General features: G+C 40.8%; 2 protein-coding genes and 1 pseudogene across 4 annotated transcripts; 2 read left to right on the top strand and 1 right to left on the bottom strand.

Annotated features, from left to right (window-relative positions):
* The first annotated feature begins 1,116 nt into the window (after positions 1-1,116).
* Positions 1,117-1,906, top strand: LOC129011465 (large ribosomal subunit protein eL29-like; annotated as a pseudogene).
* A 6,178-nt stretch (positions 1,907-8,084) lies between these two features.
* On the top strand, positions 8,085-84,326 carry SMAD9 (SMAD family member 9). 3 transcript variants are annotated; one of them, XM_063650768.1, is made up of 7 exons: positions 8,085-8,238; positions 49,111-49,708; positions 56,069-56,326; positions 61,587-61,697; positions 63,214-63,435; positions 75,471-75,727; positions 80,000-80,367. In XM_063650768.1, the coding sequence occupies exons 2-7, from the start codon at positions 49,297-49,299 to the stop codon at positions 80,060-80,062; spliced, it is 1,323 nt and encodes a 440-aa protein (XP_063506838.1). In that variant the 5' UTR covers positions 8,085-8,238; positions 49,111-49,296; the 3' UTR covers positions 80,063-80,367. The 3 variants fall into 3 exon arrangements, with proteins under 3 accessions (XP_063506838.1, XP_054302414.1, XP_054302413.1); XM_054446438.2 differs by lacking the exon at positions 80,000-80,367 and adding an exon at positions 80,386-84,326 and having other exon boundaries at positions 8,097-8,238; XM_054446439.2 differs by lacking the exons at positions 61,587-61,697; positions 80,000-80,367 and adding an exon at positions 80,386-84,326.
* Positions 84,327-99,958: 15,632 nt separating this feature from the next.
* Positions 99,959-109,873, bottom strand: RFXAP (regulatory factor X associated protein). Its single transcript, XM_054446437.1, has 3 exons — positions 109,138-109,873; positions 103,545-103,652; positions 99,959-101,418 (listed from the first exon to the last, which is right to left on the bottom strand). The coding sequence occupies exons 1-3, from the start codon at positions 109,735-109,737 to the stop codon at positions 101,308-101,310; spliced, it is 819 nt and encodes a 272-aa protein (XP_054302412.1). The 5' UTR covers positions 109,738-109,873; the 3' UTR covers positions 99,959-101,307.
* Positions 109,874-121,896: the final 12,023 nt, after the last annotated feature.

Raw genomic sequence — 121,896 nt, 5'->3', positions numbered from 1 at the left:
AATTTATTAAAATCTTTGTGGGTTTCTTAAGGGCAGCAGAGGTATCAAGAACGAGAAGCAAATATGACATCAAAAACACAAGCAATAAAAGCAAAAATAGACAAATGGGACAACATCGAACTTAAAAAACGTCTGTGCATCAAAAGAAACATTCAACAGAATAAAAAATCAACCTACAGAACAGGAGAATATATTTGCAAATCACATATCTGATAAGGGTTCATCTTCAGATTACATAAGAAACTCCTACAACTGGACAGCAACAACAACCACAATTACAACCAGAATAAAACATTGGCAAAGGACTTGAACAGACATTTCTCTAAAGAAGGTATACAAATGCCAACAGGCATGCAAAAAGATGCCCAACAGCACTATTCATAAGAGAAATGCAAATCAAAGCCACAACGAGCCATCTCCTCGCACTCTGTAGGATGGTCACTATCAAAACAACACAAAATAACAAGAGTTGGCAAGGATGTAGAGAAATTGGAACCCTTGTGCACTGTTGGTGGGCGTGTAAAATGTGGCAGCCATTGGGACAACAATATGGCATTTTCTCAAAAAATTAAAAACAGAATTACTGTTTGCTCCAACAATCCACTTCTGGATATATATCCAAAGAATTCAAAGCAGAATCTCAAAGAGATACTTGCACACCCATGTTCATTTTTTCACAACAGCCACAAGGTAGAAGCAACCCAAATGTCCACTGATGAATGGATAAAGAAAATATGGTATATACATGCAATAACAGAATGTTATACAGCCTTAAAAAAATAAAGAAATCCTGTCACATGCTACAGCATGGATAAACCTCCAGGACATTATGCTAAGTGAAATAAGCCGGTCACAAAAGGACAAATACTGTACGACTCTACTCATATGAAGTATCCAAAGCAGTCAAAAATCACAGAGACAGAAAGTAGAAAGGTAGTTTCTAACTGGGGGAGAGGGCATTAGTGATTAACAGGCATTGAGTTTCAGTTTTGCAAGATAAAAAAGTTCTAGAGATCTGTTGCTGCAAGACAATAGTTAAGACTACTGAACTGTACATTTAAAAAAATTAAAGACATTAGCTTCAAGTTCCAGGAAGCCACGGCTTACGATGCAGACATGTCTAAGTCCAAGAACCACACCACACACAACCAGTCCCAAAAACGGCACAGAAATGGCATCAAGAAACTCTGATCACAAAAATACGAATCTCTCTCTTTTATTTTTTTGAGACGGAGGCTCACTCTGTTGCCCAGGCTGGAGTGCAGTGGCTTGATCTCACCTCACTGCAACCTCTGCCTCCCGGGTTCACGCCATTCTCCTGCCTCAGCCTCCCGAGTAGCTGGAACTACAGATGCCCGACACCATGCCCGGCTAATTTTTTGTATTTTTAGTGGAGACGGGGTTTCACCGTGTTAGCCAGGATGGTCTCGATCTCCTGACCTCATGATCCACCTGCCTCGGTCTCCCAAAGTGTTGGGATTACAGGCCTGAGCCACTGCGCCCAGCTGATACGAATCTCTTAAAGGGAGTGGGCCCCAAGTTCCTGAGGAACATGTGCTTTGCCAAGAAACACAACAAGAAGGGCCCAAAGAAGATGCAGGCCAACAGTGCCAAGGCCATGAGTGCACGTGCCAAGGCTATCGAGGCCCTCGTAAAGCCCAAGGAGGTTAAGCCCAAGATCCCAAAGGGAGTCAGCTGCAAGCTTGATCGACTTGCCTATATTGCCCTACCCCAAGCTTGGGAAGCATGCTCGTGCCCTCATTGCCCAGGGGCTCAGGCTGTGCCGGCCAAAGGCCAAGGCCAAGACCAAGGCCAAGAAATAAACCAAGACCCAGGCTGCAGCTGCAGCTCCAGTTCCAGCTCAGGCTCCCTAGGTGCCCAGCCGCCTACAAAGGCTTCAGAGTAGAGATCTTTGTCTTTGTCTGCCAACGTGAGGACAGAGGACTAGTGCGACCCCCCTGGGCTGCCATGTACATGGGGTTGGTGTTATCCTGTGCTATTTGTACAAATAAACCTGAGGCGGGAAAAAAAAATTAGACATTAAAAAAAGTCAGTCTCATCTAGTCCCTAAAACGGTTCCAAATAACATATTACTAAGCAAATTTTTAAATAAATGAATAAATCTGATTAACTCCAATAGTAACATGAATTTAACTGAAATAATAAACGTGTGTTTCAAAATTTTTTTAAAAAGAATGATAGTCAACAAAACACTGAATTAATGATTAAAAGGTCACCGGTGACCTCTAAGAATATTAGAACAGCACTGAAATCAAACAGTGGACAGCGGAAGACAAAAGCCAGATTTGATGAAATTAGGAACGGTGGGGTGGCAAGAAGAAGAAACAAATATCAGCCCTCCTTGTGAAGTCTGACAGTGGAAGAAAGGCCAAATATTGTGTCGGTTTGAGAAAGGGTTTGTTCTCTCCCAGGATGAAAAGCTTTAATTTCATTGATTTCATGACCTTAGTTATTGTTTCTCTCTCACAGAACAAAAAGAGAGATGCCGAATGGACTCAAGAGAAGTGAAACCCAGAGGCTGCAAATTGCTAGCCAAACTTGGTTCACAATAAAACCTAGGTGGGTTGCAAAATATTTTAAGTTGTGGCCGGGCACAGTGGCTCCTGCCTGTAATCCCAGCGTTTTGGGAGGCCAAGACGGGCGGATCACCTGGAGATAAGGAGTTCGAGACCAGCCTGATCAACACAGTGAAACCCCGTCTCCACTAAAAGTACAAAAATTAGCTGGGCATGGTGGCATGCACCTGTAGTCCCAGCTACTCGGGAGGCTGAGGCAGGAGAATCGCTTGGACCCACGAGGCGGAGGTTGCAGTGAATCTAGATCACACCACTGCACTCCAGCCTGGGCGACAGAAAAAAACCATTTTAAGTTGTAAGATTTTCCATAAAACTCTGGATGTCTGTTATTTCTTGAAAGGATCTTCTTCTCACACGGCCACAGCTGGCTGGAGCTGCATAGCAATTGCTCCCTTTAGAAAGGCAAAGCCACATCTGTCTTCTAATTACTTTCCAAATATTTTTCACCACATACTAAACATTTCATTCATTCGACCAATATTTATTGAGCACCTACTATGTGCCAGGCATTGTTCCAGGCTGTGGGGATACAAGTAGTGAGCAAGACCAGCCTTCTTACAGAGGAGCCAGTCAAAACAAACGTATACATAGTTTATATAATTTCATGTAGTGCTGCTGCTGTGAGGTGGAAAAAGGTAAATACATTTTAGGAACAATTGTGGGAAGAGGAGAGTGATTTTCTTTTATCTTTTTTCCCCAAAGCATAGTTTCCTGCTTCATAGTACTTATTTACCTATTTCTTCTAAAGGCAGCATTTCCTCCCATCTTCGATCCTTGATTCCTCCAGTTTTTTTTTTTTTTTTTTTTTTGCCAAAGTTTCTTGATTATCTCTTCAAAGTGTTCATAAATACATCTCCTCCTCACTTTTCTAGAATCCCACAGTCGCCCATCACCTCATGCCTAGAATGTTCCAATGGCTTCCTAATTCGTCTCCTTACCTCTTATCTCTACAAACTTTTCTCCCTCAGCCCCTTCCACCTTCTAGCCTGTGTAGATTATTCTTCCTGGGATGTCACTGAGCACGTTGCATCACTTTTCAACTCCACTTCAAGTTCCAGGACAACAATGAGGTGTAAATACCTGGGCGTTGGAGAAAGGCAGGCTGGAGGGGATAGTCTGTGTGTCCCTCAGGTTCCTTACCGTAAAATGCAGATGGTAATTCTCCCGTGAGAAGTCATGAGAGGGAAATGAGAGGAGGTGTGGGAAGCGCCAGTCCAGTTCCTGGTTGGAAGACTCTCACAATGGAGACAGCATCTGATCCTCACTGCTGAGTCAAGATGGTCCATCGTTCTCTTGTCTCAATCCTTTAGAATGTATTTGGTGATGAACTGCCGTGTTAACATTGTTTTTCTTATCTATCCAACTGGTTTGACAATTCTCTTAGGAAAACTGAGGCTTTTCTACTCAAAGCCTCAGGGAATTCTGCACATAGTAGGCATTCTGCCTTCATGATTGAACAAGTTGGACCTGCATCAGTGTCAGGCCAGGGTGGCAAGTGGGCTGAAGTGCAGCCTGCACTCTGCTGTGAGGCCGGCACCTGTAGGGCTGCACCCACTCAGGCAGGGTGGAGGCCCGGGAGGGTGCAGGACAGTAGGCGTTCATGCTCTCTTCTCAAGTTGGAACTAAAATTTTGACGCTGTGAAGACCTCCCTGACACCTCCCTGTGCCCACTCCCCTCCGGTGACGCCCAAAGTTGTGTGATAATCATTGGTAGATGTACCTCTCTCTTAGGCTGCCTTTACTAAGGGCCAGTGCTCTGTGTTCATATAGTTAATTCAGGTGCCTGGTACTTAGGAAAGCATTCAATAGTGATTACGGAATGAAAGATGACTTTCAAGGAAAGTCCGAATGGGAGACAGAAAAAGTGCAGCATCAGGACAGAGTTACAGATAAAATTTAGAAAGGAGACTTGAGGTGGGAGGAGCGTGGAGGCTATGATTCCTAGTTATTACTCTGAGTGGAACCATTATCATGCTAGCTCAAACTTAAGGTACAAGAGACGTACAAAGCAGAATCTTTGCATCCATGGATGACTACAGACTTTGTTACAATCTGTTATTTTTTTATTTTTTAATACTATTTTATGCATACTCACAGATGAAAAAATGGTTATACTATCATGTTTACATAGATACTAATATTGGAAACAGAATTAAGTAACTAATTACATTTAAATTTTATAAAGAACACACAAACATTAAAACACTGATTAGTTATAGAAAGCAGAGTTTGAGGAAAAACCATTAGCTATAATTTTTATTTTCATTAAAGAGCAGCACCCTCTGAGAAGAATCAAACCAATCAGTAATATTCATCTACATCATAAAATAACAAGTACAAAGGAAAGTTAGTGACTGTACTGATTTTATTGCTTTTACTAAGCCATTTTATGTTCCTCACACTCAATGAGAAGAAATAAAACATAATCTGAAGAAAAATATCTCATTATTATTCGCAGTAAAAAAATCTGCTTCATTCTGCAGGCCTGGGCAGATTGTACAATAGAGAGCACTTAATGGCGCAAGTGGATCAATATACCAGTTTGATTCTGATCCACGGAACAGAATCTCATCCATATTTGGTGGCTGGACTAACTCCATGGGAGCTGTGACAGACTGAACTATTTTTGTGGTATCCCCAGATCTCACTAAATAAGAAAAGACCCTACACCAGAAAATAGAACAATCAATCTGTCCATACATTTTATCTATATGCTCGCTCTTCAGTATAAGTTGGAAAAAGAGGGCCTTTCTTGAGCACATGGATAAAAGTATTATGGTCTAAAGATTGCTGGATCGATATTGTGTTGTTATAATAAACATAAGGTACACATTGAAACCACTGTCTGATCAAGAAACTTCCACATCTTGTCTCAATTCTTCAAATAATGGAGTAAGTTTCTTTTCTAGGCTGACAATTAGTTCTGTATTGGCATTGCTGCTGGCTATGAAACTCGCCACCAAAGGTAAATGATTTAATTGAATCGCCTGGTAGGTGTAACAGTAACAGATGACACTTTTATTTTTTGAAAGTCCAAGTTTGCTCCCGTGGTCTGTTGCAAGGGCAAAAGTAGATAAGAAACCAGGTCTCAAAGCATGCTCTGGAGCATTATCATTGGCCACTTTAATAACAGGTACTCCAACTCTGACACAATAGCATGGAGCCCTTCAACACTCGGTAACATTTGATACATGAATCGCTTTAGGTCATCTGCCGTGATGAACCCTCTTCTCTTGCAGGATCAATCTCCATGCCTGGGGTTTCTGGGCTGCCCGGTTCTCTCCACTGTCACTTCAGGAACAGCTTCAAAGACCACAATCTGGTTTTATGCTGGGTCTATGGCAAATGCAAAGAATTGGCTCTCTCTTGGGGTAAGGAAGCTGCCCTTCCTACCACTGTTGTATAGCCTGAGGGAGCTCATGTTAGGCCAAGACCTTATCATCTTTCAGAAAAAGAATTTCAGTTTTGCCGTGGTTTTGAGGTCCTGAACCAAAATTTCACTGGCGGTTCTACCAAATCACAACCTCTGACTGAATCTCTCCTTTCATATGATTCCCATAACAGAATGTTTTGGTGGAAGTTCTATTAAGCAGTAAAACCACAGCCAATCAAGAAATCACCGGGAAAGATAAAAGCAAAGTCTAGCTTTCCATTAACCAGGACAGTCAGCTTCTGTAAAATGGAGTGTCAACACTGCGCCTTCTGTCCTAGGCCAAGCATTTTCTCCTTCTTGGAACTCACCAGATCTTATTGTTCTTGAGTGTAATGGATTAACTTTCTATACTAGCCTTGAGGAATACATGATAGGAATTATATCAGTGACAGACTAATGTTTAGGCAGGAAAAAGTCATCATCGTGCAAAAATATCCTGGTATGTAAATGAGAACGTACAGAAAAGAGCAGACTAGACATACTCTAAATCAAAGGCCTGCCAAGAGTCAAGAGAATTCCGCGAACTGAGAAAGACTCCATGCCAGAAGCATGAGCCAGCGCTGCAGAGGTTATAATTTCTTTCTCTGCATCGTGTCCTCCGCATTATGCTCATATATGAGAAGGAAACTGAGATAGTGATTGGGCCATTTCTTTTCTTAATTTAATTTTTAAAAACTTGAGCCACAAGGTATCAATTCTGAGGACCTAATTAGTTTACTGGCAATAAAGTCCACATCCAGCCTAATCCTTAATATATAATCTGTAGCCCTTACCAGTCCCACTGTTTCCTGGTGTTTCTCACCCAGGACAATCTCAAACCCAACACGTAGCCGGGTGCAGAGCTATCTGGCCAGTGTAGAAGGAAGACTTTGAGGTTAAGGCATGGTATTGAAGGTTCTGCTGCAAATGTTGTTTTAAAAAAATCACCGTTCAACTACAACGGTATAATAATGTAAAAATAGCATCTTCCATGAAGAAAGTGCAGTGCTTTGAGAACTAGAAAAAGCAGTTAAATTTAAGGCCTTGCTTTACATTTCGGAGCCGCTATCGGGGCCTACTGGAGGTATGACTTTCCTGCACACAGGAGCAAGCTGAAAACTGCCCTGTGGCTTTATTCCACGTTCACCCCTGTAGCAAATGCCTTTTCTATGAGGAGCTACGGGCTGATGGGGAATCAGAGGTGGTTCTTCCTAAGTGGCATTTCTGAGTGGGTTCCAGGCGTCCACAGTGACCTTAAGAGGCAGGCTACCTGGGGGGCAGCCAGGCCTTGAGACGAGAAAGTTGTACAGTAACATTGCTGTGTGCCCGTAAGTTTGTATCTTTTATTAGATTAGATAATATATCTCACATGCTGGGTTGTTAAGCAAATAAATATGCGTAAGGAAATTACAATCCACATAATTACATGAGTCGTTTTAACCACCACTCACCCCCAGATTCTGCCTATGCCAATGCGGCCCAGTTGCTCTGTCACTGTCAATGGGGACAGGATCCCCTTACTCCGAAAAGCAAATCAGGAACAAACAGGGCAAGTGAGAGTCACTATCAGGGCCCAGAAACATGTGAGAAACAGCAGCTCAGAAGGGTCTCCAGACTGATGGGCGGGTGATCCTATATTCTTGTTGGGCTGACAACCCTTCTGGTTTCGGGCTCCAGGTGCTGGCAAGAAATTTCAGAGGTGGGGTGGCAGAGAGAGACGCGAGGCGACCCACGCAGGCAAAGGGCTCCCACCCCACCCCGGGGCCCCCCCAGCAGGCCGGGATCGCCGGCAGGGGCCGAGCCTGGGGTCGCGCAGGGGGACCGAGAAGGCAGCCCGGGGCTGGGGGTGGGGAAAAGGCGGGAACCGAGCTGCGGGCCGCTGCGAGGAGTACTACCCCGCCAACCCCGCGCCGCGAGTTTCCGCGCACGTGGCCGTGGGGCCGGTCTCGTTCCCGCCCCCCGCCGGGCCCGCGCAGCCCCCTCCTCTGCGGCTCCCGGAGCGGCCAGAGCGCGCGGCGGCGGGCGGGGGCGGGCCGCAAGCAGGGCTCCCTGGCCGCTTTCCAGGTCGGCGCACTAATACGGGCGATGAGGCTTCGCGGCTCCAGTCTGACTGACGCCGGCTGGGGCCGCCGCCGCCGCCGCCGCCGCCGCCACCGCTGCAGCCGCTGTCTCGGTCCCCGCCGCCGCCGCCGCCGGGCCCTGCAGGCGCTGGGCGCGCGCAGCCAGGCAGTGAGTGAGCGGTGCTCGGAGCGGGCGGCCGGGGGACCACCGCGGGGGCGGGGTGGGGGGCGCCGGACCTGGGTGGGGGAGGGATGAGTGGCACCGCGGGGACAGGTAAGACGTGCCCTCCCCGGCCGCGCGCTGCTTGTGTGCGTGCGTGTGAGCGCGTTGAGTGGAGGGCGAAGTTGTTCGTTCTCTGGGCAGCCTGGGAGGCTCCTCGGCGTGTGGCCTGGCTCTTGGCGTTCGCTGTCCCGGTGTTTCTTGGTGGAGCCTGTCTGGGGTGGGGTGGGCGCGGGGCCGGAAGGGACCGCTCTGGGGAGTTGGCCGCGGCGCCGCTCGCCTTGCTCTCGCTTGCATCCGCCCGCGCCGCGGGCCCCGGGACCTATCAGGGGATGTTCGTCCCGCGGCGGGGGCGGGGGCGGCGGTCGGGTCGGGGCTGGGGCCCGGGGCGTGGGCAGGGACCAGGATAGGCGCCTGAGGAGTCGCTTGCTGTAGCTGGAGAGCGGGGACAGCGGACAGAGGGGGCGGCGGGGGTCGTCATTGTGACTCTTTGGGGGCCACTTTTAAACTCGCCAGTGCCGAATTGGCCTCACTTGCCTTCTGTTTCGTAGGCTTTTTGCTTTGTTTACCTTTGAGGCATGCGAAGTGAGAAAAAAAAGTTAGGAATGTTGTTCAAGTGTCTCCGGGCTCGCGCTTGGACTGTGTCGGAGCCGGGGTGTTTGTCTTTTCCTTGGTCCGCCCCTCGGTGCCAGCTCTCCGCAGAGGGGAGGGGGCGAGGTGGGGAGCAGATACAGGAGACTGCCTGACGCCAGCTTTGTGATCGGAAGGAGGAGCGCTGGGAGAACATTTTTATGGATGGCTAATCGTTGACAAGTGTTCCCGTTACTATTCCTTCCTCCTTCTGCCGTTGACCGTGAACATTTGAAGTGATAATTTGGAAATACTACGTTGACTTATTTCTGGGCTGGAGTGGGTACTCCTGAGAACTAACCTACAAATGATACAAATTGAGTTTGGGGATAAAACTGTATGTAAATTCTTTATCCAGTAGTTTACAGTGAGAAACACACCCACAGGGCACTGTGGAGTGCTTTGGATGGATCCAGTTTACTAGTACCATTTCGGTGGCTTGCCAGATTTCTCGGGTGATCTTTTGGAAATGTAGGTTAGCAAGAAGCATGAAGGCTGACCGTTAAGTCGTGAGGCATTTAATAATGCTGCCTCTTAAGCAGTAACTGAGCGGAATGTTTGTGGCACTCGTCTGGGAAAGTGAAATGTGACTACTACAAGTATATCTCCTGCCTTAGCATTCCTCCAAGTGTGAGGGAATGCCTTTGGATGTTTACATTTTAAAAATAGTGATCTATATTTAAGAAGGCATTTAAAATAAAAGCCAAAGACATTCTCAACTCTAAATAGACAAAGATTCAATAAAAGAGTTTCCCTGTGCTTGTAGGAAAGCATCAGCACAATTTTAGACTCCTTTTAGGTTTGTGGTTATCCAAGAAGGAGGCTTCAGATAAGAAAAGGATGTGACGCTTTATAAATAAGGAGCATTTTAAATATAAGATGACAGCAATTTCAAGTACTGTATCCGAAAAACAACTTTTAGTGGTAATAGTCACCTTCACTGATGGCCAGACAGCTGTCTGCCAGACAGCCTTCGGCCTCTTAATGTATTCTGACACAACCAACTCCCATTTTTATGCTTGACTGGTTATCTTTGTCAGAGCTGTTTTATGCTTGAGCTCTGTGGTTTCAAACTATGCTTAAGAGAATGCCAACATACTCTTGATCTGAACATACTCATGTTTATTGTGCAGTGTTTACTAAAAATCAAAGACGTAAACAAATTTTGGGTTAAACCTCTACGTACTTTAGAATTGCCACATCGTTGTCATCAGTCTTTCAAAGTCAACATGAACTATTCGGCTTTTCTCCTTTAAAAATTTTTTTTTAACTTATATATTCCTAGTTAATGAGTAATCAGAAAATATTCACACATGTCAACTCTTGCATCTGTGATTGCCCAAGACATGGATGAGAAAGAAGAGTTTTGTTTTGTTTTTTAAATGAAACATTACTAAAGATATCCATAAGTAATAAACAACTGGTACACTATTTATCTTTACTAATCATGTGGTCAGTTGGAGGGAAAAAAGTCTGTCCAGAAATTGTTTCATAAAGTTGAAAATATTCAATGTCAGTATGAAAGTACTCAGTATGTTTTCCAAATAGTTTAATTCTGATTAATGAGAGTGCACTATGCATTGCCAAACTGGAGGGATGGTGTTTCGTAAGTGATCACTGTAGCATTAAGGTAACTAGTTTATATCTGACATTCCCTCTGTAATAAATAGGACAGCAGTTTCATCATGTGCTGCTTTAATATGTGGGAAATAATCCTTATCCACAGGATGTACTCTGATTTTAGGGAAGGTAAAGGTTATGACAAATATGTGGTTTTTCTGATTTGCCAGACATACTATGCTAAATTTTAAAGCTTTAACGAAGCTTAGGGCAGACTTTCTGTATATTGTTTTGGACACTTAGAGAGGAGTTAAAAAACGGGAAACTGTCCGGAATGAAACAGTAAATATAGCAGTACGTTGAAACCATGAATCTTCTCAAATAGTTGTAATTCTAGGCTGTTGGATTTATATTTCCTTGGTTACTGTTGCTAGTGAGTTGAAAAGTTATTCTAAAGCAAAAAAAAAAAAAAAATGCAAACAGTAAATGCATAAGTACTTATAATACTGTGAGCATTTTCACAATGTTTCATGTTATCCTGGTGAATGTCCGTGTCCTAAGTAAGGACATTAAAAAAATAAACAATTATCCCTTGGTAATAAACTAACCTTTTAAAATAAATATTCCTGTAAATTTTGTCTCTTAAGAAACTTGTGTCAACTAAAGTTGTTAGGATTTCAAGATATCTGTTAGCATTAGAAGTCATTATACCCATGAAAACTGGACGTTCTTCTTGCCTGGTGGTCTTCATCCTGACACTTCCTACCCCAAAACCATGAGGGACACCTCGGCCACACTTGCCTGACTTGTATTCTGCTCTCCTTTGGTGTCGGCCTCCTTTTGTGTTAGGCTGACCCAAGACCACTTCTCCAGGCTTATCTTCCCGGTCTTTCCCTATTTTATGCTGCAGTTAAAATAGCGAATGCTAGTTTCCACGCATACGCTGGCTTTCCTCTCCTGTGCACCTTTACCCCACGCTGAGGTCTTCCCAGCTTCCCCACCTCCCACAGGATCCTCAAATGTGACTTCTTCATCTTGTATGCCCTGTTCAGGCGCTGCCTTCACGGGACTTTCTGTGATGACCCTGGTCCCAGGTATGTCCTCCTTCCAGCTCCTATGGCTCTTCGCCTTTTCAACTCTTATCTGTTTTGTATTAAGTTACTCATAGACTAATTTATTTCTTCCCCTCAGACCATCCTTACAAGATCCAGGAAGGAAGGGACTGTTTCGTCTACCTTTTTTATTCTCTGAATGCTGACCACAGTGCCCTTTATAGTACTCTATCAATAAATAACAAATACATGACACATTTTTTCACTGAACCCATGGTCCCTCCTGAAATAAAATCTGTAAAAGCATTTCACCCATAGGATAAAGTCCATCTTTCAAGAAGCAGGTGTTGAATCTGAGCTGAGGACTAGTTAAGAGGCCTGAAATCCCCTCAGCCCAGTTGAGAGCCTCCTTCTGCTGAATATTGTGGCTGAGCATTACAGTCAGGAAAGCTTCTATGATACTCTTATTGCATTAGCAATTTTCCATATCAGATTCACTAAATACACAATGGAAGCCATTTAGTAGAAAAACAGATTTTAATGTGATATGGCTACCACAATGAAACACTAATGTGATTCCACAGAAAATTGCTAACACGATATGCTGATTCCTCCCCCCACCATAGCCCCATAAAAATTGATACTGTTTTTAGTGTATGTGTTTCAAACTATGCTCACAAAAGAAAAGCAGACTGCTACTGAGATGAGCTGCTGCTTTGTTCACGTCGGATGTATAAAGGGTCTTGTTATCAGCCTTATCAGAGGCTGAATCTCCCTTCTGTGCCTTGGTCATTCTATTATTGAACAGTACTAACTCTCATTTTAAAATATATTATGTTCTGTGTAATGATCCAGTATTAAAGTTAATATGATGTGAAAAAATAGAATTTGCTTATAAATGTCATGCCTGTATAATATATTCAATTGTACTGTTTTAATTGGGAAGCTCTACTCAGCTCAAAACGCATTTTTCAAGAATCAAAACGACTCCCAATATAAAATTTAAATTCAGAATTTAAAATAAAAGGCATAAATATTAAGATGGATTGTATATGTGTGTGCACAAGGTTGTAACACTTTAGAAGTCATAAGCACTGAAGAGATTATGGTTCTTCCCCCTCATTCCCAGCCCACATTTAATTCAAAGAAAAAAGTTTAACCCAAAGAATAATTGTAAAGGAGACCTATGTAGTTCTGATTTTTTCCTATAATGACAATTTCCAATTCCTCTTTTTTAGATATGAAATATCAAAATCTTCTCTCTCTTTTTGTCTCATTCTTTAGTACTCTGATTAGCTGATTCACTGGCGGGGATTATTTTTATGTGAATTTCCCCTTGGGGAAATTTAATACTTAATACCTGATCACTTCCTTTTCTTTTTCATATTTAATTCTGAGGGACTATAAATAGAAAACATGTACTCCTCAGTCCCGAGGAGAGTTTGGTGCTGCAGTTGTGAAAAGCAATCTTCAGTTTACAAGCACTAGGAGTGCCAGGGATGCCCATTCATTCTAGGACTCCAGTTGCCAGTTTTCTATCACTGAACAAAGGAATCTGGATAGCATACATGTGGTCTTGGGGCCATTCAAATGTGTTGGTGACATTGGGGATTCTGAGTTGAGGATTCTGACGACTTAGAGTTTGCAAGTAGTAGAAGTGTGAACACTGTGAGGTAGCCACATCCTGAACTCACTGACCCCGGGAGCACATCCCTAGATAGACTGGGCCATTTGCCTTAAAATCACTGCTGTAATCTATGGAATATCTTCTTCCATACAGCCTGTTTTTTACTTTTCATCTGTTAAAAGTGCTTAGAAGCCTATCAAATACAGATTTACTTTGGTTACTGTGTATTTTGATTTGTTTTCACAAAACGCAATAATTGTGCAATGGTTAATGTCATTCTAAAGGATTTTGTCCTAAGTACTTGTGGGCTATGGAAAGCTTACAGCAGATTTGCAGGTCTTTTTTAAGAAGCATTTGATGGATGGTAGCTTTCAACTGAAGTGCCTGCCAGGAGTTGCTTTCTGAATTCTTGTATCTAAATTTAACTGACTTGGTAGTACCACGTTTCAGGAGTTAATGGTAACACAGAAAGGGATTCACAGATTCCATCAGTTTCCCACTTTGTGGCAGAATATTTGACATCTCTTATCAGTACACTTTATCATAAGTTCATGAATTCATCTTGCTCCTTTCTTTGCTGAGAATCACAATGAGAGAATTGGAGTTTGGCTGAGAGGACGAGTGAGGAAGGAAGAAGGAAGAGTAAGTCTTTTTTTTTTTTTTTTGAGATGGAGTCTCTCTCCGTCGCCCAGGCTGGAGTGCAGTGGCACCATCTCGGCTCACTGCAACCTCCACCTCCCGGGTTCACGCCATTCTTCCGCCTCAGCCTCCCAAGTAGCTGGGACTACAGGCACCTGCCACCATGCCTGGCTAATTTTTTGTATTTTTATTTTTATTTATTTATTTATTTTATTATTTTTATACTTTAAGTTTTAGGGTACATGTGCACAATGTGCAGGTTAGTTACATATGTATACATGTGCCATGCTGGTGTGCTGCACCCATTAACTTGTCATTTAGCATCAGGTATATCTCCTAAAGCTATCCCTCCCCCCTTCCCCCACCCCACAATAGTCCCCGGTGTGTGATGTTCCCCTTCCTGTGTCCATGTGTTCTCATTGTTCAATTCCCACCTGTGAGTGAGAATATGCGGTGTTTGGTTTTTTGTTCTTGTGATAGTTTACTGAGAATGATTAGTAGAGACAGGGTTTCACCATATTAGCCAGGATGGTCTCGATCTCTTGACCTTGTGATCCGCCGGCCTCGGCCTCCCAAAGTGCTGGGTTTACAGGCGTGATCCACTGCACCCGGCCCAAGAGTAAATCATTTTAGGGCTTGGGCAGTAGCACTGTTGAGAAGTTTGAGGCACATAAGTGTGGAAAGAGGGTGTTACAGAAAGCAGATTGGCAGATGCCAAAGGTAGACATCGCATATTTGAATTAGTGTTAGTAGTATGAAAGGCACCTGCATTGTGAGTTAAGAGGATCCTAGTGAGCTGGCCAGGAAGTACATCAGCACTCATGACATTGTTCTAGGGGAAGGTGAATTCCAGTTTCCAAATCACTACGCAGGATTGAACACAATTTGTTCATAGAGCAAGACCACCAGTGATTGATGATATGGGTCATTATTATTAATGACGTAAGTGATTATTAGAAGCCAAGAATGGTGGTAATGAATGTGGAAGTTGAAAAATGTGTTAAGCTAAAAAGATTTTAGGTCTCACGTGGTTTTCTTTCTCTTGTTTATGCATTTAGTTATTCTTTGCTTTTTAGTGAAAGTAGAATTTTATTTTTAGGAATAGGAGTTGAATAAAATATTTGTCAAAGACAAACATTTATGGACATAAATGCTTCCCTTTCAGCTTATTGACTATATGTTTACACAAAGCAGCCATTAGGTGTTGGCTGTGTTTGCAAATAATGACAAGTTGGTATTATTTCAAAGGAGTGGCAGTTTTACTTGCTTTCTGTTGTCGTTGCATCTAATTTTATTACAAGATATTCTAAATACACTTTATTTTTTTAAAGTTGTATTGATTATATCTTGGGGTTTTAAAGTGTTGCAATTTTGTGGGTGTAGCAATCACTTTAGAAGGTGAAACTTGTAAATTTATGGGACTTGTATAGGATATTCATTCAACCATTATTTACTCTGTGCCTATTGTGTCTACACTGCCTATGAGGCCCCAAAACAGGCCCTGGGGACTACACAACGAAATAAAGTGACAAAAATAAAATCCTAGTCTCCAGGATTTCATAGCATAGTTAGCGTGAAAGAGATCAAGAAAGCAAATATTAAAATATTTCTCCAATAGTAAGATGTCTTACCTCCCCAAACTGTAATCTATTTGGGTTTATTTCTCTATTCAGCTGGCCTTGTGAGTCAGCAGTTGCTGCATCAACAGATTCAACCAACCGCAAGTGAAAAAATTGCAGAAAAAATTAAAAATAACACAAATAAAAAATAAGATATAAAAACCATTTACAAAGCATTTACAGTATAGTAGATATTATAAGTAAGCTAAGATGATTTAAAGTATAAGGGAGGATGTGGTAGGTTATATACAAATATACCATTTTATACAAGGGACTTGAGCATCCTTGGATTTTGGTGTCTGTGGGGATTCTGGACTGAATCCCCCATAGATACCTGGGGATGACTGTATTTTTCCTGATTAGACTTCCGTATTTTCTGTGTGTGAATTTTTAGTTAGTCTTGTCAAGGATAATGAGAATGATCCCATTTGGGATTTGGGAGGTAAACTAGAAGGTAGAGGTAAAATAAAAGACATAAACAGGAAGAGATTCTTTCAGTAAGTCCTTGAGAGAACTTAGAGATGCTGAGAACATCCCTAGGCCATGGAATTTCACTACTTACTGAGTCTGTCAGGAGGAGGACCCAGCCTTTGTACAGTTTCCTCCTGTTTTTCCCTGCTACCCTTTACTGGTTCAAGGGTGAGTTTGCCTGGCTGGTCCTATAGGAAACCCCACCCAACCCTTTTAGCCAGCCAGGGGCCTCCAGACGACTTTGAGTACGCTCTTCTAGTAACTGTTGTAATAGTGCACCTATTACTTGCCTGATAATAATATGTTTAGATTGCTGTCTCAATAGTATTATAGAAGAAAGGGACCATGTCTTATCTTGAAATATTCAGCTGCTAGGGTAGTGTCCACTTCATTGTTGATACTTGAACCACTCCACCTTTCACTTCCCTAAATATGTTGGGTTTTCAACGACCCCACCTTTCTCTTCCCTAAATAGGTTGGTTTTTGTAGGGTAAGGTGGAAGGAAGGGCAAGGAATTTGGATTCAATCTGTAGGCAAAGGAGAACTATTCAATTTTAACCCGTAGTCAAGATAACTATTAAATGGTTTGAACAGAAGAATCACATAACCAAAGGGGTATTTGGAAGAGTGAAGGCAAATTCAAGTGGTGTGCATGCTTTTAAATGGCCACAACTCCTAGCTAAGCAGTTGACACACCATCTCCACTGCTCATGCTTCTCTTTAGCAAATAAAAATCTGAGCTTCCCCGACTGGGTGCGGTGGCTCACACCTGCAATCCCAGCACTTCGGGAGGCTGAGGCAGGTGGATAACCTGAGGTTGGGAGTTCAAGACCAGCCTGACCAACATGGAGAAACCCCATCTCTACTAAAAATACAAAATTAGCTGGGTGTGGTGGTGCATGCCTGTAATCCCAGCTACTGGGGTAGGCTGAGGCAGGAGAATCGCTTGAACCCAGGAGGCAGAGGTGGCAGTGACCTGAGATCGTGCCATTGTACTCCATCCTGGGAAACAAGAGCGAAACTCTGTCTCAAAAAATAAAAAATAAAAAAAAATTGAGCTTCCCCGAACAGCAGTTCATAACACGGCTTGTTTGTGATTCTTTATCAGTTTATGAACTGCACCCCCCGCAGGCAGCCTTTGGCCGGTTAACAGCCTTCCTTGAGACACACATCTATAAAATTTTAAAAATTGCCCACACATCATTAAAAATATATATATTAAAAAGATTATTTATAGCCATTTAATACTTTGCAAGTATTCAGACAGGTTATGCTCTATATAATATTACCTTAAGTAGATAGACTATGCATAGGAAGTAGGGAATGCATTACATAATTTTGTCTTTCAAAGAAATTTATTGTATCGCGTTAGTAAAGCAGTGGGCTTTAGGTTAGAATTACATGGCGCTTAATGATACAATAGTTGGCCAGGTGCAGTGGCTCATGCCTGTAATCCCAGCACTTTGGGAGACCAAGGGGGGAGATCGCTTGAGCCCAGGAGTTTGAGACCAGCCTGCACAACATGGTGAAAACCCTTCTATGAGAAAAATATTTAAAAAACTTAGCTGGTCTTGGTGGGGCGTGCCTGTAGTCCCAGATACTCAGGAGGCTGCAGGGGGAGGATCTATTGAGCCTGGCAGGTTGAGGCTGCGGTGAGCCGTGATCACACCACTGCACTCCATCTTGGGTGACAGAACAAGACCCTGTCTCAAAATAGTAATACTAATAATACGATAGTTAATGGTATTGATAAAACTGGATTCTACTTTCATTCATTCAACATTTATTGATGGCCTCCTGCATGCTAGGCAGGTTGTACAGACCACAATATGGCTTGGCTTGTGGCCTGATAGAAGGCTAGGCATCTCTGGAGAAAACACTTACCAAATCTGGGGACTCAAGTATGGTAAGTGCTGTTGTGAGTGACCAGCACATGTTAGGTGCTGTGGAAGCCCAGAGGAGCAGCAGAGAGCTGATCAGTGCTGTTGCCTGGGGGCCTCCAGGGAAGGTTTCCAGGAAGTTGGCTTACAGCTCTGTTTTGAAGAAGGAGCAGGAAAGATAGAGCTGCACAGGGGCCTTCTGGGCAGGGAGGGAAGGAGTGATGGGCAAAGGGAGTGAAAAGAGATGAGGCTGGGAATATAGTCTGGGGAGGCCAAATTGCGAACAGCCTTATTTGAAATTGATGTTACAGGCATCAACTCACAACCCCCACCTCATGATATTTACTGGGCTTTTAAGTGTAAAATGTATGGATACGGACTCAGAGTAGAAATTTGGGAGACTCACTCTTGGTGGTGTACATTCTGTGGGTTTGGACAAAAGTATCATGACATGTATCCACCATGGTAGTATCAGGCAGAGTCGTCTCATTGCCTTGCAAATTCTATGTGGTCTGTGTTTTCATCCCTCCCTCTTCTCATATTCACTATGGTTCCATCTCTACATTCGAACATAGTGTATTTGAGGATCCTGGAGTCAATGGTGGTTAAATTTTAGTTTAAAGAGGTTATTTTTAATTTTCATTTATTTATTTATTTATTTATTATTTTTTTTTGAGACATCGAGTCTCGCTCTGTCCCCCATGCCGGAGTGCAGTGGTGTGATCTCGTCTCACTACAAGCTCTGCCTCCCGGGTTCACGCCATTCTCCTGCCTCAGCCTCCCGAGTAGCTGGGACTAGAGGCGTCCACCACCACGCCTGGCTAATTTTTTGTATTTTTAGTAGAGACGGGATTTCACCATGTTAGCCAGGATGGTCTCGATCTCCTGACCTCGTGATCCACCCGCCTCAGCCTCCCAAAGTGCTGGGATTACAGGCGTGAGCCACTGCACCCAGCCCGTTGTTTTTAATTTTTGGGGCACCTTTTAACTCCCACAGTGAAGCCTACAGGAGGAATAAACAGAAGTATAACTCCATGTTGATAATATACAATAATATTATCTTAGTTTACAGTTTTCAAACTGCTTTCTCTCACATCCCCTCAGTACTTCTGCACAAAAGGTAGTGACTATTGTTTCCATTTTACAGAGGAGAAAACAGTATGGAAGTGACTAATTACTTGAAGATGACAGTGATGGTACTAGCACTCAGACTGGAGTCTTCTTCCTCCATTCTTGTGTTTTATTCATTATATCATGTTGCCTCTTGCTTCTGGAAGCATTAAATTGTGGGCCCTTCCAAACTTAAATAATAAAATAACACATTTGTGGGGTGGCATACAGTGTTTCCAAGAATATGCTGACTATATGTGTGTGTAAATTATATACAGTTTATTACATATGTATAAAGAATGTAGGTTGCAATACTAGAAACTTACACCATGATCTCTACAAGGTAGTGCTGGCCTTCTCTTGTATCACTGTTATGTTGGCTTACCATTGAAATGTTTAAATATGATCTTAATATTCAGACTGTTACATGGAAAAATATACAGCATTCTAAACCTACCTTAAGTGACCCAAACTATTGGGCATGACCTTTAGACTCCCGTCTTTGCTGCTTTAATGCCCATTCTACTTCCCTTTCACTACATAGCAAACAGGCAATGGAATAGTGGTTCTGTCTTCCAAAGAAGTGATAATGAGCAACAATAAAAACTGTATCTAGTCTCTTTAACTTAAAAAGTAATTCAAAATCTCCGTTGAAACTTTAAAAATGATATCCAATCAACAGTAACATTCTAGCCAAAAAATCAAACTGTACGAGTGGCCAAGAGAACTGTATCTCAGGGATGTAAGTGAATGTAGACCAAGGCTTCCCAAGTGGCTTATTAAGTATAAATTCCAGTGACATCTGCTTACCGTAGTACTTCATTGCCATGAGCACAAGGCTGCCTGGTAAAACAAGAGTCTTCATTTGGGCCACGTATATCCCTTGTAGTCATGGCCTTCGGTTTCATGTGAAATTCAGTATGAATATAAAAAATCAAGCTGTTATTAGAGAGTTTCTGATTTTACAGTGATATTGTATGTGTTCTTTCTCCTCCCACCATAATTAGTTGTTTAGTTGCTAATTTGTTTTTATTTTCACTTCTTTTTTTTCCTTTTGACTATTTTATCGGATGAGACTCAAGCGATTATTATGTCACTTTCTCTGGGCCACAGTATACCCAAATTCAGGAGTGATGATAATGTATTTTTAAAATGAACTTCAAATATTCTCATATTTAGTTGTGTATTGTAAGGTAAATTCACTTAACCCAATAATATTTTTATGTAGTAGATTCTATTCTGTTATATTCCTATTCCAGGAGGGATCATAAAGTCAGTTTTACGAAAGAATGAATTTCAACTTTTGTGGACTTTTCTTTTTTTTTGTATATTAGAACTTATTAATCTTAATTTGAACTTTTCAATTGATTTGAAGTCATGGAGACTCTGGGGTATTAGTAAAATTTAGCATGACAGAAATTTGTATTTCTGTCTTCTTTCAGAATGCCCACAGTTGTTGAATCTAGGAATGTGTGTTGTATTTAATTATATGTTTTGACTGAAGAAATTTTATAGTTTGCATTACAAGAATAACTTGTTCTGAGAAAATCAAGCTGAATAATACCGATTCATGGCATGTAACATTGCTGTTGGATGGTTGTGAAACAGAAAACAGATCTCATTAAAAAAGGTTTCTCTAGAGATTGTTCCATATTTTCTCCCCTTTTTACTGTAGAAGCAAATGTTATTTTAAAAACAGTACTTTCTTCTCCCCCTCAAAACCACCGCCGTCAGAGAAAATGGATATGTTTACATTAATTGGCACTAAGTAGAAGAAAGGATCTGAAAGGCAGGCAGCCTGCCAGGGATCTCACGGAACTGGCTGTCCTTCAGAGAGGGTGGGCTGCTGAAAGGAGATTAACCTATGTAACTGGGCCTGGGCGAATGTGAAGATTTCCCAGCATTTTACCTTTTCAGAGATTCTATTTTCTTCCAAGGCTTTCAGGTACCGATGGCACATTATTTTCTACCTGAAAATTAGAGTTTATTAAAATACCTCCAATGTGACAGAGAGAGAAACTCCATTTGTAAAATCCCTTGAAGGTAGTGATGAAGCAAATTACTATAACATTTGGATACGATTTTCCTTTATTGTGGTAAAATATAAATAGTAATGCAGTTTACCGTTTTAACATTTATTTATTTATTTTTAGAGTCAGGGTCTTGCCATCACCCAGGCTGGAGTGCAGTGGTGCAGTCATAGTTCATTGCATCCTCAGACTCCTGTGCTCAAGCCATCCTCTTGCCTCAGCCTCCTGAGTAGCTGGGATTACAGGTGGGTGCCACCCCTCCTGGCTAATCAAAAACAACAACAACAACTTTTGTAGAGATGGGATCTCGCTCTGTTGCCCAAGCTAGTCTTGTACTTCTGGCCTCAAGCAATCTTTCCACCTGGCCTCCCAAAGCCCTGGGATCACAGTCATGAACCACCGCACACGGCCTCATTTTCAACATTTTTAGGCATATAGTTCAGTGGCATTAAGCACATTCCTGTTTTATGTACAACTACCACCACTATCCATTGCCAGAACTTTTTCATCTTCCCGAACTGAAACTCTGTACCATTTAAACAATAGTCCCCATTTTCCCCTTCTCTTAGCCCCTGGTAACCTTCATTCTACTTTCTTCTCTATGAATTTCCCTATTCTAGATATTTCATATAAGTAAGTGGAATCATGCATTATTTGTCCTTCTGTGTCTGGCTTATTGCACTCAGCATAATCTTTCGAAGGTTCATCCACGTTGTAGCAAGTGTCAAAATTTCGTTCCTTTTTAATGGTTGTGTAATATTTTATTGGATATATATATAACAATTTGTTCATTTGTTGATGGATGTTGACGTTGTTTTCACTTTTTGGCTATCGTAAATAATGCAATGAACGTTAAGTACCTATTTTCTTGTTTTTGGTGTATAATTAGGAGTGCAGTTACTGGGTCACATGGTAATTCCACATTTACTTTTTTGAGGATCTCCCAAACTCTCTCCCACACCTGCTAAGCCATTTTACATTCTCATCAGCAATGTGCAAATTTTTGCACATTCTTGATTTTTCCATATTGTTGCTGACACTTGTTATTTTCTGTTTTGTTGACAAGAGCCATCCTAGTGGGTATGAAGTGGTACCTTGTGATTTTGGTTTGCACTCATTCCCCTAGTAACTAATGATGTCGAACCTCCTTTTATGTGCTTATTTGCCATTTGTATATCTTCCTCGGAGAAGTGTCTATTCTAGTGCTTTGCCCCTTTTGAATTGGGTGGGTGGTTTTTTGTTGTTGTTGAGTTTTAAGAGTTTTTAAATATATTCTGTTAACTTTTTCTTTTTTTGCCTCAATTTCCTGGTGATGAGATATATTCTGGATGTGTATCCCTTATCAGAAGTATGATTTGCATAGAATATGGTTTTTAGTGAGGTGTTTCTTGAGAAACTACATTTTTTTCCATTTATTTATGTAAGTGTCTTTTCACATCTAAGATAATTACTTATGTGGAATTCCATAACATATGGTCATGTAAATAAAAGGAATAAAACATTTTAAAAAATTTCTTGTTTCTAAAAACCCGCCAATTTTTGTTCACATTAATTTTAAATAAATCATGGTTAGAATAAAAGATACCTAGCCAGCATAAGAGATAATAGTCCAGTGTGTGATATAACATTCAATGACACAGCATTTATTCTTCAAATGAAATTTGAAGGGCCATTTGGCCTTTGTAGCTGTAGAAATTTGATCAGTGAAGAAAAATTAGCTGCCATTCCTTAGAGTCTTTGTTATTTTTCCCTTGGTGTTCTCCTTATTTAAAACTTTCGTTTGATTTAAGAGTTGTAAAGCATGTAGATTAGAAATAAGAATTTTTGTCCAGGTGCAGTGGCTCATACTTGTAATACTAGCACTTTGGGAGCCTGAAGCGGGAGGATTGCTTGAGACGTAGCAAGAAAATATAGCAAGACCCTATCTCTATTTTCAAAACAATAAACAAAACTTTTAAAAAATATAACAAAGGATATAAGATTTTTTTTTTTTTTTTTTTTTGAGACAGGGTCTTGCCCTTTTATCTAGGCTGGAGTGCAGTTGTACAATCTCGGCTCACAGTAGTCTCGAACTCCCCAGCCTCAAGTGATCCTCCCACCTCAGCCTTCCTAGTAGCTGAGACTATAGCCCTGCAGAGCCACACCTGGCTAATTTTTGTTTTTTTGTTTTTCGTTTTTGTTTTTGTAGAGATGGGGGTTTGGCCATGTTGCCCAGGCTGGTCTCAAACTCCTGGGCTCAAGCCATCCGCCCGCCTTGGCATCCCAAAGTGCTGGGATTACAGGTGTGAGCCACTGTGTCTGGCCGGAAATAATAATTTTTAAAACGGCTCCAGTTCTGCCTTTTCATATTAATATATTGATTAGTATTACTGAAAATCTGGCAGTAACTGTAACTAACAAAAGAAGATACTCAAAAGAAGTGTAAGACCTTTTGAACAGGATAAGAATGATTAAGATTTTCAGGAAGAGTGAATTACAACAGAGAAAGAATGGGAGTGGGGTAAAACAACCAAGTCGATTTCTAGTAATTAAAGTCTAGATGAGGGTTTCTCAACCTCGACTCTGTTGGCATTGGGAACCCGTTGGCATTGTAGGATGTTTAACAGTATCCCTGGCCTCTGCCCACTAGAGGCCAGTGGCACCTCCCTCCCCCAGTTACAACAACCAAAAATTTCTGCAGGCATTGCCAGATGTCCCGTGGGGGGCAAAATCATTTCCGTCTTCCCTCAGTGCTCAAGTGTGATAAGAACCTGAGCTGAGTTCTAATGGCAGAATGGTGATAAAAGGATGAAAACAAGTGAAATCTCAAGTAAAGGAAAAGAAGAAAATTATCAATAATTAATATGTATTAAGCATCTACTATATCCTAGGCACCACTGCATGCTATGGTCATTTAACATAAATAACAATAAGAATTTATTGAACACCTTTTTTATGGGAGAGATTGGAGCTACAGAAATGAGTAAAATACTTTCTGCCTTTAAAGGCTTTGTTGCTCAATAAAGAGACAAATGGACAATAAATTGTAGTTCCAAGTGAAAATAGAAATATGTACAAGATACTGACTGAGAAGATAATTTTATTTGGGGAAGTCACAGAGTCCTGGGGTGTCTGAGCTGTGGTTGAAGGATGAGTAGCAGTGTTGCCCCTTGGAGTGGGTTTTGCAGATGAGGTAATAAATTGCCTGAGGCAATGTATTTGCCCATGGCCTTTTAGTGGCTGAATTGAAGACCAAGCAGGTGGCAAAGCTCTCTCCAGACTGTCACTGCTGTCCAGGGAATAAAAGGCCCAGACCATAATTAAAGCTGGGATGATTGCATAGGGCAATTATACATTTTCCCTGAGGCCTGAGTAGAGCGATTCGCACCTGGCAAATCCCAGCACCATGCAATTTTAGTGACAGTTTATACACTTCACATATTGTTGTAAATCATTATCCAGGCAAGGAACATCAAGAGTCGCATATCTAACTCCCACCAGGTATCAGACTGCCTGCCGAGTTACATTGACGACACATTGTTGATTTTGAAAAAATCAAATAAGTAAGAGGTACACTTGCATCCTCTGCTTAACAATTTCTTTATTAACCAGCGGTAGGTGTGGTGTAATGGAACCTAGAAACAGATGGGACCATATGGCTTGATTTGTGGAGTGGCAATATATTGCTTAATCTCTTACATAGCAGTATTTGCTATGTAAGACAAATAGTTATTCAATGGCAGTTTACATAATATATATTAACAGTGGGGTGCTCTTTGGACTTCCATAATTATTTATATTTTAAATATTTTACATTGGAAAAGTAAATAGTGTGCATCAAAGAAAATTGCTAATGAGTTTCTTAAGCTGCATCACGTGTGCCCTGTAATTCTGCTTTTTCTTCACTGGCTTCTGTTCCATTAGCAACAGTAATGTTCAGACTTTGCTGATGTCGCTGCCCAGTTATTTAATTTGACTAAAAATGATGTGTGATAATTGTGTTTATTTAAGATTTTGTTCAGAATATTTTTAAAAAGGTCACTATGTTACTTTTGCATTATATATAGTATGATTGTAAAATTAACTTATCTAGAAGAATTACTTGTATACACTAAAAGTTTTGGAGACTTTTGGGATAAGATGCAAAAGCTATTTTTTCTCTCGGTTCAAAGAAAACAATTCATTGTTATTCATTCCATTTCATCTTACCTGATGTTTTGTTTTTGAAAGAAATTTTTAATGCGATAGTTACTGATTTTTAGTTTTGGTACATTTGAAATTCTAAAGACTGACTTGCACACAATAGCTGCTGCTGCTGTTTGCTCATTCTGCCATTGAAGCCTTGAAATGGCCCCTTGAGGCCGGGCATGATGGCTCACGACTGTAATCCCAGCACTTTGGGAGGCCGAGGCAGGTGGTTCATGAGGTCGGGAGTTCGAGACCAGCCTGACCAACGTGGTGAAACCCCGTCTCTACAAAAAACACAAAAATTAGCCTGGCGTGGTGGCGCGTGCCTGTAATCCCAGCTATGCAGGAGGCTGAGGCAGGAGAATGTCTTGAACCCGGGAGGAGGAGGTTGCAGTGAGCTACGATGGCGTCACTGCACTCCAGCCTGGGTGATAGAGCGAGACTCTGTCTCAGAAAAAAAAAAAAAAAGAAAAAGAAAAAGAAAGAGCCCCTCGGCACTAGAGCCCAAGGTCTAGGCCTCCCCTCCTCCCTGCCATGTAAACTCATCTTTGACAGAAATTACTCAGCCATGGTATTTTCTTCCACGCCTCTTATACTCCCATCCTCATGCTTATCTCAGCTGTGGATGACTTTATCTTTTCAGGAGCCCACTCATTCGTTTAGCAAACATCAAACACATAATATGTGTCAGGCTCTATTCTAGGTGGTAGGGTACAGTGGTGAACAAAATGGACAAACGTCCATATCCTAATTGAGGCTGTATTGTGCTAGGGAAAGAGACAATAAATAATTTTTAAAAAGTAAAATACAACACAACATTGAAAAAGAAGAACAGGGCTGGGTGCGGTGGCTCACGCCTGTAATCCCAACACTTTGGGAGGCCGAGACGAGCGGATCACGAGGTCAGGAGTTCGAGACCAGCCTGGCCAACATGGTGAAACCCAGTCTCTACTAAAAATACAAAAAAAAAAATTAAACGGGCGTGGTGGCGGGCACCTATAGTCCCAGCTACTTGGGAGGCTGAGGCAGGAGAATCGCTTGAACCCGCGAGGCGGAGGTTGCTGTGAGCTGAGATCGCACCACTGCACTCCAGCCTGGGTGACAGAGTAAGACTCTTATCTCAAAAAAAAAAGAGGAACAAAGTTGAAGGACTCGCATTTCCTAATTTTAAAACTTAACTACAAATATACAGTAATCAAAATAGTGTGGTATTGACTTAAGAATAGACATAGAGATCAATGGAATAGAATTGAAAGTCCAGAAATAAACCCAAACATCTGTGGCCAATTGATTTTTGACAAGGATTTCAAGACCATTCAATGGAAAACAGTCCAGTTCTTTATTCAGTGGAGAACAGTCTCTTCAACAAATGGTGCTGGGGCAACTACACAGCCACATGCAAAATAATAAAGTTAGATCCCTACCTCACACTAGATATAAAAGTTGACTGAAAATGATCAGTAACCTAAACATAAGAGCTAAAACCATAAACTTTTAGAAGGAAACAGTGGTAAATATTTATAACCTTGAATTTGGCAATAGATTCTTAGGATACCAAAAACATGAATAACGAAAGAAAAAGATTTCATCAAAATTAAAAACTTGCATGCATCAAATGACATAATGAAAATAAAAAGACAACATACAGAAAAGGAAAGAATATTTGCAAATCATGTATCTCAGGGTCTATATATCCACAATATGTAAGGAACTTTTAACAATGCAACAACAAAAATACACACAACCCAATTTTAAAGTGGGCAAAGGACTTGAATAGATATTTTTCCAAAGAAGACATACAAATGGACAGTAAATTTGCTCAATATCATGAGGCATTGGAGAAATGCAAATCAAAACCACAGTGGGCCGGGCACAGTGGCTCATGCCTGTAATCCCAGCACTTTGGGAGGCTGAGGCAGGGAGATCATTTGAGGCTAGGAGTTCAAGACCAGCCTGGCCAACATGGCAAAACCTCGTCTGTGCTAAAAATACAAAAATTAGCCAGGCATGGTGGCACGTGCTTGTAGTCTCAGCTACTCGGGAGGCTGAGGCAGGAGAATCGCTTGAACCCAGAAGGCGGAGGTTGCAGTGAGCTGAGATCGCACCATTGCACTCCAGCCTGGGTGACAGAGCAAGACTCTGTCTCAAAAAAAAAAAAAAAAAGGCCCAAAAAACAAAAAAGAAGCCAAACCCACAGTGATATATCACTACATATCTACTAAGATGCTATAATAAAAACAGAAACAGTGAAAAATAACAAGTGTCAGTGAGGATGTAGAGAAATTGGAATTTTCATACATTTCTGATGGGAATGTGAAATGGTTCAAATGATATGGAAAATAGTGTGGCAGTTTCTCAAAAAGTTAAACGTAAAATTACTATATGACCCAGCAATTCCACTCCTAGGTATATGCTCCAAAGAACTGAAAACAGCTACTCAAACAGATACTTTTACACAAATGTTTATAGCAGCACTATTCACAATAACCTGAAGGTGGAATATGGACTATATCTATCAATTGTTTATACACACACAGACAAACACACACATGTATGATTCATCACACATAGTTTATGGTTTCATTTATGTGAACAATTCAGAATAGGTAAATCTATAAAGACAGAATGCAGATTGGTGGTTGCCAGGGTCAATGGGGAGGGAAGAATAGGAAAAAATTGCTGAATGTGTATAGGGTTCTATTTTGGAGTGATCGAAATGCTTTGGAACTAGGTAAAGGTGATGGTTACATAACACTGTGAACATATTAAATGCCACTGAATTGTTCATTTTAAAATGGGTGATTTTATGTTACGTGCATTTCACTTTAATAATTTTTTTAAAAATAAGTAAAATAATTTACATTTATATGTGTGTGTGTGTGTGTGTGTGTATAGTCATAATGATAGTTTTAATGGTAAGTCCTTTCGGGAAAAATAAACCAGGAAAGGTTGATAGTAAGGTAGGGGTGGTGGGGGTTTGCAGTTTAAAATAAGATAGTCGGCTGGGCGGGTGGCTCACGCCTGTAATCCCAGCGCTTTGAGAGGCCGAGGCAGGTGGATCACGAGGTCAGGAGTTCGAGACCAGCCTGACCAACATGGTGAAACCCCATCTCTACTAAAAATACAAAAATTAGCTGGGCTTGGTGGCATGCGCCTGTAATCCCAGCTACTCAGGAGGCTGAGGCAGAATTGCTTGAACCTGGGAGGTGGAGGTTGCAGTGAGCCAAGATGACGTCACTGCACTCCAGCCCGGATGACAGAGTAAGACTGCGTCTCAAAAAATAAAAATAAAAATAAAATCAGATAGGGAAGGCTTCACTGAGATATTGGAGTAAAGTCCCAAAGCAGATGAGGGCAGCAGCCATTGTGTATACTAACACAAAGAACGTTGGAAAAACAGTAAGTGCTTTGAAATAGTTGCATACTTGGTATGTTTGAGGGAAAGTAAGGAGGCATTTGTGCCAGGAGTAGAGAGAGCAAGCGGGGGAGACTAGAAGGAAAAGAAGGCAGGAAGGTAATGGATTCGTGCTCAAGCAGGATCATTCTAATATGCCACCAGTACTGAGAAGTAGTGGTGTAGGACCTTGCAGGCCATTGTAAGGCTTCTGGCTTTTACTTAGAGTGAATCAAACCTTTGGAGAGACTGGAGCAGGGAAAGATTGTGACCCGACTTATGTTTCAATTGGGCCAACATGGCTGTTGTGTTATGAATAGAGGGACTAGTGTAAAGCAGGGAAACTATAGAAGGCTACTTTAATAATTCAATGAAACGTTCTGCTTCTACTTTTTACATACTACACAATCTCATCCAAACTAGTTTCCTTTTCCCCTCATATGCTGATAAATTTAGGATTCCATCCTTCAGTTCAGCCTCTCCTTTGAGCTCCAGACCCTGAACTGAATTCCATTTTGATACTGTGCTTCCCCCAACTCTCTATCCAGCTCACTACCTCAGACTCAGTAAATCCAAGATGGATGTCTTTGCGTCTGTGTTACCCCCAACTTCATTTAGTTCCTCCTGAATTTGTCATTTTCATGAATGGCATGCCCAGGTGCCCAAGAAATCTAGACTCTTCCTACTTTATTGATCCCTAGTCAATAGTCAAGATTTTGCAATATTCTACTTACTTTTTCATGTAAATTTTACAATCACCGTATCAACATATACAAAAAAGTACTGCTAAGGATTTGGTCAAAATGGCATGAAATCTGTAGATTGATTTGGGGAGAACTGAAATCCTAACATTATTGATTTTGCACATCCATAAACATGGTATACTTCTTTATTTAATTTCTTTCTGCAGTGTTTTGCAGCTGTCATTTTTGAGTTCTCCCTCCACCGCCCCACCTTTTTTTGGTTAAATTTATTTCTAAGTGTTTTATGGTTTTTGAGCTATTGTAAATGTTTTCACTTTTTAATTTTCCATTTGTTTGCTGCTGGTAAATAGGAATATAATTGTTTTTGTACATTTACCTTGTATCCTGCAATTGATAAATTCACTAATTAGTTTCAACAGTTTTTTCAGTTTTTTTTGGTAGATTTCTTTAGGATTTCCTTACTTTGTTCTTTCTGTTGCCTGTGAATAGAGAAAATTTTTCATTTCTAATCTTTATGCTTGTTTTTTGGTTTTCTTTGTTTGCTTTATTGCACTGGCTAGGACATCCATACAATCATGAATAGCAGTGGTGAGAGTAGATTTCTGTGCTTTGTTTCTAGTCTTAGGAGAAGTATTCAGTATTTCACCATTAATTATTATGTTAGCTATAGGTTATAGTTACCCTGTACACATTGTGGAAGTTTCCTTCTATTTCTAGTTTGGTGAGAATTAATAATTTTTTAAAACTCATGAATGGGTATTGCATAGTGTCAAATGTTTTTTTCTACATCTATTAAGATGATAGTATGGCATTTCTCCGTTATTTTGTTAGTATGGTGGAACATGCTAGTTTATTTTCAGATTTAATGCCAGTTTTGCATTTCTGTGATAAACTTCATTTGGTCAAAATGTGTTTGTTAGTCCTTTCTATACTGCTGGGTGTGATTTGCTAATATTTTGTTAAGGATATGTACATCTATTTTTCTGAATACTATTTGTGTTTTCTTTTTTCTTCTAATATCTTATAAGATTTTTGCATCAGGGTTATGCTAGCCTCATAAAATTATTTGGGAACTGTTTGCTCCTTTGTATTCTGAAGAGTAGGTGTATAATTTCTTCTTTAAATGTTTGATAGAGCTCTCCAGTGAAACCATATGGGCCTGGTGATTTTTCCTGGGAAAGTTTTAAATTGTGAATTCAATTTCTTTAATATATATAAAGCAGTTCAAATTTTCATCTTTCTTTGTAGACCAACTATGTTACCTACCCCTAATAGGGGTAACCCACACCCTTATTAAGACATAGGACATTTCAGCCGGGTGCAGTGGCTCATGCCTGTAATCCTAGCACTTTGGGACGCCAAGGCAGGCAGATCACGAGGTCAGGAGGTTGAGACCATCCTGGCTAACACGGTGAAACCCTGTCTCTACTAAAAATACAAAAAAAATTAGGCGGGCGTGGTGGCTGGCGCCTTGGTGGCGGGCGCCTGTAGTCCCAGTTACTTGGGAGGCTGAGGCAGGAGAATGGCGTGAACCCAGGAGGCGGAGCTTGCAGTGAGCCAAGATCGCACCACTGAACGCCAGCCTGGGCAACAAAGCGAGACTCTGTCTCAAAAAAAAAAAAAAAAAAAAAAAAAAAAAACACAGGACATTTCTGTTACCTTGGAATGTTTCCACTAATGAACTTTGGGTAAATAGCTCCTTGTAGGTCATGAACTGCATGAATTGAGCAATTATAACTGAAAATGCAAATGCATTATACCTTTTTTACCCAATCAAGTAAGAGTTTTCTTTCATTAGCAGTTTTCAAAAAAAAAAAAAAGGAATTTTTCTACATTTTGTTTTTATGAAAAGCAGGTTATCAAATTCTGCATTATTATTTTTTATTTAGGAAGATGTTAACTTTCTAATTTCCTCTGAAGATATCCCACATTTTGTCAGTTGATGCCAGTTTTCAAATAGACAGTCATGAATATATTGTAGATTTCATGTACTGTGGGAGACTCTCTTGTACAGCAGGTTGGGCTTAAGCAGAAAGGGCTTTGCCACAGTATGGAACACTATGAAGCAGTTACCAAGAATGAAGTAGATTTATGTCCTGCTAACAGAAAATATCCTCAAGCAAGTTGCAGAATGCTTGAATCTCTTTAAAAATTCAAACTAATGCTATATTTTTTGTAAGGACTTCAGTATGTAAAGATGTGCAGAGTAAAATACCTATGAATAAGTCCAAGCTAATTTTAGTAGTCACACCAAAGAGTGCATAAGGATTTGGGAACTGTGGTTGATGGTCAGATAAGATTTAACCTGATTATAGATGTTTGAATTTTCATAATAATAGCAGATTACTGTAGAACTTATGTAATTAGAACTGTGAAGGACTGTGGCAGATTTACTGACTAGAGGGAAAATGCCTCCAGATTTTGTTTTTGTTTTTGTTTTAGCAGTTACTTTGAAGCTGTTGAAAACCAGCTCATCAAATCTACAGAGTGTTCTAAATTTGGTTTTTTTTTTCAAATTATGGCATAAGAAAGTATTGCAAGTAAAGTTCAAATGCAACTTAGAATTCAAATAAAAGTGGGATATTACTCTTGCTACCTCAAAACTTTAAAAACATTAAGTACTTAATAACATGAAAATGCTTGGAGTATACCATTCACTGAAATAGGCAGAATATAAGATATATTTATAAATGAATTATTTAAAAATGTTTATTTAGAAAAAAGAAATACACAAAAATGTTAGTAGTGATTGGTTTCTCTGGGTGGATAAACAGTGGTTATTTGAGCCTTCTTTTTTAGGAACTTTTCCATATTTTTCTATTTTTTTGGCTTGTTTTTCATTCACACAAATTTCCGAGAAGGGAAGAGAAGAAAGAAAATCCTTAGCATTTGCAGGCATGCTACAGGGAGTTCTGGTGCTTTTTAACAGGAGAATGGTAGGATCAGATATGCATTTTAGAAGTCTGGCAATTTGTAGAAGAGATTTGGGTGGTCTGGAGGGAGATCAAGAAGATGGAGAAGAAGAGTTGTTTTTGAAGGATGTTTAGTAAATAAAAAATCGGCCGGGTCTGGTGTCTCACACCTGTAAGCCCAACACTTTGGGAGACTGAGGTGGGTGGATTGTTTGAGCCAAGGAGTTCGAAACCAGCCTAGGAAACAGAGAGAGACCTTGTCTCTACAATAAATCCAAAAATTAGCTGGGCATGATGGCGTGTGCCTATAGTCCTGGCTACTCGGGAGGCTGAGGTGGGAGGATTGCTTGAGCCCGGGAGGCAGAGGTTGCAGTGAGCCAAGATCGTGCCACTGCACTTCAGCCTGGGCAACAGAGTGAGTCTCAAATAAATAAATAAATAAATACTCAACAGGATTGGCAATAGGGTGGGTGGGAGTGGAATGAAAGAATAAGGGAGAGGTTAATTTTCTGCCTTTTACATTTGTCATTTTTAAAACTAAGTCTTTTCAAATCTATTTTGTAACTGCACATTACTTCTGATTTAGGTAACGTAAATAGGAAACTGCAGTTCTTCTCTTTCTGTGACAATAACAAGTCTCTGCTTAGGTGGAAATCACAATTTCAGGCTGACTTGGAAAATACTATTTATTTCAAATAGATTAATATCTGAATATAAAAACTATGATGCAAATCCTTCTAATGTCTTCAACCTGAGTAACTTCACTGGGTAACAGTCCCTAGGCCAACTTAAAAAAAAAGCACTGAATTTCCTATGCCTAGGATTCAAAACTTAATCTGTGTGCAGCCATTAGCAAAGCAATTTCTCTCCAAATATTGAAATTCACATTGAACACATCTTTCTCTGAAATTCTGCTTAATTTCTATTTAACAGTTACCCAAATCTATTTATTTTTTTTTTAATTACAAATAAATTTTATTATTATTTTGCCCTATGCAGACACTGACGTGGTACTTCCAAGCACAAGAAATATTTATTTTTTGCAGTTGTACATGAAAGATTTTATGCTTTCAAATCAAATTACTTAAATTCAAGACATGTCTTTTTAAAACAGTGGTTACTATATAACCTGAAAAATTAACAGTTACCCAAATCTAAAAGATCTTGTGATTATTGAACAGAATCAGGATTTATGCTATATCAGTGGTTCTCTACAGAGGGTTACAGGAGATATTTGACAATGTCTGGAGACATTTTTGGTTGTCATCACAATTTGATGGGAATGTGTGCTACTGGCATCTATAGGTAGAGGCCAAGGATGCTGCTAAACACCCTGTAACGCACAGGACAGCCCCTCCACACAAATCTAGCCTCAGATGTCAGTAGTTGAGAAACCTATGCTAGTTGAGGTTGAGAAACCTATGCTAGATCTTTAGATGGATACAGAGATGCAAGTGAGCTCATGTTTTAGTAAGAGACTAAGGGGTTTCCTCTTAGTCATGTCTAAGAGGATAGGTAATATCCACATCACAGGGTTGTTTACAGTTAAGGAAATCATTGGTACATATGGGTATAGAAATTTGGGACTCATTAGAAAAGGGGTGACCTGGGAACATTGAGGAAGATGCAGATTTGAGGATTTAGGGTTGATGGAGTGGTGGAAGAATCTAACTGGTTAATCTAACCTAAAGCTGACAGGTGCTGGCTGGAACTGACTGCAGGAGATTGAGGTGAGTGCTAAGTAAACAGGCAGTTTGGAGCCCCTCACTACCAGACAATTCAGGGAAAACTGATAGCCCTCCTTGCCATGGAAGTGAAGGAGAGCGTGACATAAGGGAATTTGTCATAAATCATGGCCAAGCAGTGTTCTTGGGGTGTGAGATGTTTCTACAAGGGCTGGTTCACTGCTGTCTTTTTCATGGCATCATTTGCATTTCTCAGTGAGATGTCACTTGGGTTCTAAAGGAACCACAGGCTCCAGGGGAGGTGGGGTTCTCCACTGGGACCTCAATCAGCATGATGCCACACAGGATAAGTGACATGTGATAAGTACAAAGCATCGGGCAGGGGATCAGGAGGACTACATGGAGGTGACTGGACCTAAAAAAGGGGAGAGAAAGAGGTCAGGAAGCAGAAAGACAGGAATGAAGATACGGAGCCAGGAAAAGAGTTTCTAGTCTATAACGAATAATTTCATTCTTGGGCTACTCACTAATTGTTCCATGTGTTACTTTTGTAACTTTATGAGTTGTTGTATTAGTCTGTTCTCACACTGCTGATAAAGACATACCAGAGACTGAGTAATTTATAAAGGAAAAGAGGCTTAATGGACTCGTAGTTCTGCATGGTTGAAGAGGCCTCACAATCATGGTGGAAGGCAAAATGCATGTCTTTCATGGCGGCAGACAAGGGAGAATGAGAGCCAAGCGAAAGAGGAAACCCCTTAGAAAGCCATCAGATCTCATGAGACTTATTCACTACCAAGAGAACAGTATGGGGGAAACTGCCCTCATGATTCAATTATCTCTCACCAGGTCCCTGGTATTTGATACATTCAAAAGAATATGTAGCACACTTACAAAAATTATGGAATATTATAATAATACAACATATAATATAATATGACAATATAACATACTAATGCCACACACATAATTCTCACAACATGTGGGAATTATGGGAGCTCCAATTCAAGATGAGATTTGGGTGGGGACGCAGCCAAACCATATCAAACCATAGTGGTTGCCCAATAAATACTGTTCTTAACCTTCTTATTCATTGTTCTAACGCTGTTCTATTTATGGATTAAGATTCTTATTTTTTCTTAATCTTTGAACTTTTGTTGAACTTACATCCGGTAAGAAATATTGTTAACAGCAGGGACCATGTTATATAAAATTGTCTAGGATTTTGTTTTAAATTAAAATATTTTATTTTGTAATATTTGATACATTCAAAAGAATATGTAGCACACTTACAAAAATTATGGAATATTATAATAATACAACATATAATGTAATATGACAGTATAACATACTAATGCCACATCTTCTTGTTGGGCTACTCCCCTGCCTTCTGCTCAGAAGCATTAATTTCTGAATTCTGTGTTTTTATTGTCTTGATTTTTAAAATGAAATTTAATCACATATGTATCTCTAGGATATTTAGTTTTTATTTCTTTTTAAACTTTCTAAGAATGATTTCATACTCTATGTCATCTTTTAGGTGCTGCTGTTTTTCACTAAATGTTATATTTCTAAGATTAATCTTTGGATGTCATTAATATGTTTTTATTACTATATGAAATTCAATTGTAAGATTATTTCATCATTTATTTATCCATCCTCTAGTCGATGGATATTTGGGTTATTTCCAGATTTTTGCTTTTTTGAATAATGCTGCTATGAATATTCTAGTATGTGCAATGGTTTCTATATATATGGGTATATATATATATATATATATGTATATATAACTCTCCCTTCACAGAATATGTACAATAGTTTCTTTAGGGAAGTGGCTTTCAATTTTTTTAAAAAAAACTATAATCCAATAGGACATATACACAAATACCTCTATTCATCTATCTCTTCAAAAACTTCAAAAAGTAGTATTTTTCCCTACTATCAACAATGACTGATGAAATCTAGTCCATTTTTTAAAATGCTGGTTGAGATCCAATGAATTGGTTTCATTAATCATTTCTACCTGATGTTTGGAAACTAGCCTAGGTTATATACTTTGTTGTGGAATTGCTATGTCTTATAATATACAAATTTCAACTTTACAAGATAATGGCAAATTATTTACAAAGTTCTTGAACTGACTATTTCTATAAATTCTTATTATTCACATTCTTATCAACACTTGCCAATCCAGACCAAATTTAAGTTTTCTACAAGAAGTCTATTAAGTTAGTAAATTATATGAAGGTATTTTAATGATTTTTACTTATGTTCTAATTTTATAACTAAACATTTCTGGCCCAAAAAAGTGCCAGTGTTTCTAGAAGACTGGAGAATGCTGAGTTGTCCTATATTCTGATTGAGATTTTGCATAGGAATGTCTTCACATTTTCTTTTCTTAAAAGTACTTCTTGCTTATTATTGTCTTTGCTTTGCTGCTCAAGGTTACAACTATTGATCTATCTCAGTTGTGGCTTCGTGCTGGATTATTTTAAAGTTAAGCATCACTGATAAGTTATCTACTTAGTAAAACTTAAACCTACTGAGAAAACAACTCCGTCGTTCCTGATGTAGTCCGACCCATTTCACTCTCAAAAGACTGGAATGTTTATGGACAGTTGGTGATGTCAACTTTAAAGGACAAATGATGGTTAAATTTATACAAGCAGATGGTTTAGTGGAAAATTTTGGTTGATTTTGTCAAAATGTGGTTTTTAATATCTGAAGTGACACAGGAAGAGCTTAGTGTAGTTAGTTTGTGGACTTTGCCATAATTTTTAAGGTTGAGAATGTCTTTCCTGATACTTTCTTTGCGCTTGCTAGGGTGGTGCTTTGATAGGCTGGTGTATCCTCTTTTGGCTTTTGCTGTGTTTCTTGACTCCTTAGCACATAAAAATCTACTTGTTCATCTACATTCAGTGACTAAATCGACATAGGAAGAATTTTTGCTCTGCACGATGACCAACTTCATTATTCATGGGATATGTATCCTCCATGACTTTGTAAGGTTCTTTCCTTACATCTCCCTGACCTGAGTGGCTCCAGTTTAAGTTTTCAAGTCAGTGGTACAATGAAGCCTAGTCACCCATTAATACCATTTTATGTATATTTCAACAGTACTACCATCGTCATTGACAAAAATATTTCAACGTGGTCTTGTACTCTGTCATTTTCTGTGTGTTTTTCTGGCTTGAGAAGGTACAGAGCTCATTACAATGGATGAGCTCACCCTTACTCCAGGACATATTCAGTTTTTGGTTTTGTTTTGTTTTTAATTTCTGAAATTCTTTCCCAACCTTAAGAATCTAAACTGGAAATCTAAAGAAGTGCTTGTTTGTGTGGTGGGACTGTAGCATTTAACAGATGCCAGATGGAAGGAGCAGATGAATGATAGTGCAGCAGGATTAGGGCCTAATTGTCGTCATTTCCTCAGTTACACCATAACTACATTTTCAGACTTCCACCTGGAGAAAAATATAGCAAGTTGGATTAGCTCGAGCTTATGCCCTAGGGTCCATCCAGCTCTGACCTAGGGAAGAGGGAGGCTGTCGTGTGGGTGCCAGTTACAGATTCTGGGGCTTACCAGGCCGGGTGTAATGAAGAAAATACATTACTACTGGCCTGGCCCAGAGTTTTAGACTCTCTACAATGAAATCACTCTGTTGCCACCTATGTTTAAATAAAAACAAAATAAAACAAAGCAACACATCTCCCCCCTCACCTAGTAAACCATTTAGTAAGGCCAGAAACAGCACCTCCCCAATCTTTTATTACATTTTTAAGACTCTGAATATTTGAAGCAGGCTAATGCCATCATGACTTAGAGTTTTTAGTTCTTAGGCAGTGGAGATTTTGAATCTGGGAAAGTATAGCTCATGCCGCAGCACCCAGTGCATGATAGAGTCTCAATAAATACTTATTGACTGAATCAAAGAATGAATGAAAGTGTTGAGAAGTATGTCAGGATGGCTTCCGCAAGGAGGTTTTAAAGGGCTTTTTAGAAATAATCTCTACTCCTAAGCACAAGGAAAGATAGTAACATGTTTTTAGTAGGACTAGGCAAAATGGCCATTCATTCTTCTTAGGATTTGTATTTCTCAGAGGACCAAAGCGAGAAGGAGGAAAAGCAAAAGGTCATTTGTTGGGTTTACCACCATGAACTACAGGCTGGAGTTGAAGTTAATACATTTTCTAGTAAGCCCCATAAAAGTGACTTGTGAGTTAGCATATGAGAGATTCTGAATGAAAAATAGGGAATGTTTTGAAGAACATGCTCTGTAGTCTGTGTGGTGTGTCTGTGATGCACTGTTCCTACTCTGCCACCAGCTCACATTCCTCCTGTTTTGGCTGAACTGCATTGATTTTGAGAGAGATGGGGGTCATGGGGGTGTGGAGAGGGGAGAGTGGGGGGTGAGAGAAAGGGAGAGAGGGTACGAGTGCATACATGTGTGGTTGGAGGGGAGCTCATTTCTCTGGTTCCCAAACAGGCATCAGAGTTTAAAAAGGGCATCCAAACTCTCCTGAGGTGACTTTACAACAATGAGAAGAAAGTTGAATGTGCCTAGTTACCTGCAAAACCAATTTTAAACACCTAAACAAAGAGAAATATTTCTTCCAAATTCAAGCTAAGCTGTTCCACCTGGGTATTGTCTGATATTTAGAAAAATACAATTTATCTGTTTTCTGAAGGACATGCTGGGAACATTGAAAAAAACTGGTTCATTGACTACATCAATAAAATATTACTTGCTGCATTGTTTACCAAAAAGCTGGAACAGTTGTATAATTCTTAAAGTTTTAAGGCTGCTTGGTGTTTTGATGGGCAAAGAATTATGAAATAAAGTGTTCTCAAAACTAATTTGATTTGTTTTACAGTTTGCTTAACAGTGATATTCCTCAGTGCCCTTCCAGAACATATAGATGAAAAGATAAGCACAATACATTTTAAAAGTTAGAGTTATATTTTGGAAGTAGAAATGTAAATGAGATCTCATAATTTTACTAAAGCGTATAGATTTTTTTCTGACCAAAAAATTAAATATGACTTTAGAAAACAAAAAAGAAAGAAAAAAAAATTAGATATGCCTTTCGAAGTAAAATTAGCAGTTACACAGCAAGAGCTTGGTATAAATGTTTATTGAATAAAAGGATATTTATTCCTGAAAAAGCTGTCTGTGAATCAGATTTTTGTAAATTGAATCATATTTTTACATGTATTATGACTTACTTCATAAGACAAATAATCTTTCTTAAGTTAATATTTTTGATAAACTTAGATTTTCATGGGTCAGAATTGCTGGAGTAAGGACACCTTTTGATGTTGCGTAAGATCTGGGGTATTCTTTTTGAGGTTGCCAAAGTATAAGAGGTTTGGTTCTTTTTAAAGGCAATCATTATTTACCAGATGATAAACAATTCAATAAAAATAGATTTCTGAGGATCTACATTTTGTAATTGATAAATCATTCATGCTAAAATAGTTGGCCTTGATTCTGTTCTCCCTGAGAATGTGGGATGTTTTATAAACACATTAAGAGTTACAAATAGGGTAGGACAGGAAAAAATTATTTCATTGTCAATAATGTAATGATATAATTTTGTGTATACATAAAATTTCAATCAAAGCACTCTAATAAAAATAAAAAAGCCTGTTAGAGGGAGATCTATATTAAAAATTGTCTTTAAGTAACATGGGCTGCTTTATTCTATGAGTTAAAGGCCCATTTTGCTTCTGTTTTCTAGTTTGTCTGCTGAGTTCTGGCGATTTAATTAGAGTTTTAGGACAAGTAGGAGCTCGTGATGAATGGATTGTCCCTGTTAGTAAGGAGGTCACTACCTGCTGTCTAACTGGAAAGTGCAAGACTTATCTTGAGCATGAAAGAAACATGGAGCCACATTTTAAAGTAAATAGCACACAACTTTCTGATGAATACAGGAAACCCAGTGTTCCTGTGGTCTTAACAACAGCTGGACCAGAATATGTGGGCACCCCAGAGACACTAATCATATTATACTGCTTCAAAGCATTTTGAGGAAGGGTGGGAAAAAATGAATCTTTGCTAATAAAATGTTTATTCAGGAATAAATTCAATTATGATTTTTCTTCTGAAGCAGAATCAGTGTTTGGAAAGACAGTGGGCAACCTATTTCCCACTTTTCTGCAGTCCTCTTCTCAATTTTCTATTGTGATTTTTCTGACTTGGGAGGCATTTTTCAGTTGATACAAAATGCAAACTGAAACGTCTTCCACCCTTCTTCTCCTCTGGCCACGTTCCCTTTCCAAAGGCAACAAATGTGGTCAGTTTCATGTGCGTCCTCTCTGGCACATGGAAGTGTTTTCCCTTCCTCTCTAAGCTATTATATTAAAAGGGTTCAAAGGACGATCAAGTTAATCACATCCTTTAGTAAAGCACACAAACAGTCTGTATTCCCATTTCAGAATGTCTCCCCACTTCCTCACTTCCAGGTGCCAAGTGTCACGCACATCACAAAACATATTTAGGAGTGTTGTTTTTTTCCCACTTGAGAGCAATGCCTACTTTCATCATAACGTGATCAGTGTATGATTTGGGAGCTGATTGCAGTGATATTTTTGCATCTGTTATGCATAAGTGCCCCAATACTTGCCTGGCTCTTCTGCCTCTTTATCCAGCTCTGGTCACCTTCTGTATCATAAAGGTGAAAAGAGCCCAGCAGTAAGCTATATTAGTCCATTCTTACACTGCTATAAAGAAACAGCCTGAGACTGGGTACTTTATAAACAAAAGAGGTTTAATTGACTTCCAGTTTCACATAGCTGGGGAGCCTCAGGAAATTTACAATCATCGCAGAAGGTGAAGGGGAAGCAAGGCACATGTTACATGGTGGCAGGAGGGAAAGAGAGAGAAGGAGGAAGCGTCAGACACTTGCCAAACAACCAGATCTCATGAGAACTCACTCATTATCACAAGAACAGCAAGAGGGGAATCTTCCCCCATGATCCAATCACCTCCCACCAGATCCCTCCCTCGACAAGTGGAGACTACAGTTAAAGATGAGATTTGGGTGGAGACACAGAGCCAAACCATGACCGTAACCAACTCTGGTTGCAGGCTGAACACCCAGAAACAGCAGTGCTCATTTATTCTGAGAGTGGAGCTCCTTTTTCTGAAACTCCTCAGAGTGGGACCCTTGCAGTAGCTTTGTTGTCATCCCTTCTGGCTGACGGGCCCCTGTTGGAGTTTGCCTTTTGTTTTCTATGCAGAACACACCTCTGCTTCCCCACACTGTGGCTACTTCCCACCTTTTCCTTGCTGCTCAAATCTTTCACCCCTCCTGCTGCCTGTCTCACTAACTTCTCTGCAACCTTTGAGTTTTCAGAGGGAACACCCTCATCATCCTGTGACCAGATAGGCAAACCTGCCTGTATCAGCTCCTGTTACTCCTCTTCCCTTCTATTGTCCCACTTCTATCTTTTGCCACATGCATCTCTCCTTTTTATGGATAATCAGTAAAATGAGTAAGATTCTCTCTAGAAGCCTCATCTTTAAACAAAACACACCACACTGACCTCACCTTCCTAGTAACTACCACCTCTGCCGGGTCTCTCAGCTCTCTCACCTGTCCTTCTACATTGTTTTCTACTTGCTCCCCCGTCTGATCTATTCTCCATATAAGCAGCTAGGACGATCACTTAAAAATGATCAAGTCGGCCAGGTGCAATGGCTCACACCTGTAATCCCAGCACTTTGGGAGGCCGAAGCGAGCGGACCACCTGAGGTCAGGAGTTCGAGACCAGCCTAGCTAACATGACAAAACCCCATCTCTACTAAAAATACAAAAATTATCTGGGTGTGGTGGTGTACACCTGTAATCCTAGCTACTCAGGACACTGAGGCAGGATCATCACTTGAACCCAGGAAGGGGAGGTTGCAGTGAGCCGAGATCGCACCACTGCACTTCAGCCTGGGAGACAGAGGAAGACTCCATTTCAAAAAAGAAAAAAAAAGAAAAAAAGATCAAGTCAGATCATTTAACTTCTTTGCTTTTCAAACCCATTCAAACTGGACATGGTGGCTCATGCCTATAATCCCAGCCCTTCGAGAGGCTGAGGCAGGAGGATCACTTGAGTCCAGGAGTTCAAGACCAGCCTGGACCTCGTCTCTACAAAAAAAAAAAAAAAGCCATTCAAAGGCTCCCCTTTCCACTTTAGATAAAACCCATTTTCCATATGCTGCTTTCCAGCTCCAGCAGGACACTTGTGTCTTCTCTTGCCACACTTCCAGCCACTCACACCCTTGCCGACTCTTCCTTGGCCACAGTTTTTCCTCCAGTTACCCAAATGCATGGAATTCTCTCCACCCCGTGCCACCCTCTTGGCATTTTTCTCTGGAGGTCTCACTCTACAGCCCCTGGAGTGGCTGCACTTTCTCGTCCTCTTGATCTCATTGTCACCTCCTCAAGGGGTCTTCACCAGGAAGTCCAAGCAGGTCCCTGGCCCCACAGTCATGTTTGTTCCTGCATAAGATTTCATGGCTTGTTAATATTTACATGTTTCATATCCAGACAGTTTGTAAGCCCTGTAAGGGCAAGGGCGATGTCTGCTTTGCTCCCCACTGGGCAGGGCCTGGCACATGATAGGCATTCATATCAGGGCCATTTGCTGAGATATGTGAATGAGTGAATGGAGGCTGACATGCAGCTCAGCTCGGGTTTGTCCTTTCCTTTAGGAGACAGAGCCAACCTCTCTGTTGTGCTTCATGCCCCTTTAGAGCCACAACGTTTTGGAGATTGAGGAGATCTTGGAGGGCTTCTCTCTCACATTTCCGCCATTTGGGCTCCATCTCCCATCCTCCTACATTTCAGTACAGCTCAGGCCCAGCCTTGGGTTCAGGGGGTCTCTTGCTGTCTGTCTCGCCTTGTCAGGGGACGCACCCATGTTGCTTTCCTCCCATGTCCTTTGGGAGCGGGATTATGGTGCAGTGGCTTAGGATGTATGGAGCCAGACTGCAGGGGTCTGAATCCTGGCTTACTAGTGGTGTGACCTTTACAAGATACTTAATCTCTGTGTACCTTGGTTTCCTCACATGTCAAGTGGGGTTAATGAGCACATGCAGCTGTGACAGTGATTCAGTGAGTAAATGTACTTAAGGCACTTATCATGAAGGTAGTCAATATGCGTTGGCCATCTGCCTCTCTCCCCTCTACATTCTTCTCGTGATCTCATCTCCATGCACTGTAATCCTTCCAGGCTCTCCCCAGTACCCGCATAGTGAGAATAGTCAGCTACTCTCTACAGTCCCTTTAGCTTAGTCCCCTTCTCACTCTTACTTTCTCCTTTTCCCCCTTTTTCTAATTCAGTGTTGTTGTTGTTTTTTTAACCTTTTGGGGGTCACTGGCTCTTTTGAGAATTTAAAGAAGACCACCTATGGACTGTTGCCTTAGAAAAACTCAGTATTTGTGCAATCACCCAAAATGAGCACACAATTCAAATGTCCACAGATGCCTTGGAATCTCTTTACGGCCCCCTAGATAGAGCTTCCATTACAAACAGTTGAGCCTCTGTTTTCTTCTTTGGTGCTGTGGGCCGAAGGTATTCCACCCAGAGAACTAGAACTGACCCTTCATGGGTATTTAGGAAACCTCAGAATACAGCTAGAAAAGTCTCCTTCCAGAAGGTGAAATTATGATACCATTTCTATGTGTATCCAACCGCATGGTACTAAACTGGTATATGCATGAAGTGATTATTTATATCTTATAATACAACTTATGATTGCTACTCATTTGGGACATATGGGAATGCCAGGCTACTTTAAGTGAGGACAAATTTGAATTAAATATACGTGTGTGTGTGTGTGTGTGTGTGTGTTAAGCCCAGTTTCTTCTCAAGTTGTACAGTAATAAGACATGATATATGTGTGCCAATGGTGATAATAACAGCCAGCTGTTTTCTAGATAGAAGTCCTTTTGGACATAGTTTTATACTTGTGTGTAAAGTATAAATAAGTTATTATAAAGTAAAATAAGCATTTATTACGGCTGTATTAATTACCAGTGTACAAAAAGTGCTGCAGAAATAGTCTAGATAACAATATGTTTCTTGGAGGGGGTTAAATGTTCCTTCAGCAAATGTGTTCACTTTCTAAATTGGTTAGTAAACTGTTTTATAGATACCAAGGTATACTTAATGCTGGTCATGGATTAGAGGGTCAAAAGTGATAAGTTTGAAAAATTAAAAGAAAAACAAATAAGGAAATCATGATGTTTTATCGTGGTGATTGTTTCTGGACTAGGCCCTCGCAGAACAAACAAGTGCTCCCTGACCCCCTGGGCTGACCGCATTGTGCGCCCTGGTAGGTGATGGAGGCCTTGGCCACATTGACCCAAAAGCAGTGCCCGTGAAGGATTGCTCAAAGGTTCCATGTGCCCCGAGCTTAGGAATGCTCCATCTCAAATGGTATTTTTAAAATTGTATTTTCTTCAGGATTAAAATCACCAACTGAACCTTCCAAGGAGACCAACTGAGTGGAAATAATCTTCAGTAACTGCTAATGGGAGCTGGATTTAAAACCGTCAACTTAAAATAAAAAAGCTTATGTCTCCTGAACTGTTACCCAGCCGGGTAAATTGTTTTTTAGTGTGGAATTATGTACACTTAAATCATGGTGTATGCATGTGGTCAGCGCTGCTTTTCTTTTAAGTGGGCTTGTTTATTTAAAAGACTCGAAAATGAGAAGTTGTTTTCTTACTCAGTTGGGGTTTATTGTAAAACTCAATGCCAGAAAAAGAAAAAAGTACTGTTTTTATGCTGCAAGTGTGTGAAGTGTGTCCTTTCCAAAGAAAGGACAGTCATAGTGTTTTTTCTCTCTGCCCAAAGAAGGAAAGCTCTAAGGGCCAGCAGGAGGCTTTGTGGGGGATCTGGGCTTATGAACGCTAATCACGCACTGACCAATGGTTTCAAACACAGGAACGCCCAGTATATGTTTTTACTCTTATTCCTTTGCAGTAATTAATACTAAAATGAAACAAGTAGCTGGAGAGCAAAGTGGGATTTGGTTCATGTTGGTAGATGATGTTTGTTATTAACAGGGTCAGTTTGATAGCCGTGTCAGAGTTGTTGTTGTTTTGCCCTACTCTGTGCTATGAAGTGTCATGAGTGAAGGTCGTGCTTGGACTACTACGGGTAGTCCCAGTAGCATCAAAACAGCTGAGCAAGTCCTGAGATCCCATGTGACACATCCAGCCAACAGCCATGGAGTCATGGACCCATCGCCCAGAAACACCCTTCCCTGGAGACTGAGCCTTGTCTTGATCTGCAAATGAGGAGGGGGTGGAGTCCAGAGAGACAACACGACGTGCCTAAGAGCACACAGTTGATCTGTGACAGGGATACACGATTTTCTTACAAAAGTGAGACTATACCACACCAAAAAATCTTAGAAAATTATCCTAATCCACCACAGTTTATATTTTTATTTTTTATTATTTTTATTATTTTTTGAGACAGGGTCTCCCTCTGTTACCCAGGCTGGAGTGCAGTGGCACAATCATGACTCACTGCAACTACTGATTCACAGGCTCAAGCCATCCTCCTGCCTCAGCCTTTCAAGAAGCTGGGACTACATGTGCCCACCACCACGCCCAATTAGCTTTTGTATTTTTTGTAGAGATGGTGTTTCACCATGTTGTCCAGGCTGGTCTCAAGTTCCTGAGCTCAAACCATCTGCCCACCAAAGCCTCCCAAAGTGCTGGGATTACAGGCAAGAGCCACTGTGCCTGGCCAGTTTATTTATTTATTTTTAACTGTGATTTAAATCCTTTTAAGTGCAGCCCAGTTATCCTCTCAGGAATCTTTCCAGACTTTCCGCCCCCTCAGGTTGGGCTCACTTATTGTTTGTTTCATTCTTCTTTGCACTTCTTAGAAATGTAGTAACAGAAATAGTAATCGCCCCTCCTCCTGTTTTTGCAACCAGTTTTTTTTCAGTGAATGCTCTGAGGGTGCTCTGTTTTGTTATAGTGAACCTGGGCCGTGGAGTTATCAGGAGATGACAGTAGGTTAGAGCTTAGAGTCTGTGGGCATTTCAGTTCTCTGACAATGGAAAGCTGTTCAGAGCCAGGTTGACACAACTGAACAAATTTGCACTGTTAATGTCAGGGCGATGACCACCTGGAGACAAACAGGGAGGCCCTTTGTTCTGCTAGTGGCTAAAACATTATAGGAATGAGAATGAATAACCTTTATGAACCCTAAAGTGCACTGCCTGGACAAATAGAAACAACCTAGACAAGGAAACGGGGTCTCTGCCATCCAGGCCGTAGTGTAGTGGTGCAGTCATAGTTCACTGCAGAGTGAAACCCCTGGGCTCAAGTGATCCTCCCACCTCAGCCTCCTGAGTAGCTGGAACCCAGGCTGTAAGCCACCACACCTGGCATGATTCATTTTTTACAATTAATTTTTCTATTAAAAATATGCCAAGCATACAAACAAGCATAGAAAATAATATTTTGAACATCTGTATACCCACCAGTCAGCCTAATTAAAATCTTTTGATCTATTTCTAGCCTACCTGGAGGCCACTGTTATGAATTGGGTGTTTATCACTCTTGAAGTTCTAAGTTTAACTCTTCGGGGCCTCCCTCAATGCAAGGGCCTGTATTTAATGGGACAGGAGCGGTATCTTGCAGCAATAAAATCACAGTTTTGGAACTGTCGTGAGACCACTGTAATGATTTGAAATGTGTCAGTGAGATCGGTCTGCAGAGAGCCGAGGTGTTTCAGACACTAGATTCATGACTAGTTGGGAATTCCCCAAGGGATGAGAAAGTGTGGTGGCCACTGAAGGTCACTCATCAAGGTAAACCTCAGACAGTTTGAAGAAAAATGTATGGTTTAGGAGTAGTGCTTTTCAAACTTTTTTTATTGTAACCCAACTTAACAAGTAAATTTTCCATTGTAACCCTGGACACATACACCACCCGCCCATCCCCCTGCCCCACACACACAGAGCACATACCTGTGAATGAAAATTTTTAATGAAATGATTATTATACTTATTATTTTTTGTCAGCTGCTCTGCAATAAAGTCTGTTGTGTTTTGTTGTTTGTACAAAAGCAGTTTTGTTCCAATGAATTGATTTCACATGCCATTGGTAAATAGGCACCCACAGTTTAAAAAAATGAACCAAACAAAACCTGGTTTAGGGAACTGTTACTTGTTTCCTGGAGCAAAAGTTTCTAAAAGGTGTATTTGGTTTAACTGCTGAGTGTTTTTATAAAAAGGTTTTCTCTACGACTGACCTCAGCTTAAAGATCTATACCACAACTTACTAATAATGAATTCCATGTAAAACTAAGCAGAATTCACAACTCTTTTGGGGTTCAGGTTATTCTATCATGAGACTTCTCCTTAAAGCTTCTAACCCTCTTCAGCCATTGCTTTAAGGCAGCCTGACTAGATTAAGTAAACAGAACTTGAACACAGTGACTTAACTCTACTTTATAAATTCATGATTGTTAAGCCACAAAATCAACCTTTCCAAATAAAACTGAGTGTAAGTCAAACTGCCAAGCGAAAAAGAGCAGCTATGGAGCTCTGAACTCTCCCTTTTGTCATAGATTATCTCTGTACAATGCCAGATAAAGCCCAGATGAGGAATAAAGTAATGTGACTATTGCTTTATACTCGTTAAATCTCATCCGTTATTGTGGGACCATGCTGCCATCCTCCTCACCTGAGGTGCCCAATAATGATCACCCTAGCGGGGGGTTATAAGGCACCTTTGTTCAAAAGAAGTTTATAGAATTGGACTCAGAAAGGTACAGCTTGCCCTCCAGGGAAGCAAAGGAGAAAATTATATTTAATGCATATTAAACAAACAATTGTTGGAGATTATAAGCTACATTGATTCCAAGATCCCAAAATACTTGAGTCAGCTTGCTCCAAAATGTTACCAGCCAGCAACTTTAAACATTAATGAGGTAGCTGGTTTCTAAAATCTGGAAGAAGGAGGAGGTTTTGTTTAAGTCAACTATTTCATAAAAGAGGAAATACAGTTCTACCTCAGGAAATTTAAATGAGACTGCTGAATAACCAGGAAAGAACATCTCCTGTGGATGACAGGGCAAAGACGAATTAAGCTGATTTTAGGCCAAATAACAAATGTGACAGCTGTGCTTTTTTGTGTATGTATTTGTGTGTGATAGTGTATAATTTCTAGAAAAGCAGTTCTGATGCATTTGGGTCTTGAAAATTTCCACTTCTAAAAGTTATTGAGAACTCCAAAGAACTCTTGCTTCTGTGGGCTGTATCTATCAATTTTTACCGTTTTAAAAATTTAAACTAAGAAATTTAAAAATATTGATTGATTCATTAAAAAAACTATATTAACAAAATATTTTTATTTAAAACATTGTTTTCAAAAAAGTTATTGAGAAGAGTATTATTGTTTTATATTACTGCAAATCTATTTAATACTTGGCTTAATAAATGGCACCTAGATTGTCATCTGTTTCTCCATATACTCTGTTGTGTTATGTTGTTTTGGTTGAAGTATGTGAAGCGAAGTTAGTTCACACAAATAAGTAATTGGAAAAGAGAGAACCTCATAGTCCCCTTAAAAGGATCTCAGGGACTCCCAGGGATCCTTGGGGCACACTTTGAGAGCCGCTGTCCTGAAAAGTAATTTGGAAGACTATGTTAAGAGTGGCTGTCCAGGAGTGGTGAGATTATTCACGATCCTTTTTTTCTTTTCTTTTCATTAGTATTTATTTTCTACAAGAAGATGGATTGCTTGTGCAAACTAAAAATGAGAAAGAAAGAACATACTCATGTTGAGGGCAGATTATGGAGGCCCTGGAAAAACCCAGGCAGAGCAGTTTACACTTGGGAGACCAAGGAGACACTGTCATTTCTTAAATGGGAAAATGATAAGAGCTGTGTTTGGGAGTAAGTGGATTCGAATTGAAAGAGAGAAAGAGAGATGCTACTTCAGAGAAGTGGTGTCGTGGGTCAGAGCTCAGGTGTCGGCAGAAATGGAGAGAAAAGAACAAACTCCAAAGACTTTGAGGGCAGAATGACCTGAGACCTGGATATAGGAAATACAGGAGAGGGCAGAGTCAAAGACATCAGTTTTCAAATTAAAACATTTGAAGAATGTTTTTTCCCTTCTATCCAACTTTGGGGCCTGGTTCTGTTGCTCAGGTTGGAGTGCAGTGGCGCAGCCTTGACCTTCTGGGCTCGAACCATTCTCCCACTTGAGTAGCTGGGACTGCAGGTGTAGATTACCTCTTTCTATCCAACTTCAACTTTGTCTGAATGTTACCCTGATTAAGCTAATTGAAGTCTTGTCATGTTTTCCAGAGTTGGCCAGCCTGTTCAAGGGCTTAGGAGAAAGTCAACACACTTCGCAACTTCAATTGGTCCCAGCTGCTCCCAGAAGAACGGGCGGGTTGGTCCCTATGCCACCCGTGGAGAGCTACTGGCCGCCCACTTTGCCGTGAAGGGCTGTGCGGTTCCTGTGCACGCCGGAGCCTGCTGTGGCCTCTTATGCACTCCACCACTCCCATCAGCTCCCTCTTCTCCTTCACCAGCCCTGCAGTGAAGAGACTGCTAGGCTGGAAGCAAGGAGATGAAGAGGAAAAGTGGGCAGAAAAGGCGGTGGACTCTCTAGTGAAGAAGTTAAAGAAGAAGAAGGGAGCCATGGACGAGCTGGAGAAGGCTCTCAGCTGCCCGGGGCAGCCTAGCAAATGCGTCACGATTCCCCGCTCCCTGGACGGGCGGCTGCAGGTGTCCCACCGCAAGGGCCTGCCCCACGTGATTTACTGCCGCGTGTGGCGCTGGCCGGATCTGCAGTCCCACCACGAGCTGAAGCCGCTGGAGTGCTGTGAGTTCCCATTTGGCTCCAAGCAGAAAGAGGTGTGCATTAACCCTTACCACTACCGCCGGGTGGAGACTCCAGGTGGGTCGTCTTTACGACATCGAGGTTTATTTTCAGAGTGAAGGTCGTGTGCCCCATTGATGGAGAATGATGGGGCACCAGCAGACAGGAACCTCTCCCAAAAGAGAGAGAGAGAAGAGAGAGAGGAAGGGGAGGTTCAGTTTTGAGGGACTCGTCCAAAATTTTGTTTCCCGGAATGAGGCAGATGTCCAGTCAAAGAAAGAAGGTTTCCATGAAAACGATATTCCTGCCTGGAATGCCACAGGAACACTCAATCCAAAGAGAATCTCAGTAAAACCCTGTTATAGCCAGTGTGAAGGAATGAAGATAAACTAGTCAGAAAAATCTAGAAAGAAGATACTTTCATTTGATTTCATTATGCTGGTAAGCTTTGTGTGATTTTGAAAATGAGGCAGATGGCTAATCAAAGAGAGAAAACTGCCATAAAAGTTTTATTTTGAGGTATCTGGGACAAGTCAACATAATCTTTTACCAGTTCTTGGGGTCCTGAAAGTTTTTAAAATGGCCTTGATAATGATGAGCTGTAAAAATTAAACATCATCCTCCCCCTCACCAAACAACTGAACTGAACTGTACTGAACTGAACTAAGGCAGGGTTTTTGGCTGCTACTTTGTTCAAGTTCAGGTAAGTAGAAGGTATCTGATGTCTAGGTCTGAAAACAGCCAATGAAAGAGTTGCTGGAAATCATTCCAGGCAGTTATTTTTAAAAATGGTTTTAAGTACAGACAGGTATCACTTAATGATGGAAATACATTCTGAGAAATGCATCAGTAGGTAATTTCTTCCTTGTGTGAACACCCTGGAGTGTACTTACACAAACCATGAGCCTGCTACACCCTTAGGCTGTATGGCGAAGCCTATTGCTCCTAGGCTACTAACCTGCACAGCATGCTACTGTACTGAATACTGTAGGCAGTCCTAACCACAACGGTATTGAATGTCTGTGAACAGATCTAAACATAGAAGAGGTACAGCAAAAGTACAGTATCATAATCTTAGGGGACCACTGTTTTATATTGGTCCCTCAACCAAAACATGATTACACAGTACATGACTGTATAGGAAAGTATCTTTCTAAAACCCTTCACACCCCTGTGTGTGTGTGTGTGTGTGTGTGTGTATGTATATTATATATGTGTGTGTAAGAAATATATATATATTTCCTCCTCCTCTTGGAGAAGCCTGGTGTTTATCTTTGTTCCTTCACACTGGCTATAACAGGGTTTCACTGTGATTCTCTTAGATTGAGTGTTTCTGTGGCATTCCACACAAGAACACAGTTTTAGGAGAGCTTTCTCTCTTTGGCCATCTGCCTCATCCCAGGAAACCAAAGCGCTGACACGTTAGCTCAGGGAAATTGCCCATGTCCAGTGAAGAGATGGTCCTGTCTAGGTAGGCAGGTTCAGTTAACCTTAAAACAGTATCCAATAAGTGATTCATGCCCAGCCTACCTCAGTCTTAGCTAAGTGATCTTTCAGGCTCCCAGAACTTAACATCTACCTGTGTGTGGATGCCTCCTACAGCCCATTCAGGGACTGAGGCCCTGGCTGAGAAGGTATTAGAAGGTTCCACATGCTTGGCAAATCTGATGCATTTCCCCTAAATCCTGGAGCGAGTTGCTTTCCACCCTTCTTCCCTGCTTCGTTTTGACTCTCTTCGCTCACTTAAAAAAAAAAAAAGTCAATAATGTCTAAACTTATAACAAAAATGACTTGATTCCATTTTGTGTTTCAAAGGTTTGAATTACATTAAGCATCCAAAATATACCCAAATGGAAAAATGTTCATTAATAAATCATTTCTCTCTTCCTGAATAATGTAGTTATAAAATTCAACAACCTATAAGAAATATCTTGTAAAATGTACCTGGTTTTCCTTTTGAATATTCAAAAGCCTAATTTTAAAGAACTATTTGACATTTTAGTTTTTCATGTCTTTTGTTTTTTTGTCTTGCTCTGTTGCCAGGCCGGAGTGCAGTGGCGCAATCTCTGCTCACTACAACCGTCGCCTCCCCAGTTCAAGCGATTCTCCTGCCTCTGCCTCCTGAGTAGCTGGGACTACAGGCACGTGCCACCATGTCCAGCTAATTTTTGTATTTTTAGTAGAGACGGGGTTTCACCATGTTGGACAGGATGGTCTCGATCTCTTGACCTCGTGATCCACCTGCCTCTCGTCCTCCCAAAGTGCTGGGATTACAGGCATGAGCCACCACACCTGGGCTTTAGTTTTTCATGTTCTGTAAGATTCCTTTAGGAATGATAGTGTGAGTGTTTAACATATGGTAAATAGATTTCATTTTATCATAATTTAGGTGTGAATTCCCAGAAGGAAAGATGGGTAAAGATTATATTAATTTAAGGTAATATTTAAGTTACAGAGGTTTTTCTTACTCGTGTTTTTTTAATAGGAAAAGTAGATTTTATATCTCGTTAGCTATCCATATTTAAAGTAAATATTTTAGGAATAATAAAAATGTTAATGTTAAACAAGTTTGCTGAGTTCCTATTTATCATAAAGCTTAAGTTTTGCCTTTGAAATCTCATTTTTTGGCCATCCATTTTAGATACATTGAAGGCTGCATTCCCATTTTCTTTTCATTCACACATCCACTTCAATAATTGACTTCAGTGCTTTCCAAATTATGTGTGGTGAGGGATCAGTTTTTATTTTTTTAATTTCCAGTCCTTCAAACGAATACTTTTATAGTACAGACGAATTACTAGGCAAATGAAATTTTAAAAAGACTTAGAAAATATAAGCCCAATTTTTAAAATTATTTAAACAAATATAAACTAGAAACTGTGTCAAATTGCTGTGAAAAGTTTCTAAGCCCTAATTTCTTCACAGACTGGTACCCAACAGTTGGTGAAGGGTTCCCAGTCCTCAGACCACACTTTACCTGGCACGGTTCTGGTGGAAGCCATGTAAGACTGTTGTTGTGATACATGATGATTTTACTCCATTCGGCTGGAGGTTATTTCAGGAGTGTAATTTTTTATATAAAATATTCACATTATATCAAAACCACATGACTTTTTAAAAAAAGACAGAAGTGGTTTTTTTCCAGCTCTGCTTTGCACGCCCATGTGCCCTGTAACTCCTTCCGCTGTTTCCCCCTGTGTAACACTGAGATGTAAAGATAGCATGGTATTTAAAAGTGGCATAAGATAGGCATGAGTGTCTATAAGTGCACTGTCATATTTACAAGCAGCAGTTGAGATGTGGAAGTGGAATTAAGTAATTAGGGATAGCTGTGTTTTGAGTGAAAGTATTTAAAAATATGATCAGTGCACATCTAAGGCAACTGAGCCAGTCAGGTCAAATAACAACTAGGATGAAACCATCAGTTTTCTTTGCAAACATCCACTGGCTTTGATTTTACCCAGATGGTAAAAATATATTATCAAGATAGTTGTTATGATAAAGGGAAATGTGTCCTTTCTTTTCTCTTGGTGCCTCAGATCTACAGGCCGTGAAGAAATAGAAGTCTACATTCAGATGGATAGGAGGTATTATATTTTTATCAGTGTTAGGAATATACCGTAGATATTTTACATTAAAACTGAAGTCACAGATTATTCAAATTCTTCTTCATAAAAAAGTGAGTGTTTACTTGAACATCGTTAACATTTTGATGAAGGGTCGTTGACAAAGAAGCCATACACGTTTGCTGTGTCAGCTCCTCACTTCAGACTATTCATAAGGCACATGATCTTTTTTTCCTGCATAGTTGTGGAATATTAATACATTAAGGGGAATTTAATGGTTTATGATCTATGTCACTGTTTGATGGTGATGTTGAATGTTTGTTCTCTGGTGTCATAAGGCAGCATACATATACAATAGCTTATAAAAGGGGAAGAAATTATTTGTTTGTCTGCCACCCTCACCTGTAGCAGTTTTAGTTTAAAACATTTTATTTACCCTTCTTAGTTTATTTTCTGTCCGTATAACCGGAAATTATTGTTTGTTAAGAAAGAGATAGATGTATGATGTCAAAGGCAGAAGGCAGACTTCGGGGTTAATGTTATTGTTATTGTAATTGTCTGTTTATTCCAAAACATTTACCTTTTTTTAAGACCCTGTTTTTTACAGCAGTTTTAGAACATTTACTTTTTGTGAGTTTTTATTAATACTTGCCTGTGGTTGACAAAACAGTAGTGTGATTAGAACCAAGATCTGTCGTATTCATACCCAGAGACAAACTCTTCTAAACAATTCTTGCTTAGTTCTTTCGTATTTCTCTCTATTATTACTAAGAATTATGACAGTAACTCTAGATAATATATAATATGCTTACATATCTACTTCCAAATTTATCACCTTTTAGATAATGTCATTGACTCTCTACCATAAAAGATGAGGATTTCACTCACATACATACATATATATATATATTTTTTTTTTTTTTTTTTTTTGAGACGGAGTCTCTCTCTGTTGCCCAGGCTGGAGTGCAGTGGTGCGATCTCGGCTCACTGCAAGCTCTGCCTCCCGGGTTCACACCATTCTCCTGCCTCAGCCCCCCTAGTAGCTGGGACTACAGGCGCCCACCACCACACCCGGCTAATTTTTTGTATTTTTGGTAGAGACGGGGTTTCACTGTGTTAGCCAGGATGGTCGCGATCTCCTGACCTCGTGATCCACCTGCCTTGGCCTCCCAAAGTGCTGGAATTACAGGCGTGAGCCACCGTGCCCAGCATCACTCACTTATATTTTAATCTTCTTCCTTCCTCCTCTTCTCATCCTTGATATCTGTATTTTAGTTCATACTTTGTATTTGTTTTTGGTTATTCCAGTGGTTTCCATTGTGGAATTTGGGGGTAAGAATTATTTGTCCTCAGAAGGCCATTGGTCCGTTGACTTCTAGTAGCCAGGGTTAGAGTGGGAAGTTGAGGTCGGTTGATTCTCATTTCTTTGTAGGTGACTTTGCGGTGATCCTCTAGGAGCTTTTGGAATATTCCAGTTATCCCGCAATGTTTGAAATTCAAGATGGAAAGACTAGGTCTGGATCTTTTTTTCATTAATTGAGCTCTGAGCACTCTGTGGCTCTTTTCAACATGAAGACATAGGTCCTTTGTAGCTCTTTGAAGTTTTCCTTTGTTATTTCTTAGACCACTTCCCCCTTGTGTTTTCTTTGCTTCCCTCTCTGGAACTTATGTTGGTCACAGATGGCTCTTCAACAACAGTTTTGGAGTAGCTACTTTATGCCAGGCATTGTGACCTTCTAGGAGTCGGTGGGACGTGAGGGCCTGGGCAAAGCTTGCCCTTAAGAATTTGAATTTATTCTGAAATTTTGTATATAATCAGAATCAAGAACAGTAACATTCTTTTTAAAAAATGAAACCCAGAAAAGCATAGTAAAATGAACAAACATCATTTATGTTTTGTTATTGCTGCTTATTTTATTTTATTTTTTTGAGACAGAGTTTCACTCTTGTCACCCAGGCTGGAGTGCAGTGGTATGATCTCGGCTCACTGCAACTTCCACCTCCCAGATTCAAGCGATTCTCCTGCCTCAGCCTCCTGAATAGCTGGGATTACAGGTGCCTGCCACCACACCTGGCTAATTGTTGTATTTTTAATAGAGACGGGGTTTCACCATGTTGGCTAGGCTGGTCTCAAACTCCTGACCTCAGGTGATCTGCCCGCCTCGGCCTTTCAAAGTGCTGGTATTACAGGCGTGAGCCACTGCGCCCTGCTGCTGCTTATCTTTTACTTAGTCACTTTCATTATTATTCACCGTTTGTATTTTACTTAATGACTTTTAATTACTCACCTTGAAATCTTTCCATTAAGTACACATAGAATGTTTTTATTTCAGTGGCACTACTGAATCTGAAATTGAGTCTGGTCATCTAAATAATTCAACATGATCTCTGAAGGAAAAATATTCTGGGCATCACTTAGGGTTTCATTGCAAGCAATAGAAACTGATTTTGCCTTGGGGGAAAAAAAGACTTATTTGGCAAAATTAAAGAAAGATGTAACAATCAGGTCTTCAGAAGGCCAGGTATTAGGACAGCTGTGGTCATTTCCAAGGTAGGAATAAATAGCAGGTCTCTTTAGAGTGCTGACACTAGAAATATCCTCTTCCAAATGCTTTTGTGAATTATGACATTCTGCTTAAGATTCCGGTTACAAGGAGAAGACTGTTAGCTAAGCTTACTCACATGCTTGCTTCTTAGGTGGAGATGGGGACTTAATTGACAGTTTTGCACAAAGACTAATGGGAGTAGTTCCCAAGGGGAAAAACAGCTCTATCATCAAAAAAAAAAATAGATAAGAACAGCAAGTATCCACTCTGTTGTGTACTGATGAGCAATGTTCAATTCTAACTGCCTTGTTCCTTTCTGATCCTAGTACTGCCTCCTGTGCTCGTGCCAAGACACAGTGAATATAACCCCCAGCTCAGCCTCCTGGCCAAGTTCCGCAGCGCCTCCCTGCACAGTGAGCCACTCATGCCACACAACGCCACCTATCCTGACTCTTTCCAGCAGCCTCCGTGCTCTGCACTCCCTCCCTCACCCAGCCACGCGTTCTCCCAGTCCCCGTGCACGGCCAGCTACCCTCACTCCCCAGGAAGTCCTTCTGAGCCAGAGAGTCCCTATCAACACTCAGGTCAGTAAGAACTATGGTCTGTGGGGAAATACGGGAAAATAAGCCCAACATCATGATTTATGATGAACAGTCACGATGACAATCATTGTAACCGTCATTCATATAGTATAAACAGTTTACAAAGCAATCAGCCTTAAAATGATTAGGACTATACCCCTTTTGAAGCAGTTACCCTGGAGATAGGACATGTTTTTGCTCTAGTTTTAGTTCTAATGCTCTGGAAGCGCTCAGAAACTGAATGGATTTGAATAGTATCCTTGGGAATTTCCAAGGATTTTTTTTTAAGGCAGTAGAAATAAGATTAAAAGACTTCTGTAATCCAAGCAGAAGACTTGGCCTGAGGACAAGCAACATGGAAGATCAATCCTAGGCCTTTACCTTGGTTGCCTCTTTCAACAATCAAAGGAAGCCCTTGCCTAAAACATATGCCTGCATCCTTTGAGTGAGGCAGAAAGTGAAGCCCCAGCGCCAGCCAGTGCATTATCCCTTTCTGCCATGTGAAGCCAGGACAGCATCTTAAATATAGAGCTCTTCAGTTTGCTGAATTGAGAAAGCATATGGAAGGGAAAGGGAACCTCTAGCATGCTGTCATAATTGCTCTTGCTACCATACCTGTAAAGTGGATCTAAGTTGAGATAATGAATAAAAGATACATATGCACTTTGTGAGTGTGAGATAAATACTATGCAGAGCTGACAAGCTCCTAAAGGCATGCATAAATACATTTGGTGCCAGATGTTATAATCTGCCTCATTGATTTATTCCTATAATCATTTATTTAATGGATATTTATTAAACTCTTACTATATGCAAGCATTGCCTTAGGATTAATAAAAATTGTCCCTACAATGTGGGAAGATAAAGAGGGATTTCCCTCTTCACCTCTCAGTTACTTAGTTCCTTTTGCTCCTCAGCGAGTTACATAAGCATCTACTATTATATTTATTGCACTATATTATATAATTCCTGTGTGTCTATTTTCCCCATTGAACAGTGAGTCTTCTTTTTTCTATGTCCAGCACAGAACCTGAAATGCAGTGGTTGCTCACCATTTGCTTATTGAATAAATAAATTACTACACAGGTGTTTATTTATTTTTATTTTTTATTTTTTTTTGAGATGGAGTCTTGCTCTGTCACACAGGTTGGAGTGCAGTGGCATGATCCTGGCTTACTGCAGTCTCTGCCTCCCAGGTTCAAGCAATTCTCCCACCTCAGTCTCCCAAATAGCTGGGATTACAGGGGTGCACCACCACGCCCAGCTAGTTTTTGCATTTTTAGCAGAGACAGGGTTTCACCATGTTGGCCAGGCTGGTCTCGAACTCCTGACCTCAGGTGATCGGCCCGCTTCGGCCTCCCAAAGTGCTGGGATTACAGGCATGAGCCACTGCACCCAGCCCACACAGGCATTAGAACATGGACATGGAGCTCCAGACCATAGGCACAGGTTTTATTGACTCAGAAAGCGATTAATGAGCACCTGCTAAGTGTCTGGCACTGGGCCGGTGCTAGAGGTGCAGTGATGATGAAGACAATGTAGTTGTCCCCCCCTTATCTGAGGTTTCAGCTACTGGAGGTCAGTTGCAGCCTGAAAATACTGAATGGAAAATTCCAGAAATAAACAATTCATAAATTTTAAATTGTATGTGGGGATGAAACTTCGTGCGATCCTATCCAGGTTCTGAATCATTCCTTTGCCCAGCGCATCCACGTTGTAGACGCTATCCACCTGTGAGTCAATTAGTAGCTGTCTCTGTGATCAGATCAACTGTTGAGGTCACTCTGATTTAATAGTGACCACGGAGTGCAAGAGTAGTGATGCTGGCATATTGTTCTAATTGTTTTACTGTATTGTTAGTTACTGTACCTAATCTCTTACTGTGTTTAATTTATAAATTAAACTTTATCACAGGTATGTATAGGAAAAAAACATAGTATATGTGGTATTCTGTACTAGCCACAACTTCAGGTATCCACTGGGGGTCTCGGACTGTATCTCTGGTGGAGAAGGGGGGACTACGTGGTCTCTGACCTTCAGGAGGCAGTAGCTATTGAGAGCCATCACATACAGGTAGCCTGTAGCAGTCCAGGCAAGTGATTATAAGGACTTGAACTAAAACAGGGATATGGGGTTGGAAAGAGGGCAGTGAATTGGAGGAGGGAGGTCCAACAGGACTTACTATAGGGTGAAGGCAGAGATGCTGGAGGGTAGCTTGAGAGTCATTCACTCAGTGTGGGGGCAGATGGTTGAAGTTGTGCAAGTGGCTGAGTTCACTGAGAAAGAAGAAATACAATAGAAAGAGAAGTCATTTGAGGACAGAACCTTGGTTAAGGAACAGGAGGATAATTGTGTTGCAAAATATATATTTACCTAACACACCTCTATGCTACAAAGACTTCCTGTGCTGATTTTGAATTCCTGCCCTGGTTACTCTGACAGGTTGACGTTCTTTTTACTCTTCCCACCCAAGCAGGACAGACACCAACAATGATGCAGAAGCTGGTTAGTTTCTTACCAAAGGCATAGCCCTTTTCACTTCAAAGAAAATAATTCTTGTCTGAATGATTAACAGCAAAATGCCAACGTGAGTAACAGACCTATAGATAAACAAGAGTAAAAGGAACCTTTGCGATTTACTGGTTCAGCCTCTAAATTTTTTAAAAAGCTCTATTGAGGTATAATTCACATACCATACAACCATCCATTTCAAGTGTACAGTTCAATGGTTTTTCATATGTTAATTTTTTTCAAGTAGTGGTGAAATATATCTAACACAAAATTTGTTTAACCATTTTTTTTTTTTTTGAGATGGAGTTTTGCTCTTGTTGCCCAGGCTGGAGTGCAATGGCGCAATCTCGGCTCACTGCAACCTCCGCCTCGCAGGTGCAAGCCATTTTCCTGTCTCAGCCTTCCAAGTACCTTGAATTACAGACATGCGCCACCACACCTGGCTAATTTTTTTGTGTTTAGTAGAGACGGGTTTCACCGTGTTAGGCTGGTCATGAACTCCTGACCTGAGGTGATCCACCCACCTCGGCCTCCCAAAGTGCTGGGATTATAGGCATGCTCCACTGCACCCAGCCCATTTTAACCATTTTTAAGAGTACAATCTGGCTGGGTGCAGTGGCTCACGCCTGTAATCCCAGCACTTTGGGAGGCTTAGGCAGGCGGATCACTTGAGGTCAGCAGTTTGAGACCAGCCTGGCCAACATGGTGAAACCCCGTCTCTACTAAAAATACAAAAGTTAGCTGTGTGTGGTGGTGCATGTCTGTAATTCCAGCTACTCAGGAGACTGAGGCACAAGAATCGCTTGAATCCAGGAGTCAGAGGCTGCAGTGAGCTGAGATCGTGCCACTGCACTCTAGCCTGGGTAAGGGCTATTAAAAAAAAAAAAAATACAATCTGATGGCATTAGGTGCATTCATAATGTTTTGCAACCAGCACCATATCTATTTTCAAAAATTTTTCATCACCCCAAACAGAAACTCCGTACTGATTAAGCAATAGCTCCCTATTTCCCTACTTTCCCAGCCCCTGGTAAGCTCTATCTACTTTCTGTCTCTCTGAATTTGCCTATTGCAGGTACCTCATATATTAGATTCATGCAATATTTGCCCCTTTGTGTATGTTTTATTTCACTTAGCCAAGTATTTTCACAGTGTTGTGTGTTGTGGCATATATCAGTAGTTCATCTTTGTGACTGAACAATATCTCATTGTATGGCTTTACCACATTTAAAAAAAATCAGTTCATTAGCTGTTGGATATTTGGATTGTTTTCACCTTTTGGCTCTAGTAAATAACACCCTGCTTTCAATTCCTTTGGGTATATACCTAGGAGTGGAAGTGCTACATTATATGGTAATTCTATTTTCAGTCCCCCTTTTTCTAATTTTAATTTTTTAGAGACAGGGCCTTGTTTTGCTACCCAGGGTGGAGTATGGTGGCACGGCCATAGCTCACTGTAACTTCAAACTCCTGGGTTCAAGTGATCCTCCTACCTCAGCCTCTGAGTAGCTAGGATTACAGGTGCACACCACCATGCCCAGCTAATTTTTAATTTTTTTGGTAGGATGGTGTCTTATCATGTTGCCCAGGCTGGTCTCAAACCCCTGGAAGTGGGTGATGCTCCCACTTCAGCCTCCGAAAATGCTAAGATTACAGGTGTGAGCCACCGTGCTCAGCATGTTCTGCCCCTTGAGTAAATAGACATATTTAGTCAAAGACCTACAAAAAGACCATCTTGCCTTATAACTTTTTCACCAGAGTCATAGGAGTCATAGTCCATTTTCTCACAAGGAAATACCTTATCCATGGTTTCCTAGTATGGTCCATGAACCCTGCATTAGAATTGCCACTGGGGCATGTTAAAATGTACATGGCTACATTCAACCACTGACCTATTGAATCGGAGTTGCTAAGGATGGGGCCAGGAATCTGCATTTTTAGCAAGCTCCACTGGCAATTTTTGTGTACACTTAAGTGTGAGAACTACTTGTGTGGACAATTCGATACAACAAAGGCAGACTGATCCAACCTTTTACGCTGTTGTATTCCACCACGGATGTTAACAAGACCATTCTGAACTAACATTAGACATGCATACTGAAGGAATCGGTTGTTTTGTGCTGAGGTCCTCCATAAAGAGTTTTTCCTGTGCCTCATGAGTTTTTACTGTGTTATGAATTATTATCCACGGAACGCATCCCATTTGCCTAACCATGATCACTGTCCAGTCACAGGACTGACATTTAGGTAGAAGGGCCCTTCTCAGTGTGCCTTGGGTACAAGGTTATAATTACGTTTCAGGTATCCTGAAGTATCTCAGGGATAGAGCGTCCCCGTGGCCATTGTACAATTTGTGACAACATAGAAGCTGAAAATTAAGCTCACTTCAAAGAAGGTTTAGCTTTCTCTGTGTTTTGCAAGCCAGATCACAGACTATTCTGCTATGAGAAAAGCTAGGAGAACAGGTTCTGCATTTGAAAGTCTTGCCCTGAAGTCATTAGAACTCAATGATAACTCAAAAGTCGGAGGGAAAATGAATTGACGCTTTAGTGAGGCTCTCAGAACAACCAGTTTCTTTTGTAGGGTACTCACAATGTCACTTCAGAAGAGCCTTGTTACATTAATATGGTCTCTCTGTAGGAGTAGCACTGTCCACCAAGCTCAGGAGTTTAATGGCAAAAGATGTCGGATCCAACTGTCTTTGTGTGGTTTATCGATTTGACAATTCCTTTGTTCTACTGCTTTCTTTTAGTTGACACACCACCCCTGCCTTATCATGCCACAGAAGCCTCTGAGACCCAGAGTGGCCAACCTGTAGATGCCACAGCTGATAGACATTTAGTGCTATCGATACCAAATGGAGGTAAATTGCAGATGAACAGTGAAATGTAGCTATTTTCCAGAAGTATTTCCTATTACCCCCAAACAAAGCAACTCAAAAAAGAAAACCAGAAATGTACTGGCCTGCTGTTTTACATGTGTTTTAAGAGGCAAATGGGATGGCTTTCCATTTTAACTTTGACATTCCTCAGTACAATAGAATTAATGTTTTGTTTATCATCATTACTAGAATAAGTTAACTTTTTATTTTAACTTAGCATTTAGAAGTTTGTAGTTCCTGATGTTAAGTATGGAGTTGGGAACTCAAGAAGTTAGGGATTTTATTCTATTTGTGTTTTTACTATATGTTTATAGTGGTGTCTTTCAGTTGGCCAGAGAGGTACTCTTAGAAATATACATAAATGAGGTTTTTACAAAATTTTATTTGCATCTTATAATAGTCTAGATAAGTGTTGCTTAACTTTAATGTTCATATAAACCACATTGTGATCTTGCATAAATGCAGATTTTTATTCTGTAGATCTTACGGTGGGGTCCAGGAATCTACATTGTTAAGCTTCCGTGTAATGCAGAGGCTACTGTTACATGAGTCAGATCTTGAGTAGAGAGGTTCTAAAGAAGGGTACCATTTGAAATACTGCAAGTAAATATTTTATAAGCTAAGATCCTTTTGTAAGAGAAATAATAACCCCCAAATTTATCTGTTTCATAAATTTATATTTAGTGCATATAGGAACACACTCTAGATGCAAGAATGACAAGGATGTTCAAGGAAGAGAAAGGTAATATAATCAGTAGAAAGGCAGAGAAAGGGTGTGAATGGCAAAGAAAGAAGGAACTCTGAACTTTGGTTAGTTACAGGAAAGTGACTTAACTTTATGTTGGGTGTGAAAACATTCATGGGTTTCCTGATGAAATATCCAGCTCTCTTTAAATGTTTTTTTTTTTCCATGCATAACTAGATATCCACAAAGCAGAATGTGAGCCCCTCTATGTGGAAGCTTTTTTTTCCCTTAAATAATTTAATGTCCTATTCAGCATTATTGATTTGCTTTTTATCATAGTCAAACTATTGTTTTCCATCTCTAGTTTGTTAGAAAATGATACTTTTTGCCACAAGGATTCAAATGGGCACAGTAACAGCAACATGCCATCTTTCACATGTTTCTAAAAGAAGAGGTGACCTGCCAGCTTCCTTTGAGCTGTGCTTGCTTTAGGGCCGACAGTTTTTTTATGTTCATCTGTTCATGTCATGTTTTCCCTGGTCCCTTCATAACCAATACACATGTTTATAAATGCTCTAGCCATGGAAGATGAACAAGGACCATGGGCTCTACATCTCAGGTGTGCTAGTGAAATGAGCCAGCCCCAAGCAGCTCCCATGAGAGCTACAGGTTCTAAAAGATTGCAGAGCGGCATGCTTGGTCTTGCAGCTGACTTTCTGGTGAAAAGCATTAACTAAGTTTCCTGGAGGAATCATGAACTACACAGCCCAGGTATGACAGTAGCCATGTGCTCTCTGGTTTGTTTTCTTCCAGACTTTCGACCAGTTTGTTACGAGGAGCCCCAGCACTGGTGCTCGGTCGCCTACTACGAACTGAACAACCGAGTTGGGGAGACATTCCAGGCTTCCTCCCGAAGTGTGCTCATAGATGGGTTCACCGACCCTTCAAATAACAGGAACAGATTCTGTCTTGGACTTCTTTCTAATGTAAACAGAAACTCAACGATAGAAAATACCAGGAGACATATAGGAAAGGGTAAGAGCAAAGATGTCATTCCTTTAGTCATCTAGCGGAAATATAGATGGTCATGTGTGTAGAAGTGCAATGACCACCCTCACATGTTGGTCATGTGCCCCTGTGGAAGGACCCCAGGGCTGGTGAGCTCTGAGATAGCTCTGACATTACCACTGGGGAAAGCACATAGGTTGTCAGGATCTTAGTCCCTCTTCCTCTAACGTCGTCATGCCACCTTCTAGGGGTGGCATGGAGTGGGGATTGTGAAGACAAGCAAGATGATAAATATGAAGAAAGCCGGATGAAATTATTAAATAGAAGTGTTATGCATTATTTTTCATTTCCCTAAAACTTACAAACTAGGATCATTTCTGAAGAACAGGAATTCTGACTAGATGATTATTTGTATCAGGTGAAGTTCCCTTTGGAGACTTAGCAGCTGGGTAGTTAGAAAGAATGACTGATTTATGTCTGGAAGCCTTTGGCATGTGATTGGGGCTCTCCTGTGTGCAGGCAGATTGGGTACAAGTCATACTGGTGTCTTTTCTGACCAGTGATGCTTTTGAAGCTCATCTCATTGGTCTGGGTGATGGTAGCAAATCCCAGCTGAGTGTGTGGTCTGGCTGAGGATCTTTAAATTATTTTCTTTTCTATTGGAATAGTTGATATCTTCGAGTGATACCATGGAGTCATAGATGTGAAGAACCTTCAGTCATTTGACCTTTTCTGTCTCCATCCAGCACTTAGGCCACCTCGGGAACGGAGCCTGAGCCTTTTCTTTCAAATTTCCAGGGGAGATTCATTGTTCCATTTGGTGATGCAGTCTAATATTCTTCCTAACATACCTTCACAATGTCTCCTGTTGGAGTAAACCTAAAAGCCATTGTTTAGAAACAGGTTGAAATCATTCATTGATGTTGACTCTGAATGGAGACTGTTACTTTATGTTTATTTATATTCTGTCTCCATGGTGGCTTTGAGGCAACTTACGAGAAACCATTGCAGTGAAATGATAAATGAAAAATAGAAAATCAGAAACGGGTCGAGGGGAGGGGAGAAGAATCCAGATATGTCATCCATAAGGGTTAGCATTGCTAACCAAACTAAACAGGGTCAGCATTGTTAACCAAACTAAACAGGGTCAGCATTGTTAACCAAACTAAACAGGGTCAGCATTGTTAACCAAACTAAACAGGGTCAGCATTGTTAACCAAACTAAACAGGGTCAGCATTGTTAACCAAACTAAACAGGGTCAGCATTGTTAACCAAACTAAACAGGGTCAGCATTGTTAACCAAACTAAGCAGGGTCGGGCCTGGTTAGTACTTGGATGGGAGAATGCCTGACCTCCTGGGAATGCAGCCCAGTAGGTCTCAGCCTTATTTTACCTAACCCCTGTTCAAGATGGAGTTGCTCTGGTTCAAACGTCTCTGACACAGAGAGCTGGAGAAGATGGTGGTGATTTTACTCTAGGTTTCCTGACAAGGAGGGAAGAAATGAAAAACTCACTCTGGAATGTAATTTTTATCCCAAAGGGGGAAAATAGCCATTCCTCAAAGGAAATAACCTTTGAATTAATTCCTAAACAAGTTTCTTGATCATGGCTTTACTTTCAAATGATTTCTAGAAGAACCTTCAGTGAACTCTCAAGGCAAAACATTAGCACATAACGTTGTGAAGCAGTTTGCTGAGGAGCTTTGCAGATTGGTCTGCATGCTCAATTTCTGCTGGTGCCAGTGGATCCAAAGACAGGATTAAAATATTAAAGGAGTGCTGAATGTGTTCTAGGAACCTGTCTGCAAGTCGCTTCTTCAAGGTGCTCCTGCTGAGGGCATGGAGAGTCTGTGGTAGTCTGTTTCGTTGCTATAAAGGAATACCTGAGACTGGGTAATTTATAAAAAAAAAGAGGTTTATTTGGCCTATGGGTCTGCAGGCTGTACTGGCATGTGCTTCTGGTGAGGGCTTTAGGAAGCTTCTAATCATTGTGTAAGGCAAAGGAGAGCCTGTGTGTCACCTGGGAAGAGACAGAAAGAGAGAGAAGGGAGGGAGGTGCTGGGCTCTTTTTAACAAACCGATCTGGCAGGAACTAATAGAGTGAGAATCCACTCATTACCTCAAGGAGGGTACCAAGCAGATCATGAGAGATCCTTCTGTGTGACCCAGCCACCTCCCACCAAGCCCCACCTCCAATATTGAGAATCAGATTTCAATGTGAGATTTGGAGGCGTCAAATATCCCAAGTATATCAGTAGCTCCTGTGTTGTTGACTGAGAGCTCATCTTTAGGGTTAAGAAGCCACATGAGCAAGAGCCGGGACTGATGACCTGTTCTGCAAACTGGAGCACCTAATAGTGCTCCCCCCGATGCAAGGGTACTCACTGTCACGTGGTCTGAAGGCAAAGTTACAGTTTTCTCAGAGCTGCTTAGGAATTACTCCAATGTGGAAAAAAATTTTTTTTTTAGACGTGCCACAAGCCTTGCCATAAAGCATGGGTGGAAAAAAGTGTTGGCTTGGGAGATTTTAAAGCAAGGGCAGTCAGTCTTCCGTGAGATCACAGGATTCTCTCTCAGATGCTGCCATGGGTTATCTGGTTCTGAGCAGCGTGGCTTCCAGGAGCACCCGCCTGAGTAAGTTAGCTGCAAAATGCATTCCTAGGCTAGCAAATGAGTTAACTTGCTCTGTGGAGTTAATTAACAGACGTTAGGTTTTAGTAATATGCATTCATCTCACAAGTACTTACTGAGCACCAACTCTCAGCCAGACTGGACACTAGGGATGCAACAGTGGAAAAAAGACAATGACCAGACTTCCTGGATTACTTGCTGCTGGGGAAAGACAGACACGAAATACAACATATAGTATGTCCAATAGAGAAACACAAAGCAGGGGAAGAGAATGGAGACTTTAAACCACCGTAACCAGGGAAGGCCTTCCTGAAAAAGTGACATTTGAGCAGATGTTACCGGAAAGGTGTCCCGATCCAGACCCCAAGAGAAGATTCTTGGAACTCACACAAGAAAGAATTTGGGGTGAGTCCATAGAGTAAACTGAAAGCAAGTTTATTAGAGAAGTAAAGAAACAAAAGAATGGCTACTCCACAGGCAGAGCAGCAGCATGGGCTGTTCGACTGATAATATGGTTATTTCTTGATTATATGCTAAACAAAGGGTGGATTTTTTCATGAGTTTTCTGGGAAAGGGGTGGAGATTTCCTGGAGCTGAGGGTTCATTTCCTTTTTAGACTATATAGGGTAACCTCTGGGCATGGCCATGGCATCTGTAAACTGTCATGGTGCTAGTGGGAGTGTCTTTTAGCATGCTGATGCATTATAATTAGCATATAATGAGCAGTGAGGATGACTAGAGGTCACTTTCATGCCATCTTGGTTTGGGTGGGTTTTGGCTGGCTTCTTTATGGCACTCTGTTTTACCAGCAGGGTCTTTGTGACCTGTATCTTGTGCCAACCTCCTGTGTCATCCTGTGACTAAGAATTCCTAGCATCCTGGGAATGCAGCCCAGTAGGTCTCCACCTTATTTTTCTCAGCCCCTATTCAAGATGGAGTTGCTCTGGTTCAAATGGCTGTGACACAGAGAGCAAGGAAGTCAGTGTTCGTGGAGCCTGAACCAGTCTGTCAGGTTAAATTTTAGAGCTCCCTGGCTGAGGAGAGGGTCCATTCAGATTGTTGCGGGGCCTTCCAATTTTATTTTTGGTTTACAGTATGATCTGACTTTACATTTTCAAAAAGATTGCCTGGCTGTTCTATTGAGATTAATTAGACGGTGATGGGCAAGGATGGAAGATTTTTTTTTTTTTTTTTTTGAGATGAGAGTCTTGCTCTGTCACCCAGGCTGGAGTGCAGTGAAACGATCTCAGCTTACTGCAACCTCCGCCTCCAGGGTTCAAGCGATTCTCCTGTCTCAGCCTCCTGAGTAGCTGAGATTACAGGCGCACACCACCACACCCAGCTAATTTTTGTATTTTTAGTAGAGAAAGGGTTTCTTCATGTTGGCCAGGCTGGTCTCGAACTCCTGACCTCAGGTGATCCCCTGCCTCGGCCTCCCAAAGTGCTGGGATTACAGTGTAAGCCACCACACCTGGCCTGAATATATCATTTTTAAAAATTCTTTTTAGTGGCCAGACACAGTGGCTCATGCCTCTAATCCCAGCACTTTGGGAGGCCAAGGCAGGCAGGTCACCTGAGGTCGGGAGTTCGAGACCAGCCTGGCCAACATAGTGAAACTCCGTCTCTACTAAAAATACAAAAAATTAGCCGGGTGTGGTGGCGGGTGCCTATAATACCAGCTACACAGGAGGCTGAGGCAGGAGAATCACTTGAACCCAGGAGGCGGAGGTTGCAGTGAGCCAAGATTGCGCCATTGCACTCCAGCCTGGGCAATAGTACAAGACTCCATCTCAAAAAAAAAAAAATTCTTTTTATTATAGTTAATGATGAGCCATTCCCCTACCCAGGAGATATCAATTAACCTTCACGCCATTTCTGGCTTGTATTCCTTGTGACTTAAATTAGCTGAGATGGCTGGCCCTGCTAAAGGAAGGTCATGTTGCCATCCTGTCAGCAGTGTGTGCATTTTGAGTTTTGTTTTCTCTAGTGGTGATGATGGGTCCTCATTTACCCCACTTACCATCTAGTGGATATGTCCCTGAGGTAGAGGGGCTGGTAGAAAGCATTTATTTGTAGCCATGCAGCAGTTAACTGGTACAAAGGGATTGAACTTATGACTTTGACCTCACTAGCAAGATGTTTTAAATAGCTACTAACAGTTAGCACTAGCATACCCAAAGCTACCACTTAAATGTCAAAGGCAATACCTTGGGCAGCCTGCAACATCGCATTCCAGTGTGGGACCTATCTATATTCTTCCTTAGAAACTAGGCAGACCACTTGAACTCTCTACAATGACATATCAAATAATAATAATATGATGATGATGATAGCTACCCCCATTGATTACCTAATATGTAAGAGACACGCTGGTGGCCGGGCGCAGTGGCTCACGCCTGTAATCCCAGCACTTTGGGAGGACGAGGCGGGTAGATCACAAGGTCAGGAGATCGAGACCATCCTGGCTAACACAGTGAAACCCTGTCTCTACTAAAAAATACAAAAAAAATTAGCCGGGTGTGGTGGCAGGTGCCTGTAGTCCCAGCTACTCAGGAGGCTGAGGCAGGAGAGTGGCGTGAACCCAGGAGGCAGAGCTTGCAGTGAGCCGAGATGGTGCCACTGCACTCCAGCCTGGGTGACAGAGTGAGACTCCATCTCAGAAAAAAAAAGATAAAAAAATTTCTCCCTTTGTGGAAGAGAAAAAATGATATCCATTAACCCTGGTTATTGAACTTTCTGAGACAGATCAAGCATATCCTGAAAATAATTATCACATATTCCAAATCATTGCATTGTTTTTGGAATTGGGTTTTTTTTAAACCATTTTATGAATCTTTATTTTCATGTATATCTCAAATTCTGTATAATTCTAGTAATTCTTCTTGTTTTATGAAAGGAATTATCCTGACATAAGGATTTCGCCAGTCAGCTCCTTGCAGAGATGTTACCAGAAAGCAGTCCTGACCCAGACCCCAAAAGAGGGTTCTTAGATGTCTCACAAGAAAGAATTTAAGGCGAATCCATAAAGTAAAGTGAAGGCAAGTTTATTAAGAAAGGAAAGGAATAAAGAACGGCTACTCCATGGACAAAGCAGCCACCAGGGCTACTGGTTGCCCATTTTTATGGTTATTTCTTTTTTTTCTTTTTTTTTTGAGATGGAGTTTCGCTCTTGTTGCCCAGGCTGGAGTGCAATGGCACAATCTCGGCTCACCTCAACCTCTGCCTCCTGGGTTCAAGCGATTCTCCTGCCTCAGCCTCCCGAGTAGCTGGGATTACAGGCATGTGCCACCATGCCCGGCTAATTTTGTATTTTTAGTGGAGGTGGGGTTTCTCCATATTGCTCAGGCTGGTCTCAAACTCCCGACCTCAGGCAATCCACCCGCCTTGGCTTCCCAAAGTGCTGGGATTACAGGCGTGAGCCACCATGCCTGGCTGGTTATTTCTTGATTATATGCTAAACAATGGGTAGATTATTCATGCCTCCCCTTTTTAGACCATAGGGTAACTTCCTGATGTTACCATGTTCACCATGGCATTTGTAAATTGTCATGGCACTGGTGGGAGTGTAGTAGTGAGAATGACCAGAGGTCACTCTCATCACCATCTTGGTTTTGGCCAGCTTCTTTATTGCAGCCTGCTTCATCAGCAAGGTCTTTATGACCTGTATCTTGTGCCAACCTATCTCATCCTATGACTTAGAATGCCTACCCGTCTGGGAATGCAGCCCAGTAGATCTTAGCCTTATTTTACCCAGCGTCTACTCAAGACGGAGTCACTCGGTTCAAACTCCTTGGGCAGAGGGTCTGCATGTCCAGGTGGTATTTGGGTTGCTTCCTTTCCCAGTGGATTTCACTTCCCTGTCTCAAAATAGTCCTTTTGTTCTGCCTCTGAACACATGTAAGGCTTCTCATCTTAAAAAAAGCAAATCCTAAAAACTATTTTAACATAGGATGCAATGTCACACTCTTACAGTCATTAAACTTGATGTTGCAGAATGCTTAATATCCTGAGAAAATGTTCACAAGATATTATTAACTGTAAACAAGTTTTAAAACATCCTGTAGAGTATGATCCCAATTTTCTTCTTAAAAATGCACATAGCTGAGCATGGTGGCTCACACCTGTAATCCCAGCACTTTGGGAGATCAAGGTGGGTGGATTGCTTGAGCCTAGGAGTTCACGACCAGGTGGACAACATGGTGAGACCCTGTCACTACAAAAAATATAAAAAAGTTAGCTGAGTATGGTGGCGTGCATCTGTAGCCCCAACTAGTCAGGAGGCTGTCTCAAAAACACATGAAAAAGACTGAAAGATATATAATAGATGTTAGCTTTGATTATTTCTGGGCTGTGGATTTGTGGCTGATTTTTCTTTTCTGTCTGTATTTTCTAAATTTTCTATAGTGGGCTTTCTTGATCCTGTGAGGATGGGGTGGGCATGGTGTGTAAGGGTGCTCTGGAAGGCAGCAGCAGTGGTAAGGGAGACACCTCACAGTGCAGCCCAGGCAGAGTGGCTGCGTGTTTGAGTGGCAGTATGGGACATGCCGTGTAGTACAGTTGGACCCAAACAAGCTTGTTTATCGTTTTGTCCTGAGAAACTTGGTCATCAGGGGCAGTCTTGGAGGATCAGCCTTGCTATCAGCCCAGAGGTGACTTTGTGTGAGTTAGGAAAAGGTGCCTCTTCCTCAAGAGAAATTACTGCCATCTGCTGGGAAAGGATTGTAATAATTACACAAAGCTCTGAAGACTAGGAGGCAAACCCTGGTTTGCAGTGGTTGTGCAGTGCACAACGGTAGGCACAGTCCTCTGGAGGACCTGCCTCCATCCTCTGACCTAGGCCCTGGTGTGGATCTGGAAATCTGTATTTTTATATTATTAGTATTTTTTTTTACCACCCATTAAAACTTTTTTATTGTGGGAAATTCCAAGTAGGAAAACAGAGAGGGGAATATAATGAGTCTTCATCTTACTATCTCCAGCTTCAATAAAGATTCACATTCTGTGCCATTCTTTTTCATCTATCGCTGTACAGTATTTTTGCTAGACTATTTTAGAGCAAATCTCAGGCTTCATATCCTTTTTCCCATCTATTGGAGTTTGTATCTAACTATATAAGAAATAATACCATTATTACACTCAGAAATATATATATTTTCTTAAAGCTTCTAAAATAGCTGTGCAGAAGAAAAGGCAACAAAGGCAAGGGGAAGATTAATTACAAACTCGAGAGGAGGCGTTGCGCTTGTGCTGGGACGTTTAGGTTTTGTCCTAAGAGGAGTGGAGAGGCTTCAGCATCTTCTGTGCAGGACATTCTGCCTTTTATGGTGATCTTTTTGCCTCCCTCCCAGTAAGGAGGGTATCCCTGCACCTTCCTTCTACTTTGGGACACCGACTTCTTCCTCTGTTATTAGGTTCCAGAGATTGGCACACTCTCACCAGCCTGCCCAGCCTGCCCTCTTCCCAATCATTTCCTGATCATTCAAGACAACAGAAGAGGATTAAAAGGGGACACACTTTTGTAGTTTGACCCAGCAAACCCACATTAAACCCAAGGTTCTTCTGGTCCTCATTAACCACAACACAGGACTCCACACTCCCTGATCTCATAAAAAGTGGGTGGCAGTCACACACAAATGGAAAGTTCAGATAAAGAAAGACACAGCCCAAGCAGATACAGAGCCCAAGATGTGGGTGGAACTTGTTTGAGGGCTGCGTTGCCAGGGTTCTCTTTATGATCTCAGGCAGTACTTCTTTTGGGGCATTTATTCCTTATTGCTAGGACTTAGAACAGGCTGCAGGATTGTAACACTAGCTTTTCCTTCCACTTCTAATGCTACTTAATTACAAGAATGAACATATTAATGGCATATTTGATTGCAACAATAATAGGTGTGATGTCTCTTTTAAGCATTTCATACAGAACTGTCAGAATGTAGGCTGCAGTAAAATCTGCACATGTTCATGCTTTTCCTGTACCATTTTAAAGGAATATCAGTGGCTAGGCGTGGTGGCTTATGCCTGTAATCTCAGCACTTTGGGAGGCCGAGGCAGGTGGATCACCTGAGGTCAGGAGTTCGAGACCAGCCTGCCCAACATGGCGAAACCCCATCTCTACTAAAAATACAAAAAATTAGCCAGGTGTGGTGGCAGGCGCCTGTAATCCCAGCTACTCGGGAGGCTGAGGCAGGAGAATCGCTTGAACCTGGGAGGCAGAGGTTGCAGTGAGCCGAGATCGCGCCACCGCACTCCAGCCTGGGTGACAAGAGGGTAACTCCATCTCAAAAAAAAAAAAAAAAAAAAGTGCAGGTCACCCGGACTCACCCTGGACCTGCTGAAGTAGTGATCTGTTTTAATAAGCCCTGCAAGTGGTCTTAGTGCAAGCTAAGGTTTAAGAACCACTGCTCTACTCTGGTGATCTTGAATCTGACACTAGCGTTTAAAGTTACTATTCTGGCCTACCAAATGGATGCAAATAACATTGTTGGCCTACTTGACTCCTCCTCAGATGCTGGTGTCTCTAGCCAGAATCTGGCCTCCCTTACCCTGAGGCTGGGTTCCACCCTTTCCTGGTGTTTCTGGGTGGGCTCCGCATGCTGGTCGCATTGGCTCTGCTCTTCTGTCTCTGGATGCTGGACGACTGCCTACCTGCCCAGGCTCTTCTCTGCATTGGTAGCTTTGCCAGAGTGGACTGTGGTTGCAGATGACCTGAACAGGATTGAAAACCAACCCCTAAAGATAGATAACAGACTCAGATAACAAAAAAATCGTATTTATCTTATGTAATAGGTTTTGAGAGGATTACATGTTTGAAGGTCATTCAATTCACATACGGACTAAATCCTTAGCAGCTCCACTCTGGCTCCTTCACCTGCTTTCCCTCTTGAAAAAACCTCTGCCCACCCCCACAAGGCAGGCCTTTTCCCTTTGGAGCCCACAGGGGTTGTTGTAGGAGGCAGTGTTTGCATTTTGCCCTGGCCTGGGGTTCTCTTTATGATCGTGAGGGTCCAGCCAAGTAACTCTCCCAGCCAGTTAGGACCATCCTTCTTCCCCCTGGCACCACCGCCTAGGCCCTGGGATTAGGGCCCAAGGCCATTCAGGAGAGTGGGTAACAGCGATGAGATAGAGGAGGGAGAGGAAGGCTGAGGGAAGCGGAGAAGGGGAGCCAGTCTCTGACTGAGGAAGAGGAGAGGCAGTGACAGGACAGTCGTGGACTGGGTATCCAGGGCTGTGCTTTAGCTGTGCGACCCTGGCTCAGTTTCTTCAGAGTGATGTGGTTGGGATACATACTACTCAAAATTGTTCTTTTCTAAAATTTTATTAAGGGAAAAGGAAACAATAAATATGGTGGGATGTAATCACATATAATGCAGAACTGCATCAAGTGCTACTTAGGACCTGACAAAGAAACTCCCAGCAGCTACGTCAGTAACGTTTCCTAGATTCAGAGTCATGCACACGGGGCCCTGAGCAGCCCTGGAAGCTGTGAGTTCTGTTCTTTAAAAGTTTCACAATTTCATTTTGAGGAGACCACAAATATATAAGTATATTCTGGATTGTTTCTACAAACACCTTGTAACTGCATAGTGATCGTATGTATAATCACATTGACTTCTAGTGCTGGAGACTTTTTTCCCCATCAAAAGTGGGAGTAAAATTGTTCTGATATTTAATATTCACTAGACTAGAATTTCTTCATTTTTTTCTAACATCAGTCCCTTGCTATACATTTATATTAAATCTCAAACCCAGACATTTAGAGGGAAAGGATCAACTAAAATTTAATTTGGAATGGAAATTAGCATGAGCAGCAACATTCTCAGGATGCTTTTCTTTTCTTTTCTTTTTTTTTTTTTGAGATGGACTCTCACTCAGTCGCCCAGTCTGGAGTGCAGTATTGGTGTGATCTTGGCTCACTGCAGCCTCCACCTCCCAAGTAGCTGGGATTACAAGCGTGTGTCCCCATGTCCAGTCAATTTTTGTATTTTTTAGTAGAGACAGGGTTTCACCATGTTGGCCAAGCTAGACTTGAGCTCCTGATCTCAAGTGATTCACCTACCTTGACCTCCTAAAGTGCTGGGATTGCAGGCGTGAGCGCCCAGCCTCAAGATGCTCTTTTGAACTTTAATTCCAAGAATATTAGATAAAGTGATATAGGCTATATTTTGCTTATGAGTTTTTATATTACTGTATCTGAAAATGTAGTAGAAATTTCACTGTTCACAAATAAAAATAGACATTATTTATATGATTTATATTAGTGGATGACAAACTTAAATAGGTCTTTGAGGTATTTGTTAAGAGAAACAGATTTATAAGTATTGGTAAATTTTTTAAGTGTCTTTTATTGTTTCCTCTGAGGTGGGTTTAATATGTGCACTTAAGTAACATTTTCATGATATTAACTGTGTCCAGTTTTAAATTTTTAAATTTGTGGGCTGGGTGCAGTGGCTCATGCCTGTAATCCCAGCACTTTGGGAGGCCGAGGCGGGTGGATTACTTGAGGTCGGGAGTTTGAGACCAGCCTGGCCAACATGGTGAAACCCTGTCTCTACTAAAAAACAAAAATTAGCCAGCTGTGGTGGCGGGCACCTGTAATCCCAGCTACTCGGGAGGCTGAGACAGGAGAATCACCTGAGCCCGGGAGGCAGAGGTTGCAGTAAGCCGAAATCGTGCCACTGCACTCCAGCCTAGGTGACAGAGCGAGACTCCATCTCAAAAAAAATAAAAAATAAAATTTGTGTATGTACATGAAGGAATATTTGATTTTTTTGTGTGATATATTCACTTCATTTCTAATGTTATAAAACCTTATTTTTGGAACAAATAAACAGGAATGATGGGAGGAATAGTATATGAGACCTTACTGACTGGTTCTTGGGAGTGATTGTTAACATGGGTTGCAATCCACTTTTTTTTTTATTTATTTTTTATTTTTTATTTTTTTGAGATGACATCTTGCTCTGTCACCCAGGCTGGAGTTCAGTGGTGCTACCTTGGCTCACTGCAACCTCTGCCTCCCAGGTGTAAGCAATTCTCCTGCCTGAGCCTCCCGAGTAGCTGGGATTACAGGTGCCCACCACCATGCCTGGTTAATTTTTGTATTTTTAGTAGAAAAGGGGTTTCACTGTGTTGGCCAGGCTAGTCTTGAACTCCCGACCTCAAATGATCTGCCCACGTCGGTCTTCCAAAGTGCTGGGATTACAGGCGTGAGCCACCGCACCCAGCTGTGATCCATTTTTAAATGGATTTGTGGAAAAAGCACAGATTATAATTAAACTAAGTGTCATTTAGGTCACACATCTCATTTATCTGATCAGTGATCTGACAATGAACCTGACGGGAGAGTCACATCTCCTAGGGTTTCAGGCATCAGTGGGAGAGGCACGCTATGAAAGGGCATGTGAAGGAAGGCTGTGTTTTTGTGTCTGCAGGTGTGCACTTGTACTACGTCGGAGGAGAGGTGTATGCCGAGTGCGTGAGTGACAGCAGCATCTTTGTGCAGAGCCGGAACTGCAACTATCAACACGGCTTCCACCCAGCTACCGTCTGCAAGATCCCCAGCGGCTGCAGCCTCAAGGTCTTCAACAACCAGCTCTTCGCTCAGCTCCTGGCCCAGTCAGTTCATCACGGCTTTGAAGTCGTGTATGAACTGACCAAGATGTGCACTATCCGGATGAGTTTTGTTAAGGTAAGGAGTGCTTGCTATCACATTATAAAATGTTCAGTGAAAAACAAAACAAAACAAAAAAGCACCCTGACTGATGTGGCAGTTCTGCGGTCAATTCAGATAGACAAAACCATTTTTTTTTTTTTTTGAGATGGAGTTTCACTCTGTCACACAGGCTGGAGTGCAGTGGCATGATTTTGGCTCACTGCAACCTCCGCCTCCCAGGTTCAAGCGATTTTCCTACCTCAGCCTCCCAAGTAGCTGGGACTACAGCCACGCACCACCACGCTTGGCTGATTTCTGTATTTTTAGTAGAGACGGTTTCACCATATTGGCCAGAGTGGTCTTGAACTCCTGACCTTGTGATCCGCCCGCCTTGGCCTCCCAAAGTGCTGGGATTACAGGCGTGAGCCACTGCGCCCAGCCCAAAACCAATTTTTTTGAATTCTGTTGTTTTTAGGAGGAGTTCCTCTTTGAGTATAAACTGTCTTGTTTAGCAATTATATGAAAATTCTTATACATTACTTTTGAGGAAAAACAAGGTGGCTATCTGATTGTTTTTAATGCAGATGATAAAGTAACAATAGTAATTTTACAGGACTAGTGCAACAGAGATTTTTCCATGCTTCGAATTGCCAAGCACTATTATCACTCAGTGAATGTTGGTGAATTTATCTGAATTCAGTAAGATACTCTCCTTACTCTTAGAAAGCATACAGGCACATGGAGGAGATAATATTTATGAATAAGCTACAAAAATAGGCAGGGTTGGTTCTAATACAAGATAATAAATTAAGTAGTGTTATAAAGGTATAAACAATTTGGAATAGAAACATGAGGCGGGTGTGATTAATTCTGAGAGTAGTATATGTTCTGTTGATGAATATTTGTTGAATTTCTCATATTGAATCTTATTAAGGTTGCTATGAAGGCTGGAGAACCAAGCAAGTTTCTTAGTGGGAAGGAAAAACAACTGGGTTTGTGTATGGAAGCGAAAGCCTTCAGTTTCATCACCTGCTATTTTATCTGTTGCAAAGTACTCGCAAATCAGTCTAGTATTTCAAAATCTGGGCTTATCAAAGTATCGGGGTATGTGTGACAGTTTTCATACTGCCATGATTCCATCCAAGGAATCAGCATGGCTTGTTCCAGACATTTTTTTCAAAGTAAATTTTATTAGCACTCTAAAATTACCATGACAAATAATTTTTCTATACTCAAATTGTTTTTGTTATCGTTTTAGTAATTATTTCAAAAGTAAGAACAATATAGTTTCCAATTTTAAAAAACAGCTGCTTGAAATTATTTCTTTCATAGTGACAAAGCAGTTTCGTTCAAATTTAGTGTTTTGAAAGCATGTGTTATAAAGTTCTATTCACAAATGACTTCGAAATCTTTTCAAATGCTCTGTTGCTTTAGTGTTTTGAAAGCATATATTATAAAGTTCTATTAACAAATAACTTCGAAATCTTTTCAAATGTTCTGTTGCTTTAGAAACGGCAGAGGGCATCATTTGAATCATACAGTTTTTTTTTTCCAGGTCTGTGTTTTTAAAATTAGGATGAAATGCCAATATCTCATAGGTAATTATTTCACTCTAATTAAATATAAGCTTATATAGAAATCTGATTTTCCTAATAGCTAGATACATTTCTCAGATAGGCAGCATTTACATTCATAAAGCTACACAATTGACACAGAAGACAAACTGTTCCTAATACTGCAGGAACTTTTAAAATACATACATAGTAAATATAACTATAGATCTTTTTTTTAAACATTTGAGATGAGCAGCTGTAGCTACCACTGGGCTGATGGATCAGATCTCTTTAAGGTTTCTTTCAGCTGTGATTTTTACTGATTCTAGGACTCAGTCAACAAATGTTTATTGAGCACCTGCCATGTGCAGGCCAGGCACGTGGGACATACCAATGTTTACTCGCAGATCTCTGCCCTCAGGGAACCAATATTCTAGGAAGGAGAGATGGATAATAAACAACAGCCAAAACACAGAAGAAGGATGGAAAGAGAAAGTCTGGGGGCAGGGTGAAGGGAATTGGAGCACGGGGGCAGTGGAGTCATCTGCACATCAGGGTGGGCCTCACTGAAAAGGTGACGGGTCAGCAGAGACTGGAAGGAGACATGGAGCTAGGCCCAGGGACCCCTGGAGGAAGAGCAGAAGCAGAGGGAAGAGCAAGGCAATGGCATACACCTGGAAACTCTGAAGAGCAGGCAGGCCAGTGTGGCTGGGGCCTAATGAGCAGGGGAAGTGAGATGAGAGCAGCCGCAGGGAACCATAGCAAGGCCTCCTGAACCTCTGCTAGGAGTTCAGCGGTGACTCTAAGGAGAGGTGGCGAGCTTTTGCAGGGATCAGAGCAGAGCATTTTCATGATCTAACTTCTATTCTTAAAGGATCGCCCTGCCTGCTGTGTGGAGGATAGATATTATACAGGCAAGGTTGCAAGTAGGGAAACCAGTTAGGAGGCTATAGTAATATTCAGGTGAGAGTCACCCCCACCTGGTGGGATCCAGTACAGCTGTGAGAAGTGGAAGGATTCTGAATTGTGAAGGCGGATCAGGTGTGGGAGAAAAAGAGGAAAATGAAGTTAGTTGCCTTCAATCAAGATGGAGAAGACGCAGGTGTGTTGAGATGTCTGTTGCATTCAAATGGAGTTGCTGAGTAGCAAGTTCGATGTAAGAGTCTGGATTCGGGGAGAGAGGTTTGGGCTTGAAAGACAAATTTGGGAATTGTCTGCAAAGGGACCATATTTAACTCCCTAAGTCTGGATGAGAACACCAAAGGTTTGAGTTTAAACTGAGAAGGGCCGGGCGTGGTGGCTCATGCCTGTAATCCCAGCACTTTGGGAGGCTAAGATGGGTGGATCGCTTGAGGTCAGGAGTTCAAGACTAGCCTGGCCAACATGGCAAAACCCCATCTCTACTAAAAATACAAAAATTAGCCAGGCGTGGTGGCACGTGCCTGTAATCTCAGCACTTGGGAGGCTGAGGCAGGAGAATCGCTTGAACCTCGGAGGCAGAGGTTGCAGTGAGCTGAGATCGCACCATTGCACTCCAGCCTGGGTGACAGAGCCAGACTCCTTCTCAAAAAAATTAAAATAAATAAATAAGAAAGGGGGCTCTAGGACTGAGCCCTGGGACACTTCAACATTTAAAGATGGGACAGAAGGGACAGAATCAGCAAAGAAAACTGAGAAAGACCAACCAGTGAGGTAGTAATAAGACCAAGAAGTGTGGTGCTTTGGAAGCCAAGAAAAGACAGTGCATTGATGAGAGGATGTGATGAACTAAATCAAATGCTGCCCACATAACACAAAGGCTGAGAGCTGATCATTCATTTTAACAATATGAAGGCCTTTTTCGATCTTGACAAGAAAAGTTTTGTTGGCGGCTGGGGTGAAACGATGATCAGAATGGATTTAAGAGAGAATGGAAGGAGACAAATTGAGACGGCTAGTATGGATGACTCTTCTGAGGGTTTTTGCCAGAAAGGGGATAAAAACATAGGGCAGTAGCTGGTGGGGGTGGAGAAGTATCTTGAAGATGGAAGACATTTCAGCGTGTTCATATGTTGACGGGAGTGATATAGTAGACGCAAAAGATTGCAGGAGAGAAGGGGAAGATTTGCTGGAATGATGTCTCTGGGAAGGCAGGTCTGGGAGTGCAGAAATGGGTGGACCAGCTTATTTGGAAACACAAATAATTAATCTGTGGTAAGAGGTAGAAAGGCCAAGTATGTGGATGCAGGTCTTGTGGAAACCCTTATTTCTGATGTATTCATTTTTCTCATTAAAATACAAAATAAATTAGTTGCAGGTATGGACAGGGAAAAAGGGGTTGGAGGTTTTAGTGGGGAGGAGCGATCACCTAGGAGGGGGACATGAGATAAGGGACTGGGGGGTGGGTTGTGACTGCTGGGGACATCACAGGTCCACTTGAGGTTCTCAGTCATGAAAGTAAAATGTGATCAGGCAGCATGGTTGTGTTGAAATCCAAGTTTTAAAAAACTCTACAGAGAATCACTGCTCCCAGTCACAGAACTGATGTACTTGGCTGTGATCTCCCTTCATTTTTAAATATCCTTTCATTGATATATAACATATAGAGAAAAATATGCAAATTTTTTTTTTAAATTTTTACTGTCTCTCCTTTGAATGGTGATAAAAGGGAAATTGCCAGGTGAACTAGAGAGAGAGAGAGAGAGAACAAGCAAGCTTTGATAATGAGCCCTGAAAAACCAAGAGCGCCTTCCAGTTCTGTCTTTACCACTTTCAGGTCCAGTCACTGGTCTGCAGTAACCATTTTGTGCAAGACGCTGTCCTGGGCATGAAGGGGTGAACAAAAGGTCAAGTTTCTTCCTTTGTCGAAGGAAAAATGATTTTTCAGTGCTTCCCGTGTGACTGGAGTGCCAGAACCTCTCTAGATCCGAGTATTCAGTTGTGAACCCTGAGGGAATGCACTGATTTGGATTCATCTGAAGGCATCTGGTTGGTGTGAGAGTTGACCTGTGTTTACAGGAAGGTAGAGGCCATGTTCTCTCCCTCTCAGGTCTCAGGAGCTACGCTGGGGTGTGGGCTCTGCGCCCCGCTGAGCTCTGCCTGGGGCTCTGGAGGCTGAGTGTAAGTGTGGCACCATCACTCAGCTCCTTTCTTGTTTTTCAGGGTTGGGGCGCTGAATATCATCGCCAGGATGTCACCAGCACCCCCTGCTGGATTGAGATTCATCTTCATGGGCCACTGCAGTGGCTGGACAAAGTTCTGACTCAGATGGGCTCTCCACATAACCCCATTTCTTCAGTGTCTTAACAGTCATGTCTTAAGCTGCATTTCCATAGGATAGAGGCTATTGCAGGGCTTGTATCATTTCAGATTTGCAACTGAAGTTTCTAAAAACATGTGTAAATACATAGAATGTATACTGTTCTTATTTTTTTTTAATCACCATTTGTTTTGTGCTTTCTAGTTAACCTGATGCCAGTACAGTGCAATTGGAAAAGCAGGCCTTTGGTGCCTGTGCTATAAGCAGCAGATTTTGTGGGAGGAAACAATTGAGAAGCAATATTGGCAACAGTATTTGAAGGGTGTTAGCAGAATAAAAGGCAGCTTTAGTCAGCCGTGTCATTATAAAGCATGTTGTGTGGCCTCACAGAAACATTGAAACTGTTTATACAGCAAAAGTCAGGTATTAGCAGCACTAGAGCAAATATCACTCAGATGAAACAAAGCAGTGAAACCCCTACAGTTTAAATGATGTCACTTTTAGTGCTATTGGCAAGAAAAAAAAAAAAACTTGTACAATGAATTAATGAGATAGGCCATAGAAACTTTATTTCTAAGGTTGACATACCTATAGCTGGGCTCCTGTGCGCATATTCAATGGTACATTTTAAACAAACTGTGATCGGAAAAGAAAAATACTGTGAAGCCAAAAATCATGTTCCCTCAGTCTACCACTGTAAAAACAGAGTCTAATATGGGAAAATAAATATGAAAATAGCATGAAATGCTGTTTCCCAGATTACAAGATAAGACCAGAACTTGGTCCAACAGTCATCCAGGGAGACTCCTGCTTTCCACAGAGGAGACCAGGTTCCTGTCGTGCTGGTTGTTCGTGTCAGGCAGTCCTGCAAACTTTGAGTCTGCGTGCTGTGCATGCCAGAATAGCTTGTGTTTCAGTCCTGTGTCAAGAAGCAGGTGAAACCAAAGGTTGGAGAAAAGCATCACACATCGACTTACACTTTCTCATTTCCCATGTTCCAGTCTCCTGGGAAGGGCACTCTTTTGCCACGTTTTCCTGCCTCTTGGCAAATATTAACTGTTTGCAGATTACTAAAGCAACAGTAAAGACTTTGAGAAAATCTAGACACATTATTGGATCAATGAGTTATTTAACCTAGTGTCTCTAGTGATTATCTAAAGTCTCATACCTGGAAATAAATTCACAAGGAAAGTGATAATAATTTCATAATCATCTGTAATTTCTGGGGAACAGTGGTACTAAATAATAAGACATCTTTTAAAAATATACACAATATTAAAAACCTGTTCTTGTTTTACTTTAGATGAGGGAGGAAAATCCCCCAAATTTCTAGGTACTTTCATATATATACTTGCCATGCACTAAACACTGCATTGCTTGGAAAAATATTTCACACCCTCTTTAAAAATGTACAATTTAAGATGGCAGTTATGCTTGTAACAGACAGCACTTCAGTAATCCAAGAAGTTTCTTCATTTATACATTTTATCTCAACTCTTTCTAGCATTAGTGCACATGGTAGTTTTTCTAATTAAATTGTATTCAAGGTAGAAATGATCATGTGAGAAAGATATATGATTGAGCTACTACTGTCACCTCTTATAATGACTAGTGTTATCTAATAGAAACTTTCATATATACACAATAGAAAAGAATTACTACATTTTACATTGAAAAATGTAATATATGGCCCATGTAGTGTATAGAAAAATCTGTAGTTTATTGGTTCATCAACTATGTATTGTGCACCTACCTATAGGTGTCAGGTACAATATTAGGTACTGTAGAATCAAATGTAAATAAGAGACAGTCCCAGCCCTCATGGAGCCGAGAATCTAATAGTGAATCTGTTTGTACAGACATCTTCATGTTTCAGAACTTCAAAACAAAATAATGCAGTCTATCTTTTGCTTGAAAGAATGTAATTGTTTTCTTATCTCTGTTTTGAAATTTTTATTTCCTTACTCTTCTGCAGAGTCAGGTAATGGATTCCTTGTATAAATGCTACTTTTCTTCCATGTCTCAAAGTTGTTTTTCTTCCTCCCCTTTCTTACCTATTTTCCAATAATTCTCCATCTCCCCTTTTCATGGAAAAGGCATTAATATGGTGAATCTCGTATGGGAACCATTCCATGGGAGAACTTCAACACAGTTTTTGCTCCAGAGATCAAACATAGCTTTCGTGATCTCTTTACCAGCTATCTAACTTATCCTCTGGTAATCTTTTTTTTTTGAGATGGAGTCTCGCTGTGTCACCAGGCCAGAGTGCAGTGGCGTGATCTTGGCTCACTGCAACCTCTGCCTCCCGGGTTCGAGTGATTCTCCTGCCTCAGCCTCCCAAGTAGTTGGGACTACAGGCTACCACGCCCAGCTAATTTTTATATTTTTAGTAGAGATGGGGTTTCACCATGGTAGCCAGAATGGTCTCTATCTCTTGACCTTGTGATCTGCCCGCCTCAGCCTCCCAAAGTGCTGGGATTACAGGCGTGAGCCACTGCACCCGGCTTCCTGTGGTAATCTTACACCTTTACAGAATTAATCTAAACTGGTGGCTCATAAATGACATTAAAAACAAAAAAAAATCTGGATGGAGTGGCTCATTCCTGTAGTCCCAGCACTTTGGGAGGCCAAGGCGGGAGGATCACCTGAGCCCAGGAGTTTGGGGCTGTAGTGAACTATGATCATACAACTTCATTCTAGCCTGGGTGACAAAGTGACACCCTGTCTCTAAACAAAAATCAAGAAACAAAAAATTTGTATTTCCCTGCAGCTTTGGGAAGCCAGAACACAATATTGCAGTGAATCTGAATTTTCTGTGGCAAATTATTAAATTGGCACATATGATCATCACCAGTCATGTCTCATCAAAAGTCTTTATTAAGATGCTTGTAAATTTTGAAGAATTTAGAATTAATGAGAAGTTAACCCTTTAGTCATTGTAACACAATCATATTTTAATCAGCTTTTTCTTTTGCTACCAAGAGTTTCAAAAAATAAATACAGTATTTGATTTCAGGCTTCTAAATGTGCTCATTTAGCATTCATTCCTTGATGTAGACAATAAAAAAAAAACTGAATAGCATTCTTTCCAGGATAACTAATAAAGTAGACATGCTAAGCCTATAAATACATCAGCACTGCAGCACACGTTTAAGGTTGCCACGGACAAGGATCACACAATAGAGAACACTGTAGTAACATTTTGGTCTGCTCACAAGACCCAGAACATTGATCAGTTTTTGTTGTTGGTTTATTATTTTTCTGTTAAAAAATTGTGAAAAGTTTGTTTTAGCTAGATGATATTTTAATAGCTGCGAGTGCTTTGGAACTATAAAGATGTCACTACTTAACACATATACCTTATGTTTTGTTTTGTTTTTACACTCAGTATAAATCAGGAAAAGTTAGCCAACCACCTAGCATTTAGAATCCTCTTTTTTATTGTCTTCTAAGGATATGGATGTTCCCATAACAGCAACAAAAACATTTCATAAATATCACTTGATTGATAGACTGTAAGCACCTGCTTAACTTTGAATGTGTCCCAAATATTTAGTGTATATATATATACATATATATATTCAACAAATAAAGCAAAATATAACATGCATTTCACATTTTGTCTTTCCCTGTTACGATTTTAATAGCAGAACTGTATGACAAGTTTAGGTGATCCTAGCATATGTTAAATTCAAATTAATGTAAAACAGATTAACAACAACAAAGAAACTTTCTATTTGAGTGAAGTCATACTTTCTATTATAATAACTTGGCTTCGGTTATCCATCAAATGCACACTTATACTGTTATCTGATTGTTTATAATAAAGAATACTGTACTTATATGTCTTTTGGCTCATTTTTCCTGTAAACCTCATAGAAGATTCACTGTATGTGGGTCTGCAGCTCCTTAAGTCAATTAATTTTAAACCATTCTATTTTGAAAATGGGATGTTAAATTCCACATGCTATAGAGAAATTAGGTAGTGGTTTTGAATTAAACACCTTAGAATAACCGTCATGAAGTATAGATCTTGAAGATACTTCACAGTAACTTTAGAAAGGATATATGTAGAACCTTTTTCTGGATAGTAGCAAATATGTGATATTGCAGTATATAGGAAAGAATGAACACTTTTATTGTAAACATCTGTACATTGCTACATATTGCCTATTAGAAAGGTGCTAAAAGGCAACTGGTGAGGGAAAACTAAGATGAAATCCAAAGAAATATGAACACATCTAAAAATGTAAATTCTCAATTCCTTTCATCTAAATTTCCTTCTAATCTTAAAAAGGAAGGAGAAACTCTATACCTATAAAGCAGCTTTCTTATTTACTTGATCAGAGTTGTCAATTTTTTTAACAAAATGGAGCTCTGTATTCAAAAAAATTGTTTTGTGGAACTCCAAAATATAAATACATGAAAGATGTGCCTGTTTAGATCCTGGTGGGGACCATGAAGCCTCCAGTTTACACTGTAAGTTTCTGGAGAGCAGTGATTGTGTCTTAAAGTTTGTCTCTGCATCTCCCATGGTTCCTGACCCTGTGCTTGCATCTAATATTTGATATTGGCCTTTCAAACACGAATACACATTCTTTAAACATATCATGGTATAGACATAAAATACTGTCTTTAAACGTCAGCCCGTCTTAGAGAAGAAGTATTTTCATCATCCTAGACTCCTTATATTTACTTGTCAGATAGTTCTTATGCATCAGCAGGCACTGTAGTTACAATGACAAAGTTCCTGCTTTTAAGGATCTTACCATTTTGTGGAGAAAGATGAACAAGTAAACCAATAATAAGCAGTGTGCTGTCAGCTGTGACAAGCTGCTGGGACCACCGAGTGACATCTACATCAGGCCCTGGGTGAGTACCAGGGAAGGCTTCTGGGCCGATCCAAGTTGCCATCCTTCACGTCAGTTCTCTTAGTAAATTATCCCAGGCATTCCTAAAGCAGGTTAGTGCCTGCTCTCTGTGTTCCCATAATACTTTAATGGTCAGTATCAGTTCCTGCACCCCACTGTTTACTTATCCATCTCTCTGCCAGGCTGGGATGTCTTTAAGGACGGGGATTCCATTTATTCATTTTCAGCATTTTCCAGCTATTGTTTGTTTAGAAAGGCTTTTGGGGATCACATTGTAAAGGCAGAAATGGTAGTTGTTTTTAACTCTTTCTTTGAAAATATCAGAAAGTATTTAGCTTCTCCTTTCAAAATAAAAAGCATTGCAAGCCTCCAACTGCATATCATATAACCATGCACAGCAGATAGGGATCAGAAAAGCATGCTTGTGATTCAGTTTGGAAATAGTTATCCAGCTGCATAGCAGTAGCAAGGAAAAGTAGTTTTAGCAATTAAACAGTTAAAATTGTTTTTATTCTAAGCATTTAATTTATTTTCACAATGTGAATTTGAGTATGACAAGCATAAAGAATTTTGATGTTATAACACCAAGTTAACAGACACTAATAATTCTGAAAGTTTACCTCTGCATGATCACTGATATTTCCATTATTTGCATGCGGCTGATAAAAATGTTAGGTATGGCCTCAGAATGACTCTTAATCTAAATGCCAATGTTAAATGGAGTAAGTATAAGGAAAATTATTTTCAGTTTGGTTTTTAAGCCAAAGAGAATTCACACCTGCAACGTGTTCTTTGAAGAGAACGCTTGCAAGTGGCAGGCTAACTTCTCTCTAGTCTCATCATTTAGGAAGGAAAAATTATCAAAACAGGCCAGGAGCGGTGTTTCACGCCTGTAATCCCAGCACTTTGGGAGGCTGAGGCGGGTGGATCACCTGAGGTCAGGAGTTTGAGACCAGCCTGGCCAACATGGTGAAACCCCGTCTCTACTAAAAATAAAAAAATTAGCTGGGCATAGTGGAAGGTGCCTGTAATCCCAGCTACTCAGGAGGCTGAGGCAGGAGAATCGTTTGAACCCAGGAGGCAGAGGTTGTGGTGAGCCGAGATCGTGCCATTGCACTCCAACCTGGGTGACAGAGCGAGACTCCATCTCAAAAAAATAAAAAATTAAAAATAAATAAAAATCATCAAAATAATCCATTGATATTTAAGCATAATTTCAAATATTCTGAACATCATGCTGTAAAAGTGTTTTGTCTTTTTTGATGCCATAACAGTATATACTTTCTTATACATTCAGTCTTCAAGCTAAATATAATACCATTTTATAATTCATTTGTTAACACACTTGCTTTTCTTGACCCAATTATTTTAAAACAAATTAAATATAGCCCATCACTAAATGAATGTGGAAAGTGAAATTTGTCTTAGTAAATATTGAAGGGTATAGTGAAATGATTATAGTACAATGTTTAAAACATGTTGATATGCAATAAAATATTTTAAACAAAATCATTTCTTTCATACACCATGAAAAAATGTTAAATTGATTTTTTTCTAAGGGAGTTTGTGAGATTATAGATTACTGTGAAAGGGGTTTGCAAACCAAAGTTGGCAGAGTTCCTATTTGTTTCTCCTGGTTTGGCATAAAAAGGAAATACAAAGCTCAGTGCTGAAGGACAAGAGAGGGCTCTTCAACTTGCTGAAGGAGTGGAAAAGAACTAAAAGGAATGGAAAGAACTTTTGTGAAACAATGATCCATTGGCATTATACCATATAAATCATGATGGCTTGACATAAAGGAGAGAGGCAGAAATAGGCAGGAGCTTGGAGGTAAAGGGTTTTGCATACTAAACTGAGACATTTGAACCACAGGTTCTTAAATCTACAATGACAATTTAAAGCATTGCTACTAGTTACTTTAAAAAGCAAGTCTATGATAGACCCTCCTTGGGGCCCCCTGAATCATGATCCCCCCATCCTTGCTCCAGACATGCTACAGATTGCTTTGGAAAATCATGTTAGAAGACATCTCAGAATTTGGGAGTTTAAGGTTCCAAATTGTCCCACTGCTTATAAGCTTTATCTCTATGAGTTCGGTTGAGGTTTAGAAAGCTTTGGGTAAGCAGCAGAGGGCACTCAATGTACAATAAATATTGTGTATTCTAACTTGAGGGAAATGGTTTTTTGATTCAGAGTATGCAATTGGCTGGGTGCAGTGGCTCATGCCTGTAATCTCAGCACTTTGCGAGGCCGAGGCGGGTGGATCACCTGAGGTCAGGAGTTCGAGACTAGTCTGGCCAAAATGGCAAAACCCCGTCTCTACTAAAAATACAAAAGTTAGCTGGGTGTGGTGGTGTCTGCCTGTAGTCCCAGCTACTTGGGAGGCTGAGGCACCAGAAGAGCTTGAAACCGGGAGGTGGAGGTTGCAGTGAGCCAAGATTGTGCCACTGCACTCTAGCCTGGGCAACAGAGTGAGACTCTGTCTCAAAATAAACAAGAAAACAAAGAGTATGCAATCATTTTTCTTACAAGTATTATACAATCTAGTTGGTCACTATTGTTTATACTAGCTAAATTTATCTTTTAAATAAGCAAAATACTAAGCAGTGCTTGTCTTAGAAACGTAATGAGATTCACCCCCTACCACTGGAAGACTTTTATTAATTTCCTGTTGCTGCTGTAAAAAAGTGCCACAAATTTTGTGGCTTAGAACAGCCTAAATTTATTTTACAGTTCTTACCCTTACAGTTCTTGAGGCCAGAAGTTTGAAATCTGTCTCACTGGGATAATGACAATGTGGTGGCATGGCTAGTTCCTTCGGGAAGCTCTAGGGGGAATCGTTCTCTTGCTTTTCTTTTTTCTTTTCTTCTTTTTTTTTTTTTTTTTTTTTTTTTTTTTAGCTTCTGGAGGCTGCCTACATTCCCTTGGCTGGCTATGCTTTTCTTGAATCTCTCTAACCTGTTGCTTCCATCATCACATCTCTTGTTTTTCTGTAAGCAAGCATTCCTCTTGTAAGGACACCTGTGATTACATTTAGAGCCCATCCAGATAATTGAGGTTGATCTCTCCATCTCAGAATCCTCAACTTAAGCACCTCTGCAAAGTTCCTTTTGCCACATAAGACATCAACAAGTCCTGGAATTAGTACATGGATATCTTGGGGGGGCATTATCCAGCCTATCACAAGACTCTACTACTGATACTAGAGGGAGGCAGAAGTGCTGGGTAGAGAAGGGTTGGGTCCCCAGGCGAGGGCTCCACGCTCGGGCCTGTGCCCACAGACCTAAGTGAGAACAGGGATTCCTGTTTTCGCACCCAAATGTTGCATTTCCCAAGACCACTCTGGCCTGCCATGCCCCCATCCCATGGCCCTATAAACCTGAGACCTTAGCAGGCACAGACACAAGTGGCTGGACATTGAGAGGAGCAGAGAAAGAGAGTGGCAGAGAGTGACAAAGCGGGAGTGGCAGGGCGGCATGGCAGAGAAGGGAAGAGGCATCTGAAGTCTACCGAGAACAGCAGGACTCCAGGGGAAGATCACGTTCCCACTCCATCCCCCCACTTCCGGTTCTGCATCCATCTCGCTGAGAGCCTCCACCACTCAATAAAATCTTGCACTCATCCTTCAAGCCCACGTGTCATCCGATTCTTCTTGTACACTGGGCAAGAACTTGGGATACAGAAAGCTGTCACACTGGCCACTGCCCTTGCAATAAGGCAGAGGGTCTATCGAGCTGATTAACATAATCCTTCTGCAGACGGCAAAGCTGAAAGAGCACACTGTAAGACAAGCCCACTAGGGATTCGGGAGTCACAGACAGCCATCCCTAGATGCTGCCGTGAGGTCAGAGCCCAGAAGCGCTCCCCACAGCCTCTGCACCTGCCTGTCTGCATGCTCCTCCTAGGGGTTTGAGCAACAGGGAAACCAAAAGAGTGAGCCATACCCCTGTCGCATGCCCTGCAAGGGGGATAAGGGAACTCTCGTTTCACTAGTTATCTTGCGCTCTAATCAGAACCATTATCAATGGAAGTTAATGGTTAAAAACCACTATCTATTGTTAATGTTATTAGGTTGTATCCATTTCCTTTAACATAGGGTCCCTCTTACAGCTGTCAGCTGTCCAATAAACCAAGAATTTGACTGACTTACTGTGTAACTATGGTAGGTTTCACTTCAGTGACCTCCAACGAGCCACACACATCCCAGTGTTGATGGCCACCCACATGACTTTGGGTTAGCGATGTGACCTAATTTGGCCAATGGCATGTTAGCAAGCATTATGCAAGCAGAGGTTTGAATGAGTACTTGCACAATGGGGCATGTCTTCTTGGAACAGTACTCTTGGGAGCAAGCCCCCATGCTAGACTACTGAATGAAGAGATGTCTGGGGGTCAGGTGCAGTGGCTCATGCCTGTAATCCTAGCACTTTGGGAGGCCAAGGCAGGTGGATCACCTGAGGTCAGGAGTTTGAGACCAGTCTGGCCAACATGGTGAAACCCAGTCTCTTAAAAATACAAAAAAAAAAAAAAAAAAAAATTAACCAGGTGTGGTGGCACATGCCTCTAATCCTAGCTACTCAGGAGGCTGAGGTAAGAGAATTTCTTGAACCCAGGAGGCAGAGTTTGCAGTGAGCCAAGATCGCACTATTGTACTCCAGCCTGGGCGACAACAGCAAAACTCCGTCTCAAAAAAAAAAAAAAAAAAAAAGAGATGACTATGGACAGAGACTTTGGAGAAGGGGCCAGCAGAATCTCTAAAGGCCCAGATAGTAAATATTTTTGGCTTTGTGGGCCATGTGGCCTCTGTGATTGCCACAACCACTCAGCGCTGCCACTGTAGTGCAAAAGCAGCTGTAAATAATACCTAAGTGAATAAGCGTGGTCGTGGTTATGTTCCAATAAAACTTTGTGGACACTGAAATTTGAATTTCATATAATTTTCACATATCACAAAATATTTTTGTTTTGAATTCAACTACTAAAAAATGTAAAAGTGGTTTAATTACTGAAAATGTAAAAATTACTGCTCATGGCAGTACAAAAACTGAGCATGGGTTGGATTTGCACAGGGGCCTTTGGTTTGAAGCCTCCAGCTCTGGAGGATGGGAGGTCATCTTGACTGTCCAGTCATAGCCACACTCCCATCTGAATGCGGCCTCATGAGATACCCCAAGCAAGACTACCAGAAGAAACTCTCAGCTAAGCTCAGCCAACCCACAACATTGTGAGGAAAAAGAAAAAAAGAAAAGGTTGTTATTTGAGCCACTGTGCTTTGGGGCTTTTCAGTTACCTAACACACGGAAACAGTAGCCAAACCTGTAGTTTTGCCTATCATTCAGGTGTTTGGAATGTTGATAAAACTTTGCCTGCTGTTCATCAAGAGGTCTCAGGTAAGTAGCTTATCACAAAATACAGGCAGTACCTGCAGTTTATTATATGGTTGCTACTCTGGTTCTGATCAATATCTTGTTCAACTTGCTATACCTGTATGGCAACTATTTAAGAGATTTCTGTTCAAAATTATTACTTCCTTTTCCAAGATCATGTGAGAAGGCTTGCCATTTTGGTTGCTAGAAATAAACCCATCAATTCCTGCCTCCTATTGATACAGGCAGGAGAGAGCCAAATGCCTAGGCAGACAGGAAGGGTCCCCAGAGAACCTCTGACCCATCCAGGTCATTGTGCACAGGGGGCTTGCCTAAACACACCCACGGTGAAAAATTCTGTCCCTTAACATGTGCACAATATGGGAAATAACAATATGGAATGGCTCAGACTAAGGGCTCATATGCACACTGAGGGAATGGGGTGGAGCCACCAGGAATTCATGCCTTATGCAGGGGAGGAGCCTGGTCTCCAGCTTGTTTGTGGTGACCTGGTATTCAATTTGTGAGGTGGGAGCCTACTGGTGGGACCCCCCCTCCCTTTTTTGGTGAGAGTTTTCTTTTCACTTAATAAATTCTGCCCTCCTCACCCTTCAATGTGCCCTTGTGCCTAATTTTTCCTGGCTGTGAGACAAGAACCCAGATTTAGCTGAACTAAGGAGCAAAAAATCCTGCATCACTATTATTAACACTAGGGATGAGCTATTACATTTCCCAGCAAGGGCACAGTGTAGGCAGTCAGGCAGCACTGGCCTCTGAGGACACTGCCGATCCTGCCACTGCTGCACTTGGCATAGTCACCACAGTGGTCCCAGCATCTGACCTTCGGCACATAGCCAGAGACACTCAGGGACTGGCGATCTGCTGCTCAGAAAGCACTCAGCACTCAGCCTTCCTCTCCAAACTGGGCACCTGAGATTTGCTCTGAATGTCTCAGTTCTAAGTTGTTCTTGCCCTTCAGAATGGGCAGTGCCTGGCCTGGGCAGGGGCTAGAGTGACTTTCAATTGCTAACAAAGCAGGACATATTGAGGAAAGTGGGATACGGGGTGGACTTTATAACTCATTAAAGGTAGAAAATGTCTGAGACTAACTGCAAAAGGCAATTCTTTGTTGTTGGCATTAAAGAGGTGAAGAAGAAATAGAGGAGACACAGTAATGTATCATTTGGGCATGTTACCCAGAGAAGGGCACCCAGATAAGAGAGCAATGCTTATTTTTTCTTGGACAAGCATTTCCTTGGCCAAAAGGGTTCACCTAACTATCCCAAGAGGCAGGGTGTACATGTATGTCATGACGGATAGTTTAAAAAGAAAAGGCCAGCTCTGCAAGTATAAGAGGAACTCAAAAATAAGAGTCTCAGCACACCCTGCTATGAAGCAAACTTGAGTTTCCATACTGGCAGACAATTTTAGGTTTTCTTAGAAAAATATTGATCTCTCTAACACTCAGTTTCCCTCATTTTTTTTTAATTTTGTTTATGGAGACAGGGTCTTGCTGTGTCACCCAGGCTGGAGTGCAGTGGCAGGATCAGGGCTCACTGCAGCCTCAACCTCCTGGGTTCAAGCAATCCTCCCACCTCAGCCTCCTGAAAAGCTGGGGTCACAGGTGTGCACCACCATGCCCAGATAATTTTTGTATTTTTTGTACAGACAGGGTTTCACCATGTTACCCAGGCTGGTCTCAAACTCCTGGGCTCAAGTGATCTGCCTGCCTTGGCCTCCTAAAGTGCTGGGATTACGGGTATGAGCCACCACACTGGCTGGTTCCCTTCATTTTCTGAAAACGATTGCTGTCACAATTACCCTCACTATGCCCCCCACAAGTTTCTGCAGATGCTTCTAATCAGCATGATGGTGAAGTGCAGGTATGCATGTATAGTTTAATGATATAACCATATTACCATAATAAACAGTAACAATTTTAACACTAATATTTAATGTTAATTAATATATTACTATTAACATATCCTGCTGCTTATTAGATTTTCAAAGGCAGCCGGTATAAAATCTTATTAGTGCTGACTGTGGTCTCCAATTTAAGAAGAGTAAATCATTCGAGGTGCAATTATAGGAGGAACACAAACAGAAAATCCCACTAGTCATAACTTATCTTCTGGTTGTCTTCCTCAGCTTTCCGTTTTTGTTTTCATGCTGAACCTACTCTTGGAACCTCTAAAGCCCAAGCTACAAATAGCTCATAAAAATCAGCATCTGTGCTTATGGAATACATCTTAAGACAGGCTACATCCTTTTCTGCTACGAGGGTAAAGCTCTGAAGAGGAAAGATTTATTTTGCTGCAGTAGATGATTTTTTAGAAAATTCATGTCCAATGCTTTAGAATAATCCAAACAACTGCTTGGAGGATGGTGTACTACACGTTAGGGGTAATGGGGGAAACAGCTCATCTTTGGATTAAAAGGTGAGATCAACTCACCTAATTATTAAATATGTCAAGTATTTTCATTAAAATGTTTTAAAAACAACTGTTAACTTCAAACTCAATAAAAGCAGTATTTAAATCAGATTTTTTTTTCTATAGTGAGGCAAGTCTGCTAGATAAACAGTAGTTCAGCCCATTTTCAAATAAACTGCTATCTGCACACAGGTCCTAATCTATGTACCTTCAACAGTATCTGTGGTCATGAGTATAATATTCATTTTTCCAGCTAAGGAAGTTAGAAACTAAAGACAGTTAAAAACTGAGGGTGTAATAATGATTTTAAAAAATACTAAAATTTCCATTTCACTGAGTTATACAAAAGCAATTAGAACTATTTGACAATATTAATATTAATTATATTTTCTAATTCTAGAAAAAGAAATGGGACATTATAAATCAGTAATCATTTGAAAGATTCCAACTTGAGACTTTTTAAACCAAGAACTAGAAACCAAGAAGCCATAAAAGAAATGTCAGACATATTGAAATACACATAAAGTAAAAGCTCCTATGGCAAACGATACCATAAAAAAGTAAATGAACACATTTTAGATTTGGAAAAAAAACAGGATAGAAGTGACAAAGAGTTAAATTTCATGACATTAATCAGACTTTTTACACCCTGAGCTAGAAAAAGGGAGCCTAACAGAAAATAAGCAAAAGATATGACTAAGCAATTCACAGAACAGCAAATCAAAATAAACAGCAAGCATATAAAAATATACTTTAGGCTGGGCACAGTGGCTCACACCTGTAGTACCAGCATTTTGGGAGGCTGAGTTGGGCAAATTGCTCGAGCCCAGGAGTTTGGGACCAACCTGGGCAACATGGCAAAAACTCATCTCTACAAAAAATACAAAAATTACCCAGGAGTGGTGGTACGCGCCTGTGGTCCCAGGTACTCAGGAGGCTGAGGTAGGAGAATCGCTTGAGCCCAGGAAGTTGAGGTTGCAGTGAGCTGAGACTGCACTACTGCGTTCTAGCCTGGGCAACAGAGTGAGACCCCATCTCAAAAAAAAAAAAAAGAACAAGAAAAGAAAAGATGCTTTAATTTACCAGTATTCCAGGAAATGTTAATAAATGTAACAATACTGGCAAAGATGTGAGGGAAATTAATCCTTTTTCATTTGCTGGTAAACATGTTAAGTGTTACAGATTTCCTGGGGAAAGGAATATAACAACATCTGTTTAAAGGAAACATATAGCCCTATACTCAGCAATCCCACTTCTGGAAGTCAATCCCAAGGCCATAAAACCACCAATATACACCGGTACATAAGGACACATTACAAGGATGTCTGCTGCAGCACTGTTCATAGTGGTAGAAAATGACACCAAGTGAATGCCTATCAACAATGGAATAGTTGAATAAATGATGATGCATTCATATCATGAGATACTCTGCAGTCATCTAAAGGAATGACTTAGAGCTATACAAGTGACTTAGAGGGACTTCTACACAGTACTGCATAAAAAAAGCAATATACTGACAGCGTGTATAATATGCTCACACTTTTATGTAAAAATGACAATTCTAAATGTATATATGTGTTCATATGTAATTATACAAACATGAAAAAAACAGACTACATACTGGGTAGTTGACAAAGGTTACCTGGAAGTTGGGTGGTGCATGGAAACAGAGGGTAAGAAAATTTTAAAAAGGAACAGAAGGGGGTAAAAAGTTAAACAAAAACCTCTCAGTATATACGATTATTAATGTATTTATATAAAATTGCATGTGTATGCATACAGAAAGTTTCATTTAAAAAAATTTAATTACTTAGCATTTATTGAAGGGCCTACTGTGTTAGAATAGGCACTTGCAGTTGGGCGCAGTGGCTCATGCCTGTAATCCCAGCACCTTAGGAGGCCAAGGTAGGCAGATCATTTGAGGTCAGGAGTTCAAGACCAGCCTGGCCAACATGGTGAAACCCTGTCTTGGCGAAAAATACAAAATTAGCCAGGCGTGGTGGTGCACACCTGTAATTCCAGCTATGTGGGAGGCTGAGGCAGGAGAATCGCTTGAACCCGGGAGGCAGAGGTTGCAGTGAGCTGAGATCGTGCCACTGCACTCCAGCCTGGGCGACAGTGAAACTCCATCTCAAGAAAAAATAAACTAAGCACTTGAAAGTGTTAGTTTTTACTTTAGCAACAACATACTATTCTGGAAAAAGCATCATTTCTGGAGACAATTTTAGGTTCAAATCTTGGCTCTGGCTCTAACAATATGACGTTTTATACGTCACTTTAACTTCTCTGAGTTGCTTTCCTCATCCCAAAACAAGGACGATACTACTTGCCTTGCAATGTTTTGAGGTTCAAGTACATTAGCACAAATGAAAATACTTCCTAAAATAATATAATTAAGGTTAACATAAAATCTGTCTTTTAACACATTCCAAAAATCAAGGCTTAATTTGTGCAAAGGCTTTATTCTTATGGCCCAATGATGGTGCCTCCACTGCCGAAATGCAAGGGGCATGTCCACATTGCATTGGCCCGTGACGAAAGCTTCCAGCATTGTGCAGTAAGTCATTTGGAATCAGAGGGCCTGGATTTAAGTCCAATAGCTGTGCAGTCTTGAGGAAGTAATTTAACCTTGAAAAGTCTGCTTCTGTGTTTATAAACTAATAATTGTGCGTGCATTATGGGATTGTTGTGGAGAGCAAGCAAATATGCATAATTGTTTTGAAAACTATAAAGTGCTAGAAAATTGGCAGATTTTGTCATATTGTCTTTAGATTATACTTTCTTGGTGTATCTCCAGCAGGGAAGTATATATTTCGGACCCCAGGATGGCCTGTAAACTCCAAGGGGAAATCTCACTACACATAAGTGTCACATATATGTAAATAAAGATTCACAAGTAAAACATTTGTTGAAATTTTTTAGAAAAATAGAAAGCAAAGGAACAATTACTGTAAGCATAAGTTGTCTACACATCTCAATTTCTTTTCTTTTCTTTTATTTATTTTTTTGAGACACAGTTTCACTTTGTCACCCAGGCTGAAGTGCAGTGGTGCAATCTCAGCTCACTGCAACCTCCGTCTCCTGGGTTCAAGTGATTCTCGTGCCTCAGCCTCCTGAGTAGCTGGGACTACAGGCACGTGCCACCATGCCTGGCTATTTTTTTTTCTTTTTTTGTATTATTAGTAGAGAAGGGGTTTCACCATGTTGGCCAGGCTGGTCTCAAATTCCTGACCTCAGGTGATCCACCTCCTCAGCTTCCCAAAATGCTGGGATTACAGGCATGAGCCACTGTGCCTGGACATCAATTTCTAACAAGATTTTTTTTAGTTTGTAGTAAGAACAACATTTCTGAAAAGGTCATATATGCATGGTAAGAATTCAAGCAATATAAAAGATCATTTCAACAAAAGATTGTCTCCTGACTACTGAACCCTCCCATCCCACACCACCAGTGCCCCAATTTTCCTTTGTAGCAGTTTGGATTAACTACACCTGAAGCAAAACATTATTCCATAGTTTTCTACTTTTTTTGTCTTGCCATTTTTTAAAATCGTTTTTGCAATGCTCCAGAGCTCTGTTTGATGAGCTGAAGCAAAATGCTTTGAGCTCCTCCTTGAGGTAGGTCCTCCCTGAGTGACTTTCCTGCCATTAAATCCTAAAGGCTTATTTAATTGCTCCAAATCAGCTCTTCAAGCAGAAGCCTAATGGTCTAGCTGCTGAGCATTTCTAAGGGCCAAATGTATTGATAAATATTTATTATAGAATAAAAATTGGGGCTGTCACTAATTGATTGTAATGACTACTGCTCACTTCCTGAGTCCATAGATTCCTAGCTGAAATACCTTGTGCTCTCATACTTCCGACACTTACACTGCAATGTCATAGGAACCTCCAGTCTCCATTAGCCTCATTTCTTCTCTGCTCAGCTCAAACCTATTCCTAAAAGTCCTTTCAGAAGCATCCTTACGTCCTCATCCCTTACTTCCTTGCACCAAATGAACCCTACATCAAGCCTGTCATCTATGTTTCCTACTAATACAGATGGCTGAGCCCAGTGAAACAGCATCACATAACTGCAGATTGCCATTACAAATTCCTGGTTTCCAGTAGGCCAAGTCTTTAATGCCACTTGTCAATCCTTTTCCCTACGGTATTATTTAGAAAATAGATTTGGCTGGCTGTCACAATAATAACAACTGTGGTTATATCATTATCATAACTGTGGTAGAAACAATATACTCCATTTCTTTTTCCCATAGTAGTTGAAAGGGCATCCCATGCTAGTGTGGTGGCTCAGTTCCTTGAGGACATCCAGGGACACAGATTCCTTCTATTTTGTTATTCCACCTTCCCCAGTGAATGACCCTCATTTGGCCCATAGATGCTCCACTGCTTTGTCCACATTCCCGGCAGCAGGATGGAGGAAGAGAGGAAATGGGCTGCTTGCCCCGGGCTGCCATCTGGAAGTTGCACTTATCACCTGTGCTTACATCCCACTGGCCAGAATTTACTCATATGGCCACACTCAAGTGCAGGGGTAGCTGAGAAAGTCTTAAAAAAATAAAATCAACTATTAAAAAAATTGAAGTGTAAAATACATACTGAAAAGTACAAAAATCATAAATGCATAGCGTGTTGAACTCTCACTAATAGAATACACATGCCTAACCAGCAACTGGAAAAGCAAGCATCTCTGGAACACCAGAAACCTCCTCAAGCCTCTAGACTGTATCCTGCTCCCACGGGTGTTTTATCCTCCTTCTCTGTTCTGACAGCAAAGTTTCACCTGCTTTTCTACTTTATGTAAATAGAATCGTACACACATCATTTGTATCTGGATTCCTTGGCATGGTATGTGAGAATCAGCTATATGGTTATATATGGCTATGTTCCCAACCCAAAATTCTACTACGAAAGAAGGGGAAAAATGCTCTCAGAGGCTACTAGTAGGCTACTAGCTACTAGCCAGCTCTCTTTTTTATTTTTTTGAGACAGTGTCTCACTCTGTTGTCCAGACTGGAGTACAGTAGTGCAATCGCAGCTCACTGCAGCCTCTGCCTCCTGGGTTCAAGCAATTCTCCTGCCTTAGCCACCCAAGTAGCTGAGATTACAGGCATGCGCCATCATGCCTGGCTAATTTTTGTATTTTCAGTAGAGACAGAGTTTCACCACATTAACCAGGCTGGTCTCAAACTCCTGACCTCAAGCGATCTGCCTGCCTAGGCCTCTCAAAGTTCTGGGATAACTTTGGTGAGCAACCGTCCCAGCTGCTACTAGCCGTCTCTTTCACTGACTTTAATGTATCTTCCTAATATTTCCTTTCTAAAGCCCCTTACTACTTCCTGCACCCCACATTATCATATGACTTATTTTCCAACTTTGCTGGAAAATGGAAGCTTGAATTCCTTTATCTTATTACTACAAATAGACATGTATATTTATCATATCTCCTCAAATGAACTGGCACAGAATCACTTGTGCCATATTTTGTTAGAGCAGTCATAAGCCTGCCCAGATTCAAAAGGATAGAAAAGAAAATTTATATCTTAATGGACAACAATGCATAAGAGCATGTGGGGTGAGAGATACTGTGCAGACATCTTTGAAAAATATGGTCTGCCACACCTAGCTTGAAAGCGTTTGCACAGCTATCTTAAATCACAGTAATCATATACAGAACTGTGAGAAATAATAATTGTTTCAAGCCATCAAATTTTCAGGTGATTTGTTTTACAACAATAAATAGCAGCTAGGTGTATCAGTTACCTACTGTCACAAAAATGCTGCATCTAACACACTACCCCAAAACTCTGTGGTTTACAATCATAATTTATTATTGCCCACAAATCTACAGGTCAATTTGGTGGCTCTGCAAATTTGGGCCAGGCTTGGCTGATCTCAGGTGGTTATCAAGTGTATCTGCGGTCAGCTGGCAGGCTGGCTGGACAGCTTATCTAGCATAGCCTCACTCACATGTGTGGCTGGTTGCCAGCTATTAGCTGGCACAATACAGGTGACTGGACTATGTGTCTCATTATCGAGGAAGCTAGGCTGGGCTTCTTACCATGGCAGCAGGGTAGGACTCTAAAAAACAAGTGGAAATGTTCAAAACTTTCAGAAGTCTATTCAGAGCTGGCATCTTGTTATGTCCTCTGCATTTTATTGGCAAAAACAAGTCACAAGGCCAGTCCTCTAGATTTAAGGGGTAGGTAAATAAATTCAAGCTCAATGGGTAGGAGGAGCAGCAAAGTCACATGGCAAATGGCATGAGTAAACACAAGGATAAAAAACTGGAGACACACTGCAATACATCTACCCAAAATAAACCTTATTGCTTTATTGATCATTTTATAAGGTAAAAAATGTCTAATGTGGCAGACAAAAATTAAGTTGTGTTGAATATTGTCCTATTATTCTTATCCAAATTCATGAACAGACAGCTACCTTATCCTAAAAAATATCCTTGGTAAAGATTCTGAGCCTCTCAGTTATCTATCCCACGTCTGACAATTACTCATCATCACAAAGTTCTTACAAATATTTAAATTCAGTCCCTTTTCATTCAGCTCTCACTGGGCTATTATTTTCCCTCCTTTCCCATTTCCATCCATTTCCCATTTCCCTCCTTTCCCATTATTCCATCTAAAGAAGCATAAGCTAATGTTTTTCACCATAAAGGGTAACTTAAGCTTCAAAAAAACTCTCAATATCGTAAGTATGAGAATAAACTAACAGTTAATAACAGACAGTAGATGAATTCCTCTGCATCTAGTAAGAATAAAGAACAGAATAAAGAAATCAGCCAACTCAAAGGTCAACAACTGGACTTTAATGAATTAATTTTGTTAAAAGTGTTTTGAACAGATATGCAAGTCAAAATACACACATTAAGAAATGAACAAAAACATTCTTGGTCTCCATAAGTACTTCTTAGAACAGCCATGATTAAGTTGAACTTTAATAGAGTTTAAAAAACAAGTAACAAATTTTTGTATAGTTAAACTTGAGACACATACATTTATATCCTAATATTGGATATACTCTCTTGACATTTAATTTGTTATTCCTATTGGTAGGTTTGCCTTTTTAAAGTTTTAAAGTTTTTCCTAGGAGAAAGTATAAGAAAAAGGTATCCAGATTACCTATCATTTTTGAACATTACTTAGGAATAACAGTTTTCAGATAGCTAAATTGTGAAAAACAATGACAAAATGCTGGAGTGTTAGTTTTATTTTCAGGATCTCCTTTTTGAAAAGGATCTTTTTCATTTTGTTTAATAAAAAAGAAGTATAAGAAAAATAATTTTGTCTTGGCATTGGTGGGCTGAGATCTATACTGTTCACAAATTCAACAAACAAGAAATGTCTGCTTTAAGAGATCAGCACTAACAGGTAACATGAAAGAGAGAAGCCAACTGTAGGAGACACATCCCAGTGTGCTTAGTTAATCCGTCAGGTTTTACTAACACACCTCTGAAAAGAGATGCACATCCTAAATTCACAGATATTAGACAATAATCACTTTCCTTACATCTATATAAAATGTGCTTACCTCTTTGACAGCTTCAGTCTTAACTGCAAAGAAAGGTTATTAAGAGAACCCAATTATAGGTGCCCCAACTACATGTTAGCACCACAAAATAGCCATCAACATTTCTTAGGAGTGTTATTGGCACTGCGGGTGAGACAATCTTTAGTATGTGGGACTACCCCTGACACTGCAGAACATTTAGCATTCCTGGCCACTCACTAAAAGGCAGTGGTTTTCAAGGTCACTATGACAATCAAATTGACCCTTGATGAGAACCACTGAGCTAGATGAGTCAAGATTAATATCTATTAACTTTATGACTTCCACAGAAAGTAACCGCTTCATTACCTTCAGTAACAATGACTGAAGAGGAATATATTTTTTAAAAAACATTATAATTAAATGTTATTTTGGAAAGATAAGCTGACTTCTTCAAACTCATAGTAATCTGAAAGATTAGATGCACAAAGTGCAGTACTTATTTATCCCCAAATGCACACATACATTTACAGGAAAATGTTTATGTTCTACAGGCATATATTATTACCCCATTTATGTCTGGTAAAGAAATATGCTCATCTATTACAATAAGATAAAAACCATGTAGATGTTCTTGATAAGTTCCCTCACATTGATGCTCCTGGAAACTGCTGCTGTCTTTGCTCCAAAACTTGCTGATTTAATAGTTGTTGCTGTTTCTGTAAAAACTGCACTACTTCTGGACTTCTTAGTAATGACTTAGAAAGAAAAGAAAAAAATTATTAATAGCATTAATCTGTGTGATTAGACTGTTTTCATGCTATGAAATTACTCTAATGTGTCCCTACATATGATACAATATGTTCACAAGAATATGCCTGAATCAAAATCACTTTTACATCTGATGCACTGCAACTAAGCTGCAAACTAAAAATAATGTGATGTCACACATCAAAATACTAAAACCTAAAAATAACGGGTGAAGTCTGTTATTGGTGACTTTGTGCAAAAAGGAAACACCTTCTCTAATATGCTGGCAAATATACTCTCTTGAAATATGTAAGAACAAAGAGCTAAAAGTAGCACTGACCCAGGATTATAGCAAGAAAAAAAATGGAGATGAAAGGGCGCCACATGTGAAAATAGCAGCTAAATGCCAGTTTGTACATACATATAAACTAGTGCTAGAAGTCAAGTTTCTCATTAGCCAACTAAGTCTTCATAAAGAAATTAAAAATTGTGTGTATAGGTGTGCATATATATGTATATATATATCGGTATATACCAAAATTTCAGGAAAAAAACTAATATAACTGCTCTAAAACATCCAATACCTTTTTGTACACTCATCACTTTAAAATATAGTTGTAATAATATAACAAATATAACAGACCATGATTAACGTATTATTATTAGAGACAGGGTCTCACTCTGTTCCCCACGCTGGAGTGCAGTGGCGTGGGCATAGCTCACTGCAGTCTTGAACTCCTAGGCTCAAGCAATCATCCTGCCACAGTCTCCTGTAATATGTTTTTATAATAAAATACTTACATAAATTTATAAAGAAAAAAATCTTTGGCCCAATAAGCTGCAAAAAGATAAACTGAATAAGGTGAACATACTATCATCAAATACTGACTTTCAGATTATATGTATTATATCTTAGTACATTTTCTATTTATTAAATAGTTTTGTTTAAAATTCATCTTAGCTGTTATGACACTGTTGGACATTTAGGCTGTTTCAACTACCTTTTTTACTATTTATGATAAATATATTCCTGGCAATACCTTTATGTTTAACTCTATCCATATTTAGGATTTACGTTCTGTAAATGTCTTCATATTAAATGTGATGTCTGAGTCGAAAGGGATGACTCTTGGTACATATTGCCCAACTGCTTTCTGAAAGTGCCATACCAATATATAATGCCATTAACTACCTGAGAATGACCATTTCATGAAAGTCTCAACATCACTGCATCATTGTGCGTAATTGTTTAAATAATTTTCACTTTTTGTTTGTTATTTTTACTGATATTGAATACCTTTCCATATCATTTAATGGTATTCTGCCTTTTTTTTCTGTTTGTATCTTTTGCAATGTATTGAAGCCAAAGGTTTTCCTCATCGAATTATAGGAATTTTTGTAATAACCTTTCTTTGCAGTTAAGACTGAAGCTGTCAAACAGGCAAACATATTTTATATATACATAAGGAAACTGATCATGTTTAATGATTTATAGGGTGCTCTGTTGCCTAGGCTGGTGTACAGTGGTATGATCATAGCTCATTGCAGCCTTGAACTCCTGGACTCAAGCAATCCTCCTGTTTCAGCCTCTCGAGTAGCTAGGACTACAGCTACATACCATCACACTCGGCTAATTTTTAAATTTTTTTGTAGATGGGGTCTCGCTGTGTTGCCCAGAATGGTCTCAAATTCCCAGCCTCAAGTGATCCTCCCACCTGGCCTCCCAAAGTGCTAGGATTACAGGCAGGAACCATCATGCTCAACCAGGAATATTTTATGTGATAAAATACCAGCCACATTAACCATAGTCTTTTATATTTGTTGTACATATTTTTGCTCTAGGTCATTGTGCATTTTGCCACCATTTTTGACCATGGCATTCATTTTTATGTAGTCAAGTTTATAATCTTTTCTCTGTGATTTTGTCTATATATGCTAAAAAAAAAAAATCTCATTACAGATTTTTGAGGTAAAGTTCCGATTCTTTTTTTAAAATTTTGACTTCTTATTAGGAATTTATTTTGATGTATAGTGTGATGTCATGAGCTAAAAATCTCAAAAATCTCAATAGTTCCATTTATAACAAACAACGTTTGTTAACACATTTATAACTGATTTACAAACAGATATTTACCAGTCTTTTTTGATTTAACACTTGTTCTAAAAGAGTAGGTCTTGCAGGACGATCCCCAAAAGATCCTGTTCTTTGTTTAACAATGGAGAGTATGTTATCTGCACTTTCCTGGGATAAATGATAAAAATGCAAATAGATAAACAGTTAACGTAATAAGTCATGATTACAGGTATTTCAAAGATGTAATGAACAGGTCTTTGCATTTCTTCCTTCTTCTTGCCCAGTCTCTGGGAAACTCTGGGAAAGTTCTTCATTATCATAGGCAAAGTATTGGCAGTTAATTTAATGTAACACTTCTCCTCGCTCCCTCTCCCCCTAGATTTTCAACCTGGGTTCTTTAGTCTCTTGGCAGGTCTCAAAATTAATAGTGTGTGATAGAGTGTGATACAGTAATAGTGTGAGAGGTGGGCCACTAAGATTGAGGCAGAGTTACTTGTGAGCTATTTTCAATATTACAAAAAATGCCAAGTGGAATTGACCATTCTCTTTATATAATGCTATCCAGGCCAAAACATAATCTGCTTGCCTTTGGATGAAATGTATGAACTCAGAGGCAAATTATATACTGCTCAATAAGATATCTGATAGCTTTTTACCCAATTAGCAACCAAAACAAATGGGGGAGTAGTAAAATATTGTTTAAAGAAGCAATTGATAACCAAAGCTTTCAAAATTTAGATAAACTTGCTTGAAAAAGCACTAGTATAAATAGTCTCCTGCCACCTGTATGAACAAAACAGGTAAATCCTAAAATGATACCACTACCCTGAGATTTCACTGCCCAAAAACAAAATCAGCAGCACTTATTACCAAATATGTACCCCCAGTTACCTGACAGCATCTTAAATACTTGTAATTTTGCTGGCATAACAAAATATTGTTTAGTTGACTGAAATATTCTGACTCTTACAAAACTATGCCACAATACCACATCCAAAATTCTTACTAAGCAAATATAAAATTATAAATGTTTTACCAGAAAGCCATACCTTACATGAATTTAACCTCTTTGTTCTTTACTTAGAATATTATCTATGCTGCTTTTTTCTCTTGGCCTTCTTTCTACTGGCCTCTGAGTTATCTATGAGAATATCTCCTTAATCTCTTTCATTATGAGAAGTTTACCAACCTGATATTACAAAAATAATTCATCCCTAAACATTTTAGGCCTCAACACATAAAAACTGTAAAAAGAAAATTCTAATACCCAGAGGAAACAAAAATAATTTCTTCCTCCTCCAGCAACCCCCGAGTTGATTTTATTTATGAGATTCTTTCATTTTTATGTGCAAGATAATGGAATGCTGAAATTGACTTGATGGTACAGTACCCTCTGCCCTCACAACCCCACTATGGAAATTCAAAAGGTTAATATCACAAAATATTAGATACTGAATTAGATAAAGAAGCTTGTAGTGAAAATAACCTTTAGTCATCTAATCCAAACTTGTACAGATGTTGGAATTCTTTTTCAAAAACTTGCAATGCTTTTTGTCCTACAGAGTTTACCAACTTTTGCCACATTTCATTTGGTTTTGAATAGCTCTAACATTTCGGTAGAATGTTAGGTAGCTTTACTTAAACTGAGCTGAAATACATACTCCTTGTGATTTATGCCTAAGAGTCCTAGTTACCTCAGAACCATGCCATGTAAGTCTACTGCTTCTCTTAAATGATAGCTTTTTAGATATTTAATAAGAACAATTCCACCAGCAGAGGTCAATTCATTTATCCCTAGTCCCTTTATGTGTCTCTCATATAGCATAGTTCTTAGATTGGTGGAGTAGACATTATACACACTTGTTCCTCATTTAACCTTGACTTGTGTAAGAAATATTAATTTTAGATACCTCAATTTCTTTAATTTTTTTTACCTTAATAAACTCTTCATTGGAATAGAGACCTTAATTTCTAATCTTGCTGCTCACAACATAGCAGAAGACACCATCATCACCTGTCAGTCCTACTATAATAATCTTTGAAAGAGTCTCAAAATCTACAGGCTCTCAACTTTAACCCACTCCATCAGGGTAGGATCCTCTGCTACTTCCTAATTAGATCACTTCATTTAAAGACTCCAAACCCAAATCCCATAGTCTGGCATTCAATACTATAAAAAATTGGCTTCAACCTATCTTTCCAAATTTCTCTCTCACGAATTTTCCACTCAACTATTTTACCTAGAATAGTCCACTTGCTATCTTCAAAATGTTTTCTGTATTCCTACTTCTCTCTTTACTAAAATGTGCTTCTCTTTCCTTTTATCTACCAGAATTCTAGGGAAGCAGTATAGTCAGGAGGTAAAAGGGAAAGCTCTAAAATAAGACTGCTTGTGTTTGAGTACAGTACTTGCTGGCTGTATGACCTAGGCCAAATTCTTTAGCCTCTCTGTGCCTCAGTTTCCATGTATGTAAAATATACTATCTATCCCATTGCTGAAGGGTTGTGAGACTCCATTTACAGCTTAACACAGTGCTTGACACATAAGAAACTCAGCTCATTAAGCGTAAACTATTACTCATCCTTTCTGGTTTATACTGAGAGACACATTTCCTCTGCAAAGCCTTTCTGGAGTATCTCAGCCTACAATGATCTATCCTCCTCTGAACTACTAAAACCGGACTATATAGTTGGCTCTTATTATATCCTGGCTGGCACTGTTATTTTCTTTACACTCAGTTTAGCAAAGATAAAGACTTACAGATCTTGTTACCTCCTCAGAACTGACAAAGTATCCCACAATATAAGACAAACTGGATAGTAAGCTATTACTATTATTTGTTGCTTATAGCAATTAATTCCCTTCCATAAAAAGTCATGCAAATTATTTTAAAATAGTGAAGCTAGGTGCAGTGGTGAAATAATCCCAGTTACTCGGAAGGCTGAGGCGGGAGGATCACTTGAGCCCAGGAATTCGAGGCCAGCCTGGGCAACACTGTGAGACCCATCTCTAAAAAATTAGATAAGTAAATAAATAACAAAATAGTAATAAGGTTCTTTTTGTGGGAGGTGCAGAGGGAGACTCTAATTCAGTATCTATTTGCCTTTTATACATTTTCCTCACTGTAGATGTAAATGTTAGGTAGTTTAAAAAAAAAAAAAAGTAAGCAGCCATAGGTTAACTACTTCTTTCTTGAAAATAAGTATTATTAGGCCGGCGTGGTGGGTCATACCTGTAATCCCAGCACTTCGGGAGGCTGAGGTGGGAGGATCAGGAGTTTGAGACCAGATTGGCCAACATGGTGAAACCCCATCTCTACTAAAAATACAAAAATTAGCCGGGCGTGGTGGTGCATGCCTGTAATCCCAGCTACTCAGGAGGCTGAGGCACAAGAACTGCTTGAACCCAGGAGGTGGAGGTTGTAGTGGGCCGAGATCGCACCACTGCACTCCAGCCTGAGCGACACAGAGTAAGACTCTGTCTCAAAAAAAAAAAGAAAGGAAAAAAGTATTATTTTTCTCCCTCTCTAAAGAATTCTGAAGTGAATGAGCACCTGTGGAACATACTGAGGAAGAAACTTGATCACCTTTACTAACTTTCATTCTTTTCCAGATGCTTATTTCCCTAAATCCCCGTAATCAGAGATTTGGTAAAACATATTATAAGAATATGGATTAAGGGGGTTTTTAAACTAAGATTACAGAAGTCCTGAGCCCATTAATTAGCATGCAAAATTAAAGTTACATAGTGGATTTTTCTAGGAAGAGTCTTCATTAAGTCACCAGATACTCAAAGGAGTCCTCTTACTCCAAAAGAGTAAAACTTAAGGGAAAGAGAAGTCACTCAGTCCTAACCAGTGTGAATTAAGTATGACACACCGGCAACTGCAAATTTTAGAAATATTTAGAATATTATACTTTTTGTTTTTGAGACAAAGTCTTGCTCTGTCACCCAGGCTGGAGTGAAGCAGCACAATCATGGCTCACTGCAGCCTCAACCTCCTGGGCTCAATGATCCTTCCACCTCAGCCTCCCGAGTAGCTAGAACCACAGGCATGTGCCAACATACCTGGCTAATTTTTAAAATTTTTTGTTGAGATGGGGTCTCCCTATGTTACCCAGGCTGGTCTCAAACTTCCGGGCTCAAGCAATCCTCCCTCCTAGGCCTCCCCAAGTTCTGGGCTTACAGGTATCAGCCACTGAGCCTGGCCTAGAACATTACATTTGTAAACAATTACAAGGTCTAATATTTTAGTAATGGAGCACTTCAAGTTCAGCCTGAAACTAAGAAATTTAAAGACTTAGAATACATCCTAGGAACCTAAGACAGCTTGCAGTTTAAAAAAATTTTTTTTGATCACTTTTTTTTTTTTTTTTTTTTAAGGAGACAGGGTCTTGCTATGTCATCCAGGCTGGAATGCAGTGATGCAAACAAGGCTCACGGCAGCCTCGAACCCCTGGTCTCAAGCAATCTTCCCACTTCACCCTCCTAAGTACAGCTGGGTATACAGGCACTTGCCACCATACCTGGCTTGGATCACTTGTAACAAAATTAAATTTTTCTCTACACTGAGCGATTATATAGCTCTCACAAGAAGAAATATCTGCTTATCTGTGACAGCCTCAAAGTATACCATTAACAATGACAATAATAATGGCTAAGGTTTGCAAACTTTAACCAGTTGCTGGACAGTGTGTGAACACTCAATATGGAATGGCTCACATATTCACAGCAACACTGAATGACACACGATTTTAATGCCCATTTTACAGAGTTTAATAACCTAGTCAAGCCACAAGGCCAGCAAATGATGCAACAGGGATTTGCACCCAGAAGTCGAACTCCAGAACACTGGTTTTACCTTTGACTTAGTTCAAATCAAACAATCCAAAAGTTTTTTGAGACTTATATCCCATTATCATCCTTTTTTTTTCCCCCGTCAGGGGTACTAAGAAAAGGGGAAGTGAGAACAGGATACTAAGAACAAGGATACTGAGAACAAGGTATATTAAGTATTGGGGTAGTGAGAACATGAGAACAAGGGACTTTATAAACATAGGGGTACTGGGAACAGAGTTGTAAGAAAGGGGTACTAAGTACAGGGGTAATACAGACAGGCAACTGAGTATAGCAGTACTAAAAATAGGGTACTAGGAAGAGGGTTAACAGAACAGGACACTAAGAACAAAGTACTAAATACAGGAGTATTACAAATGGAGGTACTGAGACTGGGTACTGAGAACTGGATACTGAGAATAGAGTAGTGAAAACAGAAAGAGATGACTTTCTCAGAAGTACCAACTTCATCTAGGTTCCTAAGTCTCCTTTAGCGATGAACCAGACCGATCATTTACTCTATTTTCTTCCAGCCATATCCCAGATCTATGACAGCTCTGCCGATGTCACATTATTTTTACTGAAATTTCTGCACCTATCATATGAGTTCAACAGAACTGTTATTGCTTTGCACATGCTGGTATAAACTTTAATTTAGGGCAAACACTCTAATTCTCAACCACTAACCCAGTCACTGCAACCCGGCCCATTTGGAAGTGCGGGGGAGGGGGGAGGCACGCCCTGGAGATGCGGTTTGCGTTAAGATTGGGTTTCTTCTTCCACTTCCCATCCCCAGGCCTCAGCTAAGTCTGATACCTCGAGTTTGACGTTTCCCGCGCTGCCAGTCGAGGCAGTCCCACCGCAGTTTAGGGCCTGGTCGCTCTTCTTCTTTTTATACTTGTCCTTGTACATCTTGTTGCGGTGTTTCTTGCACATCCACGGTTTGCGCTGCTTGGCCACCTGGCTCGTGGTCTCGCTGCAGCCTTCGTAGGTGCAGGTTTTGCTCATGCTGCCCCCACCGCTGCCCCGCCTCCGGGCGCCCCCGCTGCTGCCCTCGCCCCCCGAGTGAGTCTCCTCATCCTCCAGATCCTCCAAACTAGCCGCGCTCTCGCCTCCCCCCGGAGGGTCCGAAGTGTCTAGCAGGTCCGCCTCGTCCTCCCCAGCCTCCTCTTCGCCATCCCCGGCCCCTTCGCACAGGTACCTAACGGGCCTGCCCGCCCCAATGCTGCCCCCGGGGGTCGCAGCCTCGTCCTGCCCAGCACAGGGTTGCATCACCAGCAGGGTGAATTGCGAGGCCGCGGCCGCCACCGGGGCTGGCGCCAAGGTGGGAGCCGCAGCCGGGGCTAGGGCCGCGGGGTGGGGCACGCCGCTGGCGGCGCCCGGCCCCGCGCCCTCCGCGACACCCTGCGCCTCCATGCTGCTGAGACCTGGCCGGGGTCCACGACCCCGGGCTTTTAGCACCTGCCCGGCCTAACGGCACTTAGCGAACCAAAGACTCAGGACACGCTGGGGTAAAAGGCGCGTGTGCCGCGAAGGCGCCCCGACTGCGCCTGCGCGACCGCAGCCTGCGCGTCAGCGTGTGTACGCCCGCGGGCTGTCAGGGAGCGCGGCGCTTCTGGGGGCGGGGCTGAGCGCACAACCGACGGGACTGACTGCGCATGTGCGGCTGCGTCCCCTTCGGCCAGCTGGGGGATTGGCAGACAGGGTCTCGGGGGCTGTGTCAGGTGAAAACTTGCAGTGGTTGGCAAGGCAGCGCCCTTTTACCTGAACCTATTGTATCTAAAACGGTTCAAAGCATCTTCTACAGGAGTTCCAGTATGCAAATTAGGATTGTTCCTGAGCAGTCTCAGGACTTGCAGTGTTACGATGCTAATTTTATTATTTCCCCCCAAACTGCCTGCAAGGGGAGATCTGAAGCTGCGATGTAGTGGTGTCACAGCCTAGAGCCACTAGCTCGCAGTCCATGAAGGCAGAGGTGGCTTATTTGAAAATAGTGGAGCGGAGAGGTGTGGGCCATACCTTTGGCCGAGTTGTATTTGTACTGAGGGATAACTTTGTTTTTTTCTCCTGGAAACTCACTTGATTGTTAATACTTGCTCTTTGCTGTGGCTGATGAGATAAGTCTTAACGTTTTCGTTTAACACAGTGAAAATGTGTGAAAAGGAATACTGAATGGCAAACGTTTAAAAAAACAATGAATGTTCTATCAGTTCTATCAGTTGCTGGGCAGTTGCTGGTTGTTAAATCTTGGCTTGCCCAAATCCCAGGAGAGAAAATATCCTGCAGTATCCTGAACTGTTAAGTAGATGTTCTTTTTCCCTTCATCCCATTCTTTCGCCTAGTCAGATTTCCCATCCCACCTACCGGAAAGCAATGACTTTATTCAACAAACTATAAATCCATTCACACTAAGATGTTTGGGTGCTGACATATAGGTAGATCAGTTATGTTTTAAAGAGAGGCACGTGGAAGGGAGAAGGTTTGGAATTAGAGCAACCTAGGTAGTACTGTCCTGTGTGACTACAGCAAGTTCGTGACAGCCTCTCCGAGCCTCAGTTTCCTCATCAGTAAAGCCTGCAGTCGGTGGTGTGCTAGGGCCAACTGATGGTAACTGGTTGCTAAAATTTCAGGAATATAATTAGCAGAAAAATTAAACACTGCTATTATTAAAAGTCTTACTACATAAACTTACACTAAGATTATATTAAAAACAAAGGTTACAAATCTCAGAACTCTTCATTTTCTAATTATTTTATTATGTTTTATCATTATCTGTGCTTTTAAGGTTATTTATGTCTATTGTATCTGTATGCGGAAATATTATTTAGTGGTGTGTTACTACACATTTTCCCAACTCCGTCTTCAGTATGTCATGTTGATTGCTTGAAATCAGCCACTATTGGAGTATTTACACCAGGGAAATGATCAAATGCTACAAAGCAGGTTTACACTTATTGTTGATTGTCTCTGCACTTAAGAAAGTGATAGTGAAAATGTTAATGAAGATTAAATTTAAGGCCGGGCTCAGTGGCTCCCACCTGTAATCCCAGTGCTTTGGGAGGCTGAGGCAGGTGGATTACGAGGTCAGGAGTTCGAGACCAGCCTGACCAACGTGGTGAAACCCCCGTCTCTACTAAAAATACAAAAATCAGCCAGGTGTGGTGGCCCACACCTAGAATCCCAGCTACTCAGGAGGCTGAGGCATGAGAATCGCTTGAACCCAGGAGGAAGAGATTGCAGTAAGCAAGACTATGCCACTGCACTCCAGCCTGGGCAACAGAGTGATACTCCATCTAAAAAAAAAAAAAAAAAAAAAGATTAAACTGAAAACGTATTCTATCTGCAACTGTCACATTGTGAATATCCAATCCCCCCCAACTGAGGAAATATTCTTTCAGTATTTGAAAACTATCCTGCAATTCGGCAAAGAAATTACTTACATCACATCATTGAACAAGTGAAGATCTTACATACATCTTCATTGTTTCACTTTTGTTTATTCTCAATATAAACAAAAATACCTACCAACATTCGTGTCAAAAGTACACTTTATGTCCTTGCCGTCACCAAAAAAAAGAAAAAGAACAAAAAGTACACTTTACTTCTTTACTGAATTGGACAGACACCAAGCATTTATTCCTTTTTTTAAATGAAAAAATATAACTTTATTCATAAATAATGTTACTTTTTTTTCTTCAACTTTTATTTTAAGCTCAGGGATACATGTGCAGGATGTGCAGTTTTGGTACATAGATAAACATGTGCCATAGTAGTTTACTGCACAGATCATCCCATCACCTAGGTATTAAGCCCAGCATTCATCAGCTATTCTTCCTGATGCTCTCCCTCCCCCACACCCACCTTTAACAGGCCCCAGTGTGTGTTGTTCTCCATTGCGTCCATGTGTTTTTATCGTTCAGCTCTCACTTATCAGTGAGAAGATGTGGCGTTTGGTTTTCTGTTTCTGTGTTAGTTTGCTGAGGATAATGTCTTCCAACTCCATCCATGTCGCTGCGAAGGACACGGTATCATTCCTTTTTATGGCTGCATAGTATTCCATGGTGTATATGTATCATATTTTCTTTATTTAGTCTATTATTGATGGGCATTTAGGTTGGTTCCATGTCTTTGCTATTGTGAATAGTCAAGCATTTATTCTTTTTTTTTTTTTTTTTTGGGGGACAGAGTTTCACTCTTGTTGCCCAGGCTGGAATGCAGTGGCATGGTCTTGGATTACTGCAATCTCTGCCTCCCGGATTCAAGTGATTCTCCTGCCTCAGCCTCCTGAGTAGCTGGGATTACAGGCACCTGCCACCACACCCGGCTAATTTTTGAATTTTTAGTAGAGACGGGGTTTCACCATGTTGGCCAGGCTGGTCTCGAACTCCTGACCTCAAGCGATCTGCCCACCTCAGCCTCCCAAAGTGCTGGGACTACAGGCATGAGCCACCTCGTCTGGCTGCATTTATTCTTATTTTGAATTTGGGACACTATTGTTGGTGAATTCATAAAAACTGATAGTGATTTTCATAAGAAATAGTAAGTCACCTTGAAGTTATGAATGTATAGAATTTACAGTATTGAGTATTGTATATTTTATCAATGTTTGTGAATCATGTGCTAACATTCTTTATCTCAGGTAGTGACACACACAGAACCCCAGAATTGGCATAAAGATTATTTTAAGCTGAAGACACTTGAGATTCAATTGATACAGAAAGAAGCCTTCTCAGAGCTTCCTTTATCTGACTAAAAGCTGAAACTTCTGATAAATGAAGACCATCATAAATTCCCTCTTGAGGAAAGCTACTACCAGGATAGAGACCAAGAGTAAATCTACCATAAATACCCCATGACCATGAGTTCAGAAAACCTACATAAACATATATTATCACAAAATGCCTTATTTCTCATTTGTTCTCCTAAAACCACATTTGTTTTTCCTAAAGGAACCTATTTGTTCATCCCATAGGAACATTTACTCCGTCTTCCCTTTTCTTCCCTTTTCTTCCCTTTCCTCACTAATTTAGGTATATAAGCCTCAAATTCTAACCATCCATTTGAGTAACTCATCTCTGAGCCCTCCTGTGTACATGTAGTTCTTGTAAATAAACTCTTTTCTTTTACTAATCTATCTTTTGTGAGTTTGATTTACAAGCTCCCAGGCAAGAAACCTAAGCAGGTGGGAGAAAAGTTTTGTTTCATTTCCAGCTGTCAGTTAACTGGTTAAAAATTTTTTTACCAGCATATTACTCGGAGCAGTATTGTTTAAATCTTAGTACAAATACTTGTTACGGTGTTCAATAAGTGGCAGTAAGCTTAAAAAATAAACCTACTTTTTTTTGAGGTATGATTTTGCTGTGGTTTGAACATATCCCTCAAAAGTTAATGTGTTGGAAACAATTGCCATTGTTAACAGTATTAGTAAGTGGGGCCTTTAAGAGGTGGTTAGCCCTCATGAATGGATTAATGCCGTTATGGCTTAGTTATCACAGGAGTGGGCTCCTGATAAATAGATAAATTCAGTGTCATATACTCTGTCTATGCTTGCTTCTGCCCTCTGCCCTTCACCTTTGGTATTACCCTGATCAGATGCCGGGGCTGTGCTCTTGGACTTTTCAGCCACTAGTACTGTGAGCCACATAAACTTCTGTTCTTTGTAAATTACCCAGTGTGTGGTATTCTATTACAGTGACAGAAGGTGAACTAAGACAAATTTACACACCATAAAGTCCACTTATTGTAAATATACAATTTAAAGATTTTTAGTAAATTTGTAGAGTTGCAATCATTTTTACAAAAAGGTTTTAGAACATTTCCATCTCTCCACAAAAGACCCTTATTATCCATTCTCAGTCAATCCCTGCTCCTACTTCCAGCCCTAGGAATTCACTAATCTTTGTCTCCATAGATTTGCCTCTTCTAGACATTTTGTTAGGAGCAATGAATCCGTACCGGTCTGCAGCGACCTCAATTCTTGCCTCCTTACAAGAAAGAATTTGACCGAGGGGCCTAAGGCAGAGTGAGAGACTGAGCCAAGTTTTTGAGCGGGAGTGAAAGTTTATTTAAATGCCTTAGAGCAGGAATGAAAGGAAATGAAGTACACTTGGAAGAAGGCCAAGCGGGTGACTTGAGAGATCTAGTGCGTGGTTTGACCTTGACTTGGGGCTTTATTTGTTGGCATGCTTCCAGAGAGCTGTGTCCCTTCTCCCCTGATTCTTCCCTTGGGGTGGGCTGTCCGCATGCCCAGTGGCCTCCCAGAGCTTGGTAGGGGCTGCATGTGCAGTGTGTTTACCAAAATTGTGCATATGTTCACTTGAGGCATTCTTCCCTTACCAGTTGAGAGTTTCTAGAGGAAGGTCATATACCAGTTAAACTCTGCCATTTTGTCTCTTAGTGTGCATGCTTGAGCCACTTGCCTAACTCCTGAGATCTTACTGGGAAGCTGCTGATCACCAATTTTAGGTGTTTCTATCTATAGGGAGACTGCCTTTCCCTGGCGCAGGCTGCGACAAATTATTACTTTAGAGAAGCAGTTTAACAACTGCCTGACCATGATTTTCTGATGGTTGCCCTCCCAAGGGGGACACTCTCCTGCCCTGTTCACGTCTGACTAAGTACCTACTGTAACAGTTTCATATCAATGTAATCATGTAATATACGGTCTTTTGCACCTGCCTTCTTTTATTTAGCATAATATTTTTGAAATTCATTTACTTTGTTTCTTATATCAGTAGTTTGTTCCTTTTTATTGCTGAATATTATTTCATTGTATTGTTTATCCATCTACCAGACCATGGACATTTGGATTGTTTTATGGTTTTGCCTATCACAAATAATGGCAATAGATTTTATTATCTAGTGCTTAGCACACAATAGGTCTCAAAAGTATTTTCTGAATGACTATTAACAAAAGAGTCAGGTTAAGGGAAGGAGCTTGAGTGAATGCAGGACTTTCGGGTTCTAAGCCTGGCTTTGTTCCTAAGTGTCAGTGAAACTGATCAGGCAGGGGCCAGGAATCTCTGAGCTTAAGACTTCCCCTCTACCCTCTGAGGGTTTGATAAACAGTCTAGGAAATAAGCTGACTGCAGGCAGATAAACAGGAGAAAAGGTATACACATTTGTTACTTGCACAGGGGCATAACAGAAAAGTGAATACCCCCGAATCCAGTGAGATCTAGCTTATATACCTTCTTCACAGGGCAGAGTGAAGTGGGGATGTAGGTAACTCAGGGGAGAGTAAATAATTTCTGGGAAAAATGAATGGGCTCTTAGAAGAATAGATGACAGTTTGTGACAAATGTTGTCTGGATATGGTACTGACTTCTAGTCTTCCTCTCCTGTGATAAGAGTTAATCTTCCTAGTTGATAAATCCCCCAGTGATGGGATTGGAGTTCCTTTTGGAGGATTTGTCTTTACGGAGATAAGAGATGTTCAGAGAATGTCTCTGTCTGCACCCAATGCCTCCCAAGTGCTCTTACTTCAAAGTAGTCAGTATAACAAGGTAACATGGGGTGGCCTTTCCTGAACCTCCTTAATGATGAGGTTGGTCTAAATGATCTGTAAGCTCTTTCCTAAGTTTAGAATGACCTTTTATGTGCCTGTCACTTGGGATTTTGATTTAATTGGCCTGGCGAGGGACCAAGGCATCCATATTATTAAAAAGCTCTCCAGGTAATTCTAATATGCAATCAGGGTTGAGAATAACTGAATTATCTATAATATACTAAGAAGTAATCTAGTATACTTAGATGTACATACAGATACCCTAGCTCAGGGATTCGTAAACATAGTGTATTTGTCATCAACCAGTAAGATTTTGCACATATGGTATTTTTTAAGTGGTAGGAACTCAGATTATTGTCAAAGCAAAATTTTAGCATTATTACTATTGCCATTATTTCATTTAGATTCCATCCATTTACTCTTTAAAGACTTACTAGAAAGACAAAGCATTGTGTAAATTCTGCATGGGCTTCCTCATCTCCTCTATTTATTTCCTTACTCATCCTCCTATTTCTCTATAGCCATGCACATTCCTTCTTTTGTGTTTTTGAAAATGGTGCTTGTCAATTACCAAAGGAGTAGTCTTTCTCTCTCTCCCTTTTTTATTTTTTTGAGACGGAATCTCACTCTCTCACCAGGCTGGACTGCAGTGGCGCGATCTCAGCTCACTGCAACCTCTGCCTCCTGGGTTCAAGCGATTCTCCTGCCTCAGCCTCCTGAGTAGCTGGCACGCACCACCATGCCCAGCTAATTTTTGTATTTTTAGTAGACATGGAGTTTCACTGTGTTGGCCAGGATGGTCTCGATCTCTTGACCTCATGATCCACCCACCTCGGCCTCCCAAAGTCCTGGAGTGATTACAGGCGTGAGCCACAGCGCCCTGCCAGGAGTAGTGTCTTTAAGTGGGAAACAGTGAGATGAAAAAGTGCTTATTCTTTTTTGATAATCTGGCTTATTTTTCATGACAAGGAAGCAAGGCCTATTAAAGGGGCCTCAAGCTCTGGGGGTCAGGGTGGGGCATTGCAGTGAGTGGACAGAACTAGAACAGAATGGCATCAGAATTGAGGAAGGTCTAGGGACCAGCTGCTCTCCCCAGCTCTCTTTCTTTCAGGTCACCTACTTTTTTCTGGACAGTTTTCCTTTGTCTACCAGCTTTCTTCAGATTCTTCATAACTTGGGCTTGTACGTGGCTTTCTGGTTGGTTTCTGTTTGACCTGTAGATATACTTTGCTTGCTGTCCCCTGTTCTTTTCTGTGCTAGGGGTGGAGGCAGGCAGGACTGACCCATACCAGAATTCCCATGTCTCTGGATTCCGACTGGGTTTGACTAATGAGTGGGTCACCAGAGCAAGGGGAAAGTGAGAGATGAGGATACTGCCTGCACTCTGCTTCTCTCCTGCACTTTGCCTCTCTGGCAGTCTCTATATCCCTCCGAGGCTACAGCTCCTGCTGAGAGGCGCTCTTCCACATTACTAGGTCTTGCTGAGCTCCAGTAACCCTATTTCTGCCCCCTGCTCCTTCATGCCCAGGTAGTAATGGCTTCCTGCTGCTGCTATGTTCTGGATGGCTTTACCATCCTTTGTGTGTTCTCTTAACCCTGCTTACATTTCTGCAAAGAGTCTGGTTAAAGTCTCTTTCTTTTAACCATCTATATGTTCTGTTTCTTGCTGGGACTTTAAGATATAGTGGCCATGAATGGGATTCATGTTCTTCAATTCCTTAGGACCTTTCCATCTTAATTCTCACTGCTCACTGGTGCCATTTCTCCAGGGTTTCCATTTCAGACTCCAGATAGTAAGACTTTGTTTTGCCTAATTTGTCTTCTTATTGCTGGGTTGGTTGGAGCTCATGGAAAAGCCTTGGATGGTCTACACCTGGGTGAGGTGCCCATTCTTGATCCAGTCAGTCATTGGAGGAGGAATCCTTTCACATAGAACAGGGGCTGTGGCAGTGCAGTTTCCCTTAAAGGGGGATGCAGGCTGGTAGGGACAAATCAATTTCAATCTGCTGCTTTAATTCTACTTTCTCAACATTCGAGTAATTTAAACCTGACTTGGCCTTCTGCCTTTAGTAAAGAAAATGATATATGGTTAATTTTTATTTAACTTTAATAAAAGTTAAGAATTATTTTCTAGAACCAAAGGGCTATGCCTTTTCTCCTCTATTTCCAACTCTATACTCTATTTCCCCTTTTCTAGCTTATTTTTCTTTTTTTCTTGTCTCCATAAAACAGCATCATGTTTTCCTGAGAAGTAATTTATGCTGTGAGTTGGGAGCTGAGGAAAAGAACCATTCTAATTTTCTTTTGCCAATCACCTTTTCTTCAATCCTTTTCCAATCACCTATGAAGCTTGGTGTCCACAGAGTACCAATTCTCACCAAAACAGAACTTTACCATTGTTATTATAGCATAAGAATCACAATGAAGAATTCTGATATGAGAAATTTGTTTCTGACAATCTGTATTACACATTATATCATATATCACTATTTTATTTAATTAAAATTTATTTAAAAAAACAACTCATCTTTTGCTTCCAGGAAAGTGGGAAGAATATTAGGAAAATAAAAATGAACATAGAGTTCATTTTTAAGCCTCTATTTATGTTTCTTGCATTCCTCAGTTTGTAGATAATGCATGAACAAAAAAGAGACTGTGCTCAGAATTTCAGAAATACTGTTCTGATTTTGTTTAGAACAGCCAGGAGATGACCTCCTTTGAAAGAAGATTGTAAAGAATTGTTGGATACATAACACTTTTATATTTATCTCATCGTGAAAGGTGAAGCAGTTTTAGGGGCTTACGTATTCTTGGATAGTCATGCCTCATATGTTCATTTCAGTCAGAGGCTGAGTGCCTATGTTTTTTATCTTTTACATCCCAAATCATTCTTGAATCTGGCCTAACACAGATGTCACAAGATGTATTGCTCATATGTTAATACAGCATAGGATAGCAGAGAAATATCCCCAAGCATGACCTTCTGTGGTTCCTTTACAAGAACAGTTCTTTTATCAACACATGTGTGTTAGTCTGTTTTGTGATGCTATAATAGAATACCTGACACTGGCTAATTTATAAAGGAAAGAGATTTATTTAGCTCACAAGAAGCATGGCACCAGCATCTGCTTGGCTTCAGGTGAGGGCCAGACATGGTGGAGGTCAAAACATAGTGGAGAAGGTTACAGGGAAAGTGGTCACGTGTGAAGAGGGGACAAAACAGGAGGAGGAGCCTCACGTTACAACAGCTAGCTTTCATGGGAACTAATCCATTCCTGAGAGAACTATTCCAGTCTTCACAGAGCAAAAACTTACTGCCTTGAGAATGGCACCAAGCCATTCATGAAGGATCTGCCCCCATGACCCGAACACCTCCCACTAATCCGCATCATCCAATATTGTCACACTGGGGCTCAAATTTCCATGAGTTTTGGTGGGGACAAACCACATCCGAGCCATAGCAACATGACATAATATTCATAATCCTTGTGATGTTATCAGATACTCGCACACCAAGCTGACTCCTGATTTGAACATGAGTAGGGAAATTTATTTTAAAAACTATTTTTCAGTAATCTACATCAGTCTGGTCCCAGACAAATAGTGTGACTGGAAGGGCAATGAGAAGCAGTCCTTGATTCACATATAAACATAGAGCTGGCAACTGGATTCATTTGCCATGGCAGCAAAAGTCTGAGTCTGGATGAGAAATAGGTGATGCTCTCATCCTTCTTGCTATATGTAGAGATGGTGGGCGGGGGGTAGCATTTTTTATTTTTTTTTGAGATGGAATTTCACTCTTGTTGCCCAGGCTCGAGTGCAATGGTGCAATCTCGGCTCACTGCAACCTCCGCCTCCCGGGTTCAAGCGATTCTTCTGCCTCAGCCTCCCAAGTAGCTGGGATTACAGGCGCCCGCCACCACACCCAGCTAATTTTTGTATTTTTAGTAGAGATGGGGTTTCGCCATGTTGGCCAGGCTGGTCTCGAACTACTGACCTCGTGGTCCACCTGCCTCAGCCTCCCAAAGTGCTAGGATTACAGGCATGAGCCACCGTGCCCGGCCGGGGGTGGCATTTAAAAAAAAAAAAACTTGTTAAATTGTTGGTTTAACTAAGTTGCTTATTTATTAAGATGCTCTTGTTTTGACTAAATGAACTGTAATGAGGCATTAAACCCCATCAGTTTATAGCAACATTAATTTTTCCAACGATTGGAGATTTAGAGAAATGTGAGTAGGTTACTTTATCAAAGGTCCATTTCTAGTTAGGCAAAAAAGGCTTCTAATGACAGAGTAGAGATGATGACTTTCGTAGCCCAATATATGAAGTAGTATTTGTTCTGGGCCATTGCAATCTGGGAAGACCAGTGCCCTAACTATATTTTAGACCACTCTTGCCTTTATACCTTCATCAAGGGACTCTGAGAAGATCTCAAAGGACAGAGATATAGAACAGGGAGCCAGGGAAAGATGCCTAATCATGTAATACATAAAACATGCAATTCACCTACAGATGTACTTCCGGCTTGTAGTACTGCTATATTTGTGTTTAAAAGCACAAACATTCTGGTAAATTCTATTTGGCACAATTTCCATCAAAAAAGGAAAGAAATACATGGTACATTATGTATTTACATATTTTTATTGTATGTGCTATATTCCTAACAGAAGAAGACTTCTTTTTGAGTAAGCATTGATGAGAAACAAATCTTCTACTTATAATTTTACACATTCAATGACTAGAATAATTTTCTTTTTTTCTTCTTTCTTTCTTTCTCTCTCTCTTTCTTTCTTTCTTTCTTTCTTTCTTTTCTGACAGGGTCTAGCTCTGTTGCCCAGGCTGGAGTGCAGTGGCGCAGTCTCAGCTCAATGCAGCCTTGACCTCTAGGGCTCAAGTGATCCTGTACCTCAGCCTCCCAAGTACCTGGGACCACAGGCACACGCTATCATGCCCAGCTAACTTTTTTTTTTTTTTTTTTTTTTTGGCATGGAGTCTTGCTCTGTTGCCCAGGCTGGAGTGCAATAGCACAATCTCAGCTCACTGCAACCTCTGTCTTCCAGGTTCAAGTGATTCTCCTGGCTCAGCCTCCCGAGTAGCTGGGATTACAGGCGCAGGCCACCATGCCCAGCTAGTTTTTGTATTTTTAGTGGAGATGGGGTTTCACCAGGTTGCCCAGGCTGGTCTCAAACTCCTGAGCTCAAAGGATCCGCCTGCCTCAGCCTCCCAAATTACTGGGATTACAGATGTGAGCCACTGCACCACGCCAAATAATTTTCCATAGGTCGGTTTCTGGCTCTATACATTTCAAACTCTTTTTCTCCTCCACTAGCTCATGCTGAGAGCTGTAGGACACATTTATACTGTGATTTGACCTCTGGCCTTACATTTTCTTGTCATGAAGTCAAATGAGTCAGCACTGTAGGAAGTGGAAATATTCCTGAAAGCCACTAGGAGAGCCATTGAGCAATCTCTGAACCATTAACAGAAGAGACTGTGAATGACATGAATATATCCCACCAAGCCCAAGATAACTGTATTACAACCTCACTCACTCAGCCAGACCCCCGAAGGCCCAGTGCCTCTTCAACACCACCCAACGCGAAATGAAATGTGACAGAAGGAGAGTTCCAGTGGAAAGACACAGTGAGTGGGCTCAACTGATTAAGGATAATTACTTTCTTTTACAAATTTTGCACAAATATAGGACCATGTGAACACATTGCTGGCCTCTCCCAGCCTTGGAGGGGAAAGTGGAGGATCAGGAACTTGTTTCATCTTTGCATAAACCTACCTCTGGTTGTAAGTACTCTGTCCAGATAAGGGGTGAACTGAAGGTTTGTGTTTCCACAGCCTCTCAGAAAGGACATATTTTATTTAAATTTAAAGGCCTACTTAGGGGAATTATGGTTTGGAATTGTCTTAGGTAAAGATTTCCTTTTTTCCTCATATTTAAAAATGATTGTGCAGAGTCCTTATCATCAGGACTCATTTTTACTCTTTCTTGCCTGCCTTTCTTTCAATGTTTGTTTGTTTGTTTGTTTATTTATTTATTTATTTATATTTTGGAG

The sequence above is a fragment of the Pongo pygmaeus genome, chromosome 14 (genome assembly GCF_028885625.2).
Source record: "Pongo pygmaeus isolate AG05252 chromosome 14, NHGRI_mPonPyg2-v2.0_pri, whole genome shotgun sequence".
In the NCBI taxonomy this organism is placed as follows: domain Eukaryota; kingdom Metazoa; phylum Chordata; class Mammalia; order Primates; family Hominidae; genus Pongo; species Pongo pygmaeus.
This window is presented reverse-complemented; position numbering and strand designations above follow the sequence as displayed.

What these genes read in the sequence shown, in the direction of transcription:
- SMAD9 (XM_054446438.2), top strand. Translation starts at nt 49,297, where the DNA reads ATGCACTCCACCACTCCCATCAGCTCCCTCTTCTCCTTCACCAGCCCT. An exon ending in CCGCCGGGTGGAGACTCCAG is followed by an intron (nt 49,709 to 56,068) that starts GTGGGTCGTCTT and finishes TTCTGATCCTAG; the next exon opens with TACTGCCTCCTGTGCTCGTG. An exon ending in GCTATCGATACCAAATGGAG is followed by an intron (nt 61,698 to 63,213) that starts GTAAATTGCAGA and finishes GTTTTCTTCCAG; the next exon opens with ACTTTCGACCAGTTTGTTAC.
- RFXAP (XM_054446437.1), bottom strand. Translation starts at nt 109,737, where the DNA reads ATGGAGGCGCAGGGTGTCGCGGAGGGCGCGGGGCCGGGCGCCGCCAGC. An exon ending in CGGGAAACGTCAAACTCGAG is followed by an intron (nt 103,653 to 109,137) that starts GTATCAGACTTA and finishes CATTTATCCCAG; the next exon opens with GAAAGTGCAGATAACATACT. An exon ending in TGTTAAATCAAAAAAGACTG is followed by an intron (nt 101,419 to 103,544) that starts GTAAATATCTGT and finishes TTTCTTTCTAAG; the next exon opens with TCATTACTAAGAAGTCCAGA.